This window comes from Symphodus melops, assembly GCF_947650265.1.
Source record: "Symphodus melops genome assembly, chromosome: 2".
NCBI classification, from domain to species: domain Eukaryota; kingdom Metazoa; phylum Chordata; class Actinopteri; order Labriformes; family Labridae; genus Symphodus; species Symphodus melops.
The window spans coordinates 10,412,508-10,556,686 of record NC_136692.1 but is presented as its reverse complement, the minus strand read 5'-3'; the positions used below and the strand labels follow the sequence as shown (position 1 = coordinate 10,556,686).

The 144,179-nt window shown below is 41.7% G+C and overlaps 4 protein-coding genes across 11 annotated transcripts; 1 reads left to right on the top strand and 3 right to left on the bottom strand.

Moving 5' to 3' along the window:
* Window positions 1–17,013: 17,013 nt before the first annotated feature.
* Window positions 17,014–19,312, bottom strand: lsm6 (LSM6 homolog, U6 small nuclear RNA and mRNA degradation associated). Its single transcript, XM_079337730.1, has 4 exons — window positions 19,209–19,312; window positions 18,706–18,809; window positions 18,512–18,625; window positions 17,014–17,192 (listed from the first exon to the last, which is right to left on the bottom strand). The coding sequence occupies exons 2-4, from the start codon at window positions 18,797–18,799 to the stop codon at window positions 17,158–17,160; spliced, it is 243 nt and encodes an 80-aa protein (XP_079193856.1). The 5' UTR covers window positions 18,800–18,809; window positions 19,209–19,312; the 3' UTR covers window positions 17,014–17,157.
* Window positions 19,313–32,356: 13,044 nt separating this feature from the next.
* znf827 (zinc finger protein 827) lies at window positions 32,357–100,418 on the top strand. Of its 3 annotated transcripts, XM_079337426.1 has the most exons (15): window positions 32,358–32,844; window positions 53,881–55,155; window positions 57,780–57,952; window positions 58,247–58,730; window positions 66,751–67,023; window positions 76,343–76,582; window positions 79,922–79,976; window positions 80,230–80,330; window positions 86,069–86,206; window positions 87,540–87,711; window positions 88,407–88,573; window positions 92,485–92,694; window positions 93,535–93,712; window positions 95,806–95,856; window positions 96,194–96,331. In XM_079337426.1, exons 1-14 carry the CDS (start codon window positions 32,802–32,804, stop codon window positions 95,852–95,854), a joined length of 3,558 nt encoding a protein of 1,185 aa, XP_079193552.1. In that variant the 5' UTR covers window positions 32,358–32,801; the 3' UTR covers window positions 95,855–95,856; window positions 96,194–96,331. The 3 variants fall into 3 exon arrangements, with proteins under 3 accessions (XP_079193551.1, XP_079193552.1, XP_079193550.1); XM_079337425.1 differs by lacking the exon at window positions 95,806–95,856 and having other exon boundaries at window positions 32,357–32,844; window positions 66,751–67,014; window positions 96,194–100,418; XM_079337424.1 differs by lacking the exon at window positions 95,806–95,856 and having other exon boundaries at window positions 96,194–100,418.
* A 13,485-nt stretch (window positions 100,419–113,903) lies between these two features.
* mmaa (metabolism of cobalamin associated A) lies at window positions 113,904–121,101 on the bottom strand. The gene is made up of 7 exons (XM_079334009.1): window positions 120,991–121,101; window positions 120,387–120,807; window positions 119,847–119,969; window positions 119,446–119,616; window positions 118,659–118,744; window positions 117,876–118,025; window positions 113,904–114,863 (listed from the first exon to the last, which is right to left on the bottom strand). Exons 2-7 carry the CDS (start codon window positions 120,805–120,807, stop codon window positions 114,570–114,572), a joined length of 1,245 nt encoding a protein of 414 aa, XP_079190135.1. The 5' UTR covers window positions 120,991–121,101; the 3' UTR covers window positions 113,904–114,569.
* A 1,123-nt stretch (window positions 121,102–122,224) lies between these two features.
* Window positions 122,225–143,704, bottom strand: smad1 (SMAD family member 1). 6 transcript variants are annotated; one of them, XM_079337280.1, is made up of 9 exons: window positions 138,119–138,229; window positions 134,581–134,798; window positions 134,259–134,378; window positions 129,775–130,356; window positions 126,945–127,214; window positions 126,727–126,843; window positions 125,100–125,321; window positions 124,632–124,888; window positions 122,225–123,834 (listed from the first exon to the last, which is right to left on the bottom strand). In XM_079337280.1, exons 4-9 carry the CDS (start codon window positions 130,172–130,174, stop codon window positions 123,691–123,693), a joined length of 1,410 nt encoding a protein of 469 aa, XP_079193406.1. In that variant the 5' UTR covers window positions 130,175–130,356; window positions 134,259–134,378; window positions 134,581–134,798; window positions 138,119–138,229; the 3' UTR covers window positions 122,225–123,690. The 6 variants fall into 6 exon arrangements, with proteins under 6 accessions (XP_079193406.1, XP_079193407.1, XP_079193409.1 ...); XM_079337281.1 differs by lacking the exon at window positions 134,581–134,798; XM_079337283.1 differs by lacking the exon at window positions 138,119–138,229 and having other exon boundaries at window positions 129,775–130,209; window positions 134,581–135,662.
* Between the last annotated feature and the right edge of the window lie 475 nt (window positions 143,705–144,179).

Genomic DNA, 144,179 nt, shown 5'->3' with positions numbered 1-144,179 from the left:
CTGCTGTCTGGGTGTCTCGTGTAGGGAGAGAGAGAGGGTGGAGATTTGATATATGGTTAATTATGAAAACGCTTGTGCCAAAGCTCAAACTGTAATTAGCTTTAATTGGCTAATTGGATGGAACTGGTGGATGGTATAAGCTTAATTGCCCTCGTTTTTTTTTCTTTATCAAAGCATTAAGTGCAAAATTAAGAATGTAGCTGTAGTAACATTGACTCCATTTTTAGTGTTTTTAAATGTATAATAAAGTGCTTGTTGTTAAGATCAATCCCAAGATGGTGGACAAGTCCATTTTAAAATGATTAAAGTTGCAAAACAACATTGCCCGTTATCAGGATAACGTTTCAACCAAGAGAGAAAAAGAGCCGCCCAGTAACCTGTTGTCAACAATAATAGAAAAAATGACTATTTTATTTATTTAGATGTGCTTGACAGTGTAAGTTGTTTTAAGCCCTTTAAAAGAAAAAAAATATGTTTTTTCAAGATCATGAAAACCGCCATTATTTGTCCACCCCATCCCAAAAAAATCTATTTATTTGTCCTTCAAAGTGTAACAAGGATTGAATTAGTGATTTTTTTGAAGTTCTTGCAGGTGCCTGGCAACTGCTTCAACTCACATCAACTCTAAAAAAAATGCATTTTTATCTGTTCAGTTTACTTTTCAAACTGTTTCTTCACTGCTCTGACTTGTGTAGCAGCCAAAAAGCCAAATCAAAAGAGCCTTTTCCCCTCCAACCTGCTTATTCACACCCCAAAGTTGGTTGATGCAGAAACCTTCACTGGTCTGAGACAGTTGACTGTAGAAGCAATTCTCTCTCCTCATCTCACCTCCTTTCTCTCCCTGACTCACAAACACAGCCTCACACTGAGTATTGGAGCTGCTCAACTCAAGGTGCTCAGACTCTGTGCTAATAACACCATCTAGAAATCACGCCCTCCAAATAGGTTAATGTGTTTTTGCCCAGAGGGCCCTATCTACCTTCGCAGCACGACCCTCTCTGAGCTTCCATTAAGCAACAACACTGATGCTGCTATTAGCTGCTGTGGGGGCCAGGAGTGAGAAGTCTGTACGGACACACTTTGTGTGTGTGTGTGTGTGTGTGTGTGTGTGTGTGTGTGTGTGTGTGTGTGTGTGCGTGCATGCGTGTGTTTCAGTGGAGCATGCACTGAGGGTGTCACTACCTCTTCATGCTGGCTGTGCTGTGTTAACTGTTGCAGCAGAACAATGTTATGGCCCCTGACAGCTCGTTAAAGAGTCCACCATGTTGGAGCTGCTCCGACTTTGGTAGCAAGCTGTGATATACAGTACACATTTCAACACATACGCAGAAGAAACTCAGACAAATGCAGCTGGTTATTTGTGAATTGGGGGAACATGGTTGAAATTTCTGTAGCTTTTAAAATGTAGCCAAGTATGAGAAGTGTGTTCTTCTCATTATATTTAATAAGTGACAGCACTTTGATTTGTTTCTTTTCTTATTACATGCGTCTCAGTGTTTTATTGTGTTGTTTAAGGCATATTTATTTTTGACTGCACCCCACTTTGGTCAGCTCTATGTTCATGAATGGACTTTAAAAGCACATTTGGATGGGATCAAAAATAGACTGTCACTCAACAAGAGCGTCAATTATTTTTTTTTTTTTTAATCTTCCTTGTTTAAGTTTAAAGAAAAAACAACCCTGTTCTAGTAAATGATGTATTTACTGTAATTTCATGAACAAAATCCCAGACAATGCTCGTCGTGGTTAAACAATACTTTTTATTTAAAAAATCGATGTAAATTACAATAAATTATTTTGCGTTCTACTTGATTAACACAATAATCCTATGATAAAAAGAAGACAATAACAGAGTGCTGGAGACAGTTAGACTCAGCACATTGACAGTTCACAGATGAAAAGCCCAAAGAAAGTTCAGTTTGCTTTAGAAATGCTGCTGAAATATTGTTTCAGTCAGTCTTTTAAAAAACAGTGACGCAGATGTGCTTGAGTCCATGTTTACATTTTTACTTATATTTTGTTTTTGAAGAAAGCTCTTTGAATCAAGAGGTGAAGCTTCAATAAATGATGAAGCAGGTCACAGTTCAGTCACTGCTTTTTAATTTAAGATTGGAGATTAGATTCATATAAACAAGGCACTTATATTTGAAGTGTATTGTCTTTATTTAGACTTCAAAATCATTGAGAGCATCGCCTTCATTTACAATGACGTCAAGGTGAAGTTTAATAGTCTATGAATGGCAACGTCATCAGGAGTAAAGTCAAATATATTTAGGTTAATTTGAAGTTTTAAGTAATACAATGTACGTTTAACCATTTTTAGTTTTGAAGTATTGACTCTCCCCTAAGCTGTACATTTTAGTCTTAAAGAAATTCTAGTTCCTATCTTGTATCTGTGACTCTTAGTATAATGATTAATTTTTTGCTTCATTGATTTGCTCATGTGATCACATCCATGAGCGGCACAGTCTGCAAATATAACTTTGTGCCACAATACACAAGCTATAGCGTGGAGTCATTTCTGAAAATAATGCTAATGACACAGCACTGACCTTATAAGGATATGACCGGTTCATAGGTCATGAGCCATTGAGTTAATATTAATTGTTCAACAGTCATATTTCATGATACCAGGATTTTTTATTCAACATAAGAATAAACACGCAGATAAAACATAATTTTTTTTCCACATCAGTTTGTCTTGAAGTTACGTTCATTACATCGAACATTTCTAGGTTTATAAATCAAAACTGCACACAAAAGATTTATTTAAAACATCATGGAAGGGCTTTTTAAACAGTTCCATTTTTCTTAATTTTAGTCACAATTCACACATTTTTCTGATCTTAAATGTTGTTTATTTAATTGTTTCACATAGTTCAAACGTCTGAGCAGGTGTGGAGCTTTTTCTGCAAACACAAAACAGGCGCTGACTGTTCAGTGTCAGCCTGACCCCTAGTGGCCATCCAGTCTAATTACCGGTGCACCGCTCTCCCATTTACAGAAGCATCACAGAAACGCAGTACAAGGGAAACATCTATAAAAGTTGTATAAATTTTGTTTAAATGAATAAATCATCTATTGCGATGTTTTGATTGCATTTCACAAGCAACACATGTCCTGAATAGTTTTGAACAGAAAGTATTTGAGTTAAAAAAATAAAAGAAATATGCCTCTGGCTGTTAGCACTGGTATGTGTCTCTGAACATTTATTTGTTTAAGTAGACCAAGACATTATTCATAATGTTTGATGCCAAAGTCAATAAGAGCCTGTACAGAAATGTGAGTTAAATTGCTCTCTATTCTCTGAACTGCAGTCAGTAAGTCTGCCTTTGACAACAATAACTCACGCATTGAATATGTATTAAAGGCTGAGCAGTCCTCTGAGATGTAATGCATATATTTGATGAATTCAGTGACTGACTGGACAGGCCTTTATCGTCGAGGGTAAAATAGATCCGACCAACTTAGAGACAGCAGAACTAATTAAATGGATAAAAGATATATATGGCCTCCTCAGAGGATGTAAAATTAATAGCAGACCAAAGGACTTGCCTCTGAGCTACTTCATCCGCTCTACAGCAAAGAGACACTACAGACTACAGAGGGCTGAGTGTGTGAAGTGTGTGCATGGTGGTCTGTTCTCATGCATATTTTCATGTTTGCATTCATCTGTGTGTCATCTTGTGAAAGCTGTAATATTGTGATGTGCATGCTGTATGTGTACACGAATAACAACAGTGTGTGGACAGAATACTAGGAATTCTTGTACACAGTTATGTTGGATCAGACAACACTCACACGATAGGAATGAGCTGTTTTGCTGACACTGTGTCATTGTGGTGGTGTTTGATCAGGTGTTAGTGTTATATGAAGGGAACCAGCCATCCTGCCAAACTTCTTTTATTTATTTGTATAGTTTCTGGTTTACTTCCAGTAAGTTCATCTGATTTCCAACAGCGGTTACACGATTCTCTTAAATGTCTGAGAATATGGTGAAAATGACAATCATAGTGTCCAAAGGCTCCACTTAACAACCCAATGATATTTAATTTAGGATAGTTTAAAAAAAATAAAAGGCAGAAGGACTGGAATCAGCCTTTGTCTGCTGGAGCCATGACAGAAAGAATACAGTCTTTATCATCCAACACTCCCCTAAATCCCCCTCATTCTGATATTCAATTGAAGAGGAACAGATGATTTCGTTACAAAATATAAATCTTGGTATAAATATGTATCCGACACTTGATTTCAGTCAAACAAAAACTCTCAAAAACTACACTCAAAAAAGTCTTTGATGGTTCGGGTTGCGCTTGGATTTGGATACATGCAGTCATAGAAAAAGGAAATGGGTGCTTTTTTAGACATATTAAAATGGGTTTATTCTCAATTGTCTACAGATTTCTCTTGTTTTCTAGTCTTGATTTTGGCATGTAATAAAATGAACTACAAGAATGTTAAATAGGCCATCTATGAAGCACACTTTCTATGGACGCAGCCAAAGCAAAATGCTTCATCCTTTCTAATAGTGTGTCACAGTTTAACACGTTTTACATCATTATCGCATGTGTGTCGCATGTACTATATGGTAAATGGTTCCACATGTCTTACATCACTTTATTTGGTACAAAGAAGAGTCAGCCGGATGACATTAAGAGCTGCGGTCCGGTCCGAAGGTTTACGGTCAAACTAGAAAAACGACTCAAAGCTGTTCAGCTCTGTAACCACTGATCTCCATTATTCTTTAATACTTTACTTTACAACTTGATAAACAATTTCATTTATTTAATGTGAGGTGCCGTTCTTTCTCACTTTTTACTGTTTCATGATTTTGTTCAGTTTGTGCCGTGCCATTTTATCTCTGTGGATTTTTTTAACGTGATCTGTTGAGAACTTTTTGATGGAAATAAACTGAAAACTAATTCTAGTTTAGTTTATCAAACTGTTACATTCATGTTTAGTGTTCGACATAGTTCCTAATATTTGAATATCACAGAGTGAAGTCGAAAAGTTGAGCGCCAGTCTTCAGTAACATATGTTGTGTTCGTGTCTGGTCAGAGTCATCGTTTATTTTCTCTGTTTTTCACTGTCAGGTCTGCTGCTGACCTCACTTGTTCCCAGGAGTGACTGAGCCTGAGGTCATGTCTGTGCAAGCATTTCTTCACGCTGACCTACTTTGACTTCTCCCCGTCCTCACCTCCACCTTCTCTTTCAACATGTGAAGCTTTGGACAAAGAGAGCAGCCGGCTTTGCTCTCATGGAGATCCTGATTGAAACTGTGCAAGAAAGCTAACGTGAGGTGAATGGTTCAGATAAGAACACTGTGTTTTTGTACCTACTGGTATCATGCGGTGTATAACATGTAAACACCACCTATAAACAAAAGATTAAGAGCCCGTATATCTGAAGGTTGTGTCAAGGACAGGTTCAGTAAAGCTGAATGGACACGACATGGCCCGAACAATGGAATCAAATATACCAACCACCCTTATATTAATCGATCAAATCATCAAACAACTATATGAATCCCACAAGGAGCAACTGGTTTGGAACAGCTTAAAAAAAAGTGTAAAATACAGCCACATACAGACAACAAGTAAATAAAACTTAAAGTAACACTGATCATATAAAACCTACCATTACTAATGCCTGCAGAGCTGTTGAACATTTTATATAGAAAACTGGAAGAAAAAAATACCATAAAATATTTTATATTTGGTGAAATATTATTGAATTAATTATTTTGCATTATTTGGTGAATCACCAAATAAATAAAGGTTCACACACAGCTGTAAGCAGAGTGGAAAACGACTGACTTTTTTGAGCTCAGTCAAACCTCCGTTACACATCTGGTTTGAGAACAAGCAGGTGAGCAAAAAACGTAAATATGACAGCTGCGTGGGCGGAACCATTGCCATGGTAACAGCGAGCTCCATCCATCAGAGACGTCGCTGTGACACTCTATGATCATGGGTCGTGTAGTTCTTTCAACCGATATGGAGATTAAACCTTTTACTTCAAACGAGGTTGATATCAGATGAGAGTCTCCTACAGGAGCATAAATCGTCATTTTACACTTGGGTAGCTCGTGGTCACTCTACCTGTGATGGTTATGATGTCATGGCGAACAATCAAATCGGCTATGGAGGAAATGAACAGGATTTTAACTTCCGGTAACACACTGTTGAGCACTACTGTCCTCAGAGAAAGCTCCGGAGCGTCCTCTGTACGACGTCTTCTCACACTGTGCGACTGCATCGCTCACAATGTACAACCCAAATTCACGAGAACCTGCTCGCACTGCGTAGACGAGTTAAATCAGGATGGAGCTTTGACCAGTGTCAATGAAATTTCTTTTGTAAGCTCCAAAAGACGGAGGTAAAAGTCCTTTTATTTCAGCCATCAGCGTCGGGTTATGTCTCATGTTAATGCTGGGGGCGGCCATGTTGAATTAACCAGCACTGATTTAAATGTTATGTTATGTTGTCATGGTGATAGAATGTTTGGGAAAAATAAAGAGATCATAGACCTCCTGGAACTTGTGGCATCAAAGTCATTTAGAATCTTATAAATACCAGCTCTGACCAGAACCCTTTTCAGTTCACAGATCAAGCCTGAGACGAACAGTTCACACACTCATTCAGAGACGAACAGTTCACACACTCATTCAGAGACGAACAGTTCACACACTCATTCAGAGACGAACAGTTCACACACTCATTCTGAGACACAGCATTGTCAAATAGACTCGTCAACAACTACACAAAGAGTTCTACTTCCAAGGCCCTGTTTCACCTACAAACAGTCATGCAGTACTACAGATACCGTATGTGACTACAGTCAAAGGAGGGAAGGAGAGAGCTGGCAAAACCAGGGTGTTCCCCATCGCCCATCATATCAGGGACACCCAACAGACTTGCAGATGGTCGCAGACCTGAAGATCGAACTGCATCGTATGGAAACCCATCTGAAAAAGGAGAAGTCACGGCAGCTGGAGTGCGAAAAAGAGAACAGGACGCTGAAAGATGAAATGAAGCACCTGAAGCTGTCCTCTGAGATACAACCAGACATGATTGATTACTCTTCTAAAACCAAGGAGGAGCTCATCAGTGTCATCTCTGCACTCCAGGAGAAAGACTCAAGTGGCCCAAAGCTGCAAGAATCCTTCGGCAGCGGCATCAAGACATTAGGGAGCAAACTCTGACTTTAAAGAACCAGCTGGAGGAAATGACCGGCAGGTGTCATGAGCTGTCCTCCAAACTGGCTGCGCAAGAGGCAACAAACGAGAAGCTGCAGAAGAAGGTGAAGGGCCTCCACAAACAAGAGGAGACCCAGTGGTGGAGGGCTGAGAGTCTCCAGAAGGAACTGAAGGAGATCAGGCTTCAACGTGAGGAGAGTCTTGAGCTGTCCGCTACACCGGCAGCAGAGGAGGAAAAACTGTGCGAGCAGGAGAAGATCTCTACATGGAGGAAGATCAAGAAGGCCTTCACTCCAAGTGCTCGCCGCCAATACAAGCATCTGAAAAAAACAGATGCTGCCCCGTATGTGACCACCTCAGCCTCTCCATCATCTCCCCAACCTCCAGCTCCCACAACACACCAGCTGTAACAGGCCAAGCAGTCACAGTGGGGACATGTAGAGTCCTGACAGTCTGAAGCCGGCTGGTTTCTGCCCGTCAGGACTTGACGTGTTCACTCTGGGTCTGCGTGGGTTTTTTTCTCCGGGATGCTCCGTTTTATTCCCACACATAAATTCAGACTTAATTAAAGATTCGGCACAAATTTCAATAAAAGTTTGATTAATAATTTTAAAAAGTTGTGAAATAAGCATTCTTTCTATATTTCAACAAAGAGAAGTCTCTAAATGTATTTTGAATAAAACAAAGTACACGATGTGAACCACAAGGTTTTTATATTTACGTGTGCTTTGTTCAGAAAACATCTCTGGAAGCTCAGCTTTGTTCAAATACTTCAAAAAACAGTGTGTGTGGATGGAGACATGAGAGATAATTGGTTGACATGTCTGATTGTCCAGATGAAACGGCAGACTATATTTAAAGTCAAGCTTTTGTCTTTCCTTTCAAACACGACTGTTCCAAAATATAGGACTCTATACAAGCTTGATCAGTTAAAATACACAAACCAAGTCACCGAAATTGGTCCATCCGGTTTTCGACAGTCTCTGTCACGGCTATGAAATGGAACCTTAAGTACTTGGGCAGTGTCTATGTCAGAGGAGATTTGATCCAACAAGCTGCCATTTATGCATGTTTCATTGCAATACATTCAACTCCATTCTTGTTGTTTAGCTGAAGTGTGTGATGCAGTTAACACTCTTCAACACTAGAGGGCACTTGAGCTAAAAGTCAATGTTCCAGCCCATAAAGAAGCCCCAACCTGCCTGGCCTTGACTGTGCACTTGGGAAGCCATCATTTATTTTTGGAGCCCTGGGCTGGATGGCAGCTGTGAGACTGACTGTGAGGAGGAGGGTAAGGAGAGCGAGGAGATGAAGGGAGAAGGAGGGACATCCAAGGGGTAACCTACTCCAGCACCAGTGACACAAAAAGCATTGTCCTGATTTAATGGCTGGGAAGTCTTGCCTCCCCCTGGTCCAAGAAACTGCTAATGCTTAATTAGGACTTTCATTTATTCAACGACATAAACAAAAACACAACGAATGCGACGGATAGACACCTCAGCCTGAGTGTTCCCAGGCTCTGAGATCTTTCAATGAAGCTCTGCCATCACAGAGAGCTGTCTGCTGTAGCTGCTCTTCTTATAGTGTGGCAGCTGTAAAATTGTCATTTGACATTATATGAAGAGTTAAACCTCGGTTGAGTAATCAACTGAATAAAAATACAACAGGTCCGTGCTGGATGATTCATGAGAGTACAGGGAGTAGTAAGATAGTCTGTGTAATGACAACAGGAAAAAGTAGAGATGTACATCTTCACATCTGTTTTGTTTTTTAAGTGTTCTGCTTCAATACAGTCGGATAGACGTATGACAGACTAAACTGTAACAATTTCTGCTTTTCAGATCTATAATTTTGACAGTGTAGCTGGAAGACCAGAAGATTTCAGTCATTAAAAAATAAGCTCCATATCTTTTTACTGCAGGGATGATAGTTTAAGCACACATTTGTGCAGTTTTTTTTTCTTTCTTTTTTTTTGCATTTTATAAAGTATTTTATATATTTATAGAGGGACTGTGGTTCTACTTAATCATTTTTATAATACATTAATTATAAAGTTTGATTTGTATCTCTTTCTGAAACACATTTAATCTTTTGTTAATGTATAATCCATCACATTTGGATTCAATGGCCTCGTTCATGTAGTGTAATATTGATCGACTTGTTATTGATAACATGTGAAGCCAGAGTCGACAGTATTAATATGTAAATGAATCAGACTGGGAGTGGTGTCTCTCTTTGTTTTTTTTCTTTTAGTGCAGGACCCCAATGAGCACATGTCCCATTTTAGGTTTAAAAAAAGGGCTGCCGCTCATTCTGTGTTTATCATAAAGGGAAACTCAGGGTGAAGCACCAGATGAATAATTCAACGTCTCTTTACACAGAGAAATAAGGATACAAGACAAAGTCATGTACAAGGCCCCCCCCCCCCCCCCCCCCCCCCATATATGCCAAAGTGTTCCTTCTGTGAATTTACATCCACATGTATTAAAATCCCTCTCTCCATTATCAAGAATTGCACATTTCTTAATTATTCATCTCAAGGCATTGAAGCACCCAGGTCTTTTAAATTTTTTATTTCTCCTCAGCTTCAAACAGTGGATCTTGTAAAGGGGACCCAGTTTCGGGGTGTGGGAATTGCTGCAGGGCGAAGCTGACAGGATTTTCAGTCTCGAGGCACCTCACACTTTTTCATTACAGCAAAGCAAAGGAACAAATCCAGGTCAATTAAAAAAAAAAAGGAACAAGAGGGCTGAGTGGCTTGCTGAGAGCAGGATCGACACTCAGATTGGCCACTAGAGGGCGGAAGGGCCTAAAATATGTCTCAAAATGAAGAATATGCATCAACTGGTTGACTAGAAGACATGCGACAATCCAAACATCACTTTAAATAGTTCACTTTGACACCTCTGATACTGGCTTGTTTAAAACTGAGTCCGCGTTTTTAATTTGGTGTGTGTGTGCGCGCGTGCACGTGTGTGTGAGAGAGTGACAGAAAGAGAGGGCTACCCTTCTCCAATCCCAAAGCAGGTCATTGAAAACTCTGAAAGTGACACACCCACATAAAAAGCATCACTGGTTAACCTGGGAAGTGTCACATTGAATTTAATGGCCTCTCCCTTGTCTGCCTCATAAGATGTTGTGAGGCAAGGCTTCACATACATCCTCTCTCTCTGTCACACGCGCGCACACACACACACATACACACATATACACACACATATACACACCACAGAAGAGAGACCTAGCTCAGGCCTGAGACTAAAAGGCTGTAATTGTGTTTATGACAGTGACCTGTCTCTGGTTCTGGCACAAGTCCAGAATCAAAGTGTGTGTGTTGCTGCATGTGTGTGTTTATAATAGATAAGGCAGTTTAGTGTGTGTTCCTGCGTGTTCCCTGTGTGTGTGTGTGTGTGTGTGTGTGTGTGTGTGTGTGTGTGTGTGTGTGTGTGTGTGTGTGTGTGTGTGTGTGTGTGTGTGTGTATGTGTGTGTGACTGTAGCCTCCTTCTGACCTCCCTGATGCCCGGAGATGGGCTGAAGTCATAACTCTTCTGCCTGGCTTTACCCTTGAGCAATATCACGGACGCGCTGAGTGCAGCAAGTCAAACCGCTGAAATTCTCTCCATAACTGTGGACACACAAAGTGAACATACACGCACACACACACAAACCTGCTAACAACCGTCAAAGCAACTCAGAGCAACTTCTATGACACGGGAAGAATAAAGTGGTTCATTCAAAAGGTGGTTTAATAGGCTGACTTTATCATTTGCATCATAGGAGAGTTATATTTTACTCACTCAGCTTACAGTTAACCATTTAAATGTAACACAATAACTTTAACTTTGAACATGTTTTCCCTTCTAAAAACGTAGATATCTTTTATTCTGTGTTGATCCTGTCTAGGCAATTGAATACAGTATAACTTGAAAAGAATTCCAATTTCGCAGGGTTAATAAGCAAGCTAACACCACAGTGATCTTTTTAATGCAGAATCGAACAACATGTCCATCAAAGTTCTTGTCATGTTACATATAACAATAGTAAAGTTACATTGCAGAATCAGGTTAAGCCAAAATCTCTGACCTCTGCAACTAAAAGCTTCTGACTGCTATGTTGGAGGGAGATGTTCAAGTGTTGTCTCATGACAGCAGATGACAAGTTTACATAGCATACCTTTAACGTTGGAGAAAAATGGAGCATTATTATCCAAAGCAACAGATGTGATCTTATCATATTGTGTGACTTTAAATGTGGATCTTACTTCAAATTGTGAATCACACTTTACTTGAGGGTTGTGCATTAAAGACCACAGTCATGTGATTTAAATTTAACGTTATACAGCAGAAAACAGCAGCTAACACCCAGAGCAACATTAGCATTAAGGTTGAGTCTCGTTTCTGGCACCCCGATGAACAACAACATTTTAACCATCTATTATATTTCACCTGTAACCAGCAGCCTGATAGCTGCCTATTTAGCTGTTAAATGAGAAATTCACCATCTATCTGTGTACACTGTCTGCTGTTTGCTGTGTGGGAGCTCACATGCATTTTTTAATGTATGAGCTCACAGGTTTTTTTTGTTTGTTTGTTTGTTTTTCATCTGGCGCCTGGATAAGAGAGTGACAATTAACCAGAATCATCAAGTTGAAAACTTTAAAACCTAAACAATGAGCTGAAAGGTGCTAAAGCTCCCAGTTTTCACATACACTGTGCCATTTAATTGGATTACGCAGGATAGCAGCTTTTTGTTTGTCTCTCTGAGTTTGAGGATACTTCCCTCACATACAGTATTTTTTATACTGGAAAAAGACGGGGAGGGAGGTACTGTAACTTCATTTGCTAAGGTTCAGAATTGAGTTCCTCCTTTACCTGTGTTTCTATTTCTGCTGCTGTTTCTTCCCCCCTACAATTCAAGGCCAATATTGTTCTTTCTACTGCACTACACTTAATTTGATTTACCTAGTTACTTTTAGATAGAGTAAGCCACAATCCTTACAGAAAGCAGAAAGACAGCTTTTGGTCTGTCATATTGAAGGGCAAAGGGTGATGTCTTAACTCCTGACTGCCGTGCAAACATTTCCACTTCCTCAACATTTCATCCAGTGAGACAGCGGCCGCCTGTGGCTGTTAGTCTGAGAGGAAACAACAACAAAGGACTCTTGCAATACCATTATTACCATTTTGGGTGCCTGCCAGAAACACTCTGGATTACCTTGCATGGCAGACAAATTGGCAATTGGAACGGCAGTGTAATGGAGGCTAATTGCCTGAGTGCAGGGTTAGTTTGTATTTCATGCAAATCTCATGTGCATAGTAGAGAGACTTGGCTGACAAACAGGACAAGTAATAGCCATTCTGAAGCAAAAAGGCGATTGAAAGTGGCTCTTTGACACGGGCTGTTTACCTCATATGCACTAATTATTGCTCACAAGCACTGATGACCTCATTCTTAAATATGCTATTTTGTAGTACAAATTCCCAAGACTACAATTTCATAACGTCTACAACCTTAAATTTTATTCTGCAATACAAAGTATTCCACTATAAATGTCTTTGCTCTAATGGTGGATGATTTGTTTCGGGGAAAGTTGAAATCATGTATACTGAGAGAATCATTTTTAATATGAGGATGCTAACTCTGCTCTTCAAAAAGCAGTTCTCAGACATATTTTGAAGTTTGAAATCAAAAGCATTTCATCGTTTGTGAACAAAATAATGTTCCTTCAAGTTCTGCTTTGGAGCTTTTAATCGTATCACATGGTCTTCCCTGCAGATGGAAGCAAGTGTTTTGTCTTTTAAGTGTTAGGTTCCTTTTGTGACGATTTCAACCTGAGCCCAAAGTTTAACAGCACGGTTGTGTTAACTGACCTTAAAGTCAGATGTAAATCTAACTCCATAACCCTTGATGGACTACTTTTTGAGTTTGTTCAAGGATGCCACACTTCAGTCAAACCCCAAGGTTTTAACCTTTTGTGGCTGTATCAGGTATGAACAGGTTTATTCCAACATAATTGACAAAAGAAACGTTATTCCATTGAAGAGAAAAGAGATGATGTGCTTTGTATGCACATCCTACTGGCTCGTTGTAAGAGGGTCAGGTCACAGTCGTCGATAATAATAAAATACGTTCATTATCAAGTTGGAGATTTCAAGCAAGTGTGTTTCCAAAACAGACCCTGTGGCTGTAGGAGGGTCAATGACTCATGTGGGCCATGTTACTGTACCCAGAGAGACTTTTCCTGCCTGTTTGTTGTCTGAAAGTCTGTAGCGTGCAACACATAAATGCAAAAGTGCTGCACTCTGGCTTCCTAAAGGGTACCTAGTTATGCTCCCCTTAACCTCACCATCTGCATCATGCTGCTATTCAGAGCCAAGATAAATCACAGAAGCCCCTGTCCACGCTGGGAATAGCTTCTTCCAGATAGGAAGGTCAAGGGTTGCATTTCTGGCCAAGGTTGACTGTCCTCGGGGCTAAAAAAAGAGCCTAGGGGTTGCTGAGCGGCACAGGCCCTCATGCTCAATTAGGATCAAAAGAAACTCAAACTTGAACTTGTATTTAGGTTACTGAGAAACATGGAACTGGAGCGGTGAACAGTCTGGATCAAAAGATAAAAACCAGACCTTTCATGCTGTTTCTTTTTTTAGAGAAATAGCCATAAAAGATTAAAAGGTTAATAGACAAACAAGGAGAATTCAGTTTATAAATCAGTAGCAGCAGCTTTCAGCATTAGTCGGCCATTGTTATGCTGTTTCCGAGGTGTTTGTTTATGCTAACTTAACAGAACCTGTGAACCAGCCAGAGGAATGTGAGAGCAGAGACAGTGTGAGAGGTCACCACCATCATTTACATCCTAAACACATGACAGGCTGTTAGGCAGAGGTTAAGGTTGGTCAAGTTCACAAAGGACGGCACAGATCCCAATGTTTCGTGCTGCATTCAAGGCCTTTCTGATTTTTCCTTCACTCTGTATGGTCATCACATTATTTTGCTCGTACATACACAATAGACTTGTTTATCATGCAGTCTTTTGCCTTGATACCGCTGAATACAATTTCTAATAATGTGATTGAATCATTTCTTTAATGTAACTTATGTGCAGCTGATCCAAGAAACATGATCTTTCTTTTTCCATTTTATCTGAGTTAGAGAGATGAAGGACAAGTAGGCATGAGTAAAATTATGTTTCTCAGTCTACTCTCTGAGGGGCTTTTGTGTAGCATTTACTGTAAGGCCTTTCTGAATGGTCTCTCCCTCTGTACTGATGTTACCCATGTACACACGAGGCACTTCTTTATCATGCAGAGATTCACCTTGATACAAGTGAACATGTGCAGCAAGAAGAAAAAAAGAGGAAGAAAAAAAAGTGACGGTAATGTTCCCGATGTGCAGCAGACTCTCAGTCAACCCTGGCAAAACCTTTCACCTGAACTAAAAAAAAAGAAGAAAAAAAGAAGATTCACAGTGAATAGATTTGCATAGAAGAAGACTGAAATTTGTCCTTGTCTAAATGAGAACATGATGCAGCCAAACTTAGAAAAAACCACACTGATTTTCAGGTTGTCCTTGTCATCCTTTGATCCCTTGTGAAAAGGCTAGACAGTCATGCTGCAGTGATCAGTCAGGGTCAAAGTCATACTCCACTTTCCCTCCCTCACTCCTTTTTCTCCCTCCCTCCTGTAACACTACTGTAGTTTTGTAACTCGGGCAGCTGGTGGTGCTGTAAGACTTAAGTGTCCCACGTTGCTTTTTTTCCTCCGACATAACAAGGCTGTCACCTATTCTATCTTCCTTTGTCCTCTCCCTTCCATCACTCAGGTCCATACATCAATGCTGAGCCACTGCAGCATCCCCCACCAGTTTGCTTTGATGGGATGGAGGGGAGGAGGGGGGGACCAGTGCCCTAAACAAACTAAGGAAATAGTACGAAAAACAGGTAACTCATTTGATGTTTCTAAAGGTAAATGATGGTTTGCAGAGGAGTTGTGGGTCTTAAATCACAGCTCAGATGTTGACATGCAGATGCAAAATGAAAAAGTAAATGCATCCTTTTTTTTGTAAAGCCCATGGTTCAAAAGCATACCGGCCACTGGGTCATCTGTGCGAAAGGTATTAATTGGGTTGCCTGTGAGGCCACCTAGCCAGCGGCTCAGTTATGATTCCAGTAGGTAAATATTTGCCCGCACTAACCCTCACTAGATGCCATAATGATTCTTTGTGTGTTGCACTGTGTACAATGCCTTTCTGTGTACACATCAGTCACTGCCTATGTCTGCCTCTGTGTGCACGCAAGTGTGTCTGTGTTGCAGCTCAATCCCCCCACCAATATTCCCTCTCCACAGCTGCAGTTCGCCAGAGTTTGATCAATAACGCGTCCTTCATTCTCAAGTCGGGTCTGACCTTGGCAGCCTTTTGTCTCCTTCCAGGGGCCAGAGTGCGCATGTACAGGTTGGAAAACAAGGCTCTCAAAAAAATCCACCCTTGGAAGGAAGAAGAATTCCCCTCACTGCTTCCACACCACAGCATTCTCATTAAGAGCCTAATGAATCATATATTTATAGCCTTCTTATCTTAGCGTAATGAGGTGATGCCACTTTTGAACTCATTTGCTAAATCACCACAGGCAACACTGAAATGGAATAAACTTCCAATTCTTTGCATATGCTGCTGCTTTCATCTTCACCGGCAAACTTCCATAGACGTCCAATCCACACCTGACTTGTTTAACAACGTGCGTCTACGTACAGCCACTGAGGACAGAGGCAAAGCAGTGCGGTGTGAGACATTTCAAGCTCTAAAACATGCAAGTCTGCAGCAGAGGGCAGTGGGAGTGGATGTGACAGATCTGTTTACATGTTAATGCAGCCTGACGTAGCCTGCAGGTGGCACCATTTATAGATTAGTCCTGCAGTCACTCTTTTTGTCTCATTCAGTAATGGATATCTAAATGGCCAGTAAGTGAAGGATTTTCTTGCACTGAGACATATTGAATTGTAGCAGAAAACTGCATTAAAACAAGGAAAGAGACCAGATTTGTATGCATGGGTACTTCATCATGCACACATTAAATATGCTCTATGATGAACTACCTGATATAGGCAAGGTTGAGATGCAGGTACATTACCAGAATGAATCAAACACTCCAATCAGAATTAAGTTATTCAATTCAGTCATATAGAGCTGCAGGAATACTTATAGAAACATGAATCATTTTCAATTTGAAAACAAATAAGCTAAAAGATGTTTTTTTTGTTTTTTTCAAGTAGAAATGTGGTTTCATTTTTTTTTTTAATGTAAAACATTAAACGGTTTTATTTGGAATTAAACAATCAGCCGTTCATCATATTACTTGTAATAGAAAGTCAACCCAGGACGAAGAGTACCTTATACACAGGCCATTCACTAATGAAGTTCTGCAGGCAAGTTGTATCAAGATCAATTACAAAACAGGCATATTAGTACTGACAAATTATAGAATTATGTTCTAATCCTTTGAAGCCTTGTGGTTAAACAGTGGTAGAATGTGCTTGCCTTTTGATTGCTCCAGGGATCAACTTTAAGTGAGTCATTCATCAGAAAAATGCCCATCAGTTTTCAATCCTACTGGCAGAGGAGACACTTAATATTCCAAGAGTTAAATTATAAGATATTAAAGTCTGAACTGGAGCTTCATACAAGAAAGACAATGGAACCTGTTTAAATGCTTCAGTTTCTCTAACACCTACTTTACATAGACATTACCAGCGAGAGCAGTTTCCCTAGTGATATTAACACCAAAATGTTTTTTAAAAATATTCACAGAATTGGATGCAAATCAGAACTCAGGATTTATTCACACATTCCACTTTACAAAAACAAACACCCTGGAATTGAGGCTTTACAGTATTAAAAAAAAAAAACGGAAGTTGTCCACTGATACATCAACACTGAAACATAAAATAAAATCCATTCATGTTCTTTACACTTTCCTCTTCTGGGTGCTGATGTAGAGGACTGTGGAAAGAGAGGAAAACACAATCAAAGTCTGCAGATTTAGAGAGCGACATGACGTCTCTCATCATTTTTATGTTAGTGACACATCAGTTCAGATTCCCCGTTCATTTGATCATCTGTTCAGGGATACGTGAAGGTCAATAATCTAATCTGATGATAATGTTAATATCTAAGAAGTAGGCTTTAAAGGAATTAAATACTTTTTTTAAATCAAGTGCTCAGTGGAGAAACTGATAATCCACCATAACTCAGACAGATTGAGCACTGTGCAAAGTATACGACGGTAACAGTTGCTCCCAGTGGGACGTACATACGGAATCGATACTTGGTTGAAGAATAAAATGTTATTTACTAGAAAACTGTTGAAGCTCCTTGTATTTGCAACCCTTACTTATAGAGGGTAACTACAAAAACAAATTGTGGGAAAGACTTATCTGCTGTCTTTATCACTGTATATATATATTTAAAAAAAAAACTACAAACAAAATACAAATATTTGACACTTTGCTCAGGGTAGGGACAAAAGGCTGCAAACCAATTGTAACTTTCATCTGAATGTTTTCACCATCCTTCTGCTTGTTCTGAAACAGTCCAACCTTTGAATGTCTGAACACTCACTCATATCCTCGCAGTATAAACAATGCATGGATACTATGAGAAAAATCTAGACAGAAAGCTTTACATTAATCAAACATAGTTGTGATGAAAAGGAAGCTCATAAATCATTTTCAGTCTACAGAAGATAATGACATTTGTTTTAAGCTTACCAACTTAACAATAGGACAACAAATGTTTTAAATCTGACAGATAAATCATTTTGGCTTGCTCTCCATTGGCTGTGTTACCTTTTCGTATCTTCTTCTAAATAATGAAAACTTAAACAGTTATTCTACTACAAATCCAAATGCATGCTAGGAGAAAAGACTGGTGAAAATCATTTTTGTTTGAAGTATATGACTCAAATAAAAAATAATGCTCTTACATTAACATTGACTAAGACACATTTTATAGAAAGTGTAAAACACATTATGCAGCATTTCCCCTTACTATCTTAGCTTTAGTCATATATATATATATATATATATATATATATATATAACATTTATTTATATTATATAACTTAGTTAATATATAGTCACCTAATATATTGGATAGTGCATAAAAACAAGTCCATAAATGTTTATGCATGTAACATAAAGTCTTTAAAATACATTAAAGCATAAAGTGACACAGCTGAGGGACAACATTAAAATGTTCTCTTTACAAACAAACTTTACCATATTCACAGCTCTGTCTCAAGGCACATTCACATATCTCACCATTGTTTCCTCTCAGAAATGCATCTCCATACTTGTTTTTCAGCTGACCATTAACATACTCTTCAGTCTGCTCTATGGCGATGTTCATGTAGCCATCCAGGCAGGCCAGGACACCTGGACACACATTTATCAATGTTTATTAACACACACATACACCGAATGAGAGAGGACCTTTAAAAAAAGTTAACACCTACCTCTGTAATCGACACCTGAGTTCAGTTTGACGACCACAGGCCTCCCGATGATCTGCTTCAGGAAGTCGCTTGGGGTTTGTTTCCTCAGACTCATCTTGACTGATCTGAACGGGTTCAACACAAACACGTTTATTCAATGAATGTAGTTAACTTCATCAAGCTACATTAGCACCATACTAGCGCAACAGCTTTCATAAAGGATACTGAATCGATACAGACACTCTTTCACAGCTAGCTCGACCTACAATTGCTTCTAACTTTAACAAAAACTAGCCACAAAATAGCTAACTACGTTTAATGTTGACAAGTGGCTAGCTAATTGGCGTAGCATGCTAACGACGACTCCAAAGGGAATTTGCTTGCACTAAATGGTTTCAAAAGGTCGTAATTTTCCTAAGTATATTTTATATACAACTGGTATCAATGCGGGCTGTTCTGGACATGGATATATACATGTTTTTGTTTGTAAAATATAGCTAAACGTCTGATAGCATTTCACTTACCCGAAGCACGTCTTCCAAACGATTGTATTCGGTATGGAGTGCGGATTGACCTATCAGAAGCCAGCTCTCTACGGCGTCCAAATGAGGACAAACATCTGAACTTCGTGTTTTTTTTTTTTACAATAGTGTTTTACAGATAACACGGTATCAAACTACTTCTGTTTGAGTTATTGTTTTAGAGCGTTATGTGTTACACTAAACTTAATTAAATATACTAGAAAAGGGGCTATTACAGATTACCTATGGTCCGGGACCATTTTTAAACTAACCTTTACAAATGACAGGTACATTTAGATCAAAACTATAGATAGATAGTTATAGTAACTTCTAAATAGGTGATGCTATTTTGTCGGATCCAAATGACATGTATTTATTAGCAATTGAAATCCAAATGTATTTAGGAAAATCCAGTCAGTAATTGATGGAGTGGAAGTGTGTGTTTATATTTTATATAAAATATTTAAATATCCAAGTTTGTGATCATGGACACTGTAAGATGTTTTTAGCTTCAGATTATTTGAAGTCGTTTTTAGCAGGCATTTGTACCCAGCAAGTATAAACATGGTAAACATGTTTTATTCAGGGTGTGTTATTATTATTTTATCATTGTTGCAGTTTTTTTATAACATGGTAATAAGGACAGATAATAGAAGCTGAACATGTTTTTGCTTTCATAGTATTTCCTTCACGTCACTGAATGTCACAGATCTACATACTGTTCACACAACACTATTGAATGGGAACGATGTTTCTCTGTTCTTTCGACTTGTGCAAACTTAAACAGTCTTGATGAAAATGGACATTTGGTCACCAGATGTACAGTGCTGGCTTGATACATAAATGTCCATATGTTAGTGAACACAGTAAGAGATGCAATCGTTTGTCAATTTATTTACTCATGTATTAAAAGAAATCTACTGCATTATTGATTACACCATAACCAAATTAATAATCAAATTAGTCACTTCCCTTTCAATTCTAAATTTCTGCTTAAACCAGCCTCTGAAATGTCAGGATTTAATGCCCTTCCTCGCCATCTTCAGGTGCTGGACTGTTTGTTATTTAAAACAAGAAATCCCCTTCTTTGGGGTAATAAAAATAAAAAATAATATTTTTTTTTCTTTATTTTTTTTTCTAATTCCATAAGAAAATATAAGAAAAAAATAAATGACCAAACGGTAACTCCCAGAGACCATTGATTTCAGATGTATATATCAGAGTTGAGTCAAGAACTTACAATTCATAAGTTAGACAGTTAAATAGAGTATTTTCCGCAGTATAAAACAGTAATATTTGCCCCTGGTGGTACATATGGAATTTTGGGGTGGGGGAGCTACAAACAAATATAGAAAAGTTTTACAGGGATCGCTTGGGGTAGTGACAAAAGTGTGCAAAAAAGAAGACTGATACCCAAAAAAACATTTTTTGTTATGACTGTTTATTAGTTTTCATTTTGGGATTACATCACCTTATAATATTCTTAAAGGAAAACCTTTGTTGTAATGTATATAATTATCAAACAAATTAAATATATTATATTAATATATTAATATTTATTATATAAAATATATTAAATCTTTAAATTTTGCTTTTCTATGAGTATAATTTAAATTAAGCTTCCAGAGGTTTCAGACCTTTTCATCATGATATTGTCCTATGTCTGGGCTAGGTTATAAAGGATAAGAGAAAGTCTACCATCTGATAAAACTCTGGTTGCTAGGTGCATGACCCAAACACTGCACAGCTTGGGAGGTACATGAAAAATGTTGTAGGGGGGAAATAGGAATGAAATGGAGAGGTGAGAGATAGAGGAGGAGAAAGGGAGGAAAGATGTGCCAGTACGTGTTAACAGAGACAGAGAGGTTAAGAGAAAGAGAGAGAGAGAGAGAGAGAGAGAGAGAGACGCAACGAGAGAGAGGGGGATTGTGAGGTGGAATCATAAAGTACTTCTTGTGTGTCTAGACAGGTTGCTTGTTAGCAGGGCATGGCTAGCCCTGTGGAGGCTAGAGGTTAATTTGGTATCTGCTGCTGTGTTAAACTAAGGTCAGTACTACAAGTCCTTAAGTCATAAACAAGAGTGGTTAAGAGCCATGTATACACCTAGGCACCAGTTAATGAATATTCAATGAAGATATTTTTTTCCCCTCGTCCCCTGTTCCCTTCGTTGTTGCTTTCTTTTCGGAAAGAAAAAACTCGCAGTTTATTTCTGTTTGAGGTCATTTCAAATATGACCTCTGTGCGCTTACATTTACTCGTCCTTTTTTATCACAATACATGGCCTTAATCGTAATAGAAAGTAGCTTTTTCTATTTGAAATGTGGCACACCCATTATACAAATCTGTCCCTGAACCTCCAAATGTGACTACCCTAGCTTCATTGCTTAATACATTTGAAGCAATAATGCAATCATCATGTGACAATTTTTAAAGGTCGAAAATTGTTTTTAATAAACAATTAAGTTAGTGCCAAGGCTACATCCTCAATGACATTTAATGCATATGTTTAATTTTCAGCTCTCGCAATTAGTTTAAAATGACTAATGGTGAACAAATCATTCTGGGTCCCTGACACAAAGGTGTTTTTGCTTCTTAACCTGCAGACATTTCACCTGTGATAACAAAAAAAGCTAAATGGGGGTTAATTGGTCTCGAATCATTGTCAACACTGTATTCCATTCAACTAGCATTACATGTCAACAGTGGCCTCACATTCTGCAGCCTTTACATTATTAAAAATGAAGGTGTGTAGGAGTACACGCCTGAAATGCCAACCCTTTTAAGCATTGCATTATTCTTAAAGTTGTGATCAAGCTATGTTTTTCAGTTCTTAACAATGTCATATACAGTATGGCAGTCAACATTTTAAATGTAAAATTCAAAGGTTATCACAGATAATTACAGTTTTTCTTTGCTACAAAATAATTCCCTATTAAGATCAGTTTCTAACGTCCCTATGAAAAACATTTTTGCACTCAGAGAAAGATCAATATTTTGTGATATTGCAAAATTTTTCCTGACCAGTTGCTTAAGGCATTTTCTGTCATGCATTGTATTACTTTGTTTGAACAGTGTATTTTATTAGTTGTTTGTTATGCAAATCATTATGGTCACCTTTAGAGTTTCTCTGTTTTTTGTTTGTTTTGTTGTTGCTCATGTTTTTTTTGGTTTGTTTTCTTAATGAATTTCAGTTTTTTACTCTAAATTTAATTTATAGCTGTTATACTCAATTGTAGCAATATGTTCCTCTCAGGAGTTGGTAGGAACCAAAAACATTTAAACAAGAGCGAGCATTGGACTAATGATTATTCGGTGTAGGGTGCCTGCTGGAAATGTATGCAACTATTTGCTTACAATCAAGAAAATACAATTGCTTGCTTTAAAAAAAATTATATTATGTCAGTCTCTAGTGTTTAAAGCTGGTTACAACTTCCCCCATGGGGCCAAAAACAATTGATGCAGTTTTATTGCTTCTGTTAGGAGCACTATAACACTGTAATAACCAAGATGTCTCTTTTTATTAGTAGCAGTGTGAGAAGTAGTTCTTAAAGGGAGAAGTAAAGGCAGTAGCAGTGGTGATACTAATATTAGTATCATTGTTTTAGCTGTATTGTTTTTATTAGCAGTTGTTCATATTGTCAAGTTTTTAATAAAAAAAAAAATAATTATCCCTATGCATTGTCTTTAACTACAGATCCTAAGTCTGGTTCTTTTACAAATATCTAAGAACATAACGTCTTCAAAACAATGACTGACATTTCTTCCAAATTCCCTCAACCATTCAGTGTATGAGTGGTCAGCCAGAAAGCACAACAGCAGTGCTGTCAATTGAGAGACAAATCCCCTCTCCATCTCCAGACCTTTTAACCCCGAGGGGCGGGCCAGTGAAATAGAAAGATTATGGTGACGGGAGATGCTATTGTAGGTGGGAAATAGGGGACTGCACCAGCGGAGGCAGAGGCTGGAGGTGAGTAGGAATGAGGAGGGGGGCCCTCTTGTGTCCTAAAGCAATATGCAGGAGAGTGGAGGTGGGGGAGGGCTGTTCAGGACGAGGAGAAAGTCTAGACTGCATTGACCTCTGTGAAGCCAGGTTTTCTCTTCGGGTCAAGCTTGATATGGAGAAGATAATGGAAAAGCTTGAGGGAGTTTTCAAATAGAAAACAGATTGGTAGAAAGAGTGTGCCTCTTCTTGCTTCTATGTTATCCCTAACTGTATGGAAGTAATAGCTTGGAAATGATGGGAAGCCTTTCTTCCATCAAAAAGAGGCCTGAGCTGCATGGCTCGATGCTTGGATCTGTTGCCTTTGTTGCACTGAGGGTTGCTTTAAATGGCGGATTCATTCAAAATCTCTTGTGGCGTCTTCCATGCCTCTAGAATTTCTCATCGCAACAGGTGATCAAACCTTCACAGTCATACAATATATAGATCCTATAAGAGCTCTCTCACTAGCCTGTAGCTGCACAATAAATAATGGAAACATATGAGCTGTTGAAAATTACTCGCAAGGTGCAACGAGTGTCCCTGTTCTTTGGGTATCGCCCCTTATTATTTCTGTGGCAATGACATATCGCTCAACTTCCACTTAATGACTCAGTTGTGAACACTGGCAGCTGACAGTGGTTGGTGGCCCACATGCTGAGAGAAGGGGGTGGCATGAGGCATTTGAGGTGGTAAGTAATCACTCCTTGTAATTTGGAGGAAATCCACTGAACTGCTCACTGTCAAGATGAAAGCTTTCTTCTTGTTCCTTCTCTCTCAACAGCCAGCAAGCTCCACTGCTCTCAAAAGCCTAAAAAGAGAGTTTCAGAGAACCAACTGTCTCTGGCTGGCATCCCCATGGGTATAGTCCTGGGCCTGTCTCAAATCAGCTGCAGCCCTGGAGCCATGTTCTTTCCCCAAGGAGCGGCACAGCAGACAGACAGTCAGACTGCCCATCCTGTGCTATATGGCCCAGGCGCACCACACAACTCTCCTGAGATCCTCCTTAGGGGAAGGGAGCTCAGTGGAGCTTATGCTGAGGGCTCTGCTTGTATCTGACTGTCGGTCTGTCTGTCTATCTGTTTGACATCCTCCCATGTCACCTTATCCTCTCTCACTTCACTCCAATATCTCAATCTGAGGCAGGGAGGGGGATGCCTTTCAAAGGTTCACATCCATTGCCTTTTTGTTGCATGAAGGGAGGAAAATAGAGCAATTTTTCAACATTAACATACACTTTTTGTGAACAATGTGACAAGCTTTTGTGGATCCCTTTGCCTAGAAGCATCCTCTCGTGAAAATAATTGTGCCCACACTAACTGATAACTACGCTTTGTTAAACTCAGCATGGCTTATTGTCTTGACTGTCAAAATGACTGTCAATTTCACAGAAAAAAAAAAAAAAAAAGAAATTGGCTCAAGCCATGAGCAGATCGCCCAGTTTGATCACTTTGTCACACAACACTATCCTAGCAAGTTGTCAGAGAGACACTGTAGTGGTTTGGCTTGATAGATGGTGAATGGTGCTTATACAAGGAGCCACTCCAGTGCGCCCATAAATATGCATCGTGACATTTGGAACAAAGCCGCTCGTCCTCTCTTTCCTGATGAGCTCTGCCTGCATACTATAACATATTGCCATACTGTCACACCTTGTGTTTCATAGCCAATCTCTCTGTTCATCAACTTGGCAGATAACCTCTAGATGCTGACAGATGATATGGGGGATGGCATTGGGCCTCTATTGTATGCAAAACCGGGAAGCGTATTTTCCAACAGCTCACACGAGTAATTAATAATTAATCCTTATTATTTCATGATGTCTATTCTTGATGTATGGTTTAATGAATATTTTAAAAGAAGGCTATATAGACTATCTCCATGATCTTGAAGAACAGACAAGACGAGTCAATCAAGTTTCCGTATTGATCAACAGGTCAGAGGTGAAGACGTCCTCACATTTGCAGTCCATAGGCTACCAGAGTGAGTGCAAAAGAAAGCTTCCTGTTCTCACTGTAGCATTAAGAACATAACTGGCTTCACTCTCCAAACACCTCATTGCTTTAGAAAGGCATAAATATCCAAGACAGCCAGGAGCAGTTCCTTTCAAATCCCACACACACGCATATCTCTCTGTCTCTCTCTCTCTCTCTCTTGCTCTCTCTCTCCCTCCATGTCTCTCGCTTTCTTTCTTTCTCTCTCTCTGTCATTTGACCGGCAGTGCTTTCTGCCACTAAGGACCTGTGACTCAACAACCAGAATACAGCACCTTTCTCTTGCCTACCCTCGTGAATATTCATAGAAATGAGAAACTCAGACCCATCCATCTTGTGTTCATCCACGTTTATATGAAATAGGGAAGTGTGTGTGATATCTAAACGGGTGCTGTGGGAGAAGGGGGTGTGCGGGGGGGCTGTTTTACACTAATTTCTTTATCCCTTTCACAGGAGTGCCATGTTACAAGAGAATTCCTGAGGCGAGCCAATGGCCCGATAAATCTGCCGAAGCCTCTCTCTCAATTTGTCTCCGTGGAATGTCAGCTGGCAACCGCCCAGACACTGAGAACCTCTTTTCACAATGCGCCAATCTAACAGACGAGATCCCATGTTGGAGCTACAGTACAGTATGAGGACTGGCATGGACAAATTGCCACGTGCCTTATCTAGGTCTCTTTATGTCTAACTGTCTGAGGTCTTGCTCCTCGCACGGTTTCCGAAGGCCAACTTCCTCCCAGTCCCGGTGCTTAACCTTACTGGCTGAGTGGCTGACATTGACAAAATGCAGGTGTCATGGAAGAGGAACCTGTGATATGACACAGATGCTGTGTCAAGCCGTCTTGCTCCACATGACCCGCAGTGTGAACAGAAATTGTCCTGTTTGGTGTCGTTCATCACTGTGTGGCGCAGTCTCCCACATAGCTTGGTCCAGGTGGTGGAATGGCAGAGTGGGAGAACAGACCATGTTTGTGTGAAGATGCAACAACTATCTCTCTCTTTTTCTCCCTGCCTCCCTCCCTCCCTCCCTTCCTCTTTCTCTCCCCCTCCCTCTCCTCTTTAAACAGACTGCTGTAGCTCTCTTTGTACTCTATTTAAAGGTTGTAGTTTAGAAAACAACAAGATGCCTTCCCACCTGTACCCCTACATTAGTCATAAGTAATGAATGAATTCATCCATTTACATCATAAACTATCTGTCGAAAACAAAATACATTTAAATCTACAGTTGGCTATAAGCTGAGCTGTTTTTCCCTTAAAGTAGCCAGGCACTTAGTCGTGCTGCATGATCATCTCTCTCTGAATGTAAGTTATATTTCCATTCCTTTTATTTATTTTAACATTTTCTTGGACGCGTGTAGTTCAGCAATACATCTAAATGTGTCTCATACAAAATATAAAGGATGTATATGTATGTAGTATATTTCTAGAAAATTAATACATAGATTTCTTCACATGGGTACAAGATTAGAGTTGCTTTTCTTTGAAGATGAAAAAATTTTGCTGATATAAACTTTTGTTTCTCGGTTTTATTCCTTGATCATTAGTTCTAGTGCATTTGCTTTCCACCAATTGCCGCGTTTTAAAATTGAAACTTTTATTAAACAAATAAAAATTAAATTATGTTAATATTCTTGTTTGAAAAGACCATAATTGTTGAACCAAATAGAAGTAGTCATATGATAATAAAAGATATTTATTTGATTAAACATAACCAAAAACAAAAAATGAATACAGCATACTACAGCCCCCGAAATTACAACACAGCCAACCACACAAGCGTATTTAAAAGGCTCATGTTACTGCATGACAGTTGGCATGACCGTAAAAAAAAGGCTTGTGCCAAGAGGAGCTGCCAATGCTCAGCATGGCCGGTTTTAATATTTTAATGTGTTTCATTACAACAGTATGGGCCAGATAGCCTTTCTGACGTCCAGACAATTGTCTGCAAATGAACAAGATTACATGACAAGCACTGAATGACAGAGCTACCCACTGCTGCACAACCCAGCCACTTATCTGATGGTAGCCTAGCAACAGATCCCTGACCTGGCTTTGACCTCCACCCGATAAGGTCAATACCTGAAGGCTCTCCCATTGGATGGCCTGCAGAGGGAGAGGTGGAGCTTGGGGATGAAGGGAGACAAAGGACTCACAGAGCAAGGGCAGCCTTCTCTGCATAGAGTTCCCTGCTCCCTGCTGACAACAAAATGTTCGCACAAAAGCGTGCCAGACCTCTTTGCTAGGTTTTTTTTTTTTTAATACCTGGATGTGTGAGTGTATGTGTGTTTGTGTGTGCAGGCATGAGGCAAGCCAATCATGAAAGAAGGCACTTGCTGGTTTTATCCTGTAGCAAATTACGCTTTTTTTTTACACAGGGTCAAAGATGTTGCCAAAGCACAGCATCAATAAAGAAAAAAAAGCAGTTGAAAGCGTTCTTAATGGAAACTATTGTCATGACAAACATTAATAAGGAGGTGCTGAATGTGAAATTAATCGACTAGAGCAGCCCACCCTGATAGACATCCCCTCTTCTTTATCAAATCGTGTGCACACACATAAAATCTCACTTGGTTTTTACAGCAGTGATATGGAAGTTAATCCAAATTGTGATCGTGGCAATATCCTATTAGCGCATGGCAATAAAATCAAGCTGAGACTGGCAACACATTACAGATATCAGAACATATTCAGCACGCTCCATTACAATATGAAGTGACATTAATCAGAAGGGGGTCCTCTTACACACACATAGGGCATAAAACAAACATGCAAATCATACACACAGGCGCGCACGAGCCTAAAGTACCGCTCAAAAAAAGGACACACATTTGAATTTTGAAGTGCTCTTTCATCTGATATTATTTTAAATGGTGAAAAGGAGTTATCACTGGCCTTTTGTGAGATAAATTCTGGCATATTGTACAGAAAAAAGGTAGTCAAGCAGCCAAGGGCAGAGAGGTGGACAAATGAATGGCTGTTTGTAGCACTTTTTGTAATTATTTTTGCTCACCCAGTCTCTGGAATAAAAACTGATTTAGGAGCAGGTGGCAAACATTGTTACTGTCCTTTTGCTTTATGACTCTCCATGAAAAATGAGCAACTATACAGAATGGAGAAGCTTGAAAAGATTAGAAACCAAATTATTTTCAAGAGTGAGCTTGCAAGAGGGATGCTACAAATCAACTCACTTATTCCGTTTAGGTTTGAGACATATTTTAGTTTCACTGAGTGCATGATATACTGAACCCTCTTTCTTTCTGATTGTTGGCACTGTAGTTTCGATGATATAGCCTGTTAAGTTTGGCACCGCGAAAAAACTATGTCTGTCCCTGAGTTAAAGGACCTTCACTTCCCTTCAGGGCCCTTTTCGCAAGACCTATGCCCCAGTTCACCCTGGGCAACCTAGGCTCCTCCTCTAGGTGTGTGTGTGTATGTGTGTGTGTGTGTGTGTGTGTGTGTGTGTGTGTGTGTGTGTGTGTGTGTGTGTGTGTTGCACTGTCTCCTTACTGAAGGGAAACTGTTGAAGGTCAAAGGGTAGGAAGTTGGCCACCTGCCTCTGTCACACTGTAAACGTAATAGAGCAAAGAGAGGAAGTGGTAGCAGAAGAAAAAGACTGAGGACAGAAAGTGTGAGTCAATAAAGTATGTGTGCTTTCTTTTCTCTGACTGTTCAATTTTAAAAAAAGATTACAGGGGCTGTAGAATAAAAACCTTTAAACACAAACTTTTAAGTCAGAACTCTCCGGTGTGTGTGTTTTTTCCTTTTAATAAACCGTTTGATGACATTTATGAAACAATGCTTGTCTGCATATACCTCAACGCAAGAAATGACCACTATGGGCTTTTGAGTTTTCTAAGACGACCGCTGAATACCTCGAAACAGGGACCTCTCCGTTGGTATTTCCTAGAGGCGACAACCCTCTTCACTCCCTGCATAAATGTGCCAACTGAGGACGAGAGCATAGAAGGCCAGAGGGCAAAGAAGGAGTGAACCACCTGCTTCTGTCACACTGTCAGGATGAAGGCGGACGAGTGCAAATAGGGTGAAGTGTATGGGTGTGTGTGTGTGTGTGTGTAGGGGCTGGGTTGGGGATATTGTGTAGGAGGGGGGACAGGTGGTGCGCCGGACAGCGCTGGCACAAGCTACCCCAGGATTTATCACTCAGCGACAGTCACGGCTGGGCAGGGGACAGATGTTTCTGTTTACCCCAGGGCAACATCTGACTGGCCAAGCCTAACGTTAGCCCAACCAGCCTCGCCCACACAGGACAACCCCTGAGAGGACAGAAAAGGAGAGAAGGAGACAGAAAGAAAGGGAAGAGGATGTTCATTTTTTTACCCCATATAAGCAAGTTAGTTCCAGTCTGATCCATCCTCCACTTCAGCACTTCAAACTCATTTAGCCTACACTAACTGTTGTTCCACTACAGGGAACTGTTTTAATAAGTAGTAACAATGTTGACTGACAATATTAGCTGTTTTCAAAGCATGGAACCCGAATCAGTTATTGGAGAGAGACACAAAACAGTTGTTATTGACATCCAGTATATTCCACATCTTTGCCTTACATCAGTCACAAATGTACCCCTCTTATTGTGTCAGTATTTACAGACTATTCAGTGAGAGCCACATTGCATTAGTGAGTGTTCACAGTTTATAGTGTGTGCTCCAGCTGGGAAATCTGAGAACTGTTGCCGTTAATATAACCAGAGCAATGAGGAATGACCTTTAGGTTCAACCCTTAGTGAGGTCATGTCAGTGTTGCCATGGATACTATCAGCAGACTGTCCTGTTGCCAGCATTACCTCAGCTGCGTGGCATTGTCGGGGTCAGAGAACAGGCTGTGACCTCTCTATGGTGAACAACCACTCAACTGGGAAGAAAAACACCACCTAAGATAAACATTATCAAGCTTTCTGTGAATGGAAATGTTTAGTGATGGCACTGGATGTGAAATTTTACTTTCTAAACTGATTTACGTGTGTAATAAGACAGCCCATGGTGAATGGGGTTCAATATTACATTCAGCTTGCAATCGTGTTTCACTAATGTGGTATAATAAACAAAGAATGGGCATACAGAGCCAGATCTAACACTGACTGAGCTTAGCATAAGCTAACGCAAAATTAAAAATGACTCAGATATCCAGGAACTCCAAATAAAAAGATTTTTTATCCTCAGTTTTATTACATTCAAAAAGCAAATCTGCTGCATAACAACATGTTGTGTAATCACAAAAAAATATTGTACTGTGTTATTTATAGTCATAGTAACTAATCTCAACCAGACAATGTTAATGTATGCTTTTAAAGTTGATTTTTTCCATTTTCAGAGCTTATAGCTTTTCTGGAATACAATTGCATAAATAAATAAGTGGAACTATTCATCAAAAAATTCTGAGTTCAAGTTGAATATTTTACCAGAAGAGCTATAGTAGTTATCTGAGTGCTTAGAGTATTTTTTCCTGAGGTAGTTTTAGACATCATGTAGAGGTCTTGGCATATGCACATTTTGTACTAAATGCACAACAAGTGTAGAAAAAAGAGGTCTAACCTTTTACATTTGGCAGCAAACCTATCAACAGACTGTCCATCTGCAGGTGCAGGTAAGAAAAACCACTTGCATGTTTATTGGAATTGTACTATTAGACCTAACTATTGCAATATTCAGCATCACAGCCTAACACTATCCTCTTCACAAATTAAAAAAAAAAAAAGGTAATGGGATGTCTTAATCATTTCATACAGGAGGATGCAATAACAATAAAATTCTTTCTATTTGTGGAACATGTTTGTCCACTCTCCTCCTGATAGGCCCCATTTAATCATGTTGTTCTGTTTCCTAATTAGCAGAAATGCAAAGTGTCTTTGTCACCTGTGGACAGCCAAGAGGGCTAATTTGGGCTTTTCACTAATTGCCACGGTAACGAGCCTCCTGCGCCTCCGCTGGGGGTGGGTGGAAGGCATGGCAGGACTGGAGGATAGAAGGATGGAGGGATGAAGACACAGATCTCCTCACACGCGGCCGAGGTGTGAAAGAACGCGGCAGGCCAACAGAACGCAGCCTGGAGGAGTCCAACAGCAGGGAGTGGGGGACAGCCTGCGCTGTGAAAAAGCCCCAACACCCAGCTGAGAGGGAGGAGGACTCAGCTCTGGCCAGTTTTGCTCTCTCAACTTTGATGATCACTACATTGAGTTGGGTAGTTGTTTTTCTGACATTGACACCTGTTAAAGCCCCCACCTGATGTAACGCTGGTTCTCACATAATGTAGGCTACCCTTTTCTGCTGGTCTTTAAATAGACAAATTCAAGGTATAACTCAGCAGGCAGTTTTTAAATTAGCAGTCTGACATGTATGAAGCCTGTGTGTGGGAAATGGTAGTAGGAGGAAGTGATAACGGAAATAAAACAAATTAAGAACTGTTCTTTCATTTTTTCACAAATAAGAAACGGTGCATATTAATGACCATAAACATTTAATATGCCAGATTGTATCAATCGGCTAATTCCATATTCTAGATGCTCCTTCTATGAAGTTTATATAATATGGTGAGTTGTACAGACTTTTCAATAAATGTGACAGAACAATCTTTTTGTCTTCTTTGTGACCATATCTAAGCATTTCATCATACTTGTATATGAGACCATATAAATAAAAGCCTAATGATTATTAGAAAAAAACAGGAGTATATTTAATATAGGTAAATAGATTAACCCTACTTTCTTTTATTGTATTGTAGTGCCTATTCATATTCATTTTTAACATGAATAGGTATCACAATATTTCGTAGAGGTTTTAGTCACTGAATTTGTAAATTAAAAAAAGAAAGTAGGGTAGACATTTTCCTTTCATTTTATGGAAAATGTGAATTTATTCTTAAATTAGCTAACAATAAAGATCTGGTTGCATCGTGAAGTTCTGAGTGATATTAAAATAAACTAAATTGTTGAAGATTTCCTGTATTTATCTATTTCATAGTAATTAACATGTCTATTAATGTTCGCATTATTCGCGTTATCACCACTCGGGCTCTAAAATGTTATTTACAAATTAAAATATTAAATAGTTTTACGTTGTCCCACTTCATAAAAAATGTGTCTCTGCTGAATTATAAACCTTCTTTTATAAATACATCTTTCATTTTAGCTCTACACCCACAAAGCTTGGGGGCACCTTGTCCGTACGGTGTTCTCGGGGACGAGCTCCTCGAATGTGTGCGTGCTCGTGAGAGAGAGAGAGAGAGAGAGCGTGTTTGAGTGTGTGCGTGAGTGTGTGTGCGAGAGAGCGTGTGAATGTGTGTATGTGTGTGTGTGTGAGTGAGGGAGCGCGCGTGCGCGCGTGTGGCTGCTCTGCTGTTGCTGCCCTTTGATCCCTGCATTAGTGTTAGTTAGGGGCTCGGAGACACACTTGCACCGAGAGCAGCCATAGTCAAGACACGGCAACAACAACAGCGGCACCTCCTCCGCCTGTGTTCCCATTCCCCAACAATACACTTTAAACCGAGCGAAGCCAGGTGCACGACCAAGTCCCTGCCATCACTGGCGCCTCCAGTCTCAATGGGAAAAACCTTTTTTCTTCTTATCCCTAAACAAGGACGAGAATGTGATTAAAAACGGGGGAAAATGCCAAGGAGGAAGCAGGAGCAACCCAAGCGCCTGCCTTCACGTAAGTCCCTCACTCGATATGTTCAATTTTTGTACGGCTCTCTGTGTGTTTTGCGCAGTAGTTTAGGGTTAAAGAGGTGAAACAGACAAAAGACTCGGCGTAGGTTATTTCTCCCTTTTTAGGTCCGAGCGAGGCAGCCATGTTGTTGGCGATGGGTAACGTTAGCCCAGGCAGTGAGTGGATAAATGATACGTGGCTTTAATAAGAGTATAATCGATAGAGGTCCGATTCCGTTAAAGGTTGCGGTCACTTTGGCATATGTGTCGGTTGTGTGTGTGTGTGTGTGTGTGAGAGAGAGAGGGGGATAACGGCCGAGCGTTTTCCGTAACCTGCTCGCCTCTCTCCTCGGTCGCTTTTCGGGTAGAAAGGGGAGGATCTGGGAGTCTGGCCGCAATAAAATGAAGGGTCAGTCGGATCAGACAAGCCAGAGTCTGGCTCCCCCGTACCCTAGTGTTCCTAGTTAGCAATAGCGCTATCTAGCAATGCTCGGTAAACTTCATTTCCCCGGCTTTAAAAGGTCTAACTTTCCGCCTCATAGTTTGGCTTCAATATCGCGGAACTGGATTTGTTTTGCGCTTGTTTGTCGTCGACTTTTAAAAGTGTGTTTTTTCGCCCTCAAGCTAGTGTATTTTTTTTCACCCCTCCCAGTCTGCATGCAGGCTGTGTCAGAGCCATGATCGGTCACCTGAAGTTCAGGGTTTTCCCCCCTCCTTCCCTTTGCAGCCATTCATTGCAGACAGACTACGATCAATAACGCGGATAGGAAACGATGAAACGACAGTTATGCCTCCTTTACGTTGCTTTAAAATAACTCATCAGAAAACCCATCGAAATAAACGTGTAGTGCAATTTAGGCGAGAGGCTGGTTTACTTTTGTACATTTGACCCACCGTGTCTTGGATGTTCGTATTGTGCCTTTATCAGTCCAGATAATAAAAAGCTGCGATAACACACCCCGTCCACTAGAGGATTGCTTTAGATGTTAGTGGGCAGTGACAATAATTATTAAAGCAATGATCTTAAAGTGATCATTTTCCTGCTCTTGATTGTTTCTGCTTGATACCTGCGTATGCAAACAGCTCAATTAGTCATGTTGATATGCAAACGTAATGAATAATAGAGTGATTCATCTGTATGTCAACTACGGACTTGAAGCATTTATCTTATGGCTGTGTTTTCTTTTATTTCTTAAATGTTAGACCATGCCAGCTGTTCAGCAGAGCCAGACATTTTTTTTTTTAAAGGCACTCGATGATTTCTCTTGTGCTCTGTTTACTGACACATGCGTTTTCATTTGAGATGGTTCAAAAAGGAACAAGTTCATGCACCTGTCACACTTTCAGATGCTTTAAAATCAAATGTAGCACACATTGTAATTCCCTGCCTCACACACAAAAGGTGCTTTTTAGTTGTAATGTTTACTGACAGTGCTAAAGTTGGGAAAATGCAGAGGTTGACAGGGAGGATTAGAGGTAGAAACTGGGTGACAGTGGTGAAGCGCTTGTGTCTTTTTTGTGTGTGTGTGACTGAAAAGACAGTCAAGGGAGGTGTTTAGACAGTGAGCCTTCCCTGATATGCTGCATAAGGAGCATGTATGCCACATGGTTGGAGTGAACAGAAAAGGGTCATGATATACAATCACACAAAAACCCTTTGCAGCCTTTTAACATTACATTCTGCTTGTTGACTGTTGTCTGTTTTCAGGAAGCTTGTGACGACCAAATAAAAAAGGGACTATTTTTTGTGGGATGTTATGGCATGTCCCCCTGCGAACAGAGACGTGTATATTTGTTTCCCTAATAGTTCTGTGCGTCTATCGCCGGCAAAATGTCAAATTTAAATCAATTTCAAAATTTTGTGTTGCAGAGAAAAAACACAAGAGGGCTGAAATGCGTAGTTGTCAACTCGAGCATTAATTGCAGACTATTTGGTTGTTTATTCTGTGCGTAATATATTTTTAGGAACCAGGGGATGAAATTCTCTCAGACCAGTTGGTCTTGTGTTTTGCATACTGTCCTACAACAGCACGAGTCCTTTGGTTGAACCTCAACACAACATTTGAAGATGTCAGATCAGGCTTTGAGGGAAAACTGTCAAACTTGTCTGACATAGGAGAGACCAAATATTAATAGAATAACTGCCAGATTAATCAACAATGAAAATGAGCATTTGTAGCTGCCCTTGAATGAATAATCGTGTCAAACACCCTGATGTACCGTGGAGTTAAATTCTCTGTTTTTGGGGATTTTTAAGATTATCCCTGGTGCATATTTATTGAAATATGTAATGACAGGCTTTGTAAATGTTCTGTGTAGAAACCGTACAGGGTAAACAAGTTTCCTTTTGATATGTATATAAATCTGTGTAACATATCAGATAATGTAATGTCTGACATTTAAACTGATTACTTTTTTTTTTTAACTGAGCTTCCTGATGCTTCAAAGTGATGAGCAGTTAAGGTATAAAGCAGTTTGTTACACATATTTTGTTATACATATTCTGGAGGTTCAATATTACCTCTCTTTTTGGGTGATAACAATTAAGTAAGCCCATGTCAACCTTTCAATGAAGCTGCTTTGGATGAAACCATGTCCTTGCTCCTGTGTAGGCACCGTACTGGAGCACTGCTGTGCCTGAGCTGCTGGGGTTTAAATAAAAGCCCATCTGATTTAGGAGTTGTTTCCCTCCTCAGTCAACAAACTGTCACAGAAAAGTATGAATTTGTCAGAAGCTTTTTGCGCTTTGTTTTGGATCTTCCCACTCTAGAATGGAAGTGTCACCTCATGCCATTTGCTGTCAGTCTGTGTGTTTTCATTATTCAGCCAACAACACCCTGGTGGTGTGCCAGCCAACAAGCACAATATCGAGCTTCAAATCTCTTCATCTGTGGTGAAAAAGGGCAAGCTAATACACTGGCTTTAATGCTGTAGGTGCTTTATCTTAGCACAGACCCAGATATATGGGCTGTGTAGCTTGGTGTGCGCTGTCCTATTGTCTGGAGCACAGCTTGCCAGAGGAGACTATTCTTTAAGTGTGTGTGTAGGCATGCACATGTGAAAGTGATCACAAAACCTTTATGTGTGTGTGTGTGTGTGTGTCTGTGGGTACATAAGCCGGCCATGGAGGTCACAGTACAGTATGGCGCCTTCACTCTGACAAGTAAACATGACCTTTGGTGCCACAATGAAACCTGACTTTCTTTCTGACCTTGCAGGGTGTTATTGTTAGTGTAATTTTGCCCTGTTAATACCCACACTTAAAAGTTGAAGTTAATAAAAACGGGCCTAAATTTGAGGACTTAATTGTTTTAAAATTGGCATATTGTGGTTGTCAGAATAAATAGTTGTTTTCTTCTTCTACCAAATTGTACAAGTTATTGACGATGTTGGTACTGTAGATCCCCCCTCAATATTTCTCTACCAGCTCCACCCAGATCCGTAAAGGACAAGTGAGTTAGTATGTTAAAAATATATTTTGAGTGAAAGTCATTATTATAAAGAGCACAACCTTCATTGTCTTTGGAAGAAGATTTCTATTGTACTGCCTTCTCCCTCGATTATCTGCATTTAAAATACAGACATTTTTTAACACTTCCAGACTGCTCGTCTTCATCAGCCAATAGCTGACTGACTGGGTGGCTCTCTCTACCTTACTGTAATGGCGGGTCACTGGCTCCCTTCCACTTGCTATGATTATAATGACCTTGGTGGGGCTGGGGCCTGAAAACATTGGTTTAAGGGGAAAGGAAAATGAGAGGAGGTTTCCATTTCGCTCTCTTGGCATAAAATTTGTGGGGAATTTCTGCCAAGACACCCCACCCCACCCCCCCCGAGTCAGACGAGTGGGGCTCAAGCGAATAATGATACACAGGTTTTAACTTAGAAATGAATTAAAGGGCAGGGGGAAAGGTTCTGCATGCCTCACACTTGCCATGCACTGTCATAGAGAAAAAAAAATGGCTGCTTTACGTACAGACAGGTTTTTTCGTCTTCTTTGATTGTACATGAGAGCGCAGACTGTGGGTGCATAGTAAGTTAGCTATGGTACAATTGGCCTATTTTAAAGTAATGGTTAATTTTAAAGGTAAAATAAATCTTGACCTAAGTTGCTAAGGCAGAAAGTTGGCAAGAAACATATAAGAGCAGTGCAAACTTTCATTGAACTGAAATACAACTTAAAAATACCTAAGTAAGGAAACTCTATGGCTCGTTCTATAAAGAATAATACTTGAAACTGAACGTATGGCAAAAACTCACTTTACATGGGTATTTAATCACATTTCTTGAGCCTTTAAAAAACACTTTCCTACTGAACAATGTTGATGCTTGGAGTTGAAAATAGACTAAATATCAGACAGTGGGAAGTAAATGGAGTTTCGGCTACTTTTTAATGTTTTTGGTGAAGTTATCATTTTGGAACCTGATGAGGACAGCTGTATGAAGGCAAACCCCAACTGTTAAACTAAAGTCAAGTACAGGGTTTTTAACGTGATGCCTCAGGTCTCCATTTTTTTATTTATTTTTTTGGTAGTTGTGGACCTCCAGTCAAGAATTCAGCTCAGCAACCTGTTTGTAAGAAAGTAACCTCACTGTTCCTCACTGTTCCCGTACCCTATACGGGTAAGATGGTGCAGGAAATACTCATATTAAGAGGTCAGACTATCTGTGTAACATTTGGCGTTCATAGAGCCATCAATTTGTGCCTTGAATTGACAGACAGACTACACGGTGGTACCCGGTCAATCCTCACGACCAACGGGATGATGTTGGGATGAAGAGGGGCGGGGCTAGACGACGCCTGGAAAGACGGATGGGAACAGAAAAAAAGTGTAGTTTCCAGAATTCTGCAAACTTTTCCTCTGTCTTGTTGGTCCATCTCCCTCCCACGTTCAGAGCTCTCTGTTCTCTCATTGGTCAATGTCACTGAAATGAAGGACAACACCCAAGAAGGCAAAAAAAGAAAACCTAACATGCTTGACTTTCTTTTGGGAGGTGGTGAAGCATCCGGAGGTGTTCACAACGAGATTGTCGTTCACAACGACTAACGACACGTGATGAAATAACCGATTGTCTGACCTCTGACAAACGCCCTCTAAAAGTTCTTGTATCTACTTCGTATTCAGAGTCACCATTTAAATTTGTCATTGATCCAGCTTTCATTATAACAAGTAGTTGAAATATGATGACAGATTTTTTGAAGTTGCTTCTTTAGTAAAATTAGCATCTTGCTGGGTTGTATTTTGCAGCCATGCTGCTTGATGGTCATGTTTTTGTTGGGTTTTTTTTCCCGTGGTGTTTGGGGCAGTATTCTAAATAGTTTTAGACACATGTAGTATGTGTCATGGCAGAAGGTGGCATGTTTGTTTGATGGTGTTCTTACTTTTGCTTGCTAGCCTAGCTATGCTAATCTGCCCAGCCAATCTATCAAATATAAAACGTATTACAGAAATCAATGGAAACCCAGAGCTGGCACATCATTGTATTTGATTTGGAACATCTTGTGTAGATACAGTACGTGACTTTCTATTACAGCATTGTCGTATTAAATGTATTGCCTCACAGACAACTCTGTGGATCTGTTTTCAACCCAAGTAGATCTTCTAGTGGAAGCTTTCAAAAAAAGCAACTGATCCTCTCTGTGTTTACACTGCCTGTTGTTGCACATTTAGGCTTTTGGACATAATGATAATAACAAAACTTTTGGAGTTTCAGTGTCGGTGTGATACTTATTCACTCACTCAATAATCCTATGAACATGTTCTTTAACAAATGCATTGCATGTTAATAAGTTAAGCGATATAGATATATTGCATTTAAGGTACGTATTGACCCATTAGAAAATGTCCCAAATGTTAGCCTTAATGTTAATTATTTAATTCATCCATTAAGTGTGTGATCTCTGGATAAGGAAACGATTGGGGCCACTGGAAGAAAACCTGATATCGTCATAGTTCAACAGTCACGTGAAAATTTGATGAAGTGTTCAGAATGCATGTAAAAAGGTTTGCCACTGGTAAATCCAAAGTGGTTCAAAGTTTTAGTCTTTCACATATTAATTAGCAAAACAGCAAACCAGTGCCAGAGGGAAAAAAATCCCTGCTTTCACCATGTTAAGTCAGTTTGATCCTTCGAAGATACTCGACTGCGTTTCCCACAGACTGACACTCGTTTTAAAAAGTTTCACTCCTCATTCTGATACCGGAGCAGGCCACGAAGCAAAACTAAGAGAGTACGGAATAACATCTGCTAAACCAGCTTGATAAAATGCTTAAAACGACTCCATAAGAAGCCAGAAGCCTCTCTCTCCTCACCTGTGGAGGACGTACAGTAGAAGCTACTTGCAACATGAGAAGTGAAGAGTTAGGAGAGATTGTCTACTACTGTAGCGATGTCAAATGAGGATATGATGTATGATATATGACGGCTTTAATTTCCAATCTCTCGGGTGGCATGGAATCAGAAATCTTTTTCACTACCTTCTGAAAGGACTTTCAGGGCACCAGTTATCAAAGAGGGTCAAACAAAAGTAACGCCTGATCAGGTTCTTGATGCAGACGTCTCGCTCTGTTGTCAACATTGACTGATTCAAAACAATATTTGAAGTTGTTTCTCATGAAAAACTATTTTGATTGATTTTTTTTAAGTCAAAATCATAAATTTTTTAATTCTGAAAAAAACTTTCCCAAAGTCTGGATTTTCTGGATATGAATAAAATGAGAAGCCTCTTGAGAATTTATCAGCTGTATCTCCGCATCTTTCAGAAACAAGTTCTTGTATCCAACACCAAAATGAACTTTGAAAGGTGAAATCAAAAGTTTAATGAGATTTCTATTGAAACAGTTGATTCTCACAGTTGGTTAGGAGCTCATCATAGATTACTGAGAGTGTCAATATCTTAGGTCGACGTTCCCTGTATTAAAAACAAACATCTTTTCTTCTTCAGAATTGTAGAGATTACACGGCAGCGCTTCATCAGGTGTCAATATCTGTCCTACAGTACAGCACCTTCCTGTCTGCCTGGTCTCAGTCAGACCCCCTCTGTTTGGAATGAAAGTGCCTCAGCCTTGGTAACGATTTTTCCCGTGTTGACAAGTCACAACATGGAGATCTACAGCTCGGAGAGCAGCCCTTTGGCTACGCACAGCCCTGCTTGCACTGAGTAATAGCAATCTCACAGGAGTAGCAGGCTTTCAGCTGGCAGCAGTTCATACAGAACAGCTCGCCGGTGCAGCTGGGAAAGACAGAGCGGAGAGGGAGAGGGAGTAAGGAGTTTGCTGGTGGTGGTGATGGTGTTGGTGCTAGGAGTGGAGATGGAGGGAGGAGGGAGGAAGTGGAGAGAGGAAGAGCTGTTAAGAGCTTTGGGCGGTTTCTCTGTTGTTGTACCACACAAGTGCATCCAGGCCCTGCAGGACAAGCCTTTAACAGGCATGAGGGATGGAGAGCATGAGAGGAGAGGAGGAGGAGGAGGCGGCGGCGGTGGAGGAGGAGGTGGTGGTCTGGGGAGCTGAAGCCGGCCAGTCGTGCCAGACGCCTGCTCTAAACAGGGATGTGATTTATTGTTAGACTCGTGTTTCACTCCTAGAAAGGCACTAAAATTACATTGTACAGATATAAAGAACTTCTTGTATTGTCTTAAAAGAGAGAGCGTTGCCTGTGGGCTGTGAAGATATTTCGGATCATCTTGTACATCTTAAAGTCATACATGAAATTTAGAAGTTGTGCGCAAAAAGTTGGCATGTGATTGTAGCTCTTTGCTTTTGAATGTGCTGATTTAATGCTTTAGCATACTATATATCAACTGTCCATAAAGCTGCATTTTTAGAAACAGATTAATTCAATATAGGCGATTATTGAATGTATATTTTGCTAGGAGGCTGGAAATTACTTTTGGGCACCGTGTTGATCTTTGTCCCCCTTGCTCAATGCACTCTGCACAGCGCAGTGCAGTGAGATGACCTCACTTCCTGTGTGGGTAGAGGAGGGCAGAAGGCCTCTTACACACACATGCTAAAAGATACTCTCTCTCTCTCTCTCTTTCTCTTTTGCAAAGTCTGGCTCTAGTTGGCCCTTGGTGCATGAGCCAGACGAACCCCTCTCTCCTCATGGTGTGGAAGTGTTTCCACATTGCACATTTAAACAGTCAAGAGCAAGGCACAGGCTAATGTGTCTTACTAGCTGTGCGTGCGTGTTTGCGCGTGCTTCTATCTGCACCTTTTTTGGGATGTAGGATCAGTTTTATGGGGAGATTAAAACAAAAAAAAAGTCCAGAGAAGGAGTAGGGGGCTGGAACAGACAGGATAGTCGGACCATAAGGCAGTGACAGCTCTCTAGGGAAACAATATATCATCTCTGAGGAGGAGAGTGGATGTGTTTGGCTGGGGGACAAAAATCCTGAGGAGTTAAGATCATTGATGTGATGTCATCTCAGAGAAAGCCATTGTCAATGGCTTGTGAGGGTTATTTATGATGTTGGAAATGCAGGTGAGCGTCTTGACTAATTCAGTGTTACACAGGAGACTTCCCCATTTGCACAATATCACGAAGCGTCTCCCAGTGCATGAAAAAAAACCCCCCAATATGACTCAGGCCTCATCCTTTCATTGTTTACCAAGGGCATTTGGTCCGTTCATTTTGCCCCTTATAATGCTAATTAGATAAGCTAAACGCTGGCTATTTCATTCTGAGTGATGAGCCCTGTAGTTTATGGTTCCTTTAAGAACCATAACCATGAGTAGAAACAAATGAAGCGGGACAAATTAGCAGGGGAAGGTAATGAATGAGTGGATATAGGCGGGAGCTATTCTAAAAACACCTCAATCAGATGGCTCGACTCATGATTGCCCCGTATGCTCCCACTGCCCACGAGCGTTTTGAATGGGGGCCATGTTGGTTCAGATTGCCGTGTCATTAATCCCTCGTACTCTACAGGGGAGTGGTCAGCGGCAGATGTATTTGCACTTCCTCCAGAAGGTTTTCTAGATTAGCACAAATCCTCCCAGAAAAACCGTTTAAAAACCTCATTTGGCACGCACAGCCAGACTTTGTGCTCATAGCTGGCCAAAGACAGGCATCCCTCCCTCTACATTTCATTCTCACTGACTATCCTGATTTTTTTTATTTTTTTTTGTATCCCCTACCTTGTGGTTCTCAGAGCTTAGCCCTGTGTCGATTTGGACAGGCCAGTGTAATTGTTTGGAAACTGGGTTCTGTCATTTGCATGTAGCAAGCAGCCACTTTGCCAGTTTCAGTGGTTTGACCTTGTTGTACCTGCCAGCCAGAAATGAGATCATCAGAGGAGTAGACGAGAAGCTGACATCTCTCCTCCACCTACCCGTGGCTTTAAGTGATGGTTGTCATAGCAATCATTATGCCACAGAACAGACTCAGTGGGTGAAGGATGGCTTTGAATGCGGCAGCCTCAGGTCACAACCTGGTTATGACAAAACAGATAGACCTATGAGGGTTGCAGTACACAGTAGGCACAAAGTAAACAGCCGCATACATCGCGTGTCAGGTTTGTATAGATTTTATGCGGAGATTAAAATGACTGAGGCGACGTCTCCTTTTTTAATACCTTGGTGAAAACGAGACAGGTATTGGTGTTAGAGAAAGAGAGCAGCATGGAGTGAACAATGCCTCTCATTCCCATCAGCTGCCCTGGCCAGCATTTAACATGGAGATTGGAAACGGAATAAGCCTTCCCCCTTCTCCCTGGACCTGCATGTAAATTAGGTTAGCGGTTAGCATTTCCTGCTGTGCCACAGCAATTCTTCTCCCTCTTCTCCTCCCCCCCCCAAAAAAATAATGGCCTGAAAGTGCTCCCCCTTTTTCCTGGGATAGAGACCGGGACCAATGCTGATTAGTGTCCCTGTCCTAAGTGACAGGCTAAAATCCAAGCAGGCACTGCTTTAGGCGCCGCTGCCAAACAGACGTCAAACCAATACAACCATAAAAGCACTCCTCTCCTTTAATTCTCAAGATTCCCTCCCCCTTTTGGTTTTCGTAGCTCCCCTGCTCATTCTCCCTCGTCATTCGCTCTGAGTGTTTTCTAAAAGACAGCCTCCATTACTCTAATACACTCTCGCCTTACATACATGCGTACACACTTAAATAGAATCGGCTCTCACTGTACCCCCACCTCCCTCCTGACCTCTCTCTCTACCCTTAGGTGGACGAGCTGCTACAGAGCCGAGTGTCCCTTTTGCCAGTAGGGTGATTTACAAACAATACATGGATGCTGTACACACTCCCACCTTCCACCCTCCTACTCTCTCTCTCACTTCTCTTCCACAGACACACAATCACCTCTGTGAGGAGCTTCAGTGTGCCAAAGAACTACACAGCAGGGTGATGGCCTGTTCTTTTTCACACTTGTTCCAAAGAATGTACCCCGTCTACTTGAGAACGCTCGCGCGACATCTACGTCTCTGTTGAATGAAGTTACTTTGTCAACAGCGAGAAAAAACCGGTTGGCTCTGACTTGTGTGTCATGTGGCTTATAATTAGTAGTTTTTATAACCACATGAAACGGTAATCTGAGCTGTATTAATGACAATACAGCCTGATATTCGAATTCACAAGGGAGTTATTTTAATAGCTGCAGACATATGGTAATCACTGTGTTTGAGCAGGGGACATTTTGAAAAATTAAAAACACACCAAAAACATGTCTTGTTTTAGAAACAGAATGATATCCTCCGGCTTCTTTTTGTTTCTGGATTTTTTTTTTTGGAATCTGTTGTAAACACTAAATACATGATACACTGTTCAACATTTTAAGGCAGTAAGTCATCGTGGTGAGAACTTCAAGTAATGTGTCAGAGGCGAAATATTTCATGTTTTACACGTGACGTATGAAAAAAAAAAAAATTCTACCGTATTGTTTCAAGTGTGCTACATGTTTGCCTGAATTGAGTTCCATAAAGAAGGAAGCCACCCACATATGCCTATTCCTGAGATACAACAGCTGAGGTCTTGATGACTGAACAGCTTTCTCACTGAATCAAGAGATTGCTCTGTTGCTGTATATCATTAGACACTTAACTGTCTATAAGCTCACATTATGAAGCAACTTGTGAGTGATTTTTTTCCCCTCTACACTCTGAACATTAAACGGAAATTTGCAACAACTAAAAACTCCCTATTTGCATCAGTTTCCCATTTCAATGATATGAATCAAGCAGTCCAAGAAATAAATATAAACACAAGTGTTTTTTTGTTTTTTTAGTAATATCTTTATGGATATGATGGTCAGTTATTCATAGCTATATTCATAGCTTGCCACCTCAACTGCATCCTACTGAAAGCCTACTGCTTTGTCTTTGAAAGAATTATATTTTGGCTGGTTGCACACAGACTTGGCAGCTGGATTTTTTCCACAATAAATGGATTGTTATCTTCTGATTCATGGTGCAAATGCTACGAGTTTTAGAAAAGACTGCATTTGTCTGTCTCGAGTTTGCAGCTAAACCGTATTTTGTTTGAGGTCGACAGGCAGGATTGACAAGTTTTTTCGTTCGAGTACCCATGGAAAGGTACATCTGATAATACTGGCTTTGACACTTGTCAGGCAGAAAACTGCCAGAGATATAAAGATATAGATATTGTAACCTCACAATAAAATAAATATTTATTTAAAATAAATCAATAAAATCACCCAGGGGTGGCATCGAGATTTTAAATGGTGGCAGAAGTAACCAGTGAGCAACATTTCCCTCCAAAAATCTCCCTGAACCTTAACTGTGATACACTGAGCTGGACTGAAAACTTTTTTTTTTTTTTGGATACCAACAATCAAGGGTCACATAACATGGTCAATAAAGCCATTTTCACAGCTGCACTCCTGCTCTGGATATTCTCCTGACCTGGCTGTTCACCTGTATTAGACTGTATATATTAGTTGACTAAGCCTGAGTGACATCACCCATCTATTACAGCAGGGGGCTCCATAGGCTCATCGGCAGCAGCCATGACGGAAATGCTTAACTTTGAGTCAACCTAACGACAGCCTAAGAGAACTAACAACACCAGGTCTACATTTTGGGTTTATCATAGCGTAAGTCAGATCTATATGTTTTTATGTGCTCCAGAAAAAAGAGATTATTTTTCATTGTAAAACACTTTGTTTGCAGTTTGCTATTCACACAAACAGCTTTTTGTTAAAGGCACACGCTATTAAAAAAGGCTGTCCATAGTCACGCTTTCCCGAGTAACACTCCGTATTTAACTTCCATAATTCAGGCAGATGATACATATGGATTGAAAGAGATATTCCAGGACAGCGGAGAAGCCAAGTCGAACAAAATTGTTGCATAGTGATATTCAGGGGTTCAAAATTGACACTGATTGTAGTGCTGCAACTGACAAGATGCACTTTAAAAACTGTTGACTGAACATGACTTGGACCAAGGTGCTTTCTTGAGAACCTCATCTAACCACACTGGCTTCCCGGTGATGTGCCATGACTCCCTGTTGGGTCTGCTGGTAGACAGCTGCTGATAGCAAAGCTGTTCAACACTGGCTAACAGGAGCCGGCTTACTACAGCTAATAGTTTTTGTGCTGCAGATACGCATTTTGGAATAGTTAATTCTTGCCTCGATCGTGGCAAATAAACAACATTATTAAAATGTACCCCTGTCTACATCGTCTAAACTACATTACATAATACTGGAGCTTCTATTCAATTCTATTCTATTTCAAATCTGGAAATGAATGAGTAAAGATCAATATTCTTCAAGTTTTGTATCACTTAGGCCTGGGCGATATGACTAAAAATCGTATCACAGTAAAAAAAAAAAGTTAGTCGATATTGATAATTATCACGATAAATATCGTTGAGCTGGCAGGCTAAGCGCTTTCTTCAGCATCGCTAACGCTAACTTCAGCTGTGTTTTCATTCCATTCCGAACTACACCACGGTCAGTTGATTTTGATGTCACACCTGTTATGCTTCATCGACCCGATAAGTTTTTTTATTAACCTTGTATTTGCAGGAGCACTGAAAAACATGACGAGAGGCTGTAAGGTGGATTAGTGAGAGAGTTCCTGGCGTGATGACGTTTAATCTCCCCGACAACCACCGTAGTCTCAGTTCGCCACTTGTTAGCAACTGCCATTTTAAGTATACCTAAAAACTTTAAAATTCACAAGTGAGGGTCTTATCTTACATGGTTTATCTCATTTAACAAAATGTTAACATCCTTTAAGCTTGTGTTAACCACAGACCTTACTTCAGCCGTCAAAACACAAACCCATTCAAAATCCCCATTGGCTTTTAGAGTTTAGAATCCATGGCGCTAAGATGCTAACTCACTTCGGGGTTTTAGGAATCTTTCCAGTGCCAGTCTATCAGCCCCTCCCCTTTTTCCCAGTTGTTGGGTGGTGTAATTAAAGGTTAAATTCTGATGAACATTTTTTATTTTTATTGTAAGAAAAATGATAATGAATAATTATCGTTAATATTTTATCGCTTAGGCTTACCCTCACTATACGTTTAGTCCTAAAATATGTGCTGACCTTCTGCAACTGATTTTAATGACCCTGTATCTAAGTCATGTGATCTGTTGAATGTTTTGGCCTGTTGATCTTTCGATCCGATCGATTAACTTAACTAAGTACAAAGTTGTAAAACTGGATGCAAATTCAAACGTATGTTTATAAATGCATCCACAGACAACCACAATCTGTCTGTGGAAGTTGGTTTGGTTTGTCTATATGCCTTCAGGTTTTTTGGCCAACAGTTGCACTCCTCTCACTGTCTGGTACCTTGGACATATCATTGCGGTTGGTTTTTCGACTTTCCTTTTTAAGTTTTTACTTTTTTTTTTCTTTTTTCTTTCGCTCTTGTGGTTCCCCCTAAAACAAAACAAAAAACTATAAGCACTTCGGAAGGACCTAAAGGTGTGACGTATGTTATTGATCCTTTTTTTTTCTGAGAATTTGTGGGGGCAGACATAGTTATAATAATGATCAAAAACAATAAATTATAGATACAGTGAAGTTTACTATACCAGTCAGGGCAGAGCAGGCTGAAAACCTGCCGTTTATTATCTGTTGTTGCAACTTCACTTCCATCACATTAATTGATTAAAAACAACAACCAATCTAATTTGCAAATCTTAAAGTAGTCGGGCTTTCACACTTGCAGAAAACTCCAGATATTTGCAGGAGTAGTTGCATGTGTTGACACAAACAGACAATATTCAGTGGGACTCTTACCTGGAGTTTCTCCTGCCAGCCCTTTAGTATTTTTTTCAACAGCAAGGCCGAGTGAGCTGATGTGAGAAGCCAGCAGAAAATATCCAGGAGAATTCACCTCGAACCGTGGGGGGTGTGCATCGACTGTATGCACAAAAGTGCTCCGATCTCCGGGCAGCTGTTAGGTTTTCTGTTTGTCAGTACATTGTTCTTAACTAGTTTTTGTTGTTTTTGTGATTTTCCCACTGTGAGCTACACTTCACAGATGAAGTCTCAAAATGACCCTGTAAGCTTTATTGTTTGTTAAAGTTGTACTCAGAGCTGAATTAGAGGTCTCCAAAAGTGAAGTTATCAGAACTATTTAAAATAAAAATAAAAAAGTAGGCTGTCAGAAGCGTTGCATTATTCTAGTTTTTATTATCATGCTCGGTGTTCCTTACAGTCAGGATTTATTAGGAGTTTATTATGCACAGGATTTTTTCCAAAGAAATGACACATTTCTGCAAACGTCTCCACCTTTCAAAAGAGACAGACCAGGTAATTCAAACCAGTAAAAAAAAACTGCACAAAATGTTTGGGTTTAAGAATTTGTATGCATTAATGTTCTTTGAATGGACTAACTCAGATGGGATTTCTTCATTATGTTCAATTTTATGGGGGAAAAAAATAGACTTGATTTGAAACACTAAGAACGTCGTAGATTTTTTTTTTTTGTACAATGAAGGTTAGACGGTAAGCATGGGTTGTTAAAATGACATCCACGAATTGTTGATAAAGGAGTTTGCTGCAAAGCTGAAAGCTTCCTAATAAACATCCAAATAAGATGTAACCAAGGAAATGATTAGTACTGCCCAATCATTTTTAGGTGTGTTTAATGGGGCATTTTACTGTGGACCTCAAATATGACTTTGCATGTCTCGTGCATCGACAGTGACTGCCACACAGATGAAAGTGGTCGACAGAGATTGGATTTGACAGGCTCATGTGAAACATTTGGATGCTGCTCATCAATTACAGCCATTAGTAGGGGCTTCGCAGTCAGCCTCAAACTGGCACTGTAGATTATTACTAGTATTATAACCCTAATCTATGGAGGCAAGGGTACAAGTGTAATATTTGCAATAAACATCTCTTTCTGTGTAATGAGTTGCTTCGCTCTAATCGTCTCTACACTTGCATTTTCACACATTTGCATCTTGAGGCTGTTGCATATACAGTTTAAAGTTACTCTCTGTTCAGAAATGTGGGAACCTTTAAACAACTCACATCCGGGTGCAATGTCATTCAGTTCTTCACTTCAAGACTTGGCAGCCACTGGTTTATAATTCCAACCTTTTACATGCGTTTTTTCGTCATGTTAATTATCAGAAAGGTTGAAATAAATACTAAATGATGTTTGTCAGACAATCACTACTATATTCCCACACTATAGGCACCTGTCGAGAGCATTTTCTAAACACGAGTTCCTTCTTGCTTCCACTCAAGGTAGATGGCACAACTTATCAGAATCAGTTGCATTCTTCTCTGTAGCGTGTCAGTTTATGCTACACCACATCTCTCTCTGCAGCAGTTTAGATCCATAGCTTTGATGACACATTTGAGGTTATGAGCAAGTATTTTTTTTTAAACATGAGACGCTAAAAATGGAAGGGAAAAATAAACCAGGGGGTAAAGTGCACTTCATCTGCAGTGAGGAATTTCAGAGGTCTGGGGCTCTCAGTCGTCTCATTCTCTTCCAAGAACACTTCTCCTTCCTGTTTCACCTCTGGCATGCCGCCCAAAGTACCCACAAACCACGGAGGCCAAGGCCGAAAATACACAGATGGTAATTTGCACTACATTTCAATACAACTCAACCGCCATTATATATAGCCCTGCTGCCTGAACCCTGATCCTCTCCGAGAGCATCGCCTCACCTCAGATTCCATCTAAAAGATGGGCTCTTTAGGTCTTTGTCACAGACGACAAGCTGAACAGGATAAAAGACACTTTCTTTTCTTAATGTTTAACATAAACATCGATCAGCACACAGGATCATTTTTCCATGGAAGTGCACATTGGGTCGACATTATGAATTGAAAGGCGAGTATTTAATTCAGCTTGCATGGAGGGAAAATAGGTGTCTGTTGTTAAAGTGACTTAAGGTGAAGAAAACAAAAATTCAGTCTTATCAGTTTCAAAGTTATGAACAGATTCACAGAGGTTTCCTTTCCTCGCCTGCATGCCAGACTTGGGGATGACCCTTTACCTAGCAAAAACATCCAAAGAGATGCAGATGCACACCCCTAGGAGAGGGACTATCACCACTTCATCAGTATCTCTACATGTAAAAAGTTCACCTGCTTCAGTTAAACACTATGTTTCAGCAGCATTAAAGAAAATATTAATAATTGGGGACATGATTGATAAAGTTTGAATCATTTATTACAGTACTCCTGCAAAAGAACAACAGCTTCAAACAGATTAACGGTGTATCATTGTTTATGAAGCCAGGTTGTATGTCTGCTAGGTCCCACACATCCAGCTGGATTTATTTAGAGCATCTGTGTGTTGTTGTTTTTTTACATTTGTATATGGAGAAAGGAGTAAGATGCAAACAGCTAAAGAGAGAAAAAAAACATGTAAGTGTTAAAAAGTTCAAGCAAGTGAGAGATTAAAGAAAGACTGAAAGAAAGCGATCCTGATCCACTCAGTCCAAATTAGTGGAATTATCTTCTTCCTCGAGAGAGGACGGTTCCTCATTTTTCGAGATGCGAGTCCGGAGTTCGCCTCTCCCACCATATTGTCCAGCAGGCGCTAATAAGGCAGTCCTGACCGCCGGGCTTGATCATTAGCATAGCCTGCGGCTGTGGTAACCCCCGCCAGGGTCCAGCCGGACACTTAATTATGGCCGCTGCTCCTTCCTCACTAAATCCATACTCCTTCCTATGTCCTCACCTCCTGCTCTGCCTCCTTAACCCAGCCCCCCCCTCCAAAACCCATACTCAAGCACACAACAATCTTAAGACTAATTATTTGCCGATGGAGATGCGATGGTTTAGATGATTTGGCATTTCCTTTATGCCATCCTACTCTATAGGCTTTGCGGTCAGCAGTCTTTTGATTTCAGTAATTCCCTGACCCCCTAGCTCGCTCTCCCACCATCTTGGCCTCTCTTCCTTCCATTGCTATATTAGCTCATGGGAATGACTCTCATTTTGACATCGGCACAGTATTGATGCACCCCTGTTCAGCCTTAATCGGCTAATGGCTTCCTCTTCTTTCCTGCCCAGCCAAATCAACCCCCTCCCCCCCCGTACACTATCTGTCTCTTCCTTCGGCTTCCCGTCTCCTCAACCCCCGTCCCTGCTTCGGCCTGAGGTCAGTGAGGCCAATTTTGCATGCCTGGCTAAGTCACAAAATAGCTTTGTGTGACAGAGTGTGTTAGTCAGCAGCCTCACTCTAACCATGTGATTGGTGACCTACCTGTACTCCAGTCCTCTTTTTTATAAACATTTTTTTAAATCAGTTTTCTTTACTTGCATTGTATGGTAAGGATATAGGGCCAACTCCCATTCTAACCCTATATGTATTATTGTTAATTAATTGATAGCCTTCCAACAAATCCTTCACAATAAAAGTCCCTACTTCTTTTATTGGAAGGCCTTTATTTTGAGTCATATCAGGACACGCCTCTGCAGGAGAAAAAAACATTAAAACCACACAAATTAAGTTAGAAGCTTAAACATACTAAGAACTGAGTGATATAAAAATAAAAATATTGCTATAATGTAATACCACAATACCGAGAAAACACACACACACACACACACACACACACACACACACTCAAACACAGTACATGCACCCCTCTTTGACCTAGAAAGCCTTGACCAAAATAATCCTTTCAAGTTCACAGACGAAGAATGTTGACTGCACTGTGCGGCGAAACAATGAACAAGTTCAATACCTGTAATGTCCAGCAGGTGTTGCATTCAAATATCTGAAGCCTCATGGTCTTCTCTGTCTCAGCCTCAGCTTGCACTTTGACTTTTTTACGTCTCTCTCTTTGTCTGTAATGTTTGGTGCTATACATCCCTGCAGCCCAGAGAGAAAATCCCAAGCCACTGCGCCACTGAATCACCCATGTGTGAGTGATAACAGATCCAGACTGCTGAGCCCCCCGCAGCTGTTTGTCTCAACATGCAAGTCATCCCCGCCATTACACCGCTAAATGGTTCCCTTTCAGTGGCAGACGCTTGCCGCCTCAGTCTTATATCTGTGCCTCCATCACTTCAGGGAGGAGGAGGAGGGGGGGGCGGTGTAGTTAATGTCGCTGAGCCAGCCACTGTACCAGAGTAAAAGCAGTCGAATGTGTGTGTCAGACAAAAATGCATATGGGTGGGGGGAAGACTTCTGTTCTCCCCTGTTGGCCGTGTAGTGAAAGCACATGTATGCACGTGCTAGTGTTTGTCTCCATGTGTGTGTTAGGCTAACGGCAGCAGTGGCCAAGTGCAAAGCTCAGATGAACCCCCCCCCTTAGATCTTGGGCTGGAGACCATGACCTTGGGAAATGTCATTCTGCCTGCGGGGGTGGCTTGCCTGTGACAAACAAAGCCCTGCTGCTGGAGTGCATCAGTGTGCTGTAGCCTGGTGTGTGGTGTAGTGTTGCTTCCAGCTGCAACTAACCCCCGAGGTCTGAGAGGCCAAACTTAGGAAGCAAGGGAGGTCAGCCTCAGAGTTGGGACCTTGGGTCAGCAATCTTGCGATTTCCCTTCTAACCACATTACAGCACATAGTGGCTTTAGCTGTTCTTTCACAGGTCACATGGATATGGGTCAAACCCTGCCCTGCATGACTTACTCGGTCTTTATCCTTCCACTTCTCTTTTATTCCTATTAACCCTACTCAGGTATGAAAGTGTGTGTGTGTGTGTGTGTGTGTGTGTGTGTGTGTGTGTGTGTGTGTGTGTGTGTGTGTGTGTGTGTGTGTGTGTGTGTGTGTGTGTGTGTGTGTGTGTGTGTGTGTGTGTGTGTGTGTGTGTGTGTGTGTGTGTGTGTGTGTGTGTGTGTGTGTGTGTGTGTGTGTGTGTGTGTGTGTGTGTGTGTTTGCAATCGAATTAAAACATGAGGATCATGCTGACTGTTTCGAGATATCAAATATATAACTCCTTTGTCATGACCAATTTCAAAACAGCTGTAGTATTGACCAGTATGAAGTAGGCTACCCCCTTTAATAACAGTGTGACAAACAGATCAGTAATAAGGATAGAAACGCACATTATTTCAATGTTATTTTAACATTACACTGTTTGCCAGCTCCACAGTATTGTTTGTATTTGTTTCCACCATAATTGACCTGAAACAAGAACCAAAGTATGGGGGGGAGCAGTGTTGGCAGAGCTTTGTTCTGGTAGAATCTCAATTTTTTTTATATAAAGATCTCAACTTGAAGACAGTGACAGAGACTGACAGCAGTGCTCGTTCACAATCCGATGTCTTCTTCTGTTTATGAGCACAGCTCTTTCACATTTTGCATATTATCTTGTTGGAGTCTTTTACACATGGTTTGAGAAAGCCCCGGGGTCCAAATGTTATGTTCACCACAGTGTTTGATTTTGGCATCTGACTTTTCTGTCAGCTTTTGTAAAATCTAAGCTTGAAGTGAATGTGTGAGCCAGATATGAGCAAAGTGTGTACGCTCTGTTTGATATCTGTTGCAGTAGTTGAGTAGGAGTCTTACAAGGTTGTGAATGTGGTCACCTTTGTGGACCACGGTGAGGCACGCTGGCCAGATGTCAGCCAACTCTAATGATCCCTACAGGTTGCTGGATTGTGTTGCCTGGCAACCATTTTGCCGTTGCCTATAAACAGAGCAGAGACCCACCAGGCCTCCGTCAGGGTTATGGAGGTGAAGACGGCTTTGGTGCGTGTAAATAAATGTATGCTGATGTGTGAGACATTTTAAGCCATTCCTTCATTGCCTCATGTTCATGCAGATGTATAAGTGCCCAGTTTTCAGCCAGTTTCCTTTTTTAACAGATTTTATGTGAGGTTGTGTAAAGTAACCCAAAGAGGAGAAGAAAAAAAAAAGAAGTCAGTTTTGACATTTTGTTTTGCCCGGGCTTGGTGCTTTTGACATATTCTTGTGGAGGTTTGTTAATATGTATCAGGAATATTCACTTTTCTTTGTTCGCCCTTGTCTGGCAAGCTGTAATGTTTTGCTTATGAATATTGATACATGAAGTGTATATTAATGACCCTTGGTGACCTTAACCCTATCCTTATTGGCTCCCCGGTGGTATCTGCAGGCTCATGAATATTAATCTAGTTCTGTAACCTCCATTACCCTAATCTTTGCTGTCTAGCCTCCCAGAAGGACCCGTTGTCATGGTAACCCCTTTACTAGACTCTTCCAGACCAAGGGTGGGAAAAAATATATTGAAAAAAAAAAAAAAAAAAAAGACAGAAAAATCTAAATTACTCAAACATATTGGATGCGCCTTGAGGAAGACGAACGTTATATAAGACGGTGGTTTGATTTGTGTTAGAAATATGTTTGTGTCATTCCTGATCATTGATGTGTCCATGTGCAGCTTTAAAATGATATGTTATGTGTAACATGATGTAGGCATGGTCTGTAAAGGTTCTATATGAGAAATCTTTCCAATTGCTATCCAACATAAGCTGAGAATAATCAAAGGGGATATGCTTGATGCACACCATTATCTCTCAGGATAAAGGATAACCCCAGGTCTACAGGAAACGTTAGCAACATAATGATATATATTTGTCCAAAAACCTGCACAGTATCTGTTCCTGTTTCCTTATTTTAAATTGCATGTTTTCGCTCTTCTTCCAGATGCTGACAGCAACGAGGAAGGAGGGCCAGAAGACGGTCCTGTGGAGGAGGAAGGCTGGTTTGGGAATGCTTCTGACACACGCTCGGAGTCGTCATCCTACGGAGACACCCAGGACGAGCTCCTCCTGCTCAGGGGCTCCTCTCCTGATGAGCGGCCCGGAGTCAGCTCTGGGTCTGGGGACCATGATACCTGCGAAGGTGAGAGCTCAATGGGTTGCCCCACACCTGTCCATCGTGCCTCTTTGGAACTCCTCGGACTGGACGGAGGTGCATTCTCGCCCCAGGACACACTGTCGTCTGTGGTGTCGACACTCTACGGTGAGGCTGCGTCTCGTGCCCTGGGGAAACCCCTCAGCAGCAACCTGCGGCGCCTCCTAGAGGCTGGGTCGCTGAAACTTGACACTGGAGACCTTCTGGGTCGTTCATCCAGGGGTGGCGCTGGAGGGGATTCACCACCGATAGGTCTAGCTCCACCTTTGACCCTCTCCCCTTCTTCCCACCATGCCCAGCAGTTAAGTGCTCTCGCCCGAAAACTGGCTAATAACAACAACAGTGGCTCAGCCTCGCCGGCCTCCTTGGCACCCTCAGTTACCAACATCAAGCAAGAGCCCCTTGACCCCTTTAACTCTATAACCCCAAGCAATGGCAGTGGCTTTGTATGGGCAGGTGTTGCTGATAAATGGCCACCAGCCAGCTGCTCAACGCCCTGCGGATCCAGTTTATCCCCCGACTCTGCCATCCAGAAGCTAAAAGCCGCAGCTAATGCCGTACTTCAAGACAAAAATGCAGTGGCTTCCTCTTCTACAAACTCCTCCTCCTCCTCCACCTCTGCCTCTTCTGCAGTGCCCACCCTGGGAGGCGGGAGTCGAGGAGACGACGTGGTGCGCTTCGATGCCTTCAACTCCCCGTTCAGCCCGCAGTCAGCTAGCTCCACCCTCGCAGCGCTCTCCAAGAAAGTCAGCGAGCGGAGTCAAGCCTCGTCAACGACCAGCGCTGCCGCTGACCACCAATCCTCAGCCAGCTCCTTCCTCTCACTCGTGTCCATGACCTCCTCAGCTGCCTTGCTCAAAGAGGTGGCAGCCAGGGCGGCAGGAAACCTGCTGGTAGAGAAAAAGGATGGCTCCTCCTTAGTCACGCCGGGGGTCCTCCAAGAGGATGTGAAGCCCCTGCTGGACAGAAACCAGAAGACTCCCACACCCTCGACACCCACCCAAAGCCTCGAGCTGCTGTTGCCCTCCACTCCAAAGGTCAGAGGCAAACCCAACAGCCAAGCAGGTAATTGTAAGAAATGATCAATCACTGTAAGCATCATCATAGTAATACTCCATGAATAATGTAAATACAATAACAATGGAAAAATGTGCCAACAGTACATAAAACAAGAGTGGAGATTGGCTTAGATTCGATAAGTTTTTTGTAGTTCAAAGATGTTCAGACATGAGTACAATTCACACCTTTCTTTAAACACAGAAGCAGGCTTCTTCAGCTCAAACAAGGTTGTTCTGCTGCAGTAAAATAAAACAACCTTGTGTGTGTTTTGAAGAAAGACGATGGAAGATTAATTCAGCATCACTTCCTATACGATATGAGAAGTTTCCATCCTGCCTCTCTCTTTTTGGGGAAAAAAAAAAAAAAAGTTTAAAATATCCAAAGTTCAAAAGAAATGTTTCCCTTGGTGTACTTTCCTCTTTCAGTCAGCCAAAAACAAGATCACTTTTATCGTGAAAGGGAAAAGTAGAACTATTAGTGCTGATGAATTAAACTGAAGCTGCTTTCACAGATGCATACTCCTGAAGATTCCAGGCAGACCGTCCCTCTCCTTTTGACAGAGTGGCTTGTTCACTTGTGCACCTCGAAGTGAGAGAACACTGTGAAAGTGGCGGACAACGCACCATAGTCCAACACTATAAAGACTTCATCCCGTCCCGCTTGCTCACATGGATCTTCCCTTTAATATTTTTTTGCTGCGTTTTCACGTTGGCTCACCCCGACTTCACACAGACTCGGGGGGCCGGCAGGAAAAAAAAAAGTCTGGGTAAAGTTGAAGTGCATAATGCGGCTGTTTGTGTTCACACCTGAACTTGAATTGCCCCCACTGGAGACAAATATATATATATATTTTTTTTTTTAATTGAACATTTGTGGTAGATTTCAGGGGTGTTGTTCAGTGTGGAAGCACCATGATGAACCGACGGAAAAAACAGGACTGTGTGGCTGCTGTCACTCGTCCTCGGAAATAGTTTCAGAAAAAAGCACAAATCTGAACTGGCATGACATGTTGTCTCTCGTTTTGTAATGGCTGTGTTCTCACCTCACTGGCGCTAAAGTAGTGAGAAGTGTAGCCTCAGCTTAACTGTCAGCCGAGCAGAGAGCACAGCCGAGAGAAAACAGCCCTGGCTGGCCTTCTAGTCTGGGAAATGGTCTGTGGGCTCGACGGGGGGTTCCGACTGAGACCTCACTGCCTTCCCAGACCAGCTCGTTTGTGCTCGGATGTGCGTGCTGCCAAAAGGGGGCTGTCAGTGTGTGCTCAGCACAGTGGGGAGCCCTGGAGTCCATATCCATCTCGGCAGCCTCCTCCTGGCTTCAACCCCCTCTAACCAGAGCCCTTTGCACTGATCAGCACAGCAGACTTAAGGCCAAACACATCATACTTTCCACTGACTGGATACAGATGCGTGCATGCACACACACTGTCTCTTGCTCTCCCCCCCCCCCCTTATGTTCGCTCTCTCTCTCGGTTACTCACAAATGGCCATGCAGTATATTCTGCAAGTGTGTACTCGGGGGTAGACGTATAACCCAAACAAAGATCTCAGTCTTTCTTATACAGGGAGAGAGAAAGCTTTAAAGTGCAGGCTCACACTAAGTAGCCTTTCGGGAGAGCAGAATGTTTTCAGGGAGATGGATGGGCACTTTTGAGGGATTGTGTCGCAACCCCGCCAAATCTAAAATGGCTGGATCAAATTGACTTCAGACAGATGAGGCAGTCGATGTAATATCCTGTGATCTGCATGCTAAAAAGGGGGTTGGGGGGGGCTGCTTTAACCTGTGAGGCGTCAAGGTCGAGCAGCGCCGTTAAAAATGCAGGTAGCTGTTTGGTCGGCAGACTGAAAAAAGTGACCTTGATTATTGACTTGTCTCGTCTTGTTTTATTGTTGTCCCTTGCCAGTTCCTCTATGAAACTGTATTGCATGAGCTGCTCTGAGCCTGTACGATTCAGGTAAAGCATTTTCAGTGTTTCTACAACATGGTTACAAAGGGAACACACACACGTGTGAGGTAATAAGATATAAGAACCTAACTCGCACACATTTTTTTAAAAATTTTATTTCCGCTTCACTCAGCTCAACTCGGCATAAGCAGAAGTCATTTTTACATTGCCATCTCTGCTGTGTTCAGAGAGTTTGGGCCGCAGATGGCGGTTTATTGTTGCAAATAGGCAGTCTCGAGGTTTTACACCTCAGGTCAATGAATGGCTGAGCACAGTAATTTCACCAAACACTGATTACCAGATGTTTTTTCAAGGAACAGCACTGGAATACTTATGAAGGCATCCTGACAGGCCCTTGTAGAATTTGTAATGCAATCATGCCTCTTTCTAATAAGACCAATTAAACAGTAATGGATGCCGGATATGAAGCCAACAACAATAATCGAGATACTAAAACATGCTTCAGTTTTTACTTCCATTGTCCCATTGCTCCCAGCTGGCATTTCCCTTGATAGTTTTCTTCATTAGGTGTGGAGTCATTTTCTCTTCCAGATCTGTTTTCCTTCTTTACAGTAACAAATCTGCATGAAATCCAGAAACAAATAAGATGTCTCCATAACTTCGATCACAAGACAAATGACTGTTTGTTTGTTTGTTTGGTCGATGGTAATGATGTTTTATTTTTTAGGCTCTCCTGAGGATGGCGGCAAACCATTCCAGTGTCCTGTCTGTGGACTGGTCATCAAACGCAAGAGCTACTGGAAGAGACACATGGTCATCCACACAGGCTTGAAAAGTCACCAGTGTCCCTTGTGTCCCTTCCGTTGCGCTCGCAAAGACAATCTCAAGTCCCACATGAAGGTGAGATATGGTTTTTCTACGACTTCTGACCCTGCGCCCCTCGTACTCTCACCGTCATCCTCTTTTATTAGTTGGTGTCATTGCTCTTTGAATATAATGATTAACATTAAAGCACACTCGTGCTGTAATTACTCACACTCTTGTATTATATCTGTTACATGGTTCGATTAAACAGTCTTACTCTGGATGTATAATGTTGCACCTGACTGATAGTGATCCGTCCTTTTGATGTCCTGTTGTTCCTGTCGAGAGAAAAGTCTTGATGTGACACTTTCGCCTGTCCTCCTTTTCCAGGTACATCAGCACCAGGACCGCGGAGAGACGTTTCAGTGTGAACTCTGCCCCTTCACCTCCTCCCGTCACTTCAGCCTAAAGCTTCACATGCGTTGCCACCAGCACTTCCCCCGCACCGACGTCAAGGTGAAAGAGGAGCTCACCACCGACACGGAGGGCGAGGGCTCCCTGATGGGCGACAGCGGCTCCGCAGACCTGCGAGGGTCGGAGGCGTCGCCGCTGCACTCAGACACTCAGCAGCAGACGTCGCCGCTGCTCGAGGCCTCCCCCAATCACGTTCACATTAAGGAGGAGCCGCAGGATCGAGATCTGTCTGTGCTCTCCCCCTTCAGCATGTGCAGGGACCGTCCCGGCAGCAGTACCAACTCCCTGGACCTGCCCGGAGTCGGGGTCAGATCGAGTCCAAGTGGTCCAACCACAGCCTCCCTCTTCAGCCCTGACATCAGTACCAAGACAGCCACTGACCTGCTTATGAAGCTTTCAGGTCAGCATCCTTTTTACAAGCAATATGAACATGTTCTTACTCCTAGGGCTGCAACTCATGTGTATCTTCATTGTTTGTTAATCCATGACAGGAAGGAGCAAAGAAATCACAAAAAGATCGCGTTTGTTTAACCAGCTCTCTCATTCAAGAAATTTGTTTTGGAATCAAAGAAGACATAAAGAATCACATTTGAAGTGCTGGATGTGATATTTGTTTTGTTCCTGCTTAAAAACCAACTTCAATGTTGGATTATCACAATAGTCCGCTACAGTAGTTGCACTCTTGTAATTTAAGCTTTAGCTCTGTTCTATTCGAGCTCTAAATCTTTGGGTGTCTCACAATTCGATTTCGATTCAGAGTGTATTTTTGTTATTCAAAAGGATTCTGGATCCATGAATTCAAAGTCTATTTTTGAATTAATACATGCGTCAGAATACGTCCAGTCATCTGTGAGACTGGCTGAACCATGTGCTGCTGTATTTAAATAGCTAGCCTTAGCACTTAGCAGGGAGTGACTGATTAGCCAAGAAATAAAATCGATTTTTTTTTTTTTAAAGTTATGAATCGATTTTAAATCTCAGAAGATAACAGTCTGGATTTTTACATGAAACATTTGTGTCCCCACCTTTTGTTTATGTACATGTATAGTTTCCTCACACTGGACACCTCAAATGTTTTTAGAAGCCTTTAAAAGTGATGAGAATATAAAGAGATATATTTTACGTGTTGTACTGAATTTGGAAGTTATTAATACCCGCATGTAAGACAGATCGAGAGCTACATGGAAAAGCAGCTCGCAGAGACGCAACACCAGTTTGACTCCTGTAATCCATAATTGTTTTGTTTATTGTGCTATTTTCTCCGCTTAACTTTAGAACTCCAGTCACCGCAGTCCCACTTTATATCAAAAGTGTTTCACTTCTTCCAGGCTTGAACGTGAAGACTTGCGTTTTTGATCTGAAGCTAGATGTTGTCTCCCCTTGGCCTTAAGTTTTGTTTTGATTCTTTGCTGTCACCAGAAATAACACTCGTAAGAAGTGTAAACAGTTTTATGTTTATCGTTCCAGGTCAGGGCTGCAGTGCGTCTGTGTGAGCTGCTTTAAACGGATTCTAAAACAAAAGTAGCCTTAAAAATATCTGGGAGGTAGTTCAAACCTTCAGGAAACAGACAGTGTGAGCGTTTGACAGCTGCAAATACATCCATGTGTATGGACTATTATGGGATTAACATTAGACAACATAAAATCCCTGTTATCCTGCATACAGTGAATTCAATAGAAAACACAATATGTGCTTCATCAGTCTGCGAGGGTCTCAGGAAGATCCAAACAGCCTTCTGCTGGCGTTTCTCAGATTATTGTGCTTATTGAGGATATCAGGCATGCCTTCACTTGCACACAGGGTTATTCACAACCTTGGATTCTGAGTCTTTCCCATGAGTATGGTAGGGAAAGTAGGCCAATGACTTTTAGCCTTTAAGGAGTACCACACGCCTCTTTTTAACCGGCGTTGTAGGATAACACACAAATCATTCTTAGCATGACCTTTAGGCTCTGCTTTGAGAAAGTTCAAATACTGTACACAACACACAGGATTGAAATATTCATACACCGCACCTCAACCGACCTTCATCGGCTATTAAACGGGTAGACACATGAGGGATCTCACCTATGACATCTTATTTGCACATCTACATTAAAGAGACGATGCGGCTCATTGATTGAGCTCACGCTGTAAATCCAAGCACACCGATTGGTGGCCCTCTACATTTGTGTCATGCCGTCTCTGCGTGTGATGGAGATAGTGTTTGTCTAAGAAAAAAGAGACGAGACATTCTTGACATGATCACAGAACATTCTCAGCCTACTTACTCCTGCATGGTATGAGAGGAGTCTGATACTGAGATTCTTTCTTACTCACTATAAACATGTTACGCCGGTGTGCTCGATGGCCAACTGACGATATCTTCAGTTGGCCATTTTTTGAAAATTCACTTCTTGCAGACACCATGTGTAACTGGCTGTGCTGTTATTACAGATACAAAGTAGAAGTGAACATTGAAGTCAACTCAGTACCACTGTGCAGCACTAAAGTCAAGACACTGTTTTCATATCTTACTTGAGCAACATATGCTTAAAAAAGTCATGACAAACCCAAAATAAGACGACGTTCTTCTGCCACATTTTAGATGATTGAACTATTGGAGGGTGAATTTGAGCAGCTAAGATGGCCCTTCATGGCTTCTCAGTAGGACTCTCGTTTCTCTGTTGTTGGCCACTGATAAGAACCACTGAAGAAGTGCGGGACTTAATGATTTGCTCAAGGGCACCTCAACAATGGCCATTGAGGGATTAATTTTCCTACCCACATATTGTCGGTTTTCAGGGGAGCCGTAGATGTCTAACCTTCTAGGCATCTTTTCTCTCTGTCTATATGTCGGTATTAAAAACGACAGACAAAATAAAAACATGTTTTATATGTCAAGACGTTGATGAAAATGACAGCGGAGTGGAAGTTGGTTTTACACAAGTGATGAGTGATTACACAAGCCACTTTACGTTGTCTAACATCTTGTGCAAAGTGGAAGCAGTTGAATTCACATTCATGGAACAATATTAAGCTTAAACATGTCAGCATTTTTCAGTTTCTAACGCAATGATACAGCATTTTATTCTGAAGAAACTCAACAAACATGCTGTTCTAAGGTAAACGAGGTCCGGACCATGTTTAGATGCATTTCACCATGTTGCAAAAAAATATCAAAGGCTGGGCTCGGAGACGATGGCAAGATTGATGGAAAAAGGTTGACCGAGGTTCAGCATCGGGGTCGAGGCTACGGCTGCCACTCTTCCATTTAATGCTGTGTAATTAGATTGAGTTCTTGAACGAGGATGGGAGGGAAAAACCCTGGGAACATTAGATTAATTAAAAATTGATGCATAATTCATAATTAAAAAGGAATTCATAATTTGAAATGATTAGCGCCCTCAGCGCCATCCTGTGACCCTGCCAGGATGCGCAGGGACTGGGCTGGCTTAGTTAACTCCCCCTCGATCTTGCACGCCCCTGCTCCACATGGATGCCCCCTGGGTGCCAGTTTCACTTCACTCCCAGACTGCACAATCAAGCCTAGGAAACTCCCAGAGGAGCCAAGATGGCTTCTCACAATGTCAGTCCAGTGTCAAGTGGCGGACATCTTAGTCAGGGCATCATTCAAGGCAAATGAGGGAGGATGAAAAAAAAAAAAAAGACAGGACGAGACGATGTTGAACTTGAATGCATGATGATGGGTTTTAATGAACATTTCTTCTTTGATCACAAACATCTCTCTTTGTTGGGGGGGTGGGTGGGGGAAGTTAGAGAGTGAGAGTTATGAAAGTGAGAAGAAGCGGACTCAGATCTTTGGGAGACTTACCCATGCTGAGGAGCAGCCAGAGAGGGAGAGGTGAGGAAGTTCCTCCTGGGACCTCTAGACTCCATTTCTTTTGACCTCCCTTCCAACCCAGATTGAATGTGTACACGAACAGCTCATCCCTCCTGCTTTTACACTGCTGTGCTGTCTCAGTGTCTCAATCCCACATGGCCAGGGAGAGGGAGAGGGAGAAGAGGGCGGGCGGGGGTGTTGGGTTGGGGAGAGGGAGCGAGGTGTAGGGCTTAAGAGAGAAGGATGAAAAAACAAAAAGAGTCTGATAAAGTGACAGCAAGCAAGAGAGACGGAGAACGAGGCAAAGAGGGAGTTGCATCGAGTTCCCCAGGCACTAGAAAGCCACTGAACTCTTCCTGACCTCTGACATAATAAGCATATCATTTTTTTGTGGGCTGCCCTGCTTTCTATTGAATGTTCTACTGATACCCTTTGATTTTTATCCTTGCACGCTGACACAACCGTTAGCTATCCAGTGTGATCCACATTTTGATTCAGAGATGAAAGCCACCGAGCCACTTTGAAATGCACAGCCCCTACCCTGTGCCCAGTGGACCCCGAGTTAATAATGACAGTGGGCACTGCACACCCTCAAAACACCAATCCCCCCCCCCCCCAGCCCACCAGCCCCCCTGCTGTGGTGACACAGGCACAACGAGCTTGACCCTGGCTGGGTGTGAATAATTGGCATGCAGGGGGTTGTGGGAGGTGTTGCATCTGTCATGATGCTTCTGCACTTGTCTTATTTATCTCCTTCCTCTGAGAGTATACCGCATGCATTGCAGTACAATAGCAAAAAAAAAAAAAAGCGGGGGAATTTTAACCCTCCACATGAACCATATATATATATATATATATATATATATATATATATATATATATATATATATATATATATATATATATATTTCACTTTCCACAAATGTGGCTTGCTTGCTGTGTCAGGGCCTTATCATGTAGGCAAACGCATAGCAGCAAGATTGCAGTGAACCATTAGACTTTTGGACAGTCCATCCAGTCCTATAACCAAGAAACTGATCTCGTTTCACACTTGTTGAAATGTTGCATTAAAGAAGTATCACACTCCGGCGTGTGCTGTACATGAGCACAGCTGTAATCATTTCTCAACCAGTCCCACCTATGCCAGTTTTTTTAGTGAAGCATTACTCACTCGTGTGATATTTTTGAATTCTTGTGAAGAAAAACTCGGGCTTTGTCGACAAGGATCATTTTGAATTTTTGAGATGTCTTGACTGAAGTTTTTGTCCGTCTCTGTAAACATCTAGATTGAATCTGCGTGTCCTCTGCTTTCTAGCTCTGCATGAGCTGACACAGACAGGCCTTTTGTGTGTGACCTCTGGTACCTACATCCCCACTGCAGCCATCAGTATCACTGTCCGGCGTCTAGCACACTGTCAGCTATTGTAGGGTTCTCAACCTGCCCCACGTAGCCCTGTGCTCGCCCCCCCCCCTCTCCCGGAGAAAACAGCAGCCAATTGTCAGAGGGGGAGCAGGGCGGCGTGACAGAGGTGGAAAGCTAATGAAGTTATTTGACGGCAGCCCTGGCCACGGAGCGAGAGGTGAGGCGTAGTGGACAAGCGCCTGGCAGCGAGACGGATGAGTCGCGAGAGAGGAGCGTGGCGAAGGGGAAAGAGAGGAACAGGGAAGGGAACAGCGATGGAAGTGGCACTGGTGGCAGGTGTCAGAGAGGGTGTGATAACATAGAGACAAACTGATAGCATCGTCAACCCTGAGCTAGAAGTGGCCTTACAGTATCCTGCACAGAGGGCTGACATTGGCCGGGGCATGTGCTCACAGTGGAGATGTCCAGTCACCCAGAGATGCCTGTCTCCTCCTCAGATCTGTGTTCACTTCAAGGCTGATCTGCCACAGACTGCATGCTCATGATGCTTTTGTGATTGTGAAATCCTGACAGACAAAAGGCCAAAGTGTAAGCTTGGCAGCGCAGGAGGAATTGTTCCTTGTTGGTTGTGTGCTACGGCTTCCTGTCATTGAGCCATCAGCAACGAGGAATAAAAAAACGTGCACATTCAATTAGGCCACTAAATAATTCATTTGGCTCTGTAACATGGATTCTTAGTGGAAATACTCTCTATTTATAGGCAGTAACCTAAAGGTCAGTGGAGTGGTATGACTTTGTTTGCGACAGCGCATCCTAGGGTTGTTTTCTTCATGAGGCCTCAGTGGAAAATAAATATTGAGCTTGTGTTGAGTCTAGTGGATTATGCGCAGCCCTGTATTTTTATTTTATTTTTATTTTATTTTTGTACGTTTTAAAGCAGCATTCAACACATGACAACACAAAGTTGTTGTTTTTTTCTCGTCACATATAGTCAAGTATATGTTTGCGGGGGTAAATAGGGTAGTGTGTTTTTTTCACGTGTGTTTGTAAGACGTTGACCATGTGTGCTGTCCCTGTCTGATCCGACATGGCCAAACACGCTTCTAATTAGAGGACGTCCTTCCAGGTGCTGACCAGGTTATACTTAGCTTGCCCGCTGACATCTGACGGTGTGACATTTCCAGCTGGTGCCGCATGCGACCCTGCGCCACTGCCCCTGAACTTGAAGGTCACTCCCCTCATGCTCTCCCCCACCACTCAACCTCTTCCTTCTCCCCCCCCCACCCCCACCCCCACCCCCACCCCTCCTCTTGATCTGCAGCCCTGGCCTGCCATGGTGTGGCACTGTGGCATCACATGGGTGATCAAAAACACCTGCACTCTCCCCTTTTTCCTGCCCCTGTATCCCCTGTCCCTGAGCCCTCTATCCCTCCGGCATAGATCATCATTAATCAGAGGGGCTTGGAGCTGGCACAGATTGATGATGTGGGCAGGGGGCGGCAGGCCTGTGTCGGGTTGAGATGTTAGGTGAGGCTGGAGGGCGACGAGCGGAGCAGATCTCTGCTGGGGCCAGAGGAGACCGGACAGAAGTCTGCCCAAGAATGATAGCTTTGCTTTTATCCATGTCCTCTTTCTCTCTCTGTGTGTGTGTGTGTGTGTGTGTGTGTGTGTGTGTGTGTGTGTGTGTGTGTGTGTGTGTGTGTGTGTGTGTGTGTGTGTGTGTGTGTGTGTGTGTGTGTGTGTGTGTGTGTGTGTGTGTGTGTGTGTGTGTGTGTGTGTGTGTGTGTGTGTGTGTGTGTGTGTGTGTGTGTGTGTGTGTGTGTGTGTGTCAGACTAGTGTTGTAGTTTGTTTAAAAATTGTTGATTTGTACAGGGTTGTAACGGGGTTTTTTTAATCAGTTTTTGGCAAAACAAAAGGAAAAAAGCAGTGCGGAGAACAAACTCTTCTTCTGTACAGCAGATCATTTTAAATGATATCTGTATTGTCTTTGTATGGCAAAAACAAGTGATTTACTTGTTCAAGAAATAAATGTAATTCTAAAATATTTTAAAAATAGCTCAAAGGTCTCTGCCTTGCACATGCATTCATGTAACAGTTATATGGTTGATCTCTACTGCTAACTGCCAATCCACTTAGTGTAATGCTTAGAAGACTAATTGGTTCTAATAAATGGCAGAGTGCACCCAAAGTAAGTCAGGTAACACCAGAGGACAATAGTATCCTTTAACCATCACAGTTAAATAAAAAATTACATTCAATGAAATGAAGAGATCAGCTGTTTTAGCGAACACATGTCAGTGGATTTGACATTTGTACAGCTTCTTTCTGCGTTTCATTGTCATTTTAAATTTCAACATTGTTGTCATCTTTATCCTGCGTAAGCCTTCCTTCAAGCACAGAGTGCAGTGAAACATGCTGAGCGACACAAAGAGAGGCGCTTGCCCCGCTGTTCTTTTCTTGGCGGCTATCGGAAGTTGCTCCATGTCTAATTATTAATTATTCATCTTAGGCGGATTAGATGTGGCCCAGTTTCTCTTGAAGATGACTTTAGAGCAGAGGGATCCATGTGACAGTCCACTCCCCGACCTAGGCAACACGCTGCAGAGATGGCAGATAAGGCTACAGGCGATTGTTATCCCGCTCTACAGAACTACAGGAATTATTTCATGTCCCAACGTCTGAAGAGACCAGACTTTGAGTAGAATAAAGTGTATGGATATTAATGGGATTGGGGGGCGGCGGCAGTGTGAAGGGGAAAAAAAAAAAAAGAGTAGTGAAATGAATTGAAGGGAAGAATTTGTTGTGGATGCCCTGAAGACCAAGAGAGAAGGACAGTCATAAGGTTGCACCTTCTGTGTTGGTGCCCACAGCACACCAACTGTTGTGTTTTTTACAGTGACTAGACTGTGAAAATCCACTGTTGGCCACTTTTTTTATCATTTAGTTTATCTCATGTGTATAAAATCCTTCTCAATCATAAGAAATGTTGAAGAAACTGATTACTGTCCCTGTGGGATATCATAATCTACATTAGGTGTAAGTGTTTAATTGTTCAATTAGCATCACTACACATATTTAACACATGCTAATTAATAGCAAGTATAATATTTAGCTTTCTCTCATTTGTAAGACAGAAGCTGTGATTTAAAAACAGTTTTTAGTTTCTAACTTATTTGAGCAGCTCCAATCATACTCTTGTGCTTAATTTCCTTTCTTTTCTTTTGGACTCCAGCTGCCAACCAGAGAGAGACACTGAAGTCTCCATTCCACCTGAAGGAGGAGCCCAAGGTGGAGGAAGCCTTGAGTCCCAGACCTTCCTCCACATCACAGAGCCAGGTCCAGCCAGGCTTCACAGCAACATTCTGTCAGGACAGGGCGGCCACAGAGCGCCTGGGGAAAATGAAGCCAAGGGAAGGAAGCCCCATGGCTAAGAACAGCCTGTTGAGCCAGGACATCAACGTTAAAGTGGCTTCCGAGCTGCTGATTAAGCTTTCAGGTAGGCAAGGTATGTATCGTATCAATGGAGCACCTGTTCAAAGTTATTGTACCAATGAATCGAACCTTTAAAACTACAACTTGAAGGGGGCGAAGTTGCACATTGTTCCTTTTTTCAGGGGACAGTTCATGCATTTTGTCATAGGATTTCTGCAATTCTAAGTGATGGTTTGAGTCTACGATCAACCAATAGAAACTCATTATAAGATAAGATAAGCTTTAGGCCAACTGCTCTGACACTGATTGCCATAAAAAAAAGTTTTTAGCTGAACCTAACCAGTTTTCCTCTGTGATATAATTTAGAAGATTTGAATTGCACAAAGGCTATCCACGAGGGCCTGTTTCACATTGTTATGAACAAAGGCATGATTTTTGGGATCAGTTTGGTTTAATTTCTGATGTTCCTTTTCAGAACAATGTCATCAAATAGTAGAAAATGCTTCTGCTTTCTATTGTGAGCTTCAAACTAAACCCAAGTTAGAGAGAGAGAGAGAGAGCTAAAGAGTGTGATATTTGCACCATGTTTTAACCTGCGTGGACCCCTCTGACATCATCCAGTACAGCATGATTTAGCCTCTCCAGCCTCTCCAGCCTCTGGTTTGAGCTCAGCAAGAATGCTGGTTAAAAGTCCTCAGGCAAGGACTCAAACCGAGTTCTTTATTATGTGTAGCCTATGCTGAAAGCTGCTGCTTTTTTTAGCCTCCAGATTGCCAGGTCAGATCCAAGTGGGCTATGGACAGGTGTGTGTCCACTGTGGGCTGCTGAAGTGTATCACTTTGGCAGTCAAGAATAAAACTTGCTTTGTGTGTGTCTCTATCTACCAACAGAGAAAGAATCCCTCGTTGTGTTTTTACTCAACAAAAGATCATAGCTATATACACTTCACATATTTCAGCATAGCTAAGGTGTATAAAAATGTTGCATATCTGTCTACCTACCAGGCCCTACAGCACATTTCCTTCAAAGTAAAATTAGACTGGTTCCAAAATTCGAGTAACTACACTACAATTGTGCCACAGTAAAACATTTACAATGTGACACGCTTGTCGAAATATGCATCGACAGTGTTAAGGAAAAAGACCTCACAAAAAGCAGTCTGATGGTGGTGCATTACGTTGTTTCTCCATCCGTGGCTCTTCATCCTGTGCCAGTATGTGCGTGCTTGACAGACACCTCACACACGGATTGCCATTGTTCTCTGTGAGTTGACTGGTGTTCACAGTGAATCATGCTGGCTGGGAGCTCTGTGGTACTACACGTGTATTGCTCCACTGCCTGCCCTCAGGTCACGTTTCCCAGTGTGTGTGCATGTGGTTTTTTGTGTGAGGTTTTGAGAAAGACAAACACAACATGATTGCTATTTATAAAAAAAAAAAAAAAAAAGTCTAATTTGTTCTATTGGTCTCCTGATCAGGTAGACATGATGTGGGCTGAGCTGCATCCACCTATCGTCTTTGTTTCATCGCTGTTATCCTTCTTTGTGTCCCGTCATTTTTGCCATTTCCCACCGCTGCACCGACGTTATCCTGCCAGTTTATTTGGTTGTCAAACAGCATGGCCAGCGTTTATCCCCTCCCATCACTTACACCAGCTCTGCAAGGTTGACCTAGGTTAGGGAAAGATGCTGCAGCGTTCATCCGTCCGCTGGCTCCCTCTGCCCCCTCACACAGTCCTCGGAGCGCAGTGCCGTCCATTGCCATGGCAACAGCGGGGGCGGTAGATGGAGAGGGCTGTCTAGAGTGACAGCCTTGACAAGAGTCTGGACCCTCAAATGACCCTGGGGGGGAAGGGAAGGAGACAAAGATGGTGATGAGGAAAAGGAGATACCAGGGAAAGGTCAATGCAGTTACAGTCACGTGTGATTACAGTCATGAGGTTCAAGGGCATCCACACTCTGACCTTCCTCTGTCCCCAGTTAGTGGTCAGTCACGGAACATAACGTGGAAGGCTTATTTTGGGGAGGGTTTTTTTCTATTCAAAACATCACTTTCTCCTGTTAAAAAGTGCTTATGTTCTCATTCTTGCATGTCTTACAGCAAATGGTCACAGCCTAATTAGATTTCAGCAGCTCATCCTTCCCTCGACCATGGCATTGGACAGTCAGAGCAAGTGGGGTTGTCATCATTACTGCCCATTGTACTGTAACATGAGTTGCATCATCCCTTTAAGTAGGTCACTCCCCCCCCCCCCCCCCCCCCCCCCCCTCCCCCTCTCCTCTCTTCCTTATCTCAAACATTGGTCATGTTGAGTCGCCTTGCGAGCGCTACCTCCCCCCACATCTGTTTAAAACCAGGCTGCTGGTGTCTGGGGGCTAATTACGCCGGGCTAAATAGTCCCTGGCGCCAGCGGCTAACGTGTCCTAGCAGATGGGCATTGGTGTTGCAGGGCAAGGGGAACATGGCGTCACAGGAAAGGAGGTGGGGAGGGAGGGGGGGAGGGGGGTTTGCAGGGCCCTAGGTGGTGCCCTGGCAGACTGGCATCGTGTGGGTAACAGCCGCGCCACCCACTCACCATCCAGCCACACTCACTATAGGTGTGAAATCACATTTTGTACTTGCTTAACTCATTCCTCAGGAACAGGCCTTCCAATCTCAGAGGACATTTAACAGGCCCTCTCCCCTCCACAGTCCTCGTTAGCTTGCTAGTGAAAGTTACATGGAGCAATTCTGACCACTGACGTCCAGAGAGTCTTTGAGATGACAGCAACAAAATGACAGCTTATTGGGCTTCTCCTTGCTGAGGATATAAAGCATTAATTAGCAACATTATTAAACATCATGGGAGTAATATAGACCCTCCAACCACACTTTTACTTCAACCCTGAGATTTAGGTTTTAATGTTACTGTCCATTAGTCCTGTTGGTCTAATAGCTCTCGTGAAAGTAAATAAACAACATTTTTGTTGTGTGAATAACATCAATTAGCTTTATTCGGCAAGAAACAAAAAGTGAGTGTTGATTTTCCAGAAGTCTTGGCAGAGGCCAAAAGCTGATTGATTGAGCGATATTTAACGCTGTTTAAAATCAAACTATTTCACTTCCACCTGGATTCCGTTCAAAAGGCGTGATTGACTCAGCTGCCAGAGCCAAAACTCACTAACATATCACATGTAGTCAATCCACAGTGCTGATATTGTCACTGACAGCTTGATAATCTGACGGTTGCCTGACTCTCCATCAATACTTACGGGAATTTGGTATTACTTAAAGCTTTGGTTTAAATTCTGCTATAATTCTGCTATAACACTTAAGTTTATCATTAAAATATTCATATTGAAATGCCACCTATAAAGCAGTTAGTGAGATGTTTATTTTTTTGCTGGAGCACTTGAAATGTGGTGACCACAGTGGATCATGTTGCTTAATGGCCGTGCTCTCTGGCCTGGCAGCACTAGTTACAGATAAAAACACACAGTACAAGTCGTGTTACCTTCAGCGAGCTGTCAGGATTCAGTGAACTGATGTGGAAAGCTTTTGTACTCTCTAGAAGCAATTTAGCTTGGCTGACGCAGACGTTACTTAATTTCAGAAATTACTTTGAATATATATTACGTTCCTTTTCATATTTTGCACAATTATTTCACAACATCAGTTCATCAGTTACATCATTGCTAATTTGGACCAACGTCCACTGTGATTGATATTATTTATGCTTGGACACAGCACACAAATGTGACTCATCAAACAAATTGAATGTAGTCATTCAATCTACACTTTCATACAGTTTATACTACTTACGCTGCCTTTGCAGCATGACGATGGTTAGACTACTTCAAAATCACAGGTTACTTTTATGCTAAAAGAAACGATTGAACCTTTTCATTGAAAGAACAAAAATAGTAGCCTTAATGCTTTTCCTTTCTCTGAAGAAAAAAAAAAAACTACCAACAAGCAAGACTCGGAATGAACCAGAAATAGAAGAGGCCGGAAAAAAATATTTATCTCTATATAAAGCCCACATTTATACATTCAATATAAATATAGCCTCTCCCCATTGAGTTATTAAGTGAATGCTCCATCTCTCTCTTTAGCCTCACATGAAAGGATTCACTACAGTATTTACTCTATATAGCTTACCACAGCAGATTGTGTAAGCAGTTCACCACTCTACTTCACAACACCAGCATTACCGCAAAGTATTACTTTATGTGAAGCTCCACACTGCTCTGACAGTGTCCTCATCATGCCCCCTCAGTGTGGCCGCTCGCTGACCTCTCTAACTCCCACCCCCCCCAACCCCCTACCTCCTCATCTTTCTCTCTCTGTCTCATTGGCCAATCATCGCTGACTGTACTTCTATTTACAGGCAGGCAGAAGATGATTCCTTTCGCTCCTTGCTGTATGTTGGTCAGTTTTCTATGCAGATGTGATTGACAGACGAACTGAAAAATGAGGCTTTTGTCCTGACTTTTTCCACATGCTGAAGATGTATCAGCCTCTGATGTGTTCCTCTTGTGTGCCAAATGTTGATCAAGGAACACTTTATTGGGGTCAGATATGGCTCCTGATGGGCTGTTTATCAAGCACACTGAGCATACAGAGTCAGATGAAGCTTCAGTTTTTGGTCCATTGGAAGGCTGAACTACTGAGAGCTAGCTGGTCGAGGATCAATTGTAGCAGCAGCTGTCTGTGAAGTCTGCAGGCAAGGCTGCTGTGGCTCCCACATGACATGCAGTCTCCACACTGCAGCCTTTGAAGCGCCTGAACTCTTCACCCCTGTCTGAGCAGGTCGGCTAGAGAGCAGGAGAATAGAGAGATTGAGAGAGAGAGAGAGAGGGAGAGAGGGATGGGGGCAGGGAGCGAGGGATGTGGAATAGCAGAGCAGGGAGAAGGGTAGACTAGAGACGAAGAAGAGGGAGAGGTGGAGAGGTTGTCATTTAGGCTCTAGCTGTTCCTCATCTTTCTGTCCTCCCCAAGCTCCTCTTCTCTCATCCTTCTTCCTTCTTTCCTCTCTAACCCTCGGGTGCCCTTTTTCTCTCCCCCCCCCCTTTGTCTTTACCCTTCGCCTCTCCCTCTCCCTGTCTGTCCAAGTTTTTCTTTCTTTCTATGTATCGCAGTGGTGCGTTAATTTGACTTTGCATGCATAAAATTACAAATCCATCTCGGGTCTGAACCCTCCCGTGGTGTATTCTCAGCTGAACAGGCTGTCACGTCTGTGCAGATTCAAGAAGACACCTGAGGTCAAAGTTGATCACTAAAAACAGAACATCGCGCAAACCCCAGTCACTTTCATTCTGGCTCAAAACTCGAGTAGTGCTGCGTCACAGTGAACAAAGTATGTATAGTGCTTTTTCAGCAACTTAGCATGGAGACTGCCTTCAGACACATTGTAAATGTGTGCAACAAGACTGCCATTACGTACCGCACGGAGCTGACTGAAGCTTTCATTTACAGATTCTTACTTGGTTAAAGGTCACTTTAGGTTTTAAACCTCCGACTCTAGATGGACTTCAAGTGAACAGTTAGTCATACGTTTGTAATAGAGCTGCTGTGCTAATGAGTGAGCAGAGAGTTAGAGACAAGAAAACATGATCAAAACTACAACCAAAACTTTGCTGCTTATTCACCAGATTAGAAAATTGTTTGAAATAAAAATGGAACTTAAGTGTGCTTGATATTTTTTTTTAACTCCTGTACCACCACAAAACAAAAAGTTCAAGCTGATGTAAGTTTTAGAATAAATGCAGATTATGCCTCAAAAAAAATGTTTAGAACCAGGTTTTGTATATATTTGCTCCTCTCTTTGAAGGCTTACATTGTTATCAAACAGGACATTCGTAAATTGAGTCATGTCACTAGACTATGTTTTCACTATTCAATGTTGAAACAGAAGGAAACTTAGTCAAACCTTTCAGAGGATTTTTTTGTATTTTGTTGCTCAGTAAACATGTTTTTTTAAGGCCCAATGTGGTAGCTGTGAAACACTCTTATCTTTACCACAACGTTTCATTTTTAAAAAATAAAGACACCCAATGAGAGTTTTCATCAAAGACAACAAATCTGTTTCCTGCTGAACATATTTCTAAAACACATACTGCACGCCATTTCACAGATGGCAGTTCAACACCAGTTATTTCCCATAGTTCATGAAATGATTGGTTGGTTAAGTTTATGGTTTTCAGAGGTGATATTGGGAGAATTTGGAGCAGCCAAAGTTGGCACAGGCGATGTTGTATAAACACACACACACACACACACACACACACACACACACACACACACACACACACACACAGACCTGATTCTGTGGCCTAATGGCAGCTGGTGTGTCAAAGAGGCAGCTTCTGCACCAGAGGAGAAGACCCATAGAAACACACAACACTCTCCTTTACACACACACACACACACACACACACACACACACACACACACACACACACACAGAGTGAGGACTGCTTTTTATGGCTCGAGAACAACAGGCCATGACCCAGACCAAAAGGCTACAGCTATTATCAGTGTGGGAGTGGGGACACATTTATTTTTAAATGTCTTTATTTATGTAGCAGGTAGACTTCTGATCTGGCTTGTATTGATGTGAGTCTTTCAGATTTTCTGAATTTATGTAATTACATATTTTCTCCATCCTCGCTCTCATGGTTATTTGTGTTGGGAGCATCTTTGTCCCCGCACTGAGAGCTCAGGTACACACAGTGTCCTTTTGCCTGTTGATGTTTCTGTTTTGCGCCCGCTCAGCCTCTGTCGTTAGGGTGGTGATCCACTGATGGAAGCTCTCTCTCGTGTCCCTTGGTTGACCCTTGCAGAGCAGTGCCCCCTACCCCTCCGCCCACCCTTCCGCCTCTCTCCTCCTCTGCTCTGCCCCTCAGTCAGCCTCTCCTAGGTTACTCTTGGCCAACTCTGACCACCTGATTAAGGGATTAGTGGGGCTGATGGTTGTCAGTGTCCCCCCCCATGCTGGCTCCTACCGCTGAACCAGACACCTGGACCTCTTCGGAGGGGGGGTGGGGAGGAGGAAGGGGGGAGTTTACACTTTAATTCATCCACATAAACAAAGCACACACTGATTCAATGATACTTATGTGCACACAATGTCCCATATACTGAGTCTGCTCTAGATATCTCACACTGGCCTTATTCAGCAGAGGAGTGCTGAGTGCAGGGGGGGAGGGGGGAGGGGGGGGGGGGATAGCAGGGTTACTGTCTTGTATCTCCCTCCCTCCCTCCCCACCCTTTCTCCAGCTCTTCTGACCTTCCCCTGCCCCTCCCTCTGCTCCTAGTGCCCTGCCAAATTCATATATCCCATAATCGTGCTGAGTCGCCATGTTAGCAGCACTGTATCAACCCTGCTGCTTTGTCTTGCTCCTGCTTGTCACCACACAGAGACTCAGCCTCATGCCATCGGCACAGTCAAAAGATCAGATACCAAGGCTCTACAGATGCTAAAGCGTTCCTTTATCATTTGTCATTGAGCTGCACAGTGTATTCTTTCTGTAGCTATAAGTTGGCCAACATTTAGTCTAGTCGATGTAGCATTGTGACCATTAGAGAACCAGTTTCAGTATTGAGAAAAACAAAGCTTGCCTCACCTTTTATCTCGATGGTTTTCAATAATGTTTCTCTTGAGAGCAGAGTCAGTGTTGTATTCTACGGATCAGCTCTGTGCATTCCATAACAGATGCCATCTCGACTATTTTTAGCAGGCTTTTTCACTTCACCTTTTGATCTTGTGTGAGAAGAGTGAGTCAACAGCTGTTTTCATTCTTTTTTTTTTTTTTTTGCCGTCGTTCATGTTTTTTAAATTCCCTGATTGAAGGGATTTTTCCAAGTGAAGCACCTGTAGTTATCGTAGACAAAGATGAACAAGTGTTCCTGTATTTTCTGTCCACCTCAGTGAACCTAGATGAACTGCTGGAGGCCCCCCCACACACACACTCTCTCACACACACACACTCACAAACAAGTGAGAGTGTGACCTCCGGTTGCCCTCCTGCCCTAATAATTACACAGCAACATGCTAACCGGCTCAGTTTGGCTTCCGCTGCGATTTTCCTGTTTTTGCCTTTTATATTTAGCCACAGCTGCACTCATGTAACATTGTCGAACATGACCAAGACTTTAAAAGTTGTTTTTTTTTGAGTAGCTGTATGAGTGAAGTGGACTTGAAGAGGATTAGCATTTCTGACAGGTATTACACCACATGAAACTAAGTCTATATTCATTATTCAGGTACATCCCTGTGGAAACGTTCCTGTAGTCGCGGTTATGTTGAGGTCACTCAGTAAGCTTACACATTTCACTAAACCTGATCAGGCCTAGATTGATATCTTCATTTAACAAATACCGTTTACCACGGCACCAACCGTTAGAAATGATGAATTTTGAGAACAAAGTTAATAATTCTTATTGCAAAAAACAAAACAAAAGGGAGAATCCTTGAACATGAACTGTACTGTCCATTGGAAGAAAAAAAACCCTTAAATTGTATACACTTTCTTTCTTTGGTTTTATTTCTTCTCTCACACACTAACAGTGAGAAAACGCCCCATGTATGGAGGCTGTAGTCCTCGTCAAAGCGGATGCGGGTTTCGAATCCATCCTCTTTTCTTTGCTGCATGTTGTCCCTCTACTTTCTCCTCCTAAAGTTTCCTCCCGCTAGTCAGATGTCATTTACAACAAAAGTGAAAAGTCTAAGTATCTACAGCTACAGTGAAAACATACTTCATAAACAGCAGTTACAACGTCCTTTAGGAAAGGTATTAATTCTTGTTTAGAATGCATCAGAGTCACAGTTTGAGCAGTTGTTAGATTTTTTTTAAGAGAAACGTGATTTTTCTCTTACACAATGTCTGCATTAATTTTGGCTCTTCTGTCTGTTGTTTTTGATGGAAAAAAAGAACAGACAGAAGACTTAAAACAATAAAAAAAGTCCACTGGCGTGAACATATCTGAAAAGTTTAGCTGGGAAATAACTCTTTTCAGGGACTGGTACGTGATAACCCCTCAAACATCTGAAACTGTGAGCCTGTTTTCTGTTGAGAGCAACCGCCTCAAAGGTTGACAACAACTTGTAGAATTACACAAGAAAAAAGTAGCAAGTCTGAAATTTCCCTTTGAAATGTGATGCTGTTGGAGTATAAAGTCATTGAAAATTAAAATACATAAGTTGTTTTAAATAATAATACTGATAACTTGAGTTTGACTCATTTAATAAATCACCTCATGTAGAGTAATTTTACGTTTTGTTACATGGCAAAGATTTGTATTTTTCAGTTTTTATTTGTCTGCTTGGAACCCACAAGCTCTGTTTTTTTTTTTTTTTTTTTAAACAAAATCCAACCAGTAGTGGTCATCTTGTTCCATCATGTGTTGCAGAGAACAAAGATGCCCAATACCAGAAGGTGAAAGTAAAGGCAGAGCCCATGGAGGTGGACCCACCCCCTGCAGATCTCACCCCTCCTGCCTCTCACCTGCTGGCCTTCAGCACTTTAGGAGCGAGTGAGAAGAGTGAGCCGATGAGTAACCTCCCGGAGACGTTGGCCCGCCCCCAGAAAGATCTCTTCTCGCAGGACATATCGGTCAAAATGGCCTCGGAACTACTGTTCAAACTGTCAGGTATGTTCTTTAGGCGCCCACTGTTCTCTGTAGATCGACTACACACATGTACACACACACACAAACACACAAAATATCCAGCATTGTGTCTTCTTTTTTTTTTTTTTCCTGCTCTACTACGAGTAAAACCTTGGACACTTTTTGATGCTCAACCATAAAACCCATGTTTCCATTTCCATCCTCGGCTGGCTCTGTTGTAAAGTCAAGGATATATGACATGTAATGACATCCTGCTTTCTACCTGTTTGGCCGTGAAAGTGACATTGAAGCAGCGGACAGCTGTTTGTATTGCTAGATTAAGACACAGCTTTGAGGTGTGTGTGTGTGTGTGTGTGTGTGTGTGTGTGTGTGTGTGTGTGTGTGTGTGTGTGTGTGTGTGTGTGTGTGTGTGTGTGTGTGTGTGTGTGTGTGTGTGTGTGTGTGTGTGTGTGTGTGTGTGTGTGTGTGTGTGTGTGTGTGTGTGTGTGTGTGTGTGTGTGTGTGTGTGTGTGTGTGTGTGTGTGTGTGTGTGTGTGTGTGTGTGTGTGTGTGTGTGTGAGGGGTCAAGCTTTAAAGTCCTGGGCTGTGACCCCCGATCCATCCAGCCTCCGATCTCGGCGCTTAAATGCCATACAGAGAAACAAGCTGGGGTAAAATCTTTTTCCTCGTCTTGCTCGAGCACATATTCACAAATTCACACATTGACAGTCTTTCTTTCCCACACAGTCTTGCATGCACACCTTTACACACTCACACAAGGCCCCATGGGGAGTGGTGTCTGCACAAATGGCCCCCTCCTCCCTCTCGTCTCTTCTCTCTCTCTCTCTCTCTCTCTCTCTCTCTCTCTCTCTCTCCCTCTCCCTCCCTCCCTCCCTCGACTCGTTTTCAGACATGCCGGCTCAAGCACACTTGGCTGCACACGCCCCCCCCCCCCCCCCCCCCCCCCCCGCACTTCTCCACCCTCCCTCTCTTTACATTTCTCCCGTGCGGCATCGCCATGGCAACGTCGAAAGAGACCTCTGTCCTTGGCGAGCAGTGTGACGAAGTGGGGTGTTTAGGGGTGCAGTGGGAGGGAGCAGAGGATAAGGAGGGTAGAGAGGGCAGCGGGGGTACACTGTATGCCCACCCAGGAAGAACAGGGCATCGCGAGCCTGGCAACAGTGACCCCCCCGCCCTCCCCCCTTCCTCCCAGCCTTAGAACCGGGTCTGAATGTGAAGGGGACTGGAACAGAGTGGGCTGCTGTCACACAATGAGCAATCAATATGAATTACCCAAAGCAGTAGGACCTCAGAGACACATCAGTAGCAAGGTCGCTCTGAACACTGAGATTGTTGCAGCTTTGAAATTCACTTCAGTGAATCGCCTTGAAACTCACACATATGGCTCCTTTCTCAGGCAGTTTGTATAGAGCTCTTTACCGCTGAATACTGAAAACCCCAGCTCGGTGCTCACATTAGTAGTAGATTTAGCTTGAATTTACAAATTTTGCTCACGATACCGCTTAAATATCTCATAAAATCAATTCTATTTAACACTCAATCACTCAGAGAATTAAACAGGTCCTATGATGTCTGAATAATATGAGAAGAGATGTGATGCACAATAATGTAAAATATAGCATTGACAGTTTTACCTGCGACAAACAATCATTAAAGAGTCCATATTTGATAGAATTTAGTTTTTATGTTTGAGTGCTCTGCTTCATGTTTTACACTATCTGTTTTTAAATCCAAACCAAAGCTTCTTTCTTTTTCCTTTTTCTTTTTTCAACCATTAAATTGACACCAATTAATCTGAGGACAGCTGATTGCTATCATGTGCTTCATCTAACTGATGTCAAAGCATGGCTGTACCACTCAGGCTTCAATCAAAAGGTAACATCTATACATAGATAGAAGCATGCTTGTTTTTTTATAGCAACAAAATCGGAGTAGTCCAGCTACCATGTTGGATCTGATGTGATTCACTCAGGAAACGAGGCTCAGGATCTGCTACACTGAAAGCTGCATGCAGCAGGAACAGTGCGTTCCTTGCATGTCATAAGACTTTAGAGAATCTTCTTAATGGTTGATTATGACCCTTAAACAGGTGTGATCTTAGTTGACAGAAGTACAGATGTGAAAAGAGCGAGGACTTCAAAGTTCTAAGAACATCAAACGTGTCAGGGCTTCTCAGAAAAAGACCATAATTATTGACAATCCAGCGACTTCTGCAGTAGTTTAAGTGAAAGCATTCATTCTCACAAGAAAAACAGACTGTCAGGAGAAATTATTCCTCTTTGTGAATTATAAAATACATTCTGTTGTTTCTCAGGTTCTGTCTTATTCAGCCCAGTAAGGTATGGTAGAAAAACTTTCAGGTTATTAGTAGAAAAAAGCTAAAAAAAAACTTCTTCTTTTTTTATTTTTTTACAACTTAGGAAACAAACAGCCTGTCCAGTTGCACACAGGTGCTGATGTGGGATGGGGTCGAACAGGTCGGACACAAGATTGAAGTTAGTTTTAAAACTGCCAGCTGTTACATATTAATTATTGATCATATTATTCCTAGAACGATCATGAATAATCTGCATCATCTTGCCTCGAGCAGACTTTTCCTCAGTGCTCAAAAACTTTAACAGTGTTGGTCTGCCTACATTTTTGCAATAAAATCAAATCAATGAAAACACCGTTGAATTGTACTATGGAGTTAAAGTGTAACATTTTTACTTTTTTTCATTGTGTAATATTCGCTGTATTGATTTAACTTGAAGGCAGACTTTTTGAGGACATAGCTGTTTGGACTTAATTATCTCAAAAGGTGTAATATTTTGTTACCTTCCTGGTTTACTTATAAAAACATAAAGGTACACACACACACACACACACACACACACACACACGTGCCATCTGGGCAGACTAATGCAGATCTGACCATCCATGCACATTGTTATTTTTTTTGTAAATGTTTTCACATTGGTGTTGCTGGACTTACTTCCAGCCCTCAGGTCGGCAGGCCCACCAGAGACTCCCACTACTCCAGATGGCCAGAGTACCCCTGCTGGCATAGTGAACCTGTGCTGTACCAGCCGAGGAACACTTTGAAGAATCAGGATCATATAGTATTTGTTTCTCTGCTCTATAACGGCCAAGGGGTGGGGGAGTGGGTGGGGGGGATTTAGGACTTTTCTGCTAACTATTAAGATGTATATCTTTATATCTGCTGTCGACAGTAGTCAGGACTCATCTCTTCAAACACTTGTTCCTTACCTTAAAGTCCAGCTTTCTTTACAAACATGTCCTTTATAATTGGACATGCTGTAGTTTGCATGTTATATCAGAGATGACTAAGCTGATAAGTGTTTTTTTTTTGTTTTTCAGAAAAAGTCAGCAAATCTAACAACCATAAAGACAGTAACATGGTGGGGATAAACAGGTGAGTCATTAATAATGCACGTGTCAGATCTGTGCGGTTACAGGAGCTTTGTCTATGAAATGTTCTCCTGAGTTTTTACACAATATTGACTTGAACCAAACGCTTTTATGTGTTAAATGGTGGCTTATTACATCATTTCTTGTTATATTTAGCGTGAGCAATGAGCAGCAAACTGCCTTTTTTGAATATAGTTAAAAATAGTTTGTTTGAATCATAAAGCATGTAAATGACAGAATTATGTATCATGTTTCAGTCCGTTCCTGGACGAGTGCTTCAGACAATCACCCTTTAACTCGCGCTCCAAGAGCTCTTCCCCCGCAGAGGCCAGCTCTTCTACCAGGGCAGCATTTCATGGTAAGACACACACACAGACACAGACACACACACACACACAGACACACACACACACACACACACACACACACACAGGAACATGAGTAGAGGTTTAGAAGAGGAACAGAGACATAGCTAGAGTAGTTAGCTGCAGGCAGTGTGAGGATGGGCTCATATTTGGTGTTTTAGATTTCCAGTGATTAGTCAGTGGACGGAACATGTTTTATTTTTTCATACTAACATGAAAAATGTGATCTAGTTCCAGCTCCTGTGTTTGGAGATGAAATATTTGTATCATACTTGAATTTTAAATTCAATACTGGAGAGTTTTCCAGAGAAAACGAGCTTAAAAAAAAAAAAGACTTCTTGTTGGAACAGCAGAAGTTGTGAATGTTTGTCTTTTGAATGACATAATTTCTTAGCGAAACAGCGAGCTTTATTACTTATGATGCTCACCATTCATACAAATGGACCTCATTAGCCTTTTACTTCACTGATTGGTTCGAACACATCGGAAAAATCACAATACAGACGAGTTGAAATGACCACACTCCCAACAGCACAGACAGCATTCACAGACATGGCTACAGATTGAATAGTGTAGAGTTTTACCAATTTCAGCACTTGGTTTGGAGAGTTGTATGTCACGTTTTATATACTACATTTACGTGCTAGTAGTTGCTGCTGTAAAGAACCCGGCAGGCTGTGTTTGTAATTCTGGACATTGTCTTCTTGTTCATAGCCTCCAGGTGCCTGTAACATATTCAGTGTTAAATGTTTGAACACCTCAACAGGACCTGCTTAGAGTGCATTAGGTCTTCATTTCCTGGCACACTCCGAGCCCTGCTTTGCCTTCTATTATACGTCTGTTTATTGTTGTTTTGGTCAACAAACAAACAATTAGCCCATTTCTACAAAAAGAACCAAATGTAGTTCGACTTGTATTAAAAAAAAATAAGATCAAGATTAACTTTATTGATGCAGTAAAGTGAGATTCTGTGTTTCCACTCTGATTACCATGCTACATACACATAGGGCTGAAACACATGTACAAACAGGATCCTGTGGATATGGACAGAGCTGTCCTCAACAGGCGCTCCAGAGCTGGGGTAGGGGGGATTCGGTGCCTTGCTCAAGGGCAACCCGGAAGTGGTCTGGCACTTCTCCAGCTCCCAGACCAATGTCCTCCTTTTGGTCCGCACCGGAAATGAAATAACCCCTTCCAGTTATTACTCCATTTAAAGATGGTTTACATGGTGGGGATTATAAGCGTCTTTCACATGAGGCATAGTCAGCGAGAAGTTAATGGAAGGTTTCTGCCTTGCCTCTAAATAATCCATAAAAGATTCCAGGTCTACAGAGTTTTTTTTTTTTAATGGAGCCTTGTAAAGTGAATGTATTCCACTTAAAGGTGTTTCTTAACATGGTTTGATCAACATATTGTAAGTGGTAGTTTATTTCTGTCTCCAGTTCAAAAGAACATAAAAACTCACCACGGTTGTTGTAAAACTTTTGAATATTTCAGCTGCTCGTGCATGCCTGTAGATGTGCAACAGACCCTCAGTTTGTACATGTTCAGTCACATTCATCATCGCTCACACACGAGCGTCGTAGCCCAGCAAGCTACCGAGCGCCTAGATACTCATGAAGACTTACAGCTTTAAATCAAAGCGTACGGCCACAGGGAAACATCACAATTAACCACCTCCAGCTTTACGTGATCTCCCCCTCCCTGGTAAACCTCCTTTTTCCTGTTTCATATTTAGAGCTCCATCCGGCCTTTCTGCACTCTCACTCATTTCCCCAACCTGGAGGCCTCTGCCCGAGGGCATCCCCCCCGTCTCCCTCTTCTCCCCTCTTCTCCCCTCTTCTCTGGCATCCCACAACTTCCCTCCATGTTCCTTTGGCAGTGAGAGATCCAGAGGTTAATTAGCTTGTGCCAGCTACGCCTGTCCCTCTGCCAGTTAATGAAAATCTGATTGGCTTCTGGGTGTCAAGAGTGTCCTGAAAGTTAATTCGCCCAGTCCACCTCCCCTTTCCCTCGTGTGTTTTAGCTTCAGATCCATCCTCTGCTGCTCACTCTCTTACTGTTATACTGTTATATATTTCTTGTTGTTGTTGCAAAGTAGCTTGAGTTTTTCTTCAGCAGCGTTTGTCAGACACAGAACTTCGTCTTTCAATATATTCATGAAGATATCAATAACTCCACTATTAACACCTACAAGCAGAGAGAGCGGCATCCTTTTTTAATGCTTGATTTACAAGACAAGTAAAGTTCAAGACCAAAAAAAAAAAACGTAAAAAGGGCTGCCAACATAAAGGGTTGCATGAAGTATTCTCAAAATTGTTGTGATGAATAAACATCTCAAGAGGAAGTTGCTGTGACTCGAATGTGAGATTGAAAACAATAAGTAGATTAATCAATGAAGATGATCATTTATGCAGCTTGTTCATACAAAAGTCGAATGGCTTCTTCACCTGTGTGTTTGCTGGATTGTGGTTTTGGAGTCCCTGCTGTCCAGCTTCCCATCAACATGTGTGACCAGGCCCTCTCTTTGTGTCACTTTTGAGGCAGTCAATGCTTTTATGTGCTAAGCTTCAGCTTTAGTTACAAGCTCTGTAAGAAGATCCCGGATTCTCAGAATAAGCCACAAAAGACAATTCGATTGGAGAACAGCAGCACAAATACACAGTCATGGTAGTCAGGAAGTCCGTGACCTGCAGGTTGGCTCCGGCTGCAGGTGTCGTGACATACTGTATGTCGTGTAGGCAGTGGTTGTGTTACAGGAGTCACACATATACGAGTCCCACATTCACTTGCCTAAAGCTTTCTCTCTATCATTTTACTTTTTTTATGTACAGAAAGAAACCCAACTCATTTTTTTGTTTTCAGTGCATGTGCAACAACTTTCTGAGATTCGTCAAATACTTGACTGACACTAAAGTTCTGCTTAAAGTGTCTGCTCGCTACATCAGCAGCAACAGTCGCATAACAGAGTAGTGAGTGATGAATGTCATTAATGACGGGGTAAGTTGACAGTTGACAGTATTGTTAATATCAGATTCTTTATCATCTCAGAAGGAACATTTATTAGAACATTTTTTTCCCCCCAATTCTTTTCAATGAGGAGCGAGCGTTCGCAGCAGCAAGCGGCCGCCTGGAGAAAAAAAGCACCGTAACCCCACATTGTTGACATCACCGGCACATTTTTTTGCTCTGGGTTCTAATCGGGGGGGCAATCTAAAATCAAAAACATACAGTTAAAAGTAACAGAGCAGTGCACTCTATTTGTTTTGACAGTTTTTTAGTTTTGTTTTTTTTTAAGAAAAAAGGTTATGTGAAGGATGATTTGACACAAATCAAAGCAGATAAACAAAAGCACTCGACATGAAGTTACTGGTTTGCATGTAAAGGGCAAAGAGGGGATTAAATATGGGAGACGGATACTGACAAAACGCTCCTGGGTTTGTGAGTCAGTGCAACAACAACAAAATGTCCTTTCACACCTCTTTCCAAAGCCAATGCATCTGTTTATGTACATGGTACACTTGAACAGCCAATCAACAAATGATAGTATGGACTTAACCTCATAGTGGTTGCTTTACCGTCACAAAAAATCCCTAAAATTGGCTTTTTTGTGTATATAGTTATCACAATTTGCGACTAAATTAAACACTAGTTTGTGACTAAATGATTCCATTGCATTAATTTTAAAGTTTTGTTGAAGTTAGAGCTGTAAGGCCTATGTGCACTGATTTCTCTCTGCAAAGATTTTACAAAAGTTGAAACTGAGCCGCAGAGTTTTTCCAGCCTTTATGAAGACTGAAAATGAACCTCAAGTGGAACTTTAAGCCTTATTTTCATTTTTTTTCATGCCTTGCAAATACAAAAGTTTTGTCCAAGGTCACTCCATGTAGCAAGTTCACTGAACTATATAGACTAAAGTAAAAAATCTCTCCTCCATCTCAGAAGTTGTATAGTGTACTGAGTGCTGTGAGTGCTGCATGTTTTTTACCCTTGGGAATGACGATGCCGCATTTATATGGTTAGGCTTAAATCACAGCAGCAACTTCAATTCTTTAGATTCTATCAAAGCGTCTGAAAATAGCCGCTCTCATTCTTTCTATTTCTTTGATTAAAGGGTGGTGGAGGAGGGAAGGGGCGGTGACACACGGTAAAGAGCTATGGTTGTGTGTGTGTGTGTGCTGCAGGCTTTAGAGCAAAGGACTGGCGCTTGCTGTTGACATTAAGAATGCATTTTGCACCGCATCCGACCCGCAGGCTAGAGAAGGAGCATCTGTCAAATGGTAGCAGACAGGTTTCAGTCTTGTGGGTTAGTAAATTAGCCTACAGTGTATCAGCTGTTCTGTTGTGTTTCTGACACTGAAGTGAAAGAGACCTTTCCCAGATTACATTTTACCTCCTACTTTCAGGCTACATGATACTTATACAGGATATTTTAAAGGAGCATAAGATGCCATGAGTGAATGTTAAGTGGTCGAAACAATATTCCTAATTTTATGTAAATCCTGTCTTCTATATTATGTGTCATCTTTTCAATGCACATGCCTGTGATTTGTGCCTTTTGCGAGTCGTGCTCCAGCCTCTTCTGTCAGTCTGAGCGCAGAGCTGAAACCGGTAGCTTATCAGATTCAAGTCATAAACATGGACAACAGAACATAGTCCACTCACGGTCTTAGTTAGGAGTTCATAGGAGGAAGGAAGATCTGATGGTTGTTCTTGGGGCATATGCAGTAAGGGAAAACTGTACCAGATTATATAAGCATGATACGAAATGATAATAACCAAAAAGCTATATGCATGTATAGATTTATCAGAATTTCAGATGTAAATGAAATAGTTCAACAACCTTTGTAAATAATCGTATTTAACATTTCACTATTAGAGAAGGCAGAGAGAAACTCATTACCAGGCTCCATCTAAAGTTAAAAAATACTCATATATACAGTATATCTTGTTCACAGTATTTGTGCTAAGCTAACCATCTTCTGGCTGTAGCTATATATTTAATATTTATATGCATCTTTCAATTTTCTACATCACTTATTCATCCAAAATATTTAATCAACATGTTGTATTATTTGGGGTTAAATACTCTTTTCATCCAGACTCTGTTGGCACCAAACTTGTGGATTTCTTTTGTCTGCACTCTATATGCTAAGCTAAGCTAACTGCCTGCTGGCTATAGCTTGATTCGTAGTGGAGATGCAAGAGAGCGGTATCAATTTTCTCACCTTACCCCTCATGTAAAAAGTGACTGAGACGTTTCCCCCAAACAGCCTCCAGTGTTACATTGTTCAAGCTGTTTTACTGACGCTAATTCCGATTAACAGTCGGTGCAGACTTGTTTTTGTCCTGATTCAAGTCTTGCTATTGTTCCGTTTACCTACAGAGAGAGATTACCTCGTGTAGTCTCTCTCTGTGTCCTGTCTCTTCTCAAATATTTACACTTATATTAAAGCAAAACAAACCAATAATTATTTTAAAGAGTTATGGAACTTGTCATGATTAGCTAATATTTAAGGACAACAGTATCAGTACACAAGCTCGTAACACTGCAGTCTCTTTGTTTTGGTTAATTACAGTTTCAACATCACTAGACACTGAACTGAACTTACTTTATCTCATTTATAGCAGCAGGACTACACAGTCTTTGCTTCAGCTGCAGATACCTTTTAGGCTTATGGTGTCGGCAGTGAATGATTAGTAGGATTTTCTGTGTGTGTGTGTGTTGCAGACTCAGTAAAGGATGATGGGGAGCCGGGAAACGGGATCGCCCAGTGGAGACTAAACGAGCAGCTCTTCCCCTGCCCCGTCTGTGGAAAAGTGTTCGGCCGACAGCAGACTCTTTCTAGACATCTGTCTCTACACACAGGTAAACAAATGTACACGATAGATAGATAGATAGATAGATAGATAGATAGATAGATAGATAGATAGATAGATAGATAGATACTTCATTGATCCCGAGGGAAATTCAAATGACGTCGTCCATGTACAGTATAAGCGCACATGTTAGCTACCATGTACTTGTATTAGTGCATGCCCGCAGTAAGTAAATAAGGTTTACTCGACTAGATTACCCTACCTTTAAAGAGATTACTACCATGATTAGTCTCACTGGGAAAACTGCCCGTCTAATCACCCAGCAAGAGGGATCTCTCTCTCTCTCTCTTACACACATGCACACACATACACGTACACACATGCAAATGCACACGCACGCACACACACACACGCCAGTAGCTCTGATGCAGCCACGTTTGGTTCCTTTCACTTTCTCTCACACAAACACAGACACACAGCTGACTCCCTCAGGACGAAGCTGTGCTCTCCCTTGTGTCCTGATTACGCCGTATTTTCAGACTCGGCCCTTCTTTGTTCCCAATTGATCCATTCTCGGGCCATCACTGTCTACTGCAACCCTTCTGTCAGCTCTCATTAGGAAGTAGAATTAATAATAGACGGGTAACAATTTTTGTTAAAGAAAATCCACACTCGATTAGAAATTAATGAAACCTACTTTGGACTGCAGACCAAATCATTGAGTGCACAAATGGAGATTGTGTACAAAATGCCCCCACACAATTGGACATGCTCTCACATTTCGCGTGCACACACTACACTACACAACACACACACACACACACACACACACACACCATCTGAGAGTGTTGGCTGTGAACAGCTTGGCTACACCACAGAGAGCAGAAGCAGGGGCATATGTCAGTGCGATGGTCTTTTTGGTTTCCCCGGCGACATAAAGGTTGCCTGGCTTCATGTCCTTGGGGCAAATGGTGTGTGTACAAGTGTGTGTCTGTGTTCAAGGGGGAACTAAAGGGAGAATATGAGTTATGTAGATTTGTTTTAGGATAATATGAAAGATTGGGTTTTGCATTAATTAAGATCAGATTGTAATTGCAGACAAGCCTCACATTTGCAACGTCCTGAAGCATTCAGGGGGTTATCCAGGTTCTTCCCTGAAAGTTTTCTCGGGCTTCAGAAGGTGTTTTTTTGTTTTTTTTTTCTTCCTTCCAGGATCAGAGTTACAGCCGGGGTCAGGCAAAGGTGAGGCAGGGTTAGGCATTGAGTAATTAGGTTTAAGCTCTCTTTAAAGGCTGAGAGGATGAGCACAACTTAGTGAAATATCGCCTGAGGTAACGTATACAGTAACCCGAGGTCTTGTGTCTGTGCGTTTTCTTCTGCAGAAGAGAGGAAGTACAAGTGTCACCTGTGTCCTTATGCAGCCAAGTGCAGGGCTAACCTCAATCAGCACCTGACCATCCACTCTGTCAAGCTGGTCAACACAGATGCTGAGCAGATCGTCAGCGCTGTTACAGTCGAGTCTGCTGAGCGAAAGAACTGCCCCTACTACTACAGGTACTGGTAACACACCAAATCACAACCCCTGACTCTTTGAAGTAGCACTCCTGCCAACGTCAGAGGTTGAAAATAAACGTTTTTTTATCCAGTCTTTATTTGATGCTCGATGCCCAATGATTTAAAAAAGTTTGTAGATATAATTTTCCAAAATTCTGTTTTAGAGTTTTCTTTGTTTCTTGATGTGATTTAACTAAAAGTTTTGCTTATTTGCTTTCTTGACTTAAAGTATGATGAGATATTTCGGGTTACAGTAGTTTCTGCATAAAGACAAGACTCCTTTGTGAGTCTCAGACCTGTTGGCGTATGAATATTTGAATATTGCACAGGGCCACACTAGCTGCTTTCCCCGTCTTACAGTCTTTATGCTAAGCTAGGCTAACTGTCACATGGCTCCAGCTTTAAACAGAAATAAAAGTGTTCAAAATCGTCTCTTGACAAGAAAAGAAAAATATGTATCACCCAAAAATGTCCTTTACGATTGCTTTAATCATTTGAACGTGGCAAATGATGTGAAAAGAGTGAAATAGCACCAAGTCTGCAGTGTGTCATTTTCAATCATATTAATCAAATTAGAATATCCACACTGTGCCACTTACCAATTTATGCGGACATAATGTAACACTAAAGCTGCCTGCCCCTCCCCCTGTTATTCTCACCATCTTCCCTTCTCTTCCTCTCTGTTCTCTGTCCAGCTGCCATGTGTGCGATTTCCAGACGGAGCTGAACGCCCAGTTTGTCAGCCACATGTCGCTCCATGTGGACAAGGAGCAGTGGATGTTCTCTCTCTGCTGCAGCGTCTGTGACTATGTCTGCATGGAGGAGAACGACATGAAGAACCACATTAGTACAGGACACGCAGGTACAGAGTCTCTGAGGATTCATGGCTGCCTCGCTCCTAGTGTCTGCATTGAGAAGATACAGTATTATATGTACCGGTGTAATGTAGTGTTGAAACTAACATCATCTACTATTCCTAATGGTTATTTTGTTCTCCAATAGATACTGTATATATTTATTAAAAGTGTCTGAAAATGGCAGAAAACTGCTGAAGCCCTAAACAGATATTCATCCTAACATTTTATTGACTCTTTTCCCGTGTAAATAAGATATTTCTGTGTTGTTGTTTTTTGCAAGATCTTAACTTACCTATCTTGAATCCTGAGTTGTAGGAGCTCAAAACACCCACAGAAACACACTTCAACTTAGTCACTGTGGGCAATGCCAGAAGGGCATGTCAGGTCTGGCCAATCACAGTGCACAGCTTACTCGCCGGAAAATTAATCTTTTTGATAACAAACTTTGTAATCAAGAAAAAAATTAGATAAATGAATTCTTTATAATGGGAAAATCGGTTTTTTGTTTTTTCCCCACAAAATAAAGAAGTGGCCAACAGGGTACTCCGTGCACAGCCTGTACATTCTCAGCTACGAACGGTTGCAGGAACATACAATGAAAAATAGACAAAAACCCCTGGCACACTGTAAATAACTTTATTGTATTGGCAAAAAAAACCTTGAATTTCCCTCGGGATCAATAAAGTATCTATCTCTATTTTTAATTTATTTTTTAAAGGAATAAATAAGTTGAGATCTTTAGGATATTAGCATCTATTACACGTTATCATGGGAAAATGTAGTAAATGAAATGTATGGATGCATTGTCTTCTCAGCGCTAGTTTCAATAGCTCAAATCGTCTTAATTCCCCATTTGTCCGAATATACAGCCCAACTCCAGCATGTGAATTTATTACCTTTAAAAAGACAGAAAATCTGTGAATCTCTAGAAGAAGCTTGCACATGAAATAATCAGGCACTTAAAAAAAAAAACAGAAATGTAAAAGTCTGTTGATTGATAATGAATGAATCAGCAGTAGGAACATGTTTTGGTTTCTGCTGTTCATCCAGAGTCCTTCCTGATTAGTAGAAAAAAAAGATGATGATTCAACCTCTAGGAAAAAAATGATTTATGGAGTTATTTTCTAAAATGACTCTCACATGTTGGGAGTGGGAGGTAGCTTACACATTGTGGCTCTTGTTCACATCCCAGAATAGAAAACCAGTGCAGTGCTTGGACAATGACACATTTTCTATTGTTTTGGCTCTCGACTCCAACACATGGGGTTTAAATTTAAACAATGGCTAAGGTTGAAGAGACGACTTTCAGCTTAACAGAATGATAGACTTTTTAAATATAGTCCAACAGGATGATTATGATTTTTTAAGGAGTCTTGTAGGTGTCTTTAAGGATTTCATTTACATGTTATTTTCATTACCACCAGATCATATTCACGTCATTGTTCAGTTTGTACTAGAGCAATTCATCAGTGTCATCGTTGTTGCGGTACAGTATGAGCTTTTGCAAAAAACCCATCGAAAAGGCTGAATTTATTGCAATAAATATAAGAAGTGAATAAGAAGTGATTCAATCTAAACAAACAACGCCTTCTCACTCATGTGTACATTTGACCTTTGGGATGAAGGTCTGAGTTTAACGGCTGTTTTTTTTATCCCAATTTGATGCGGTTAGAGGAAGCTCAAGCTATGAGCTACCCTGTCGATAAACCGGTGCCGCTTTAATGGGGAAAATAAAAAATGCTCTTAATTTTAGATTGAGCAGATATACTGTATGTGGCCAACACATGTATAATGTCAAACATGAAGAACATCAGATAGTCATAAAACTGAGTTATGGCTTACCGGCACTCTTACATTTTACATGTATTTATCCCTTTCTGTCATTTTTTACATTTTACATACTTTCTTCATCTCTGAGGGAGTTTCTCATGCTTCTCACACACAGGCCTGAAATACACGCATGCACAAAGAGGACCTGCGGACATGCGTTAGTGGAGAGATGTTAGAGTGAGGCTGCTACGCACTGCTATGCAGGGAGCGTTGCCTTGCTCAAGGGCACCTCAGCGACTTTCCAGCCGAGGGTTTTATTAATAGTTTTCAGATTTATTGTCTGCAAACACCGAACCAACAGACATCTCTGTCCTTTTAGGTGTCTTCTGTCAAATACTCCACTGTGTGAGTTAGCAGCGAGAAACATCATCATGTAACCGTTGTTTTTCACTTCCCTAACTTCTCGATGTGTTTTAGTTTAGAGGCCACAGGGAAAGATGAGCAGCAGAGTCAGGTTTCACATCCCAGACTCCTCCAGTCGACCTTCTTTGGACTTTTAAAGCTGCTGGAGTGAACCCCCGGTGGTCGATATGAGTGTTTTTGTCTAAAACAGCTTTGTCCAGTTTATTGCTGACGTTTTTGCTCGTCCGCTGTTCCTCAATATGTGTGTATATGGGTACGTGCTTGTTGTGTAGGTGGGTGGGATTGTCTGTCCTAGACAGCTGAGGGGTCTTTCAGAGGCCACAGTGGCCTTGTTTATCTGAGAAGGTTGGCCCTTATCGTGCCTGAGGGGAAAAAATCAATAGGCCTTGGGTCCTTTGGAGGCGAGCTTGGTTTACGATGCCGCTGTGGCCATCTTTTAAGTCTCTCAGCCCGGCTCGGCATTTATCTCAGACTCACACAAGATGGACACCAGCACCAGGCACACAAAATTACAGGAGAGCCGCTTACAGTCACCACAGTCACTCTACCTTCTATAAATGGAGCTTTTAATTATCTGTCAAGGTCTAGCCCTGTTTGTTAAAGTGTTTTTTTACCTCCGAGGGAAAGGTAGATGCCCTTTTGAGTTAATTTTGGCCAACCGTAAAAGGTTAGTTATCTGGGGAACCATGTCGACACACCCAGTCGCGAGACATCCGAGTTCAGCAGGTGTCGAAGTTCAAGCTAACCCCTCCATGAGCACTGGACTCCTCGTGGAGGGAAACGTTTGGGTGTGTGCCCCCTCTGTGTAGGGGACCAGGTGGTCATGCATTCCCTGATATTTTGGCTGATTACTATTCTTTATTCGTGCTCCTACATCGTTAATGTTGCTGAAAAATCACAGAAGAAGAGCAGCTAGGTGGAAGAGAAAATGTAGTAATTTACACTTAAGGTGTGTTCAAGGTCGAGGCCCCACTGGCTCAGAGTGTCTCCTTTCTTCACTTCTTTTTTTTTTTTGTAAACTTACATGGAGCATTAGTCTTTTGGAAACTGTGATAAAAGGAACGTGTATGTAAAATGCTACAGCAGAGGAGCTACATAACAGCTGCACTGCATTCAAAAGGCTGCTACAGTGCTGCTGTGAATGACCCTGGAATATTTAGATGTGATAAAAGGTAATTAGTCACATCTGTCTCTCCCTCATGTGTTTGCCACGCATGCCTACCTTCCTGTATGTTTAAACCTTTGTGTATCGCGTGTGTGGGCCTGCCTTAAAAAGAAAAAGATAGGTCAACCATTTCAGGATCCGCTCAGCCCTTTTCTCCCTCTTTTCACTCCCTCCTGAGTGAATGCCCTTTGTTGAGCTGTGCCCTGAGATGCTCCCGCCATCTTAGCTCCTTCGGCCATGACCCACGCTCCTCAGCCCTCCCTCCTGCTCGCCCCCTCCCCTCCTTAATTCCCTCTCTCTTTGCAGTGAATTGCCGACTTAGAGAAGGGGATCAATAAAAGCACACTGCATCTGGATTTGACTGGCAGCAGCGCCTCAGCCAGAGCTGCTTCGGTCCGTGTGTGCGTGCGTGTATATTATACATGAGCTAGGGGTCCTAAAAAAACGGGTTATTTGAAATACAGGTTTGCGGTTAGTGGTTTTCTTTAGATCGAGCTGCGACATTTTACACAGCTTTGCTATAACTCATAAAGATGTCCTTCTGTCCTCTTTCTTCAGGTCTGAACTCAAGAAGTCCCCTCAGTGAGACCAAGAGCACCTCCTCGTCCCTCTCTGCCCTCAGTGACTCGCTCAACAGCTCGGAGGGCGGAGACCTCACCCACGGTAACGAAGAACTTCGGGGCCTGCTAGCCCCGCCCACCTCTGCAGGCAGCCAGTCCAGCTCTGGAAGCCACTCAGGATCAGGAACTGAGGACAAGTCTGACAAAGGCAAGGAACTCTGTGAAATGTTACAAGCAAATAAGTCTCTAAAACATCTAAAGCCATGCTCTACTACAGGATACATTTTCAAAAGCTCCGCTTATCCGGTTAGCTGAGCAGATTTTGATTCAAAAGTCACAGGAAAAACTCACGGTCATCAAACTCGACAAATCCTCAATCGGTACGTGCATGTTTGTCCCAAAACCTTTATCCATCCGACCCTGCCGTCCTCAAATACGTTAGAGAATCAAACAAAAACAATCTGTTCCAGCTCTAGTGTAAAGTACAGTAACTCCTGTTCTTTACGTATCAATCATAATGACATTACACTGCTTGTTAGCTTGATTTTTCATACTTACTTATTATCGCCATAGAACAAAAGCATTATACACGTATAAAGATAAACTTACTTACTATTCTTAATCAGGGCTACACATCCTGTGAATGAAGGCTAATGTCTTTTATCACTCTTGAGGAGCTTTCTTAAGTCTAAGAAATAACCTGTAAGGAGTCGTCATGAGGTTGCACTAAGGGACCCTTAAGAGCTGTTGTTTTTAGATCCTCTTTTGGGTCTAAGCATCATTTTTTTTATCCATCCCTGGTGAGTCCTAGAACTTTATGGAAATCCAGAAGAAGTTCCTGGAGCTGGGATGGTGCTTAATTATTGAACGTGTGTGTGCATATGTAAAGCAGACTTTTCCTGTTATTTCCATTGGTTTGGTTTCCAGGATAACTCTGAGATTTCAGTGAAGCTGAGCCTGATGAGTTCAATCCCACTCTGTGATAAGATGATCAAATATGAGCTCATTCACACGGCCTCACTGTGAACCCCCTTTCTACTATGTGCAGGCTTCGAGTGCGTCTTCTGCAATTTCGTGTGCAAGACGCGTAGCATGTACGAGCGGCACCTCCAGATCCACCTCATCACGCGAATGTTCGAGTGCGACGTCTGCCACAAGTTCCTGAAGACGCCTGAGCAGCTGCTGGAGCACAAGAAGTGCCACACCGTCCCCTCCGGAGGGCTCAAGTAAGGAAAGCAAGTACAGACAGAGGTTCCTAACTCCGCCCATCCTCCCCCTCCCTCATCCCTCAACCTTTCAATCCATTACAAAAACACATATAGCATACAGATATTTGTAGAATAATTCTAGGGGTGTGCAATAAACAACATGTTTAAACATATTTGGGAATCCGATCGATAAAATCCCAGACAGAAGTGTGCAGCTGGAAACTATCTGTAAATGCATGCTATTGTTCAGTACAAATACAGTTCAGCTTATTTAATGTAAAATGATGCATGTAAATGAATTTAGAGGAAACAGAACCATGCATCATATCGCATATGACTGGCACAGTCACAGATCGCTCTTGTAAACTTTCAGAAACAAGACAGAACCACAGACATTTGATTTGTTTGAAGATAATTCTCGCCGCGTGTCCCGAATCAGTTAACCTCACTTTTAATGTCCATTATCTGCAGCCAGCAAATGAAACGGCACATGCTGCAGTTTTGCTCGACAGCCTCGCTTGGCAGGTCTAACTTATTAGACAGTGGTCTGTGGGTCTGCAGTGGCTGCTATGAACAGAAGGGAGATGGAAATGGGCTTCCCCTCAGGGTCTGTTGTTCCACTGCCCACAGCTAACAGCCATGCCAAAGAAAAATATCTGATAGAACCTGCATTCCAGAAAGCTGCTTTTATTCCCCCCCCCCCCCCCCCACATGAAGACAGACCCACTGGGCTGGGTGTTATATAAAATCTGTTGGCACACTCCCAGAAGATAATCATTTAGAAGGAAGTGCACATGCGTTAAACGACAGACAGATAATAGTCACCTAAATTAGAGCATGCATGCGTACAGTGTTACACCATCTAAAACACAGCATGCAGTTTGTGGAGAGAGATGAAAGCTCTGAATTTCAGTTTCCAAACATAACTCTCACTGTAGTTTTCATCCCAAACATTTCAAAACCCCACATTTAGAAAAGTCTTCCTGAGGCAGCCATGTTTTTCAAACACTGACTGTTAATGTAGCTCGAGCCTCCTCCCATGCTTCCCTCTCCATCACCATACTCCAGTCCCACAGGAGCCTTTGTTGTACTTCTGTCTCATTTCAGGCCTGTCAGGCTCACATAAAGCACATCTGTTGATCTCAGCATCCTCACCACTATCTGATGATTTTTAGTATTTGAGTTTAGGTTTCCCATGTTAATGTCCCTTTGCATAAATGAAGCTTCAGAATGGCAGGTGACGGTATTTTATCAAATATATTGGCCCACATTGTAAGGGGAAATGTAAAATTAGCATTTTGATTCATCTCAAGTAACACAAGCCATTTCTTGTTTTTGAGTTGTTCTCATAACTCCAGCCTGTGCATGTGCAGAACCATCCAGTATCATTGTTATCGATAATCGCCCTCTCATCTTGTCATACAACAAAGATCTGTACTCTGCATCTTATTTCTGTGCCGCCATCAGTGGAGTGAGGATTGTTTAAATGTCTGCAATGAAAGCATTACACTCAACGCAAAGCTAGGAGCTCCAAACACAGTGACATCCACTTATTTTCAACACAAAAACACAACACGACCCGTCGGGGCCTCATGCGGCACCTCTGAATACTAACTTAAGGATTTGCTGCGAGGTGTTTTTAAAGACTCCTCTGGTCTGGCGTTGCTGATTTCGAAGCCAGATTGAATCAACTGACTCAGACTGTAGACGTGAGCTCCTTTTGAAATTCTTCCAGTTAAATCCGTATTAAAATCTCCTGGTGTACTGTTTATGTCTGCACATGTGGGTCGTATTTCAATTCTTCAATGTTTTCAGAGACATTTAATTTGTGTAAACCAAATTTCCTTTGACTTCCAAAGCAGGCTGAATTTAGTCTAAGAGGACAAGAATAAGTGAACAGACCTAAAGAACAAACTGTTTAGAGAAACTCCTCTATTACCTGCATTTTCTGACTTCAGGGTCCCTGTAAAGATTTTCTTTCCTCGACCAGTACGCACACGTGTATACACTTGAGCAATGTGAAGTGTATTTCTATATATGTAGGAGTGTGTAGAAAGGCAGAGAGGGCCTTGACCATTTCGAGGTTTTTCTGAGGTGATTCTGTTCTGCAGGGTTTGTGAAGCGCTTTGGGGCCCAGAGCAGATGAAAGGTGCTATTTAAATGTAAGTGCCACTCCATTCCTTCATTTCCCTTCATGTCCTACTGCTCCAATCTTTTCTCCAGCCTGTCACCCACCTCCTCCTCCGCCTCCCCCACATATATACCTGATCACCTCAATTCTCCCACCATTAAACTGCCACACATACCACCATGAACACACACACCTGTACATCAAACAACCTTTTCTTTACCTGCTCTTCTCCTCTTCATCATTTTGTGTTATTCAATTTCAAGGTCTGTCATGTACTTTTGAAGGTACACTTCCTCTTCAACTGTCTTTTTCTTCTTTGTGTGTTGTGTACTCCTTCCCTGCATCCCTTTTTTTGCTGCATTACCCAGGTGCCCTTTCTGCATCTACTCCACAAATCGTCCAGCGGCCATGGAGTGCCACCTTAAGACGCACTGCAAGATGGAGTACCGCTGCCGCATCTGCCAGGGACTGTGGCCTGACCAGGCCTCATTGGAGGCCCACATGCGGGGGCACCGCCTGGGCAACCACTACAAGTGTGAGCAGTGTGGCTACTTGTCCAAGACGGCCAACAAGCTGATCGAGCATGTGCGCGTGCACACAGGCGAGCGGCCCTTCCACTGCGACCGCTGTTCTTACAGCTGCAAGCGCAAGGACAACCTCAACTTGCACAAGAAGCTGAAGCACGCGCCACGCCAGACTTTCAGCTGCCAAGAGTGCCCTTTCACCACCACACACCCCTTCGTCTTCAGCCGCCACCTCAAAAAACACCAGAGCGGAGGAACGGGGGGACTGGGTGGAGGGGAAGAAGAGGAGGAGGAGGAGGAAGAAGAGGCGGTGGAGGAGGAGCTGCCTCTGCAGGGAGTGTCACCAGGTGGGTCGACGATGCGAAAAAGCCAGGAGAACTTCCTTATATTTGGGGGAGGGGGAAGCAGCGGAGGGAGCAGGAGTAACAGCCCCCTCACGAGTCTAGCAGCGTCCCAGGCGCTGCAGTCCGCTGCTCTGTCACTCACTCTCGGTAAGTCCCACCAGCTGAACGCCAGCAGCCCTCTGCGCCGCCTGGGCAGCACCAACTGTCACAGCTCGAGCAGAAACCTGGGCGGCCTGAGCATCGGCAGCCCTCCTCTCTTCCTTTCCTCCTCCCGCCATGTGTTCGAGCAGTACAGGAACTGCGAGCGAGCACACCTGATCCCCCTTACCACCCTGTTCACCCACAACAGCCGCTTCACATTCCACTCGCACCTCCACTCCAGATGGCCGCCCGCCACATCTCCTCTTCTCTTCTCCTCCAATCCGGCTTCCCCCTCCAGCTCTCCCCCCTCACCCACCTCCCACAAACACTCCTTCCTGGCCTACCTGGGACTGATGGAGAGGGCCAAGACTGTTTGACCTCACCCTCCTCCTCCTCCTCATCCGCCTCACCTCGCTGTTTCTCTCAACTCCTCAGACAGTGGTGTGAATGACACTTGACCACTGCAGAGGGAGTGACATCTTTTCCAATCAGACCAGCAGAATAAGCTGGAGCAGACAAACATATTGAAGAAATGATTAAAAAAAACAAAAAAACATTTATAAGAGAAAAAGGCTGTACATGCTAAAAATGCATTTATATCAAAAGCTGCTTTTCTTATCAGTTCTATCAATTGAATTATTACTACTTCAACTACTACTCTCTATTCCCTTTTCTCTGTTTTTACAATGTCTGAATGACCTGGACCCAGTTGCATTATCTGAGGAAACTAATGTATCTCAGTTTTATAGATCTTTTTCTTTAGTCATTTGACAAGATATAACGTTGAAAAAGATGAAACAAAACTTGCAAGTGCTATATTTTAGTGCATTTTTGTCTATTGCTATTATGCATTGAAATAGCATGCCCGTTTCTGTGTTTCAACTAGCTTTGACGTCATTAGAAAGCTACAAATTTGAGATATCCTAAAGTGTTAGCGGTGCAACGTGGACAGAACCAATGAAGCGGAGCACTTTTCATTGAAAACGGCACGTTTCCAAAGCAACGCCTCAAACCACGCACTTACTTATTTATCAGTCTTGTACATAGTTTTGTAGCCCTTACCCCTCCCATCTTTTTTTATTTCTGTTGGTTTTTTTGTATAATGGTGGAACCATATTATGCATAGCCGCTGCCTGATATCACCTCTGCCTCAGAATAATTGTCATTATTCGCTAATTTTTTTTTTTTTTTTTTTTTTTCAGAAGATAAGCTGTGTTCATGTATATAAACGGAAACAAATAATCAGACCAATCATGACGAGAAACACTTACCATTTGATTTGAAGATAAATGTCAAAATCATGTCGATGAATTTGCACTTACAGGTGAATAAGCAAAGAAATTAGTAAGAGGAGACTCAGTGTTTCTGAGACCAGGTTGATATCAGTGCAGCTTCGTGCAGAACTATATATCACGCACCTATACTTTGAAGAGATATATGAGATAACTGTTTTGTGGAGGTGACCAGCTCTAGGTTAGCAAGCGAGCTACCTGCAGCTTGTGTCACCACAGGCCGATTCAATGGTGCTTTTTGGAGCTTTTTGTAATTTTTGTGTACAAAAAAAAGAAAAAAAAAAACTGTTCCAAAATGACTTGAATGAATGTATTTTTGTTTATGTACATGAAAATGAAGCGATACAGAAGTAGGAACAGGGACGTCTTCTGTGCTGGAAAAGACGGGAAAGTTAGCGTGTTTGGTGGCCTTCTGTCTTTTTTCTTTGATTTGTTTGTTTCACTTTTTTTTTACTTTTTTACTGAGCCTTTTACATCATAATAAAACATTTTCTACTAACATTCATAAAGAACCCATAGTGATTAAAAAAAAAAAAAAAAAAAAGCTCCTGTAGGTGCAATGATAAAGCCAAGCCATTCACTTGTACAGCATTGTGTTTGATGGTAGTGGCTTCAGTTAGACCGGCAGACATGGTACTGCTTTTTGCCCCCCTTCCGCTCTCCCTCCTCCTGTCAACCTTTTGAGTTTTAATTGCACTTAATGTAGTTACACTTCAAGCCAAAAGCACTTAAACCTTTAATTTTCCTGTATTTTTTTTTAAAGTGCAAACTTAGATCCACCAAGTTACTGTAATGTGAAGTGGACAGCAGTTGCTGGAAATGACTCAATCAACACCCCTCATTTTCACATGTAGGCATTTCTTGCAGTGCAGAAAGGTCTACCTCTGTGAAATCGGAGAAAGTAAATGAATACAAATTGCATGAATTAGACAGTAGAGGTCAAGCTCTCCCTGGGAACTAAAGGTCCCAGGCTAAATTGCGATGAGCCAATTTTGCACATTGCTGCACTTTTTGATTAAGAGAATATGTATTTATCCGTTAAAAAAAAAAAAGCTCAAAAAGAAGTATATTTGTGCGATAGGGCAGCATACTGCAGGTGTTTTATTTGAAAAAAGCTTTACCCATGACTTGTTTTACTAAGTGGTCTTCAAGCCAAAATCCCTTATTTGTAAAGGGATTGTTTTTTTTATTTTCATTGTTTTTATTTTGTCTATTTTTCTCATGCATTATCTTATAAAGAATCATTGTTGCTTTTTTTTTATTATTTTTCTACTGAAATCATGTCCAAAAAAAAAAGTTGATTGGAAAGAGAACATTGTCAATTGTCAAGACCAAAATGTCAGCGAGATGTGATGTTAGGATTGAATCCGTCACGTCGTGCTCTCGACCGATTGTCCCCTTTTACACTGCTGTTTGTTTGTTCTTTTCTCACTCTGTTGATGTCTGGCATGCTGTCTCTGGAGTGAAACGAGCATCCCTCCAACATGCACACACACACACACACACACTCTACTATCTACGTTATCTTTTATACTCTAGTGCCACTTGGTGGAAGGAAACCACCCGAGACTTCTGGGAATGAGTCAAACTTAATTGTCAGGGTCACACAAAAAAAGATAAAGAGATAAAAAAGAAAAGTGTGTCCACTCTTGACTCCTTTTTAATATGTCTGCCTTTTATTAATCATGAATGGCTGCACTTCTTTATGTCCCCTCTTAGTTTGAGTGTAATGTTTAAAAAGGTAACAGGGCTCTATCCTTTTGAAAACCAATATTCTTCAGCACTTATTCTGTTTATTCTTGCCCATTTGTATGCAGCACAGTGACCTTTTTTTTTTAAAAATTAAAAAAAAAGCTTGACTACCTTCAGCACTTCAAAGTATGCATGACATGGCCCCTCTATCTCTTGGACACTTAATTGTGTTGAAAACTAACTCCCTTGGTTGCATTTCGTTAGCGTCATACTGCACTGTCTACAATCAGTGAGCTTTATGTTTGGCTGTGTTTTATGATCACAAAAAGGCTCATCTATCTTCTCTTTTGGCACTCAGTAAAGATTGGTATGTGCTGTACAAAGCTTTTTTTTATTACTCCATTGTTAAGGCTGTACAGGGTTGTGATGATAACTGGTAAATAGATCATTTGTACTTTTTTTTTTTTTTTTGGTTTTGTATTTGTTTTTCTTTCTTTTCTTTTTTTTTTCTTTTCTTTTTTTTTTTGGCGTTATTTTATGTTCAAACTTGCCAGATCTAAATGTAACAGGATTTGAAAGTAAAGCTTACATCAGATATTACGTCACTTGTTCTGTCTTTTCTCTGTGAGTATTTTTGCAGTCAGAATATCACATTTTCTGAAATGACCTCAACCAGCATTTCACTGGCACGTTGGTAAACATCACTGCTTCACTCCAGTTCCATCTCCTCTGAAGAAAAACAAAGAACATGTTTTCATGTAAGTACAGATTCTTCCATGTGTGCTAAATGTGACAAAAGTTATACTGAGTGAGATACCCAGTCTCAAATCCTGTAACACCCAGGAACACCTGCAACCTTTGTCTCATCTGTGAGGAGTTAGAAGACTAGACTCTTTTCAATTAATCCAATATTACTGGTTTGTTAACATACTCTTATTACTACATTTTATTTCTAAAGAATATGGGACATTTTGGTCCAAGTCCTATCATAAGATTTTACATACGGGGATGGAAACACAATTTGTGCTTTTAGTGAAATAGTTGTCATAAGCACATATTAAAACAAAAATATTCAAACCATCTCAACTACTTGATCAAAATAAAACGTTTTTTTTACATGAATGACAATCTCGACGCACTCAACATGGGTTTTATAGTTGTATTTGACACATTACGAAGAAAATTAAGATCAATAATCTGCTAATTATAGATTCAAGTTTTTGTAAATAAGGCATGAAGTGCTCATATTGACTAATTAGAAGCGAGTGGACTTTACACACCATCATTTTACTGAAAGTCAGTAAAGTAATATTGAATATCACCAGGATTGAATAGTACTCAGTTCCTCTGGTTTAGCTTACATAGAAGCTGTAAGGATTGCTACATAAACTCCAAACCCCTGGTGCTCCCGCTTTCAAAAAAGAGAATTCTTCTGGGAAATAAAAATCACAGAAATGAATGCATAGAGAATACAAACCACTGAGACCAATCACTAAATCATCCAGTGAAGACATACCGAGACAGGAGTAAAGGAAGCGTGCTGATCATGTTTGAGGGACATAGCACTCTGTAATTTATAACGCTGGTGTGCCATCATAATAATAAGGAATAGGATCTGTCATGGTGTCTGTGCTGCTGTTTTTATTAGACCGATGGGAGGTCTCTCTCGCTCTCCTCTCTGTGTCGTAGTAATGAAAGTTACAGCACGTTCTCGCCCAGCCAAAGGTTGGCCCTGCCTAATGAAAACAGATGAAGCAGAGATAAAGTGTTTGCCGACATTAAGGGACTCATTTATCACCGTTAGCCCTCGAGCTATAGAACACCTTGGTCTGGAGCTCTCCTTTAACAGGCCTGCCTCACAGCACCCTGGTGGCACCCTGCTCTCAGCCTTCCAGGCACGTGAACACCTCCATCTTCACCCGTTCTCTTTTATACCATGCAGATTTTACTTTTTACAACACATTATAGTTTCATCATGTGCATATTTTCTCATCCACCGGGATTCACATGTATTAGAATGAAATTTTAGCTTCAAAAAGCAAATGTTTTTGCAGGATATCTTCATCCAAACTAAAGGATTAGGCAGTCCTCCATCACCGCGCCCTCAATGTTGACCCCATGTGGGTTCAACAGCCATCCGAAGCCGGATCGCTCGCGTTGAAGGGCCGCGTTCTCATCTCGCTGCTCATCTTTGCCTGTGTAATAATGAATCTTTTCGGCTGTGTTTAAAGCTGCTTAATTAAGTTCAAAGCAGTGCTCGGGGCACTGTGCGCCTGCTCGTCTGACCTCCCTATGAGTGGAAGTGTTGATTAGGAAGTGGAGAGACACGCAGGCACTGCAGGGTATGGCTATCGATTGAAAGGATAGAAAACCTCATTTGGATTTGGTGATTGGAATATCGCACTGTTTTTCTTCTTTTGGCGTTGCAGTAATATCTCTTGTTTCTGCCTGGTGAAATTGTCAACTAAGTGAGGAATTTTGCTGTGATAAGACTAAACGCTGGAGTTTTCCCTCATCCCAATAATAGCCCTTCACCCCGGCCTGAGCTGTCTGCACAATGTCGACCTTTCGACACCACCTCACCAAAGTTGGCTGCTGTCGATCGATAGCGTGTTAGCTTTTTTGTTTGAAGGTTCAGGCTGCCTTGGCTTTATTACAGCTGCTGAGAGTCATGGGGGAGTCGTGCTCGGCTTTGTGAGAGAGGAGCTCCCTCTTGTTTGCCAAAAGTGTAATCCCGCCGTGACCTGCCGTGACCCTGCCCTGAGAGGAAAGCTGCTTAGACAGAAGTGCGTGTCTGTGGGAGCTCCCAGCTGCCTGGCCTCCCTCTCTCTGCCTCTCTTTTTCTCTGTTTTGCTCACAACATTTACCTCACCCCCTCTTTTACAGCTCTATGTTCATCTTAAGATCACACACAATCCCTTTTTTTTTTTGCCCTTCACTGTACTCTCCTTTTCTCCTCCCCTGTTTACCTCTTCGTTCTCCTCTTTCCCTTTTTCCTCTCGTTCTTTTACAGTAAACTCCATCAATCCCCCCCCCCCCCCCCCCCCAGCCCCCCACCCCCCCAATTCGACCACCATCAAGGTTTTTACCCTGTGAAGGAGCAAAGGCTTTGCTAATTTGAGACAGACCCCCCCCCCAAACTCCTCCCTTTTTTTGCTCCAACAAAGAAAATAAACACACAAAGTCCTGCAATACACAGACGTCAGTACAGGCTGCAGAGCAGGACCGCTGACACGGAGAAAAAAAAGAGAAAACGAGAAAAGAAACTGACCTCTGGAATCGATTTGGCATGGGTTGAAGCCAAGGCTACAACTGTGCAGAACAAGGCTCCGCTGAGGCAGCTTGTTGATTCATAAATCTATTCATCTTTGAGAACATTAAGCACAGAAACAAATCAGTGAATGTGAAAATATCCACGTTTCTTCTGTCTTTAATCGCGTGCAACTTTTGCACGGGCAGCTGCAAAAACATTTAGTTTCATGAAATATGCCAGACAGGAAAAGAGGAATCCACACCTGAACAGCAGAGAGAGAGAGAGGGAGAGATGATCTGCAGGCTCGTGTGCTCTGTCACTCACTAGTTTTTCCTCTGGAGTTTTGGTTTGGACATGCATGGTGGGACGTGTATTTACATGCATGTTTGGTGCCCATGCAGCCCAGGGGGCATCACTGCCTGCCCAACCCCCCTGCTGCGCCCGCTCCCCATTCTCTGGGGTGAGACATCACTCGGTGGGGGTCAGCAGGAATCTGATTCAGGAAACACTGCGGGGGGCGCTCTGATTTTTTTAGGGGGAGAAAAAATTACCCACAAGTCTCTAGAGTTGGCATATCCGGACACTCTGGGGGTAGCCTGAATCAGCAGGGGGGGGGGGCAGATCATACCCCCCTGCTGGGTGCTGCCTCAAATATGAAGCTACTGCGTGGACACGCCAACGAGATGACAAACACTTTATAGTGAAGAGGGGGGGAGGGGGACAAGGGTAATGGGCAGGGAGGGAAGCTCTATTTAAGTTTGATCTTTGAAACATAAGGCAGCAGACTCTCCTGTTGTTATCAACTCTGCTGTTACCATGGCGTTCTGTGACAGCCACCAGCCATAGGTTAGGTTTCTATGGGTTACTTGCTGTAGTTACAGCCCTTCCCTCACTCCCCCTGTTAAACATGTTTCAAACCAGATTTCTCTGCAGTTTACAAGCAAAATCTCTTCAATCAAATACAAGATGTTCATTCTGAAACTCTTGTTTGAACTGTTTTCGAGCATGTGAGGTGCGATGATTTCAATGATTCAGGTCTGTTGAGATCTGAAGTGATGAGATTTACTCTTAGAGAGCTTAACAGAATAGTGCAAGGTCAAGCCCAAACTAATCAGGCTCCTCATTTCCCTGGACGGAGTAATGAAGTAGAACGCTGACCCCTGGCTGACCCTGGGAATCTGTAGCAGGGAAAACCATCCTGGAGACCAATTAGAGAAAAGTTAACGGAAATATTGAAACAGAGCGGTCCTTTTTCATCCAGCTCTCAACAAAGCAGCGTCAGATCTGCGAGTATGGAGAGATTGTATGTCAAGAAACCTTGTATGTTTGAGGATAACAAGCAGTTTTTAGTCCACATCCTAAAGATGATTTGTACCAAGGGTTGATTACAACCTGGTTGGCTCTCCTAATTATCTCATGCACTTGAGCTTTTAATGATTTCCATGATTCAATTACCCCTAACTGAATTCCTGTCTTCAATCAATTAAAGCCAAAGCCGCATACTCATCCATCTTCCAATCAGGACATCGGGAATCCCTCCATCCATTCTCATTTGAGAGAAGACTGGGTCAAACAAATTAACAGAGATCACATCCATTCATGTCTTTTCATCCTGATTTTTATTATTATATTTTAACCTTTTGTGATCTTTTTACTTTGTTGCTCTCTAAAACTGCAGATGTGTTTGGACTGAGAGCTAGATAGCTTTGTAATGTTTTTAAATACAGTTTTTAAACAGCCTGTTTTTCTTTCAAAACACCCGATATATATTATATAAAAATATTTTCAGCTTGATAAAAAAAAAAAAAAAAAATTGAAACAATACCTCTGCCCTTCTCCCTGGGCATTTCTTATGCATAAACAAAAGCTGTACTTGTGATCATAAAGTGTGAATCCTTGAGCAAACTGCCTTTAATCTGAGATGCAGTTTTTCCCTGCTTTCTGTAACGGTGTCTCTCCTTATCGCCCAGAAATGCTCTTTAATCGAGAAACACACTTTTTAGACATTGACACGCACTCATTTTAAACACAAACACACACAGTTTGGCACCATCTGCTGGAACCATGAGCAACATGTAGTGGAGACATTAAGCTTGAGAGGGCATTTGGAATTAAGCAGAGAATAAAAGGATTGAAGAAAAGAAAACATGAAATAACAATTCATATATTGTACCAGTGGGATTTTCAAACGTATTATAAAACTCCTTAAAAGGCATTGTGGCCATTGTTAAAGGTAAACCAGAGGTGTGTTTGACTTATGAATGCAGCCTGCTCAGCCACTTTACCCTTAAATTAGAGGAAACGAAGAAGAAGCACAGAAATGGTTGCCAAGGTGCCCAGATAGTCATTTAACCCTCATTGGTGGAGAGGGAAGCTGAGGGCAGGGCAGCCTTTTCACAAGCTGCTCTTTCCATCCCCATTATCTCCCCCTGTCTCATCCCTCCAACCACCACTGTGGCCTCCCTGAATGGCATTAGCATTCTTTTAAATGTAAATAACAAAATTGTGTTCCTTCTGCGCAGTCGCACAGGATGCAGCTGAAGATTAGGTTTGATGTAGTTATCGCCGCGGTGGCAAAATCGTTTAACAGCAGCACAAAAAGCAGAGCCGAGCACTAGGGGCGTTTTGGTCACATTTAACATCGAGAAAGATAAAACACAAAGACAGGCTGACTCCTCTGCAGCGGCCTTGTCTAAGCATCCCACTATGATTGGCTGTGCGGCAGAAAAACACAGCCGCAAACTTCAATGTCATCACTCTCAGCGGTGTTCATCATGTTCCTGAGCAGCTTCACATGTCTTTATCTAGAGCACAGAGTCTCGGATAGCTCCTCTCAGAGCCTGTGCATTTCTTTGGATGGTAGTGAGTGTGCATTCCCTGGCACAATTTTCAATAGAGCTCCCCCTGGAGTGGCTGGGGAACGGCTATCACAACAATTACACTGACAGCTCTTTTCTAAAGTGCACTTGATTTATTTGATTTAGCTAAGATTAATGGCCCTCCCTGCAAGCAGGCCAGGCTGAGTTGTGCAGAGAAACACGGGCTTTCTCCAGCAGAAGCTCAGGTGTGTGTGCTAACACTGATAATGAAAGTGCATCAGATACAAACATCCATCTAAACATGTGTGTACATACACTAACAAATCATCCTTAGGCCTGTTTTTAATTTGGTTTTCTAGCTATAAGTCTGAACTGACAGATATGTACCCCCCTGTTGTACATTTGCCTTGTGGACGATTACAGAGGACACATGCTGAAAAATAAGACACATACTATGGAAGCACATGGTGGCCAATATTAATGTGTGTAATAGTGTGTCGAATTTTTTCCTTGAAAAGAAGAGAAGAGTGTTACCTGCTCTTTGCCTTGTTTCTCATAAAAATGACATAATTAAAATACTTTTTTCAAGGTCATTTCCTCAGTGAAAAGATTTAATCTGACTTATTCAGTTGAAGCTGCCAACGTGAAAAATCAAATTCCTTTGTAAAGATCTAATATGTTTCAATTCTGCACATCAACACAGATGCACATAGTTGGATGTCCCTTAGTACAGACGCTTAGAAATAAAGGATTCCTTCAATGTCACACTGGCAGCACTAATCTTCTGTACTCACACATTCAGAGAGTTGCTAAAAAATGAAGAGAGGTGGGTTTGATAAGTCTGGAATGCTTTTTTTCTTTCACCTTCTCAACCTGTCTTTGCACCATTATAATTTTTTTTCAACTATTCAATCATACAGATAGCACTCATCACTATCAATATAAATAATATTTTGTCTTGGCTAATTTTTATGTTTCGCAGTTTTTTGAATAATCTCAATGCTGTAATGATTTTTTTTCTGTATCAAACATAGACAAATAAGTTGTATGCAGACACACATACCCAGATCAGGCTGCTCACTGGAGACACCTGCCTCTCTACTATGTGCCAGGAAGTGCTACGTCTGGCTGACCAGCCAGCAGTTGCCAGGCCAATGATCCAGTACGGTCCAGTGCGGTTGGCTTCAACACCTGCCCATCTGCCCAAGTTGACACGTTTGCTCCCATACCACTTGTCCAGTAGGACGAAATATGCTGTGGCGCCCTGGCAAACTTCCCCAAAATGTCAACCTGGCGTGACAAACCCATGCTGCCCCCCTCGGCCTCTCACAGGTCTGGTAGTGAGGGGCCCTGCCCTGGATCAGACCAGCAGCCAGGAACATGCCACGCTAACAACAACCGCTGATCGACTACCAGGGCGCTACCACCTTGTCCGGGGTGGTCAGCGCTTGTTGGGTCGGGGAGAGATCGACTGTTCTTATTATTGGGCCTAAACCTTTTTGGAAAACATGACTTTTTAAAGCTGGTAGAGGCCGCAGCTCAGCAGAAAATGAGACGTCATGAGCAGGGAATGAATTCAGGGAACACCCTTGGACTGTCCACTGAAGGATTCTGATCCTTTTAAAAGTGTTATAAATGAAACAAATCCCCATCTCTTTTTACGAGCCATAACCAAAGGATGCTGGAAGACAAATAACATACTGAACATGTTTTCTGCCGTAGGAGCAGATGGCCTAAGAGATGCAGTTAGGGTCTGATGTTGGCTGACTGTGTCCTGTGGGCCCCTCAGGGCAGCAACTGTGAGTGGTCATTAACACAGGGAGCAGGCCATGCCAGGAGAGAGAGGAGTCGAGCGGTAGTTAACAGCCACTATCCAGTCAAATCCTCCTCCTTCGAGCTAAACAGGAACATCTACAGTATTCCTCACTGGCTGCCAAAGCTTTAAAAAGCAACACATTATGACCGAAAAAAAAAAAAAAAAAGTATTGTTTTACAAGCACAACGAAACAATGGAGAAAGGTGTGTTTCTACTCCAGCGCACCTCATTGATCATTTTTGCTGACGCTAAGGTTAAGGCCAGGGCTGTCTGGCAGTTATCCATACACAGTGAATCATGAGTGTGTGTGTGTGTGTGTGTGTGTGTTTGTGCACAGTGTAGCTGCAGACAGGTATGACAGGCTGACCTCCACATGTTACCACTGAGAGTGTGCGGCCCAGTGTTACCTGTCATAACATAGGCTGTCTCCAGCCCCCGAGAACCAGCTCTGACCAGGCCACTGGGCAGCCAGAAATAATAGAGACTGGCAAGAGGGCAATGAGGGGTCACACGGAGGGAGGTGTGTGTATGTGTGTGAGGGGGTGTGTGTGTGGGGGGGGGGGGGGGGGATAGGAGGAGGGGGACAGCGCATATGACAAGAGGAGTGGTAGAGGGATGAAGGCAGGACAGTGAACGGGAGAAGAACAGAGGAAAGAGAAATGGGAGCTGTGAGGATAATGATGTGGGAGCAAGCGGGTCAATCAGGGAGCAAAGAGAGAAAGATTAAAGAGAGGGAAGGTAAGGAAGAAGGCTTCACTCTGCATATTAGAAGAGAAAATTCTTCATAACAGCAGTGACGGAGAAAAATGGCTTCTGACTTGCTCTCTTACACAATCAAACCAGAAAAATAAGCCTACATTTTTAAAGGGAGGGACTACCTCGCATCACTTCCCACTTTGTTTTGAAGCCAAGTTTATCTTTGCGAAGTGAGACATCGGAGCACTCTGGAGGTGCAGCCACTCGCCTGCAGAGACGAGAACAGCTGAATTCACTTAGGCAGGCTTGGCCAGCAATTAAAGTGCAGGATTAAGAGTGATTGCATTTTGTGTCCTGAGGAGGCGCTGCCTGCCATCTTGAGAGGTCTCATTAACATGGCTGCCGCAGGCTGTGCTGAGCATTGCCACAGGCAGTTAAAAAATAATGGAGACATTATCAGCCTTAATGTCCTGTACCTGGAGTGGAGAAGATTTTATAATCACTATTGTGATGGGCCACAGGCTGCCAGTTGTACGAAAGGGAAGGGTTGGATGAAGATAACCCTTTCTCTGACCAGACCCCTGTGTGTTTTTTTGATCAGCCACCACACGTGGGGGAGTCTGAGCAGCTGGATTTCATTAATTGAGTGCTGGCAGCGCTCTGCTCTGGCGGCAGGGGTGAGTCACACTGGTGGGATTGGCCTCTCTCTCCCTGATATCATCTTCCAACCATAACTACAAATAATTATTCACTCAAATCCATTACCGGAGGTCAATCAAGTTCCCCAATCAGTTCAGAAGTCCAATTACTGGCGCCGAGGCTCTGTTCGCGCCTTCCTGCAGATGAAGGCCTGGGCCCACAGGCTGCTCAGTAAAATTACACACAGCAAACAGAGAGCAGTGTACATGTGTGGGAGAGACGCTGCCTCCTCAGGTGGGTAATAAAGCAGAGGTACATAGTGGAGTCCCTGGGCCATTCTGACCGAACCATCCAGCAGACTTCACCAGGTTAAATAGAATTAGCCCATGCAATGAGACGCACTCCGAATACCAACTTGTCTCATCACTCTACAGGCTAGAGAGCACGCAGCATGCACACGCAGCCTGGCATTAACATCCATCTCAGCGGTTGATATAATAGGACATGTCGCCATAAGGGTCTCCTTATAAAGAGGCTGCACGGTGACCCATCGGAGCAGTATAATGAGTGGGGTGTTACATCTACAACACACACACACACACACACACATATATACTTGGGGCTTCGCTGCAGCTCTCCAACCCCATTAGCGTGCAGCTTCTTGTCACATTTTTTTTGCAGCCGTCTTGAAAGCGAGCCCCCAGCCTAGAAGGAAATGCTTCTCACACACTCATCTGTCACTATAGAAAGACAGCAGCGCAGCCAGCCGGGTCGGGTGGGCAACAAGGCAAGGCAGCGAGTGAGGGGTGCGTGTGTGTGACAGGGGATGGATGGGCTTGTATGTATGAGGAAGAAGATGTGTAGGAGGCAGGAGCAGAAGCAGGTCTGGTGTTCATGTGTGGGTACAAGAAAAGGAAGGGGAGGGTGTGTGGTGGCATGTGCGTGCGTGCGTGCGTGCGTGCATGTGGGGAGCAGAGCAAACATAGCAGGGACAGGGTGAGGCTTTGTGGCTCAGCAGCCCATGACCGGTTGTCACACACGCAAACACAGATCCCAAATCAGCCTGGTAGGAGGGCAAGTGTGACATTTCCCCCAGTGTGCAGCTCTGATCTGACCAGAAAACAACCAAAATATAACAGTGGAACATCCAACAAGAAGCGAAACAAAGATGTCCGTCCCTGCTTGCCTTGTTTACTGACTTTCATAGCAGCCCTATTGTTCAGCTCCATGCAGACTTCGAGGATTCCAAGGGGGAAAAGTTGAGTTTTTGGACCACAATTGCAACAGTATGAGGGCATCGTTTTGTTTCGTCCCGAGCCAGTAAAGCATTCTGTCTACAGACTGCTGACACAAAGAAAGGCTGTCAATGTAAGCCCCTCGATTTAACATGAAAAACCCTCATCAAAGAGCCCGTCTCTGTCCTCTGCTTACATTCAGCCAAAATGCTTAACACATGTGGACGGTGCCTGTGTTTGGGCTAAAATGGCCAAACACGATCCGGCAGCATTTGAGTTAATCTTCCTTAGTGGAACCGCATGGTGTTGTTTACAGTGGAGACAACTGTGTGTGTATGTATATGCGTGTGTGTGTGTGTGTGTGTGTGTGTGTGTGTGTGTGTGTGTGTGTGGAGTGTGTCCAGACGTGCAGGACTCACTGTTCCCTTCTGCAAAGCCAGAGCAGTTACAGTGTGTATGTGTTTGTGTCAGCATGATGGAGGAGAAGGGTGTTACTCAGACCTAATGAATCCATCTGCATTCAAGCAGCATTCCTCCTCTCTTATGCAGGAGCAAACGAGCAGCGACCTGGGAGACAGTCCAGCGGTTGGGTGGCTTGGGATCTGTGTTTCTAAATGCAAAACTATCAAGACAAAATAATAGATTAGGGTAGAACTCAACTCAATCGTTGCCTTAAAATGAAAGCTATTTCTGGACGAGAAGGTTGTAGGTACAAAGCCATACAATCACACTCAACCTTTCTGTTCCTAGCAGTGCTCCCTCACATTTTTCCGAGAGGACTGAGAACAGCCAAGGAGGGTTTGGCACTGTGGGCGACATCTACGGTACAGCCTGTGCTCCAGGAGAGTGGCAGCTGCTGATGTCCTCACCTCCCAGTGACCTGGCACCCTAGGCAACCTCAATGAAGAATGGATGGAGGGCAGGAGGTGGGGGCGTTACGAGGGAGAGGGTGGTTGGCACTGAGGGCCAGTCATTAGGATAATGAATACACAGCCAAGTAGAAGTTGGGAGACCTCTAGTGGCTGAAATAAATATTAAGTCATACCAAAGGGGATGGATATAAATGAAGAAACAAAATGCATTATTGAAAATATGAAATATGATCAATACTGGGTGCAGCCTGCAGGAGAAAGTTAGTAGGCCTTTGTTTATTCTCTTCTTACTTTCTGTGACTCACCATTTGATTAAAAAAAAGCACCACATCACTGTAGTTAGTTCAAACCAGAGATGCTACTCTGTAATAAATGATCTGTAGTCATTTACTTTGAACTTAATATATAAAATGTATTCAATATACATGCGGCCTTGATTTTGTGGCAATTATTTAAGTAACTTTCAAACAAAAATGTTTGATAAAGTATCTGCTTATTGTGGTTGCATTACATATAATCTTTATGTTTATGTAATTCTAAATTAAGAGAATATTTAATGAATCGAACTCAGCAGATTTGGCCAGTTTTTATTCGACTAGCACTTCCTGTTATTTTGCACCTTTTTCCTTCTTTTGAATTCAGAAGCTATCAGCTGGTCACAAGACAAAGAAAGTGCGGATGATTTGAGAACTTGGAGTGCTGTCAGTAGTGTGGTATGTTTGTCTTTTGTTTCTTAAAATATGCTGCTGCTTATTTTTCAATTAGTTCTCTTTATAAAATACCCCAAGCGATCAACTCCCGAATGGAGCATCATTGGAGGGTCATTTTTTTTAGCAGTTTTAAGAGAAGGACACAATATGGAGGACATGTGCTACACATCAATGAGACCTGCTTCATCAACATGTATCGCAGGGGTGTCAAACTGCAGTCCTGGAGGGCCGGGTTCCTCAGACTGTTAGATGTCCACCCAGGCTAATGCTAAAAATTCTACATGGTAAGTAAAATACAATGAAATAAAGTGAATTAATTCTCGCAACTACTGTAAAATATTGTGGAGAATATGTACTTTGAACGGCCTTGTTTATTGCCATGAACTAAATGGCGACAGTTACTTGTCACAATGACAATCTATTGTTAGCTAGCTGTGTCTTGCAGTTTGCTAACCATTAAAATCATTACGCTATCAACGAATACAAATAACTTTTTAAACCTTTTAGCAATGAAAGTGTGCATTTTTATGTTTACATTCTTTGTTTCTTTTTTTCCACTGCACAGTCCAAACATTATTGCTGTCTTCTTTGCCCCCTTACTTTTGGCCACACTTATGTGTGATGCATTTATTGACCAATATTTGTGTTGTAATTTGTCATTTTTTTTCTCTCAGAAAATGGGTGGACTGAAAAACGGGAATCAATGAGGCCATTGTTGGAAACCTGTTTGAGATTCTTCATGAAGCCAATGAAATACAGTTTAAAGTTTACCAACACATTCAATTTCAACCTGACAGTGATCCAAGCCAAGTGCATCATTTTCAGACTTAAAGAGGAATTTAAAGTGCTAAATGTCCGCTTTTCAAGTGTCGTAATGCTGCTTTTGATGTCATGTAAAGGCTATAAAAAACAGAAACTTCTTCAAACTTGCCTTCATTGATGTATGTTTCCTGAATGACATGATTTTTATTCCATTTTTAATTTATGCTCTAACCACAAACTTATCATCTCTACCAAGAAGGTTGAGGTTGATGACACTTCTTGTATTATTTTTGAAAAAAAAATCTACTGGCCCAAATGTTAGGGAAATTTTGTTGATGGGGTCAAGAAAGTGCGTCAAGCAAGCGGTCAATATTACCAAGACATGCTCAGCCTTTGCCCTTATTTGCAGATCACAGAACACTGACCTTTCATGCAGTTATTATTTTTGGATCCATTATGCAGAGTCCTTCTCCAACACTCACAGACTGCACCATGCTTCACCACTGAGTGTGCCAATGTTCGACGATGAAAGTCATTCGCATGTCAGTATTTTGTGTTTATGATAGTACATAGCATACATAATATTTCACATTCAACATGTGGCATTTGCAGAAACTCTTATCTAATAATCCAATTATCATCCACAGATTAAAAAAAACAGACTTTTGTTTGATTGGCTCCTTACTATTTTTAATGGTCTTCATTCATTTTTGAGTTATTGGAACACCTTTTTAACATTCAGGACATTTTATAGCCTGAACCATTGTTAGATTTATCAAGAAAGATATTGACAGATTAATGACATATCCATAAAAAGAAAGAGGAATAAAACTAATGATTAGACTGGTAAAAGTAGCAAATGATTTGCACTGATATCACAGTGAAGTGAAACTGTGACTGACACTGAGGGGAGCCCTACGCTGAATAAAGCAGCATGTCTGTTTAACTTAATAAAGCAGCGGGGTTATGAGTGTCTCTTCACTTTGTCTTCACGTCTCTGGTGTCCAGGAGCGCGGTGCGTTATGAAAGTAATTCAGAAAATATGAAAGTGTGTTCTACCTGAATATGAAGCGAACGTACAAGCTGACTCATTCAGCTGATATCTAGCAGTGACATTTCTGGCCCCTGAGAGTGGAAAGGAAAAAAAATGTCATTACATTTTGACAAATCTCCGGGCTAATATTCGTAGGTTACATAAATCTTTCTTCCTTCTTTCATAACCCGAGCAAACATGAGGTGAAACAAAAGCTTCGCCGACTGTACTGATGTTATTCATTTGTCCATTAAAGATTCACACCATTCCTTTAATATCATTTTCCACTCATTAACGCAACATAAAGATTTAAAGACATTTCTATTTAGTTCAATGAGAGCAGCACGTGATTATGAAAAAGAAAATGTTCGTTTTGCCTCGCTTGATCTCTCGTTTTTACAAAAACTTTGAAACTTAATCACTGAACAATGATGATGAACAACATTACAGTACAAACTGCCTTTCATTGATCATACCTCCATCACATGAACAACAACAACAAACCACGTGATTGGCCGAGTGATGTGTAAAGTGCAAACTTTTCTGTGAAGTAGCTCGAAGGCCATTACAGTCCTCTGTTTTGTTATAAGCTGTTCATGAGAGTCTGTTGTGTGTAGGTCCATCACACCCCCGCCAGCTGCTTTAGAATTCAGCCCGTTTGTAGCAAAGCATTTCATATCTCACAGCAATGTAAAACAAAATGTCGTCCAATCTCTCATAACGTAATGTGTCTTGAGGCTGTTAGAAGTGACAACCAGAGCTGAAATTAACGTTTGTTGTTTCTGTCGACTTTATTTCAGGCGTTTTAAATTTCACAGTTTTAGAAAAACAAGGATGCCTGTTTTTCTCACCACAGAGTCAAGTTCATTTCAGTGACATTTCAGTCCTTCTCCAAAAAGTTAGGTCCCATTAATTACTATGGTAATGATGATGAAGAGAAGGCCTTGAGAAGCAGATCAGCAGCCAGTCCAGGAGAGATGGCTCCTTTGGTGACTCGCTCCTCCAGGTGAGGTAGAGCGTCTCTGACACTAGGGTGATTTTGGAAATGTTGGAGGACGTTTTCCTGGATCAAACTCCACATCCAAACCCTCTGCTGGGCTCTCCGCCTGCCCTGCAGTTCTCCGCTGGCTAGCATGACGTCCCGGTACGACTCCATCTTTGCCCAGACCTCTGGGATGCCCTCAAACGTGTGCGAGGAGGCACGCACCACCTGAGGAAGGAGTCAGTGGGAGGAATGTAGTGTGCATGTTTTTACTAATACTTTCAACAAAGACTGTTCAGCTTGTTTCATATCCAGACGTTTTAAAGGCTGTACAGAACTGTTTCACATATTTAGGGTTATGCTTGGCGTGGCACATCTTTACACCAATTTGATCACACTCATGGTCAGTTCCTCCTTTAAAAAATTAAAACCCAATCAAAAATCAAAAAGCTAAAACACATACCTTATAACTGAAATGTACCCAGTTCAATGCTATTTTTAATTCAACATTTATTTATATATTATATATTTTTGTATTTCATTTATTATTGTTATTCTTCATTTTGTGTATTTGCCATCTGTTACATAAACCAAATACAGTCAATAACAGGTCGTTGTATATTCTTTTCTCCCTTTATTTCTTGTCTGCTTGTTGTTTTATTTTTACCCCCAAAAAGGTGAACTTTCCCCTAAATTGTATTTGACTTTAGTTTTAGAAAATGTAACCACCTAAAGTAGTCTGATACATATTGGTAGAGTTAAGATATTTGAGTATATTGACTCTTAATTGTCCACTTTTATTTCTGTTTAAATAAAGTTGATTACAATCATTTGGCGAAGTGTCGGTATTCTTTTTATTGCTCCTCTTATCACTACTGTAGATATTGCTCTGTAAACATTTTTTAAATACACAGTTTGTATTCTTTGTTTAGTTTTTCACGTGCAAGATTACAGTTAACAACCTGACAAAAGACATTGAGTCCTAAGTGTGAGCATTGATTACTGTGCATTGTAAGTGTAAGCAGGATTAAACGCTAAAACTACAAATCTTGAAAGCTAATCTGAGAACAGTGTTTTGACGATGCTGCTTTTCTCTCTTCTGAGGGTTTTGAATACTTTAAAGACTATTCTGCAAAGCACCTCAATCCTGCAGGAAGCTGTCAGGACTCTTTACGAACTGCAAGTGTTCCCTGATGACAGCCACACAAGCACACCTGGGGATAGACGTCACTTGTTAAAGCTTGCTAAAGAATCGTGAGCAAATGATGAAATTCAAGGTAACGTTCAAATTCAGAGCAGAGGCAAGAGTGAAAGGGCCTCAGATGTAGGAAATAAACAAAAGCAGCATTCCTTCACACATGTATCTAGGACCCATGAAACAGCTCGTATAACAGCCACCAATCTGTTTTAATCACTTCATCACACACTTGTGAGTAAAAGTGAGAAAACCTCAATGAGACAGCATTGTTGATGTCAAATAAACCGAGCAACAATTTCAATAAACAATCCCCACAATGCTAAGCTTCCTTTGGAGATAATTTCACATCAACTGGCAGTCGGCAGTGTTATGAAGGTCTGAAAAATACTGGAGGCCTGTGCTTAACAGCCAATTATGAATCCTCTAATTACATCATTATGTTGATCATTTTACTAGAGACTGATTAGAGTATGATGCAAAAACAGGAAATCAAACTTTGTGAGACTAAATGTGCTGAAACATTAATACACCATCTACTTCTACTGGTGTCAAGCCAAGCTGAATGGTACTTGTCCAGGTTTGAAGAAAACAAAGACTGAATGAGTTGTTTTTTTTTATAGTGAGAGGACAAGCAACAGCCACAGACCAAGCTTTTTACATTCCACATCCAAAATGTGTTTGTTTCCGAAGCTACAGTTGTTACATTTCTCAAGTTTTTTTAAACAGGACTTTAAATAACCAGTGTTGAAAAAGGTTTCAAAATACCAAAAATGAATTTAAATGAATATTTAGATACAAGAAATCTTGGTGAGCTTAAAAAAAATGCATTAGAGAAACAACTTTAAAGCGGCTGAGAACAAAATCTATTATTTACAGGTGAAGCCAACAACTGGATGGAGAAGAAAGCGTTTCAAGATTTCATACTGGACTCTTGAAACACATGCCGTCTTTTAATATCACTTATTCTGTCGAACAAACTAAAACATACTGAGTAGTTATTTTAATGTTAGAAAATGAAGCACAGTATAACGTCCCGTAGATTACAAAGGAATTAATAAAGCTTTAATGTCAACCACGTCATTTATGTTTTACTGTCAAGGGAGGATGTGAATGATGGTCAGTTGTTGCTTTCTGTTTTATTTGCCCGCACAGAACGGGGACAAAGGGCTTTCATCGTCCCTGCTCCTTTTACAGGGAACATGATGCAAAAAGACTGGAAAATGAACTGAACTTATTTTTTTACATGCCTTTAAATACAGGCTGAGAACACATGAGACGACCTCCTCTACTTGTAACAGTTTTCATTTTAATTGCTTTTAATTGTGTTTTTATCATCTTAGTTGCTGTCTGTATGTCGTGAGTGTAACTTTTGCAGGAGTCCCTTGAAAAAGAGGTTTTTAACCTCAATGGGATTTTTCCTGGATAAACAGAGGTTAAATAAATGATCGGCCGAATGATGAAAACAATGTAAAGAAAACCCTGATGATGACGTAACAGACCAAACAGACAGGCACAAAACAGAAGGAAAAGGTATGGGAATAGGAAAAGCAGCCTATCGGCTTTTATGTCGAGTGTGCAGACTTCTTATCAGAGAAACGCATGACACAGCAGCTGAATATTCAGAGCAGCAGGAGCAGGGACCGGGGATCTGAAGGTGGGGGGTGTTTCCTGGCAGCGTGCCCAGTGGGCAGATGCTGCATTGGGCTGGGAAAACAAAGGGACAAGGCCAGGCATGCAGGCGACGGTGGGTGAGCCGAGACATGCAGGGAGGGATGAGACACTGCAGCATTGAAACCGTGATGCTATGACATCATCACCACCACCACCCTCATCATCGTCCCTCCTGCCTCCCTCTAGGTCAGCTGACCTCTCTACGGGAAGGCTTGTTGGGTCGTTGCAGCAGTTCTACAACTGCTGTGGCTTCCCAGTAGGTCAGATGTTTTACATGTGTCAATTATCCTGTTTATTTTCTTCAATGGTTTAACATTCTGTTGTGGCTCCCTTCGACATTTCACGGTAAAGAAACACACATTCTCACCCACCTTCGCGTTCCAGGACTTGGACTGTCTCCTAAGCAGCTTGAGTGCACTGGTGTATTCAGCCTGGATCCTCCGAGCAGGGACCAAAAGGTCCCCATCCGACTTCGTCACCACCACTAAGTCGGCTCTCTCTATGATGCCCCTCTTGATACCCTGGGAAGAGATTTTGGAATAAAGGCAGGTGGGGGGAAGGGTGGGGTGTCATTAACTTCTTAAAATGCTGTAGATAAATCTGATGTCTAGACTGCTAATCTGCTGAGAGATCTGAGGGCAGAGATGGATGCTCGGTGTCGGAGACGACTGCCAGTTTAGTGTCAACTTCTGACTGATCAGAAAAGATGGCAGCTCAGCTTATGTTGGATATATTCAGTGAGAAGTGTCTTTCACCTTTTAAACTGTAATTTCACCTTAGGTATCTGCACACCTGGCACATCATCCAAAAACAGCGACTTGTTATGCTGGTTCTGTGTAAACACTTACTTACATCTTTTTTAACTTTGATGATGACAGTTATTGAATAGAAAAACAAAGTTATCTTCAGTTTCACAGAGTAACACTCACATATAACACAATTCACAAGATGCATGCCCTGCCAGGACATTATGACCCTCTAAAGTTTCATTCTGCTTCAATATTACTATGTGAACCATCTTTATTTACCCGTCACTCAAGACTGGGGCATTATCCAACCTGGCACATATTATATTCTGCTTCTCGCAGTTCATTACAGCTTACACAAATCTTTTTTTTGGGGGTTTTTTTTGCAGCTCATCTTTTTTCACTGACCTGAAGTTCATCGCCCCCTGCTGGTGGAATCAGCAGCACAAACATGTCTACCATGTCAGCTACGGCAAACTCTGATTGTCCAACACCTGGAAACAGAAAGAGAGAGATTTCATTACAACAGCTGGCCAAAAATATGATAAAATATGATGCTAACTCTCTCATCATCTTAGATAATTGATCCACCTTAAAGTAAAAGCAAGTTCCACCGAATCCCTAACTCAGTCAGAACACAAACACAAGTGAAATAAAACAAATATGTGTTGAAATAAAAAGTAACCTTTGCTCATGATATTTTCAGGCGAGAAGTTCTTTTGAATAATCATGAGTGTTCATCAACTTTGGATTCATCACAGTGAATACATTTCAGCTTCTGAGGTGCAAAGAAGGTGTCTGATGAATATGGTCAGCTCGAAAACCTCAACACTTCACTGAATGGTGCCTGTAGCACTCGGCACAAAACTCTGAGTACTGAGAATCACAGCCTTTAATGGCAGAGACTGTTCATTTTATGTTCCTATTGTTTGATGTGTTTTAAAAAAAAAAACCCACTTCTGTCTATCTCTACAAAAGTTTCCACAGCACACGTCTTGTTAAGCACTATACTAGCAAGAGTGCTTTTTGTAAGGTTGAAGTTTTTTAGACAGATAGATAGACAGATAGATGGAACATCAGGAATATGTGCACCTGTACTGAGTTGACAAAGGAATAGAAGGGTGCAAACCAGGGTGAAATAGACTAACTGCAATACTACATCTGGAGTGTCACTTTGAAATTTGACTTGTCTTACCTACTGTCTCTACAAGGACAATATCATATCCCGCCCCCTCACACAGCACAATGGCCTCATTTGTTGTTCTGGTGACTCCACCAAGCGTTCCTGAGGTCGGAGATGGTCTGATAAAAGCATCCATGTCCCTGGAGAGTTCAGTCATACGCGTTTTATCACCCATCAGAGACCCTGCAACAGGACGGGTGAGTCAGGATGTAGCTATTACATTGATCAGTATGGCTACTGCTGAGGTACAAATGCCATAGCTACGGCCTAATTGTTGCTTCAAATAATAATACACAAACAGCATTCATTTAAAAATAGAAAAGCATTGCACATCACCTTCCAGTTTACCACATGCATCAATTTTACATCGTAAAGAAACGAATCAGTATTGTGTGATGATGATTTGAGGCTACCTCCTGTAGTGCAGGAAGAGGGGTCTACAGCCAGCACTGACACCTTATGTCCACGTCCTGTCAACATCTTGCCCACCACCTCGATGAAAGAGGACTTCCCTGCTCCTGGAGGTCCCGATAGACCTGAGTAATGATTGAAGAGCGATACATTCATCAACAAACCGGGGGTGCCAGGGGCAGTGGTTATGCCCCCCCCCCCTTCACAACCAAATCTCATCGCCGCTCGACACTGATTGGCTGCTTGCACTCGTAGAGGAGGGACTTGTGACTTATTTGAATGGCCACCCATTCAAATAAGTTTTGCGCCCCAATAAGGCCAAATGACAGTAAAAACAGACCAAAGATAATAATGCACTCCTTATCACACCGCAATGCCAATAACAAACATACAGTCTAAATTACCCGTCTGTTACACTGCCAAATTAATACACTGTCATTATTATAATGATATATTGTGTTTTGGTGATATATGTAATTGCATATCACACTGATTTTTTTTTTTTTTTTGTATAAAAGCTTGAGATCACTCAGATCACACACCAACTCTAAAGGCCACCGGCTTCCCTCCGTTTCGACCCTCTTGCTCCCTCCTGTAGGCCAGCACCCTCTGCAACAACACCTGGGCCAGCTCTTTTTTCCTCGGGTGCTGGGTCTCCACCAGTGTGATGGACTCAGCCAGAGAGGCCCGCTGTCCCCCGATCAGCCCCTCATAGAGCTTATTCAGCAGTCTCTGTTCAGGCCCGCTCAGCTCCTGTATGTGCTGCCTGAGGACTGAGCTCCCCTTGCTGCTGTGAGCAGGGAGGCTGCTCTCCTTACAGGAGGAGTGGGGTCCAGTGAAGACCCCTCTGCCGGGGCAGCAAGTCCTGGTCACTGAGGGGACAGCAAATGAGGAGGGGAGGGAGTTGCAAATGCGACGGAGGGAGAAGCCGACCCCTCTCATTTTACAGCAAATGTGGGGCATCTAGGAGAAACGGATGAAGGGTAAGTGTCAACAAAGCAAACAACAACAAGCATGCAGCTCGCTTTCTAATCGGTAACTCTCCGCTGAACATTTAACTTGTGTTAAGTAAATTCGGAGTTTGCGTCTTCTGTCAGACCAAATGCAGTTGTCAAAATATACCTTGGAAAAGTTTTAAACGCTGACCTCGAAACATCTACATGGAGGTGTTACAGGTTACATATCATCGCTTGGTTCAGCGACGCTCTTACTGTTTCCGGTTACTTTAAATACGGCCGCGCCCCCAGAGCGATCACTTCCCGTCAAAAAAGTTTCAGAGTAAATGTTCTGGGATTTGAAACCAACAACTGTGTCTTTAATGAACAGTCAGATTATTATTTTTTTTTAAATGTAAGTATTCGTGAGCCCTCTAGCTATATTTACCTGACTGGCTTTACCCAAAAGTTCATCAGCAGAAATAATTATTTCAACTCCTATGGACTTATTATGGAAACTCAGAAGAATTACTTCCTGGTGAACGTTGTTCTCTCACTTTGAACATTTTAATATTTAAATACAGGTACATGAGAGTAAATCCAAAGTTCTGTGTATATTTTAATTAGTTTCTGAGTTACATGAAAGCATGCAATGAAACTTCTTAGCATTGTAGAAAAAAAAAACAATATACAAGAAAATGCCCAACCTCTTTAAGTTAGTATGCATATATTAAATTAAATCTGTATTATTTCAATCGTCTATTCTTAAATGTTCCTCAATGTTTTAGTTATGAAACTGTCTTTTTATAACTATACTGACAGTATCTGACTTCTACCAGCAGATGGCAGCAGTGGTTTATGTTGAACTCATATTCTGCTCCAAAATGTTCTCACTAAAATTAAAATAAATAAAATTCTGGTATTACAAACACACAATTCTGTCTAACCAAGAGAAATCACTGATTAAAAATCCAAATTTTCTTCTTCATAACTACACACCTCCAAAAATGTTTGATCAGACCATAGATCATAAAGGATTGCAAGCTACTGAGCCCTTTAGATTCATTGTAGACAGTAATAAATTGTGGCAAATAGAGTATTATCCAAAAATTAGTTTTCATTATGTAAACAATACAACAACATAAACACAATATGGATGCATTAAAGCTGCACATTTTAAAAATGTATTCCAGGTTTGGTGAAAAGTTTTTCAAATTCAGTCACTGGCACTGAGAGTCGGGTCCACCTGACCTGCTTTACTGGAATTTGGGAGAAACATGCTAAATCTTGGAAAGGCAACAGTACTAACCTCTGTGAAACCACTGACATCATTAAGTTGTATAAAACTCCTGCACATATAAACACGCGCGTGCGTTTTTTGCATTGGTTACTGAACAGACAGCACCAAAAGACACATTCAGAGTTCAAAGAGACAGAGTCGTGCATGTAATGAAACAAATTTATTGAATCTTCCAGTAGAGGCTTTATATTCATGGAATAAAACTGCTTTCTGGGAGTTTTACTGAGCACAAAAATGAGGAGAAAAAAAAAACAACTAAACAAAGGCAATGTGTGAAAGTGCAGACAAACATAACAGAAAACATCTTCAAAAATACAAAAAGAATGTAGAAAGTAATACAGTTCAATAGCAAAGAGGATTACTCAAAGCATAAAAGTATTGAATGGCATATTTTGTCATGCCGGGCCATCAGTAACTGATACCCTTTGCTCAGTCAACAATTATAATTTGAATGCTCGACATTTTCCCATAACAGTCATTTTACATGATTTGCTCAGTTGGTGTAATAAGAGAATGATGATGCACAGAAACAGAAGTATTTTGTCCTCAATTTGACTCCGTATTTGAGACAATTTATTTTGCTGCAGAAAACAAGGGAACAACTAAACTCCACTTAAAAATGCCTCTGCTTCTTTGTGTGTTCAGCTACCAGTCTTTAAATGTGAAACACTACACTAACCAAACTATGCTTTGCAAAACCAGACTGCACAGCACATAATCTAGTGAATATATCTAAACACCATTATTTTTTAAAAATTCATTTGTAACACGAGTGTAACACAAGATGAGCAACATTAAAACAGGAACCTTCTTTTCTGAATAGTCTGAAATGCCCTTTTTGTGCCATGCTCCCTCACTAACCCAAACTCTAAACTCTCAGACTCACCCTGTTCCTAATATCTTACAATCTGTGATGTGGGTTTGTGTTGTTATTTAAAACTTTATACTTTTTTTTTTGTTTTACTTTATAAGCCTACTAAACTGTTTGAGGATATGATATGATTGTGTAATTATCTGGAGATGATTAAAACATTTTGTTATACTGGTCAAACTCCACCTGTCTGCTAACTTTTCACACTTCATAAGTACATTTCATGCCAGCCTCAGAGAAGCGACAGCGACAGCGGCATAATTTAGGTGACCTGGAATGTCCCACATCTTTTGGAACAGCGCACAATATATGTATTTCAGCGGGAATATTCTGATGCAAACTAGTAATGAGTCAGAATAATAGAACAATGAATATGTAGATGTTGTGGGAGCAAGATCTAGGGAGGATACTTGCATCATGATGAGTGTGATGGTCTAATTATTACAGTTGGTCACAAAGATCAAGTATCTTCCAGTTGCATCCCGCTCTCTGCTTACTCCTCTCCCAGACTGTAAATGTGCCCAATTCAGACATCCTTCAAGTAGAGAACTAACCAACTCATTTAACAACCCGCCCAGCCCTGATGTTCCCAGATCAGCTCGTGTTCCAGTCAAAACCGCTTTCAGGTATCAGGGGGTTCAGCAGCTTGGCTAAACCACAGGCTAATCTGGGACTGTTTTCTTGCTACTTTAACCAAAATGCTGGGGTGTGGACAGCCATAGGGTTGAGGACAGTGAAGCCTAGGAGACGGAGGATATAGGGTTGTGAGGGGAGCCCATCTGGGTTAGCACTTTATCCAACCACTGTAGGGGACCATGCAGGTGGATCTCAATCCAGCAGGGTGTGCTGGTCACATCCTGGCGGTGGTACTCTGCTCCCCAGCCCTGCAACACACACAAGAATATCAGAATGAAATAAGCAACAAGATCACTTTTTTTTTATTGTGCATGTTTGTTAATTCCATTTTGTAAATAATACTTGAGCAGTCCAATGTTTGTGTTTCTGATGGAGTCAATATAGATATTTTACTTCATTGTTACTACTTATACTAATATCTACTTTAGCACAAAAACAATATTATGTCATGTGCTCATTTTTTACAGCTGTTGACCAAGAATGAAACACAACTTTTAAAAAAAGCAAATGTCTTTTTAACTTTTTAACCTGTTTTTTTGGTAAACTATACATAACTGCTGCTTTCTAAAGACATCGATCACTGTGCACAGAAAAGGTTAGATCAACAACTAAAACAGGAAAATGAAATGAGCTGCTGAGCAAGAGAAACTACGTTCTATTTAACTACACCTAGAAGTGCCTATTAAAGAATGAGTATCTCAGGATTTTATGCTCTTCTGCTCAAAACAATTTACACTGATTCTAGTTATCAAGGGTTAGGGTTACTCTGAAATGTAGTAACATGTTCTACTGTCCATATATATATATATATATATATATATACATATATATATCCCTCTCCAATCTTTATTGGAGAGGGATATAGTGGACAGTCAGAAATCAGGGAGAGAGAGGGGTTAGACATGCAGGAAAGAGGCCACAGGCCAGATGTGAACCCGTGCCACCTGCATTTTGAGGACCGTAGCCTCCATACATGGGCGCAAGTGGTGGCACAGGGGTGCCAGCGCCCCAAACAAACCATTTTTTAAACATCGAATCATCTTACCTTAACAAAGCTCATGCGGATGGTACACATCTTGGTGAGCTCGTAAACAGCCTCAAAGCCGTGGTTGACTGACTGGGCCAGCAGCTCAGCAAACTCCTGGTTGTTGAAAATCTTCAGGCTGCAGCCGCTAGGAATCTTACACACAGTTGTGGGATGGAAGCCATGATGGTAGTTACAGTTACGACTCTGGACAAAAATACTGCTGTCACTCAGACACTCTGCATACACCTCCCCACCGACATAATACAGATGGACACCTGAAGGAAAGCAGGAGAGAAGGAAGCTTTGGTCACCTTGACTTTGCTCTCCTCACAACAATAAAGGTCCCAAAACATCAATGTGGTCAGAATAAATCAATGCATGTTTGTGTTGTTATTGTTCTGTTTAAACAACTATTGACAACATGAATTGATCTGGTCTCGTCTGCTGACAGTCATGGGCGTCATTAACAGACTTTCCGCACTGCACCTTTGCCGATGTGCCGCCGGGTGTTCTCGATGGTGGAGTTGCGGTTGACGTTGGAGAGCAGGCCGAGGCAGAATCGGTTGCGGTTATTGGAGGGATCTGTAAAGCCATCGACGAGCACGCTGGTGGAAGACGCCTGGAACGCCTCTCCCACACGATTGTTGAGCTCATAGTAAACAATAGAGCACCAGTGCTTGGGTTCCTCATAGGCCACGGGCTGCACATCTGCTCAGGAAGCACATTAACAGGTCAAAGGAGTGAGCTGATTACAATGTCCATAGACAGACTCCTGTCCAGAGCTACAACAAGCCAATTATTCTCAGTACATCTTACTCAGCTGTGCAGTAATTTCTTTTCAATTTGTTCCTGTATCCCCTAATGGTGATCGAAGTTAAAATATCTGACCCGCTGGCTACGTTTGTGTATATTTATAGGGACACAAACCAATGCAGAAGCACTGTAAAGAATGCTGCTTTCTGTGGTCTGTCTGTCAGCTTTCATTGATCATGCCAGCAGTCAATAGAAGCTGCCTGGCCTTGCTCTCTGTGCCCTGATCTGAAAGCAAAGTAGTGCCAGCTGGCCTCACCCTCTCTAAGAGAGGAATAAATAATGTTTATCTAAGCACATACTTTTCCCAAACTTCCTCTGTAGCGTGGCACTGGCTAAGCAGGTGTGTTTTGTCTGTCCCCCTCCCAAAGCTGGCCTACAATAGAAACCCCGCTCCTCTGTACAGGATGCAGCTTGTGGAAAAGAAAAAAGAAAAAAAAAATCCAATACTCCCACTTCCAGAAAACATTTCAACAGCTCTTCCCGCTACTGCTGCACCATGTGTGGGCAGGATTTTTTTTGGCCTTGAGAGGAGGATCCTAACAAATATTTTGTAGGTCATGAGTGGGAAACTAAAGTTTGAGCATCAAGACTGCATCTGTTCTTCCAATGAGGTCAGAATAATTGAACTGCAAACACCTCAAGTGTCATTTCATTGGTTGCATTGATTGTAGGTACTTTATGTTTAATTGCTTTGCTCTACAAACACTTTTATAAAATATATTTCATATTTTACCTTTTAATACCAATTACAAATCAGACTGCCCTACTTGTAACTCATAAACAAACCTGTTGTCATGAGGCAAAAAAAAAAGGAAAAACATGTTCAAAGTCACTTTGCTTACACACAACGTGTTCCTGATAATCTCTAATGTACTTATTGTTATCATAATGTAATAATAAACACAGCATCATATGCACATTAGGTAACAGCTGTTTCAGGAAGTCAGAGTGTAACATTTGTAGATTAGCTTCCTTTTCCAGGACAGTTTTCTTACCTGTTGTTTTTAAACCTTGATTCATACGTACTGTTGGCGTTGCAATTATTTTTTAAAGATAAAAATGTTTTGTTTTCCTTTATAGCAGTTGGTTACTAAGTCTGATATTTATCTCTTGTACAGTCTATTCCATTCATTTATTGAGGTGTTGGGTACGTCTCTCTAGCACAACACAATCAGAACCACAAGGTAGATATAGCAGAAAATACAAGATCTAAAGTTTTTTTGGATGATACCACTGTGAATACAAGTACGGGTTGGTGGGTGTCTGTGTGTGTGTAAGACGGGTTAACAGCCATTGTTACCTGGCCGGTTGCTGCTCTCTATAGCAAGTGTTGGAGCTAATAGGTTGGTGTCCATAGGCTGAGGGCAATCCTGAGTAATGGGCTCCTCTGGAGGCATGTAGGCAGGAGGGGGAGTCTCTGTAACATGAAAGCAGAACAAAGAGCAAATGAGTGAGCTGGTACTGTTCATGATAGAGAAGAGGAGCAAACGTGAGCGATAAATCGGCGTCAGCTCTCACCTGGCATCTGGAATGGACTGCCAGGGTCCGAGTTGGATGGTGAATGAGGAAAGGTGGCGCTGCTGCCACTTCCCGGTGAGTTTGGATAGCTGTTTACCGGCGAATGTGGGAAATTGGGGGGCATGGTATTGGCCTGAGCAAAGGACTCTGGGAAGGTGGCATTCTGGGGCATGTGCGGCTCGTTTTGTTGGAGAGGGTTGCGGAAGCGAGGCAGCATCGTATGCTTGGCGTTGAATTCACTGTTCCTTGGTACCAGAACAGGTGGCAACACTGCAGAGGAAAACAGAAATAAAATGGTTGAAACAAGAAGAGCTTTAATGCTTCAACACGGCCCGTTTGTAGAGGTCCTCTAAATCAACCAAAATATGACTCCACATACAGGTCAGCACAAAGACTGATTGACTAAACTTAACTGTTCATCCACTGCAAGCTAAAGCTGTGACTTTAAAGACAGAGTAGGTCATCTACTCCAGACACACTTTTTAAGTTTTTGGTTGAAATTGTCTTTATGTCCTGACAGTAATTCAGATCTTATGTGTTCTGAAAAAGGAACGAAGAACATCCGTCTGTAAGCATGTAAGAACTTCGACCAATGTCGGATGATAGTTTGTTTTTCATAAACCAAGCGACCCTGTCTACACCATGCATGCATGAGCCCACACTCACAGCATGAGCTGAACTACGCTTCTGGACCAATGGCGCTAGTTCATGTAAGTGAGGGGCGGGGCTTTTGAAGGAGCACAGAGGGGAGGGGGCGGCTGAATACAAGGAACTGAGAGGATGCTACTTTCAAAACCATGTTGTTTTAACTAAACAGTGAAATGTTTTTGGGGTTTTTTCCATGAAAGATTAAAACAACTAGTCAAACAATTAGACTTATCTAGATGTTTCAACTGTCCAAGATTTTCCATTGTGCTTAAACTATGGCAACTATACCTACAGTATCACATCTGTAACAGTGGGAGGTTGTGACTGAAAAGTTGTCATCAATGAATCATTAATGCTTGATGAGAGACCTACAAGAATTATTGTAATCCTTGTTTTATTCTCACACAGTCTATTTTTCTATGTATAGGTCTGAGGAAACATATCTTGCTTTTCTACTTCAGTTTCTCTCACAACCTCTCTCCTGATTCTTCCTTCTCAACACAGATGCATGTCTACATTTGTTTTTAAGTTTGCTTCCAGGCTGTTGGTCTTAGCCAGCAGTATTTGGACCTGACTCTCTGGGTTTCTGCTCTGAAAAGGCATTTTGATCTGAGCCATTCTTGAGGAATTCAACACTTGGGGTAAATATCCTTGCTGATGAGGGGGCTATTCAGGTGCAGTGCACACAAACTGCACAGATACACTCAACTTGTGTCTATATATACACCTGTGCAGATAAATAAAGCTGGTGCTGAAACTGTAGATGGGGCTTGGGCTGCTCTCAGCGTTCCTGCAGGTACACACTGTGTGCTGCTTTGGGCTTTTATATCAATGTAGTTGTTCATTTCAAAGCTTCTGTGTAGAGCAGGTGCTGGATGAATCGTGAAGGAGATTGACAGGATGTCTGTGTAGGCGTGTGGTTGTAGAGTGTGTGTGTGTGTGCGGGGGGGATATGGGGGGGGGGGGGTGTTAGTGTGGACAGACAGGTGCTGTGGGGTTTAATCACCTTAGCCCTCTGTGTTCCACCCGCTGCTAAAACAAAAAGTGTGCGAGGCAGGCAACTACTCTTTCCTCCCATTGTGTGTGGGTGACTGCCTTCCTGTCCCAGGCATCCTTAGAGAAAGAGTGTGCAGCCTTGTGTGTGTGTGGGTGTGTGTGTAGCCTTTTCTTTGTAACACGCCTGTGAGTGTAGAAGTGGGTTTACATGTGTGCATAGTAATAAAAGGGGAGCAGCACAGAGCATGCCCAAAACAAAGCCCTCATTCTCCCCCAGATGGAATTTCCTGCTCCACACACACACACACACACACACACACACTAAACAAACTTGGCCCTTTACACACTTCACACTCTGTACACAGCTGTTTCTGTCTTGTCAGCTGACCCTCATTTTCGGTTTAGTAAGAGGCCAAATGCTGTTTGATTTGTCTTTCTCCTGCAGTGCCTTTGCAGTGAGGTCCTTCAGGCACTTCTTTTTCTGATCACACAAGTTTTTATTAGACTTTCATTGAATGAGCTTGTTTTACCTTGTACAACTTACTACAGGAGTTGTATTTACTTCTTTTATTATAAAACTTAAAACATGTGTACGTGCTTGTAATTAGATTATTTCAATCCGCAGCCTTTTGTGAAGCACTGAATAGCTTCAAGGATGAAGTAATATCTTCTGATTCTCTATTTCATGATGTGACGTTAAAAGGTGTGTAGTGTTCTTTTCCACATAGCATTTCTTTTAGAGAACAGATATGCGGAGTACAATAGTTTAAAAGTCTAGAGACTAAAAGAACTTCAATGCTTGACATACTTGAAAGATTCCTTAAAAATATCATCAGTTACATCACATTTGTGTGGAGGGCTGGAACATAGTCAATGGTATGTGTATTAACCAAAAAGCCACCGAGATCTTCCTATAATTTAATTTCAAGGCAGATGTGGGAATTCTTTCAGTTTTTGTGTTTCAGAAACTTTGCCGTTCTATCGAGATGTGATATCTTTGTCTCCCCTGATGCTAAACCTGATAACTCAAACACAAGCACGAATCTAAATGCTGTTTTTATGTCTCCCAAAATTAAAATGATAGTACAATGAGTTCTGGAAACTTTAATACTAATTCTGACATTGTGGATAATTTGCATCATTACAAAAGTCATTGGCCCTAAAAGCATTTGAGGGTTAGACTCACCTGGACTGTCCACTCGTTTGTAGTGGTAGGGGTTGATACACACATCCTTCTGCTTAGAGCCGAAGGGGTACTCGCAGCACTCCAGGGCCTTCAGCTCATGGTGGGACTGCAGGTCGGGCCAGCGCCACACTCTGCAGTAAATGACGTGCGGCAGACCTTTCCGATGGGACACCTGCAGCCGTCCGTCGAGGGAGCGTGGGATTGTCACACAGTTACTGGGCTGACCCGGGCAGCTGAGAGCCCTCTCCAGCTCCTCCATGGCTCCCTTCTTCTTTTTCAGTTTTTTTACAAGAGCATCCACGGCCTTTTCTGCCCATTTCTCTTCCTCGTCTCCCTGCTTCCAACCCAGCAGTCGTTTGACAGCCGGACTGGTGAAGGAGAAGAGCGAGGTGACGTTCATGTTGGACAAGCCCGTCCTCCTCCCTTCTCCTGTTTCTGTCCAAAGCAAGTATAAGCAGTGGAGAAGGAAAGTCCAGAAAAAAAGGGGGGGGGGACACACTGAGAGTGAGAATTTCTCCTTTAGGAGTTCAGATAATTCTCAGCAAACAGGATTGTTGATCAGGTCCTCTTGACAGTCAATAACTAAAAAGAAAGGAGAGATAGGTTAGTCTTAGAAAGCAGAAGTTGTGCCATCACTGATTTCTGACATGTATCACTCCTGCTTGTGTCCTTTCTGTAAAACAGTAGCAGCCAGTATGGAGATCTGTTTCCCCCCCCCCCTCATCCTGCATACATCATGAGCAGAAGTGATGCATGTTGAGGCGATGATGTCACCATTATAGCTGTTAGGGCCGTGTCAGTCGTGACTTCTGGGAAACTGGCAGAGGAGTCACTCACAACACATGCTCTCCTATGGGCATCCGCCCCAATCTGATCAGACATTCTCCAGATAGCTTCCTGTCTGTACGGCTTGTCACATTACAGCCGCTCACCAACGTCACTTACAGCAAAACACTTCACATGCAGTAAACTGCCAACACAGCCTATAGGAATTTTGACAATGTTTTAACACCTGACCTTGCGGACATGCATTTATGTCAAACAGGAGTTTGGATGCCAACTCAAATCTCCCAGTACCTGAAAGCTCCATCACAGCTGGATCGCACGATCAGTCTCTTCTGATCCTTTTCTCATTTCATCAATGAACATTTTGCCTTAACTGTGATTTTCCAGGACACACCAACATCTTCAAACACCTTTTAGATTAGATTCTGATTGTATACCTCAACATGACTATAGCATACTATTTAAACAAACAGAAGTAGGACATCCTCACATTTAACCATCCAGAGTTTCCCTGATAATAACTGAAATAGCGACAATAGACTTTAATCAAGCAACGTTTTCTCCACAAGTGTGAACCCATGGGGTCATGAGGTTTTAATGCGATAATCAATGTGCACATTTCTAAATTAATTGGAGGGAAACTTTTAATGCCTGCTGAGGCAAACATTCTATAAATACGCCCATCGCAATCCTGTATAACTCGAGAGATACATTACATTTTAAGGCCTTACATTCGATCTGTTGCTCACTAACAATACCGCACATATCTTACTGTGTGGAACTGTGGGGAGACACCTTTAAAACAACTATAAATACAGTAGTTGAGAAATATGTATCACTAATAAAATGGATTATTATGCTCAAACAAATCCACTTTTCTAAATTCAACAGCAAGTCAGAACTCCACCACCTTTCGTCCGCTCTGACTCATGGGCAAAGACGCATCACTCTCTGACTGTTAAGCCTGCAGTATATTGAATTCCCTATGAGCAGCAACAAATACATCATTACCGTTCTGCAGTTATTCCTGGCCCTCCAGTTTATGAGACAGTGGTTTCTATCTTTGTCAGCTACTGCATACGTTGCCTGCATCATCATACTGACAAACAGGCAGGAGAGTCTGATGAGAACAGGTGCTGGTAACAACATGGGCGTGTGTTTGTTAGTAGTGTGTGTGTTGTGGTGGGCTCTTACTATTGCCACAAAATCTAGACTGAAGCTGCAGATTATGCCTTTACTTACAAGGGAGGGAACATACTGAGTGTCTGTGTGTGTGTGTGTGTGTGTGTGTGTGTGTGTGTGTGTGTCAGAAATAAAGAGGAGACATAGCTCAACACTGATAAATTGTTGACCAATGATTTCACACCTTACTCGCATCATAAGAGAACAGCTATCCACCGGCTCTGTGGTTACATCTTAGTGTCTGTCATCAGCAGTGCAGAAGAGGCATCACTTCCTCCCTCAAAGGCCTGCAGGGCCACCCATAACTTCTATAAACCTTTTTCCTTCCTTCTTTTTATGTCTTTAACTAAGACTACTCTTTCCTAATAGGGAATCTGTTTGGAGAAGAATTGGCTGGCTGTTGAGAGTATTCGATGCAGCATGTCTAGATAGAAGAAGCCATACAATACTTTTTTTTTTTTTTTTTTTACATAAAAAGGGCAACATTTGGCACTCAGGAAGGAATGTTTATAAGTAACAAACCTAACATAACTCTATTGTAATCTATGCATAAAAAAAGGCTCGAAATGCAATGACGAAATTCTAGGAGCCCATAAATATTCAAATAGTGTGACATGTCAACCAGTTTCCCTGATATTAAAGAATAACAAGTTAATAACAACAATAATAATGATACATTCATTTTTTTATAGCGCTTTTCTAAATACCCAAAGATGCTTTGACAAAAAAAACAAACAACAATCAATAAACAAAACCTAAACGATCAATGTAAGGGAGAAGGATGGGAAGGTGATGTTGAAGAGGTGAGACATTGAAACAATCACATATCTTTAGATTGCACTGCAAAAGGACATCACAACTGAATTAATCATGTAGATAGTTGCAAACTGATCAACTATTACTGATTATCTTTGTGGTCCATAAAAAGCTTTATAATTAGAGTCTGACTGATAAATTGGTCAGTATTAGCATATCAAGTGACCATCAATTTTTTTTCTCTCCCTAGTCCCTACTAGTATCAATACCAGTATTGGCCCCAATAATTTAGCCCTAACTATATGGAGGGTCAACCACTTTTGAACTTTTCAAGTTCAAAGGTACACCCTTGTTCTTGTTTCTAAAATCTAATTGAATATTTCACAAATGTAAATCAAAATAAAGTGACTATGAAAAGTACCTTCCTCATGTCTGTAAGCCATCTTGTCAGTGCTGATGCAGAACGGACACAGAAGAAATGCACTTGAAGCTGAGTGTAGCAGAACACCACAGTATAAAGTTCAAAATTGCAACATCATCTCTGTGCCATGGTCACTTGCCAGACATTCAGAGTCTCTTTGACTCACTTCTAGCCAAAGAGTTGCTTTGATGCAGTCAGCACTATCAACACAAGTTCAGGACTAGCTGCAGAAAGACAACATTCAATCCACTTCAGATGGAAGATTGGAAGATGGAAGAAAGTTGGGTTCTGTAACATCTGAAGCAGTCTCTATAATCCTCCTGATGTCGTTCTGCTGCAGCTGGAGAGCACATCTCTTGGCTATTTGCAACCCTGACAGTTAGAAATATGACTGCTGGCTTAACCTCATGCTCATTCAAAGGGTTTTATAGTTGCTGTGTATTGGATCTTTGGACAATACAAGTTTAGAGTCGTCTCTGAGCCAGTCAAAATACGAAGGCGCTGGGGTCGCCGGTGGCGCAGTGGCAGTGCGCGCGACCCCATGTATTGAGGCTCAGTCCTCACGCGCGGGCGGCCCGGGTTCGCGTCCGGCCTGTGGCCCATTTCCCGCATGTCTCTCCCCACTCTCTCTCCCTGATTTCCGACTCTATCCACTGTCCTCCCTCTATCATTAAAGGCAAAAAGGCCCAAAACAAATCTTTAAAAAAAAAAAATTAAAAAAAAAATACGAAGGCGCCATTGTGTTGCTTTGTTCCTTAACCTATGTATAGACTCGGATGTTTGCATGACATAAACAGACTTTTTAGCATCAGCGTTCTGAATTTTATTTTTTCTGAGAATAGGCTCAGTGATCACATTCATTTGCAGCTTTAACGTCAAAACAACGCCTGAGTAAGCTCAATGAATTACTGTCATTCTCTTGAAGGGGAAAAATATAAAAATGTATATTTTGCAGTTTACTAATTTTTCTTACACATTTTATTAACTAAGCAGGACATCAGCTGATAGTTGACGTTCTCTGTATCACCTGCACGACCTCACAATGGGAGCAAACACTGTTTGTGTATGATCATTTGTCATAAACATTAAATTACATCTCTATCATCATACAGTAAATGATGACGCTCTTAAATCAGTATCTGCATCAGTCTCAAACACACTGATTTATAAACATACACGAGAAAACAGATTTGTTTTGGGTAATACAGAATATGACTGAAAAAGTAACTGGTTTTCAACGTACTATGTGTTCATTTTTGGCAGGCTGACTCACATTTCAGTAAAACTTCTCTTTCCATTTTATACAAGTCAGTGAGTTTAATGAAGACGTATTCCTTACATCAAATATCTTTATGTCGCCATCGACCTTTGAGCCCCATCACTCTTGTCTCACACAGTCAATGAAGAGCCGTACAGATGCCTGCATTTGCTTTGGCCGCCGCTCTCCTCCCTATAAAAGCTGAAACACACACCATCATTTACACAACAGCTCCATAAAAACACTCTGACATTCCCTACAGCCTGGTCCAGGCGATGCTCTCTCACTATTGTGTTAGTGGTAGCTTGTTATGGCCATCAGTTAGCTCACCGGACACAAACTGAGGCTAATGGGAGTACCGAATGGGATCATGCGACACTGACAGGCGGAGGCTTTGACCCACCTGGTGCGAGCTGTTAGCCACTACACTAGCCCCATGGATCATTTTGCACCACTCCAGTGTCTGTTAATCAATTTAGGCCTTGGCTGTGTAGGATGAGGAGGCAGTAATGATGCTCTCTGGACCCTCCCTGGGGACGGAGCATTATAAAGAAGCTACATTATTTATCAGCAGGGTCTTGGACGGGGCCTCCATTAGCCCCCGCTCAATGGAGTCACCGGCTATAAACAGAGGAGTGCAGGAAGAGAGTGATAGATAAAGAAAAAGACAGAGGCAGAGGGGAGGGGAGGGGAGATGCAAAAAGAGAAAGAGAGGAAGAGTGAGGGTGAAGCCAGAGATGTAAGACAGAGTGAGTGTTTTTGAAAGAGAGAAAGATGGAACACATTTGTATATCTAATTCCTTTTCAGGGATTAAAGTGCGTTCAATGGTCATTACTGTGTAAAAAAGTAACATGCTGGGATGCAGTATTTTCTTTTGGAGAAATACAAATTGTAGCAATGCAGCAATTATGTTTCAATGCAACTAAAAAGTAGCAGCTGTCAAATCAGTGAAAAGGGGTTTAGGAGCTTTTCGGCTATTACAACAAGAGAACATTAGGCGAGTATGGTCTCATCATGGTCTACAACTGGAACACTTAGAACAAGAGCAACTGGATCAAATAATATGCACATAAGTCATGCCCTTGGAGGTGGGAACGTCAGTCTCCATGTAGTCACTTGGGTATGATTGAACTTGTGAGTCAGTAAATTGATCATCGACAGAGTGTTTTAACACTTCCCCTGTCACCAGTGAACCTGGCTATGCCTTGGGTTACAACAGCACATTTGGTGGTGTGAATTTGCTACGAGCATCAGCGCGACATACTTTAACAAATTACTTTCCGTTACTTGTTAATGATCCATGTTTGGCGTTCACTACAAAATGTCTTAATTTGATTTAGACCATAACTATCATAGAAACCTCTCAGTGACCTCCAGTGGACAAACTTGCAATGACATCCTGTCTTTGTAATTTCTGTACTACGCCAGTCTTAAACTCCAGACAGTTTTGAAAAATTCAGGTTCATACATGTTCTGGGGTTGGCTTTCACACATGTAGCCACATTAGTAACTCGGGGGGGGGGGGGACGACACAATTTAACGTTGTTTCATTGGAAAAGTCACGTCTATGAGCTCATGGGAGTCTCCCATAACTGTGACTGCTAATGGTTTGAAAGCAATGCTACATATAAAGGAATTACCAATAATGCAACTACAATTAAGCAAAACATAATTAGGGCTACTGATGAGAGCTTATAGCAGCACAATTTGGCTTTATGGGAAAAAAAACCATCAATCCTGTGCTGAATGTTACCAAACATCGCCTTCTGTATTCACAAATCGACTTGTAGATTTTATCATTATTTTTTTATTTTTTTTACAAGATGGTCACAGTCTGCAAAAAGTTGGTCTTGAGAACAACTATATCAGTCTCTACTGATAAAGTACTGCAATTCAACAGCCAACACTAGTAGCCAGCTAATGCCGATTTTTGTAAAACAGTGGTAGAGCATGCTTGAAAAAACTAGAATCACACATGAGGTACTGCCCTCACTGACTAGACATGGAATTGACCCGGGAGGTCCGTTGAACTGACTGGGTTCACGTTTAGTCACAGACAGTGCACAGTTTTGACCTAGAAAAGATCACATAAGTATACCAGAGACGACTTCCAACATGACATGGAAAAACACAAGAAAATCTCCTGTCACCAACTTGTGGTTAGCATTGTTGTGACTCTGAAAGGCTGAACTGGGATCAGATTTATTTGATGTCCCAGACACACCAGTCCACCCACTCACTGCAGACATAACTTGCAAACACATGGGGTTTCAAGCAGCTATCTCAACCATGCTTGGCACTCAGTGTTGGGCTAGTGTTGTGTTAGGATGGACACCTCACCCCAACACATGGCAGGCTATGTTGTCCTGACCGCGCGGGAGGGTTTTGACGTTTTTCACTACTGTTGTGACTGACTCTCTGGAAACAGGAATGCTGCTCACCTATATTTACACCCTGTAGTTGAGTATTGTCTTTCCTTAGCCTTTATGTGAGATAGATATTGATAGAAAGATGGATTTGAAATTTGTATCTGGAGAAACAGAAGCAATGTGGGTCTCATTTTATAAGAAGGGAATTAGGCCACTGCATGCATCTAACCATCAAATCTGCTATATTCTGAGGAAGATTGAGGGGAAACTAACACTGTCATTTCAATCCCATAAAATCACAATTTATTTGAATTTCAAACAGAATTTAAAGCTGCATACAGACAGAATGCACTACGATAACACAATTGAAGGTAAATCACTGACAAGGACAAATTCCTGTCCTTTGTGTAATCTAATATGTCATCTTCAATAATGTCAGGAGACCTAGCCTTAGCTACTGTAGCTCTCACTCAAAGTCTGTTTCTTTAGCCCTTTCATTCTCTCACAAACACATGTATGATTCACAAACACATTCTCCTAACTGAAACCATACAAAGTGGCACATGTTCTCTGTCAAGCACAATGCTGAGCCAGTTTAAATAGCCTCAGGGAGTCTGCAATGGCGAGGAATTCTTTTTTTTTTGTTTTTTTTAAATAGGGAAACCTTTGAAAAACTGGCACATATGAATAGTGTGCAAATTTGTAACAAGAGAGATGACATTATGTTGTTTTTAATATTTGGTAACATCAAAATATGATCAGAGAAGAGGTTAATACAAAAGGGCTGTCTATCGAGCAATAACTGTAGGAAAATGAACCAAAAAGCCCAAAGTCAGGACTTTTATCACTTCAAATAGTATAATTATGAAGAGATTAGTGTATTAGCTGATCCTTAACCATATTGACATCAGTTTAACACATGTGAGATACAGCCTCTTGCTTCCTTAAAATCGAGGTGTGCGACATCTATCCTGTATAGAGGCCATCTGAAGACATCTCATTTGACTCTAGGTGTATTTGTAGAGCCCACATTCTTCTTCCCTTTCATATTCAAGAGGTCACGTTTTGTAGCTAAACACCAAACAGCCCCAAACCTTAAGTCAATAATAACTAAGTCTACTCATTTTTACCTCTACAGAATCACTATACAGCAGCATGTATTCAAACAAACTAGTGCTTCTACACTTGTACCAATTTAAACACAAAGACATGGTGGGTTTTTATGGTCTCCAAAAGCAGCACATCTACATTGTCCTTAAAGGTTTCTTGTTTTACTGTAATGGTCCTACACAACATATAGCCTACATTAAAAGTTGATGTTAAATTATAGTTCTTTTTGCAACCAAAAGATACACAATTAGACTAGAAATCTATGAAAATGTGGCTAAATTTGCATCTTAAATAGACTAAGTTAAACGAAGAAAGTTTAAAGCAGCAACTCAGAGACTCACTGTTGGGATTTGGGATCTACTTCCTGAACAAACCATCATGCACAACTTAACAAGAGAAAGTAAAGCTCCACAAACTTTTCATCTAGCATGCAGATAGAGAAACAAAAAGTGTAACCGTACCTTTTTTTTTCTTGCTGTTCTCTATACCTCTCACTCTCTCTCTCTTCCTCTCTGTCTTCCACTATGTGCTCTCTCTGCCCGTCTTGGGTCTGCTCGGCCTGGCGTCAGAGAGTCGCGGAGCCGCATCGCCCTCCGCCGAGCGCCAGTATCACGCCGCGGGATGCAGCCCCCGACAATAACAAGACCTACTTTTCACACATCTAACATCTTCATTCACTGTGTAGAAATGGATTATGTAACAGTGTAACAATGCGGGTTTCTCGCTATTTTCGAAGAGTTTCTTTTCAGATTCCCGAGTTTCCTGTTTGAAGGTTGTTTAAAGGTGTTTTAATGCAGAAAAACTTTCTCTTCATATACGAGACTTGGAGAAACCCCATGCAAAACGTGAGATGATGTCCTATTTACTGCGTGTATAAACAGTAGACTGGGACATTTGAGGATTTTTTCTGATCTGGCTCGTCTCTTCTCTTGCCTCATCACATTGTAACTTTCATTTGGCATTTTAAGTTACAACTAAACTCTTAATAACTGCCCTACACTCAGGTTAATAAGCTATATGCTGCAACTTCTGGCTACATTTAACCCATATGGAAATATTCATTTTTTATTTTATTTTTTCTCACAATAAAATAGCTCTAAATATTTAGACATGTTTCAATCATTGTTCTGTCTGACACACAGGCAACTCTGTGGTTTATCTGTAACGTGTGAAGAGCATTGAGTCAAGCGTTCCTCTAAGTCCCACTCTTGCTTTGATTGTGACATGATAAGCGCTATTTATGTTGTAAGGAGAACATGTGTCCAACAGCAGTGGTAAAGCATGCCATAATCTCAACTTCTCACCTACAGACACACACACACACATCATTCTGTCCCACCCCATATTCCTTGGGTAATGGGTGAATAAAAGGCATGATATTGAAACGAGAGTGAACCTTCCAACAGTTCTTCAAACCATCTCATTAATATTGCATGATAATGCATGAAAATAGCCTTCAGAAAAGGAAACAGCAGCAGCAGAGGACATTTAGTGTCATTTCCTCAAAAGGGATCTAAATCAGTACATGCATCAGAAGTATCTTGACTCATATTTAAGAACATGAATCAACTGAGAATAACCTATGATTCACTAGGAAACTGTGAACATGTTCATGTCAAAAACCGAGTTGAAGAGGTAAATATACTGCTAAAAAAAAAGAAAATGTTAATCTCAAAGCAAAAGGAATGGTGTAAAAACTGATTAGTTGTTGAAAATGTTCATCAGAAAATATATTTGATATCACTTAAAGTACAACAAAGCCTATAACAACAAAAACGAGTACTGGGTTAATAATGCAACAGACATTCTGAACAAAGTTATAGGAATTTTACAGTAGACTACTTATGAATATAAACAGTTCAATAAAGGGCTTCAAACCAGGAAATCTTGTTAAAAAAGATCCATCACTGTACAACAATCGTTAGCATGTTGTAATAGGTGTCTGCGAGTTAATTCTCCATGTTCATGGATGCTGCTGTGAGAAGGACTAGATTTTCTCCAAGACAGGCGGAGGGAAACATTCAGAGCGCAGGAGGCTTCTGGTGTATGTGACGTCACGGCGCTGGCGACAGAATGTCTGAGTGAGGCGGGAGCGAGCTGCACGTGAATAAATCTGGGAAAACAGTGCGAGATGGTGGGGTTGGGAGGAGGAGGGGTGGGGACGATGATGATGATGATGGTGGCGATGATTATGAGTAGTAGAGAGAAGGCTCCACAGGCTTTTTGGTTGAATGTTCCACTCTGAAGTACGCACACATGCACGCAACTGCATAATAACTGAGACTTGGCCTATTGCTCCCGAACAACTGAGATCAAGTTTATGGCATTTAATTTCATAACAGTGCATTAAACCAGTTTTAACTCATGATATATTTTTGTTTTATATTTTGTAAATTTTCACACTGGATCCCTAATTCCATGTATTTTGTGGTCATAATTAATTGAAAGTAGCTATAATTTGTTGGTAGGCTACTTACACTAACAGTATAAAACATTTTAGTCAATGGTACTTACAGTCTACTTCCTGTCCAATATTTAAACATTTGGGAGTTTTCATTAAAACTACATTTACCATCTCTAGCCAACTTAATGTAGCAATTTTAAATACATTTTTAGACGTATGACATTAAGCATCTGATCTGATGAAAATGTGCATCACCTTTTATTTAGGCCTTAGGCTATATATAAATAACTTGGCTTAGTAGACGAAAGTCATCCAACCTCTCTTTATGCTGCATGAAGCAGTCACAATGCACATTTTTGCATTTTAAAGGGGATAACAAGAAGCCAATTATATTTCCTTCCAAAGTCATACACTAATGCAGTTGTTATGATTGGGAGCAAGTGAGCACTTTTTATTCACGTGATACATATCTTTATCATTGCTATATTAAATCAGAAAGAATAATACTATCACACAAAAAAAAAAAATCCCCCATAGTGGTAATACATTGAAGCTGATATTGCTGCTAATGAGTTTAGCTTTCTTTTTATAGTCACACTTAAGATGCAATAATACTGTCCTGGTAGAACAGGAAACCCAAATGAACCGTTAATCCATCATCAGACCTAAAGTGACGGCTGCTGTTCAGAATCAGAAATACTTTATTAATCCCAAGGGGGAAATTTTGTAGCAACTTTAACAGACTGCTTGCATGGTCAGCACACGTGCACTATGTAACACTGTTTTACTGAAGTGATAAAAACTGAATGTGGATCTTGCTGTTAAGTGGCAGTTCCAGTTGTTAAGTAACATCAGTACTCCAACCACTTACCAAAAGGGAGCTCAGCTTCATCTCATCTGTGAACTTTAACACGCTAACTTTGGTAATAGTATCGTAGTAGTAATAGTATCTGTAGCTGAAAGAGATATACAGTTAATGGGTGTGCACATGACAGCAAATGGGAATACGCAAACACATTACAAAAACGTGGCTGACATATTGCCTGTCTTAAATTAAAGAAAACCGAGTGGTGTTAAAATGCCTTAGGATTAGCTTAAATGTCAAACATCTGCATGTGGCAATATGTTCCTCGGATCAAAAGATCAGAAAAGTGGCAAAAGTGCTTTGCATTATAATTAGAGTAAAAACTTCACCACATTTAGCAAATTATCATTGACAAAATGGGGTTGCTCAGTATAACCAATAATCAAGTTCTAACCATGGAGCACCTGAGATCTCTTTTACACTTGTGTAAAAGAGATTTGGCTCACATTGTTTTTGAAGCTTACATATCTCAACATTTTGGAATACATTTTGAAACTTAAACTTGTTTCTCATTGTCCTTATCAAAATGTGTATGGCAAAAAGTCTCTTTTCTATTTTTTGATGCAGGAATAATTCACAATCACACTGGAATACAATAAATGCACAATATTCCTCTATAAGAAGAGCTGCAGCTTTTTGAAATTGTCAAATACCCTTCTGTTCTCTCTACCTAAAACAGGACAGGACCTTTGAGGCCATCATGTTGCCTGTAAAATGTGTGGACAGGACATTAACATTTGAAGCACTTAGTAGTAGGCTCCATTAGGTCAGGGTTCATGAGGAGCCATTTAGAAACTTTGGAGTGCTGCCTGTATCTAACCAAAAGAAGGAAGAGTGGACTCACAGGTTAGGATTGATTACAACATTAACTCCACTGACTTCCATGAATTAGCACGGCTTGAAACACGTAACGATGACTGACACATGTGTTTAGATGACACTCCTTCACACATGAAATTCATTTGGCTGTACAAGGGCTCTTGGCAGTTCTCCATCCCTTTTTTTTTTTTGCAGCAATGCGAGGCATGGCAGCAGTGCATCAGGCCAGCTCACATTTCAAACGGATGGCTCATTTGGCGCGGCTTTTTGCAAGTCCTTCTAGAAATAATGTCTGAGGTGGTAATATTTGAATGCTGTCTCCAGGGGATCTCAGTTTTCCTTCTCTACCAATGTCGCATGGAGACAGAGGATGCACCAATCAAATTCTGACACAACTACATATCCTTTTCGCTCACCTATTTTGCTATGTTATGACCAAAGTATTTTCTTTTTTGAATGTAATGAGGTTCATTGATAAGTTCACATTTATCGAAATACACCTTATCTGTTTTGTTCCCGTTTTGCAAACTGATTGTCTCACAGGTCTTTTAGCGGTGTGATGACTGCTTTTCTCGCTAGACAATGCTCTATTTCTAATCTAAACCCACTGTGTAAAATGACACTCCCTTGAGGACTTTGTCTGCAATTCCCCCACCCTTTAACATGCATACACATACAGCTCAGTTCCCCCCAGCAGAGAGATTCCCTGGGATCAGTTTGGAGGGTGGTCTGCACTGGTTTTATTGAGTAGAAGTGTTGGGGTCTCGGGGAGGGGATGCGTCTAAAAGCAGCTGCCACAGTCACTTGTTAGATGGGACAGTTAACTCTTGCACAGCTGTCAGTCTAAGCAGCCATGGCACATTTTGCACAAGGGGGTGGTGACACAATGAACTTCAACCAACTGCCAACGCTTGTTCGTGGTGGACACATGGCGATGCACCTGTATCTCTGCCAGCTGGCCTTCACTGTACAGGTGCAATCTTAGAAGTATTAATACAAAGGAAGAGTGGTTCACATATCTGAGATATGAGGGTATTGCCTTTGCTTGTGTGAATTTTCCTTCCTTTTTCAAGACATGCAAGTCAGATAAATTGTCTGACTCTATATTGCCCAGGGGTAAATTAATCTGCTATGAACCTGCAAAGGATTGGCGTCCAGTCTCGGGCATTTCCCTTTGGTAAATTAATTTGTGTTTGACATGCTATATCTTTGAAGATCCCTTTGAGTTCAACTGCTGAGCAAAAGGCTTGCTAGAACCTGCTTGTTGAGTTGTAACATATTTAAAAAGAGAACTTTTGTGTCAGTTTTGCACAAGGCAGGAACAAGAGGTTCAGCTAACTACAAGTCTGATTATTATGAGTATCCAGATCATAGGAACTCAAGATGAATATATTTCCAAAAAAGGAATCATGTAAAACATTATCAGGGGGAAATAGATAAACACCTATCAAAAAGATCTAAATGTACTCATACCCTTATGCCGCATGCCATCATGTAAACCTCCTTTCCTGATATACTGTAGATCAGCACAACATTTTACATAGTTTATCTCATCTTTATGATGCTTTTAAAGCTAAACTGAAAGTTAAAAGATTCCAATATCACTTCTTTAACATTGAGGAATCGACTAGTAAATCACATCCTTTCTAATAATTTAGTTTGAATGTTTTTGACCGTTCCTCAAGTTAAACAATTATGAATTTTCCAAGGTTCCCAATGGATCCCACCATTAAAAAAAAATCTAATTTATCAGTAAAACAAGATTTGCATCAACAACATACTGTAAAATCATGTTTTCAATTTTCTCTTTTGTTTCTCAACTGACAAGTTTGATTACAGATGATTTCCTCTAAAATACACAAGAAGCCTGTTTGTGTCTTTCATTAGATCAAACCTGGATCCTACTCACCGGATCATCACGCAGATGTCCCCTCTGTTCATGGAGGCTGAGGTCATACCATTAGAGAGAAAAGGGGGATGGGGGTCTGTACATCTGGAGCTGGCTGGAGGATTGTAAGTGATAGCTATCATGACATCACCTCTTCCTGGTTTGGCCTCCAAAGACAGAACTGCAGGGCAAAAATAGACCACTCCTCAAACAAAGCTGATGACTGATTGTTTGCAGCAAAAATGATTACACTAGTGGATGAACCACAAGGACATCTGAGGTCAAATGTTACTCAGACAGAGGAACAGCTGTACATGTGTAATCAGAAGATGATGTGTCTTGACATTCCAGATTTTTGTTTTATCAAGAAGAGGAACAATATTTAATTGTATGTTGGGCTGAACAATTGTTGAAAAATTTCAAATGTTGTATTATGTTACATGTGTAAAGTAGTTGTTAATACTCTGGATGGGTTTTGTTTCACGTGCCTCAGAAAAAAATGCACATGCCGTAGAGCTCAAGAATTTTAAGAAACAAGGCAGAAAA

Coding starts and splice junctions, on each gene's coding strand:
- lsm6 (XM_079337730.1), bottom strand. CDS start 18,799: ATGAGTCTGAGGAAACAAACCCCAAGCGACTTCCTGAAGCAGATCATC. Junction 18,626..18,705: donor CTCAGGTGTCGATTACAGAG/GTAGGTGTTAAC, acceptor ATGTGTGTCCAG/GTGTCCTGGCCTGCCTGGAT. Junction 17,193..18,511: donor ATTTCTGAGAGGAAACAATG/GTGAGATATGTG, acceptor CTCTTTCCACAG/TCCTCTACATCAGCACCCAG.
- znf827 (XM_079337424.1), top strand. CDS start 32,802: ATGCCAAGGAGGAAGCAGGAGCAACCCAAGCGCCTGCCTTCAC. Junction 32,845..53,880: donor ACCCAAGCGCCTGCCTTCAC/GTAAGTCCCTCA, acceptor CTCTTCTTCCAG/ATGCTGACAGCAACGAGGAA. Junction 87,712..88,406: donor AACTGCCCCTACTACTACAG/GTACTGGTAACA, acceptor TTCTCTGTCCAG/CTGCCATGTGTGCGATTTCC.
- mmaa (XM_079334009.1), bottom strand. CDS start 120,807: ATGCCCCACATTTGCTGTAAAATGAGAGGGGTCGGCTTCTCCCTCCGT. Junction 118,745..119,445: donor TGTCCTTGTAGAGACAGTAG/GTAAGACAAGTC, acceptor TTCTGTTTCCAG/GTGTTGGACAATCAGAGTTT. Junction 114,864..117,875: donor CCAAGTCCTGGAACGCGAAG/GTGGGTGAGAAT, acceptor CTCCTTCCTCAG/GTGGTGCGTGCCTCCTCGCA.
- smad1 (XM_079337279.1), bottom strand. CDS start 130,174: ATGAACGTCACCTCGCTCTTCTCCTTCACCAGTCCGGCTGTCAAACGA. Junction 127,215..129,774: donor CAAACGAGTGGACAGTCCAG/GTGAGTCTAACC, acceptor TTTCCTCTGCAG/TGTTGCCACCTGTTCTGGTA. Junction 126,844..126,944: donor CAGTCCATTCCAGATGCCAG/GTGAGAGCTGAC, acceptor TTCATGTTACAG/AGACTCCCCCTCCTGCCTAC.